General features: G+C 49.6%; 1 protein-coding gene across 1 annotated transcript; it reads right to left on the reverse strand.

Moving 5' to 3' along the window:
* Positions 1-28,600: 28,600 nt before the first annotated feature.
* On the reverse strand, positions 28,601-78,561 carry LMX1A (LIM homeobox transcription factor 1 alpha). The gene is made up of 6 exons (XM_044266775.1): positions 78,345-78,561; positions 38,311-38,483; positions 35,563-35,640; positions 34,191-34,260; positions 31,375-31,545; positions 28,601-29,960 (listed from the first exon to the last, which is right to left on the reverse strand). Exons 1-6 carry the CDS (start codon positions 78,517-78,519, stop codon positions 29,800-29,802), a joined length of 828 nt encoding a protein of 275 aa, XP_044122710.1. The 5' UTR covers positions 78,520-78,561; the 3' UTR covers positions 28,601-29,799.
* Between the last annotated feature and the right edge of the window lie 65,618 nt (positions 78,562-144,179).

Consider the following 144,179-nt stretch of genomic DNA (forward strand, 5'->3'; position numbering starts at 1 on the left):
AGAGAATCTGGAGGCTGGTCATCTGGTGGCCACTCTATCCCTAGTTGGTGATCTTTGTGGTCATTCCACCAATCTGGGTCTCAACATTGTGGAAAATGTGGGGCTAGATGTGGGACTAGATGACCTGACCAAAGTTGCTTACTCTGGTGAAATGCTATTTGATACATCTGCATGAGATAAATTTATAGATTCAGTTCACAAACATCTACTGAGTTCCCAGTGATGCCTGGCTCAGGAGCCAAGGTAAATAATCCAAGAACTCTTTTTTTTGGGGGGGGGGACCTCTCACTTAGTAATGTTTTTGGCTAATATTTACTGAGCACTTACTATGTGCCAAGAACTGTTCTGAATGCTTTTCATATATAACTTACAACCCTTTGAGGTAAATACTATTTTAAGTCTTTTGGTGCGAGGCAGAATTCAAAGGCAACCTCCAGTGACCCCTGCCTTATGTGCTGCTCTGGGGTTGAATGTGGCCAGAACCTGTGAACTTGATGAGATGTCACTTCCGTGATTATATTATATGGTAAAAGGGGATTTTGCCGAGGAAGTCAAAGTCCCTAACCAGGAGGAGTGATGTCAACAAGAGGGAGATACAGAGATTTCCAGTTCTTGTCCCCTTAAAGAAACATCAATCTGAACACTCTCCATACAGGAAAATACCTTCACAAGAGCTAAGTTCTCCAGGTGAGAGACAACAGCGCCTGGGTACAGCACGTACATAAGAAAGATACACCCCAGAGGTCAGGAGGACAGTATCACGTTCCCCCCCTTCACTACCCACCCCCAACCCTGGCAGCTCCAGAGAGACACCCTCCTCCTGGGGGAAGGAGAGCAAAATGAGCACCCACCTTCATTGCAGTAGGTGGGACCAACCAGGCACCAGTGACCACTGGCTGGGCCTGGCAACTGGGTCATGGAGGCTCTGTGTTGGCCCTCATACCAGGCTGACTCCAGAGCTCCAGGCTCCTGTCCCACCCCAGCACCAGACCTGTCCCTGTAGCCACAGGCTCTAGGGCTCTACCTGTTCCAGACCAGCCCTTGGAGCCTTGGAAGTGAGATTCAGGCCTGCCCAAGTAGACCCTGAGGCCAGGTTGGTTCCCCTGAACTCAGACTTCAGGAGTGGTCCAGCACCAGGCCAGCCCCTGTGAACCTCAGCTGCAGGCCCACCCCCGCGGATCTGGGCTTCAAGCCCAAAACACCGCAGTCGCAGCAGCAGGACCACTTCCATGGACCCAGGCACCAGGCATGCCTCCAGTGGGGCCTGGTGTCAAGCCAGCCCCCGCAGACTCAGGACCAGGCTTACCTCCATGGACCCAAGGGCCAACCCTATCCCAGCACCAGCCAGCCCTTACAGACTCAGGCTCAAATTTCCCTCTAGTCCCAGGTTGGCTCCTGTGGTTTTAGACTTCAGGCCAGCCCACATCAACTTAGGATCCAGGCTCTGGGCCTGCCTCCATGACCCAGTTGCCAGGCCCACCCCAGGGACCACTGATGTGACAGTCCTCACTGGACCCAGGCTCCAGAATAGCCCATTTGAGAACTCTATCAGGAAGCCTGCCTATGCATGAAAGTATAAAATTCACTAGTAGTAAAAGTAAGAATATAACCAAATTCAGAATAGTCTAATATTATAATGGTGTTGGGTAAAGCACTTTTAATACTAGCATAAAAGTAAAAAACAAAAATATTACAAATAACTCTAGCTCCAATAATCTGTTAATGGATACACCACATATAAAATGTTTAGTTTGTACAGCATTTTTCACAGAACTAGAAAAAAGAATCCTTAAATTTGTATGGAATCACAAGAGAGCTCTAATAGCCAAAGCAATCTTGAAAAAGAAAAACAAAACTAGTAGTATCACAATCCCAGACTTCAAGTTATATTACAAAGTGGCAGTAATTAAAACACTATGGTACCGACACAAAAATAGACACATAGATCAACAGAACATCAGACTAGAAAGAATAGAAAACCCAGAAATAAACCTACAGCCACATGGTCAATTAATCTTTGACAAAGCAAGAAAGAATGAGCAATGGGAAAAAGACAGTGTCTTCAAAAAATGGTATTGGGAAAACCGGACAGCCACATGCAAAATAATGAAACTAGACCACTGTCTTATAACTTACACAAATATAAATTCAAAATGGTCCAAAGACCCAAATGTGAGACCTGAAACCATGAAATTTCTAGAAGAGAGCACTGGTAGTAATTTCTCTGACATTGGCTATAGCAACAATTTCTAGATGTGTCTCCTGAGGCAAAGGAAATAAAAGCAAAAATAAATGACTGGGACTACATCAAAATAAAAAGCTTTAGCACATCAAAGGAAACAATCAACAAAACTAAAAGACAACCTACTGAATGGGAGAAGATATCCGCAAATGGCATATCCAATAAAGGGGTAGTATCCAACATACATAAAGAACTTATACAACTCAAAACACCAGAAAAACCCAAATAATCCAATTTAAAAATGGGCAGAAGACATGAACAGACATTGCTACAAAGAAGACATACACATGGCCAACAGATACATGAAAAGATGCTCAACGTCACTCATCATCAGGGAAATGCAAATTAAAACCACAGTGAGATATTACCTCACCCCTGTCTGAATGGCTAAAATGAAAAACACAAGAAACAACAAGTGTTGGCAAGAATGTAGAAAAAAGAACTCTCATGTATTGTTGGTGGGAATTCAAACTGAAGCAACCATTATGGAAAACTATATGAAGTTTCTTCAAAAAATTAAAAAAAGAATTATATATATATATAATTCAGCTCTTACAAAGAATGAAATCTTATCATTTGTAACAACATGGGTAGACCTATAGACCTACAGGGTATAACACTAAGTGAAATAAATCAGTCAGAGAAAGACAAATACCATATGATTTCATTCATATGTGGAATTTAAGAAACAAAACAAACAAGCAAAGGGAAAAAAGAGAGAAATAGACAAATCAATTATAGAACAAACTAATGGTTACCAGAGGGGAGAGGGGTGGAGGGATGGGGGAAATAGGTGATGAGGATAAAGAAACACACTTTGTGATGAACAGGTGATGTGTGAAAGTGTTGAATCACTATATTGTATACCTGAAACTAATATCATGCTGTACATTAACTATCTGGAATTAAAATTTTAAAACTTTTCAAAGTACAATTATCATGCTAAACACTGAGTAATGTATAGAACTTGTTGAGTCACTAATACTGTACATTAATTATACTAGAATTAAAAAAAATAAACATTTAAATTGGGACACCAATAACGAAATGTAGGCAGAGTAGAAGTTAAAGTGTAAGAGTTTTGTAATTGAAGTTGTTATCAGCTTAAAAGTGACTATTAACTAGAAGATGTTTTGTGTACAACTCATGGTAACCAAAAATAAAATACCCATGGGATATACGTAGAAGACAAAGAAAAGAATCAAACAGAGACAATAAAAGATGAGGAAAAGAACAAAGGAGCTACAAAACAGTCAGAAAAAAAATTAACAAACGGCAATAGTCAATCCTTACCCATTTATAATGACTTTAAATGTAAATGGATTAAATTCTCTAGTCAAAAGATCAGAGCGACTGAATGCATAAAGAATAAAACCAAGACCCAACCATATGCTGCCTACAAGACACTCACTTCAGCAGTGAGGACACCCACAGGGTGAAAGTGAAGGGAAGCAAAAGAATATTCCATGCAAATCACAGTTTAAAGGGAACAGTGGTAAATATCCTTACAACAAATAAGACAAAGTAGACGTTAAGTCAAAAGCTGTATCAAGAGACAAAGAAAGTCACATATAATGATAAAGGGGACAACTCATCAAGAGAACATACATGCACCCAACATCAGAGTATCTAAGTATATAAAAAGAAATATAAATGGAACTGAAGGAAGAAATAGACAGCAGTAGAGGACCTCAATAGAACTTGTTGAATCACTAATGCATAGATCATCCAGAGAGAAAATCAGTAAGAAAACAGTGTAGTCAAACAACGCTGGACCAAATGGACCTAACGGACATATACATGGGATCTTTAAAAAAAAAATAAAAGTCAAACTCACAGAAGTAGAGAGTAGAACAGGAGTTAGGGACGAGGAGTTGTCTAAGTCTACGGTTCCAACATACAGCATGATGATCATGGTTAATACTACTTAGGGAATACTGGAAACATACCCAGAGAGTAGATTTCAGGTGCTCTCATCAAACACACAATAAAATAGTAGCTATGTAAGGAGATGATGTATTAATTAGCTTGACTTCAGTCATTATTTATATTTATATTATGTATTTATATGACATGGTCACATATATGTATATCAAATCACTGTGTTGTGTACCTCAAACATAGGCATTTTTTACTTAAAGATATTTAATTCAGAAAAAATGCTCTGGAAGTGTGCAATAGATCATTGTGCAACATGAATGTTTGTGGGTGTCAAGGGACAGGAACGACTCAGTGCCAGCAAGCTCCCACCGTGTGAATCTTAGCTCGCGTTTAGCTCAGCTATCGCCATTTTTGCGTGACGAAACGGGCATCTGAAACCACAGAATCAAACTGTTCTATTCTGCCTAGAAAAACTACATTGAGTGAAATTTTGGGAACCAAAACAAAATTGTTCTCAGACCAAAATAAACTTATGTCAAATATCAAGCAAAACTAAACAAAATAAGACCCCTAATCAGCTGACCTTAAGAAAGAGAGAGCTACGGGATGAGTTGACCCTAGCAGCCAAGACCTTAAAAGAGACAAGACGGTTCCTGAGGAGATCCAAGGCATCAAAGACTTGATGACAGGGAGAGTCTCCATTTCTGGCTTTAAGAGTAGAGAAGACCACTCAGTGAGAGTTGGTGAATAGCATCTCGAAGCCAGAAGTGACTTCTAACCAATAGCCAGGAGGAAGGCAAGGACCTCACCCCCACAGCCTCAAGGGTGTGGATTCTGCCCCCAACCTGAGTGAGTCTGGAAGCAGATTCTTCCTCAGCCAAGCCTCCAGATGAGAACACAGCCCAGCCATCTCGATTTCAGCCTGATGAGGCCGTGAGCAGAGAAGACGGCCAAGCTATGTTCAGACTTTCGACCTACAGAACGAGGAGCTAATGAACTGGGGTTGGTTTAAGCTGCTCAGTGGGTGGGGATTTGTTGTACAGCAATAGAAACTGAATCTATCCATTTTCAGATTGGAAAACTGAAACAGAGAAGGGTATATAACTCGAGCAGGATCACACAGCAGACAAGTGCCAGGGCCAGGACTGTGCATCGAGGGTGCCTGGTTCCAGAGCCTGTGTCCTTCCTGTACCCTCCACTGCTCAGCAAGGAGCTACACCGGCAAGCAGACACCTGCAGCAGTTTACAAAGTACGCAAGTGGAATTAACAGTTGAAAAATGGTAGTGTTCAGCTCTAACAGAGGAATAAATCAGTGATTTCCTCTGGGGAGAACCCCTTGTGAAATGGTCATGAATTCTGCTTGTTCAACGGTTAGCAGCTTGGAATAGGCCATGATGGGAGTAATTTACCTAACGGAAATTGACAAACACGACAAATCAGGTTTTTGCTTTTGAGTGGGACAGTGTGTTCACCGGCACGCCCCCGGGCTGGGGATTCCTCTGATGTGGCACACATGAAGACGTAGCAGACATCGAGGACCCCAGAAGACAGAGCAAAGGGAGGTTTGTTGTGTCGCTGTAAGCCAGCACCCTGACAGGGAGGGGCGTGTGGCTGGTTCATGAAGCGCAGCGGAGAGTCCGGCAAGAACGTTTCCAGCGGCGGGCGGCACAGCTGTAGAGCGGCACAGAGGTGGGGAAGAATGTCATGCGTGTGAGCGCCCCGAGCAGAGGGCCACGCTGAGCACATGATGCTCCATCATGAGAGGCTGGCACCGTGCGGTGTCGTGTGCTCCGCGTGGGAGGGGTCTGGACCGAGCCCAGCAACCTACCAGATGGGGTGGGGGGCAGCGCACCTGCAGCTGTCCATCAGGCATGACCCAGAAGCCCAGGGCATGGTATACTGGAATGGGAAGGTGGGGATCGGGGCCCCATCAGAAAAAGGAGTGCTAATATGAACCCAGCAGGAAACAAAGCTGAAATCAGCTGGCACTGGATGGCGTGTAGCTGCTTAATGTAATAGGCACATGAACTGGACAATGCAGCCCTCAGGAGGTTGGTTTAATTTCAGCACTAAGTCCATTAGTAAAATTTTTTTAAAAAATACAAACTTATCAGCCTGTACTTACAGACCTTTTCTCAGAGTCCTACTATGTTGCGTCAAAAGAACTGGTTGAAAAGAAAACATTTCAGTCTTTCAACCCAGGCGTAGCATGTCCCAGGGACAATAAAAACATTTACTGGCGTATGTGTTTAATGCCCTCTACTGACCCACTTCTGTGTCTCTTTCCATACCCCCGCCTAACTGCTGCCACCGGCTTCACGTCACTGTACCTGGATTGTCCCTCGTCTTGGACTGTCACATCTCACCTCCCACCTCTGGCCTTCTCTGCTGACACTCTGCCTAGGGACACCTCAGAAACCCACCTGGAGCCCTAACCTGCACAACCCAGAAACGCAAGAGAGTTAATACACCCGGGCACAGCTCTGGTCAACGGTAGAAAGAAGACAGTGGGGACATGTTTCCCCTTCACTCCCTGCATCCCACAAGGATGGGCCTAAGAAGCACCTCACGGACCTCCTCAGATGGCTCAGGGTCGGGGGAAGCAAGCCGTCACCTGCCTGGGTGACCAGCTCACCCTGCCCACGCTTCACTCTGCCATGCTTCACCCCTGCTCCCGGGGCCCCTCCCTGTTAACTCTTTGACTCAGCCCTGCTTTCTGGGAAGCCCACACTGAGCTACATACGGACGAGATGTGCTAACATCTTATGGACGTAAACACAAATGACCACCAAGCCGCCCACCAGGAGTGGGCTGTTGAGGTGAGAAGATCAGAAAATTTTCTAGAGAACAGGTTTTTATTATCCTCCAATTTCCCTATTCTGCTAGCCCACAAATATTTGCTAAAGTTTAGATAACATGCAGTACACTTACCATGATGTGGGAGAGGTAAAATTTCAAAGATTGCTCAATAGATTAATCTGGAACTATCTATTGTTAGAGTGGGTATAAGACATATCTCGTATGTGTTCAGAACTGAGGCCCCAGGACCAATGGGAAAATTGTTACATCACCAGTAATAATGACTAGAAATCTCTAATGTAACCAAGCTAAGTAAAACCTAAGAATTACCTGTTTATTTTCTACTGACTGTTAGGAGAAACTCATTTTCCTCCCTGCTTCAGATGTATACACATTTAAGGTTAATGACTAACTTTTTTGGAAGTTTTTTTGGCTTTTTTTTTTTTTTTTAATGTTCTCTGCACTATTTCAAGTGCTTTACATGAATTAACACTCTTAACATTCATGAAAACTCTGAGGTGGCCACAGTACTATTGTCGTTACCCATTTTACAGATATGAAAACTGAGACCCAGGGTGCCTGAGTGGCTCAATCGGTTAAGCATCTGACTCAGGGTTTTGGCCCAGGTCATGTTTTCTGGGCGGTGGGATCGAGCCCTGTGTGGGGCACCATGCTCAGCAGGGAGTCTGCCTGAGAGTCTCTCTCTTTGCCCCTCCCCCCTCTAAAATAAATAAAATATTATAACAAAACTGAGACTCAGAGACATAAGGTCACTCCTTGAAGGCCACACAGTCCATTAACACCGTAGAACAGAGGTGGGATTGGACCCAGCAGAGACCGATGGCAAAGCCTCTAGTCTTCACCCAGTCAGTGCTCTGCCCTGCACTGATACCCTGGCATGGGCAGACGGAAAGGGAAAGATTGTGCGAATGTCTGGTGGATTGGGAATGTGCTAAAATACCAATGAATAGCTCAGAGCCCTACTATCGGGAAGCCAACTGACACCAAAATAATGGATGAAAGTGAGAAATAAAATCAGAGCCATGCCCTGCTTGGTACCCAGATGTTTGATGGGCTTCCTACTGAGTTCATGTAAATCAGTTTGACTTCATTTTGTTTCTTATTGACTGAAGCAATCGACCAGTTGTCTGTAGCTGCCTCAGTACTAATCAACTCAACTCGCCGGCGCTAGCCGATATCATAAGTCCATTTAGGAATGTTCCTCACCTTTTGGCATTTGAGCCCACTGTTTGGCTCAAACAGGACACAGGCGTAGACAAGTTACCACATACAATCGACTCCAGCTTCGGGTCTGACCTGCTCTCAGACAAGTACTGGGTGGTGTGAGATGCACAGAACTGAGAAAGGAGCCCATCACCTTTGGCCTAAATCACATGAATCTGAGCATTCTTACTTTGAGAAGTTATTTTCTTCTTTTCTGAGAAATGATAACCCTTAGACAATTGATCTTCTCAGCAAGTCATATTTTACTTGTACAACTAAACTCCCTTGACCAAGGACCCTGGACGTGTGGTAAGGTCAAGGATTAGACCTTGAGAACACTGGGAAACTCAACCTCTCTCCTATATGCAAGAGTAAGAGAACTAATGAATCTCATAATCACTTTTGCTTAATCTTTCCAAAGAGCTAAGATGAGACCTAAGAACCTGGGACTTTTCTTCATTCTGAGAATCCCCAATATTTGATCCCTGAGCCCAACAGGCCACCGCTCCACTATGAAGAGAGGACCCCAGCCATAAACTTATTTGCTCATGAAAGTATAAAGGAAAGAGCCTAGACTCAGCCACAGGACTCCTGGCTTAGTGATGTGACAATAATAAGCTGTGTATGGGCCACCTTCTCCTCATGTACAAAGTGACCAGGGGCTGTAAGGAGATAACGCATGTGGATGCCATGCCCAGGAGGAGAGGACACACCAACGTAGGAGGCACTTCAGAGAATATGGTTGGCTGAATAATGGCCCCTGAAGACATCCCCGTCCCAACACCTGGAACCTGTAAACGTTATCATATATAGCAAAAAGGATTTTGATTAAGTTTGGGTATTGAGCTGGGGACGTTATTGGCTTTAACCAGTGGGTCCTAAATGTCATTACAAGTGTCCTTACAAAGGGGGGAGGGCAAAGAAGAAGTCTGATTATCAAAGTCAATGTCATGACCCAAGCCAGTGGCTACAGTGAAGTGATAAGCCAAGAAATGCCACGGAATGCTAGCAGCCACTAGAAGGGGGATTGAGGCAAGGGTCGATTCTCTCCTGCAGCTTCCAGAAGAAACCATCCCCACTAACACCTTGATTTTAGCCCTACAAGACTCACTGCTGACTTCTGACATCTAGAACAGTCGCAGAATAAACTTGTGTTGTTTTAAACCACTACATTTTGTGCAAATTTGTTACAGCAGCAAAAGGAAAGTAATACAGTGTGTTGTGGTCTGGCTCTCTGTTCAAATGCTTTAAAGACTGACATACTTATTTTTAGAGAGGGAGGGGGGCAGAGGGAGGGAGAGAGAGAGAGAGAGACCCTCCAACACATACCCCACTGAGCATGGAGCCTGACGCAGGGTTCGGTCTCACAGCCCCAAGATGATGCCCTGAGCTGAAGCCAAGAGTTGGATGCTTTACCGACTGGGCCACCCAGACACGGCCCTCTGCTCAAATTCTTGAGAAGAATTCACAACAGTAATAAAGAGGAGAGACAGATGAGAAAAACCCTTAGTGCTGCCTGTAAGACAGTCGGCCAGGCCAAACAATCACCCAGTTATTCATCAGCTGGTCCACATGCTGAGCAGGCATGTGTGTGCGCAGTCACTGTGGGAGTTGACAGAAGGAAGCGCGGCGGGTCTGAGGAAGGGACGGGCGTGGGTGTGTGTGAGTTAACAGTAACAACACAGTGAAGAGAAACCTGGCCTCTGACAGATCCTGTGGCTTTGAGCCAGTCACAGCCTCTCTAGATCTTGGTTTCATCTTATTTTTTTAAAAAGATTTATGTGGGGTGCGCCTGGGTGTCTCAGTGGGTTAAGCCGCTGCCTTCGGCTCAGGTCATGATCTCAGAGTCCTGGGATCGAGCCCCGCATCGGGCTCTCTGCTCGGCGGGGAGCCTGCTTCCTCCCCTCTCTCTCTGCCTGCCTCTCTGCCTGCTTGTAATCTCTGTCTGTCACATAAATAAATAAAAAAATCTTAAAAAAAAAAAAAAAGATTTATGTGGGGCACCTGGGTGGCTCAGTAGGTTAAAGCCTCTGCCTTCAACTCGGGTGGCAATCCCAGGGTCCTGGGATCGAGCCCCGCATCGGGCTCTCTGTTCCACAGGGAACCTGCTTCCTCCTCTCTCTCTGCCTGCCTCTCTGCCTAGTCGTGACTTCTCTCTGTCAAATAAATAAAATATTAAAACAAACAAACAACAACAACAAAAAAGAATCTAATTGTTCAAAAAAAAAAAAAAAGATTTATGTATTTATTTTGAAGGGAGAGGGGCAGAGGGACAGAATCTCCAGGACAGTCCCCACTGAACTGGGGCCGTGGGGTTCGACCTCAGGACCCAAGAAGTCACGACCCGAGCTGAAACCAAGAGTGAAGCGCTCAACTGACTGAGCCACCCGAGCACCCCTCATTGTCCTTTAAAAGTAAGGGCTACACTGTAGATGAAGTTCGTATTTTTAAGTGTCTTGGTTGCTACAGAAACTTCCCTAAGTACTCACAGTAACACGACACCTATTGTTATTTTCACTTCAGAAGTGGGGACCTGGGCCCCAAGTCCACCAGACCTGCCAACATCCATACCGGTCTGCCTGCAGCTGCCACGTTCGTGCCCCTGTACCCAGCGTACCCCATACTCAGTCTCTACACTGCCCCCCCGACCTTGAACGTCCCTGGCTCTCCCTGCTTTTGCCCAAACTGTTCCTCTGGCCCAAATATGCCTCCCTAACCTTTGCTTGTTGAAGTTCATCACTTAAAACCCAAGTTAAAACTTGCTTGAATTTTCTAGAGTTTGTTTAAGACTGTTTTGCAGAGAAACGTCATGCAGGTGTTTAACTTCCCAATCACATTACAAGGTTGGAGGGTGAGTCCCCCTTGTGTCCTCCCAGCACCACACACGGTAGTCCCTGCCCCCACAGGACGTGCTCATTGTCTGGTGAATTACACACACAGCCATCAGGACTGGGAATCAGAGTGCCTAACGTCTAGACCCCACATGGGTGTTACACTACTCAGTGAATTCATGGTCTTTGCCACTCCCTCCCCTGATCCCAAAGCTCCTGTTACTGATTTACTCTGGAGGGGTGGGTGTGTGTGTGTGTGGGGGGTGATGAATAGGTTGGGGGAGAGTCAAAGGCAGCATACGGCAAAAAGCACCAAATATATTTATGGGAATGTAAAGGGATATCCAGTTTACTGTTCCAATTGTGAAACTATGAACTGGTTCTTTTCCTCTAAATGAGTGTTTTTTATGGAAAGAATATGGACCACTGGAAATGAGTGAAAGAAGAGCAAGTGTTACAACTTCTCACAACTCCAGTGAGAGTACGATGCACACTGACTGGAAAGTTGGAGAGGGAGCTGTGCGCCCTCCCGGTAGCCAGAACATCCCAGGCAATGATCTCTTCCAGTCAGACAAGGAAAAAAAATCCCACAGGGGATTCCGGGTTGCAAGGGTTGGGCACAGGTCCTGGGGGAACCATAGAGAACATTCTTTTATGGGGTTCACTGTGACTCTTACAAGAATGCACAGGGTACTTCCATTCTGACAGCATAGTGTACTTGGACCAACCTTCTCAAGGAAAACAACAACAACAAAATGGCAGGTTATTTTTTAAATATCTTGAGATGCATTCAAGGACACACAGTAAAGTAGGGAGGCTGCAGAGATTGAAATCCAAGGGGAAAATGTAAAGAAGGACAAGCAGAGCCCTCAAGCTGACGTTCTCTCTGAAAACATTTGCCCAACCCCCACTCACCATGAGTTTTAGATTCCGTACCTCACAAGACATGGAGAACAGTAGACAGCCTGACAGAACACAGGTTGGGAAGACTAGCAGGAGATTCTAAGTGAAGCTGGAAACCCAAAGGGTTACAGTCTCAGTAAAGAGTAAACTAGAAATCCTCCCACCTGGGGAAGACAGGAAAAATCAATGCTCTCAAACCTGTGATGTGGGTAATGGAAAAACTCTCCCGCCATTTTTTCTAACCCTTAGCCAACCCTCATGAGTGTTTGAAGTCCAGGTTCGTACTACCAGAATTGTCTGAGAAATCATAAAGCAGAAATCGAATTAGAAAATAAGCTCAGGTAGGCGGTGTACCCTATCACCTGGCAAAATATTTATACTCTCTGAAGGTACTCATCTTCAGCCCAGGTCTCAAATAATCCCCACAGATATGCTCTAAAAAATACAAACTCAGAGTTCACATACACAAATCCACATGAAAACAAAGCACCATGAGCAAGAGTCGGTAAGAACAGCACTAGATCAATCAGACTTGTCAGAATTTCAGCTGCTGGGCTTACTGGGCACAGATTATAAAATAAGTCTGCTCAATATGCTTAAAGAAATAAAGTAAGAACTGTATGAGTTTTTTACCATAGTAAAAAATATACCCTGTACAGTGGGACCCAGCAGGTGTGCACACTCACGCACATTCATTTGCATATAACCTGTTGCCAGGCCAAGCAATTTAAGGAGGTGCTGTTCATATCACAGCAACAGCTCTGACACCTAAGTACTGTGCAGAGCAGGGTGTGTGTGTGGACGGGAGAGTATACAGAGACATCCATGGATAAACTCAAACAAGTGTCTTAGTAAACAATACCTGTACTCTAAACAGTCCTTATCCTTCCTATGTGGGGTATGTTCTAACACAGTCAACTCGATTTTATCCCAAATGCTGTTCAGGAAGGGAGCCAGCATTCCCCGTTAGCAAAACACTGTTGCAGATGTGCACCAAAAAACATGTAAAAAATGTTAAGGAGTGTGCTGCTTTATAATAATCCCCAAACAGACACAGCTGAATGTGCGTCGACAGAATGGGTAAAAATACCGTGTTCTGTTCTCCTGCTGCAATACTGCGGCTCTTCAGTGGAAATGAATAAGCTGCAATTACGTGTGACCACAGCGATGGCTCCCAGGGGGACGGCTGCTGAGGGACAAGGTCTTAGAAGATGCCAACAGTCTACGTTGAACTATTTCAAACAAAGTAAGCTGTAAATATCATCATATGGCCTGTGTTCCATTCAAAGCTTATTGGCGTCAATTAATTTAGATCACAAGGAAGTGACTAAAAGGAGACAATTGTACTTACAAAGCTGCAGACACGTGAGGGACTAAGTCCCCAGATGGAATTCTCTGCAGCTCCAGTCCTTGCAAGCAGTGCCCTTTGTCCCCATTATATCCTCAGCAGCCGCAAGGCCTGGCACTTAGCATACACTCATTAAATACCTGGTGGAAGACAGAAAGAAATGGATGGGAGGAAGGGAGGCAAGACAGCACCGGTTGTGTCCCAGGCGTCGGCACTTGTAAGCCTTAAATTTCTACCTAAAGTCTCTGGAGATGCAAATCCTGAGACGGAGTCCAGGCTGCAACCTTCAGAATCACAGGCAAATCTACCCCACACTGGGAATCTGCTTTCTCCACTTTAAAGGAGAACAAGCTCCCCTGGGGGGGAGGGAGGGAGGCAAAGGTGTAGCAGTGCTGGGCCCGTGGCTGGTCACCTACTAAAACTTCATGTAAATGCTCGTTGGTCCCCCGCATGCTTTGGCCCTGAGGTCTCAGACCTCCCTGTAAACACGTTTCTGGATCATTTGGCTGCAGAGGCCTCTAGGGCCATAAACCTATCCCCCTTCTGCTGGCGGAACCCCTGACTGGCAGACAAGCCCTTCTCCCTCAATCAGAGATAAGGCTGCAGAAAGGGTGTTGACAACATACCTCACCTGCCTCACGGGAGCAGGCGGGCTCTCAATTGCTGAATGAGTGTGAATGAAGCCGGTGATGAGGGGAGGAGACCTGCTTCCCCGGGGGGCACAGCCAGGTCACCAGGGGGCCCAGGTCAAGAAATTGAGAGGGCCCTGGGGGCTGGGGGCTGGGCTGGAATCCAAACCCATTCTCTCCCCCTCCACATCCCCCAGCCTAAACATTCAGAGGTTCAGGAATTTCATCCAACCTGGGCCGAGCTGCACTCAGCAGGCAGGTGGGCCTTCCACCCACACAGCAGAGCCCATGTCAAAAGAATTGGGGCAGCCCTCCCAGTGCCACACCTGTAGAAGCCCACACTGCCCCCTCAGGCTGTCTGCTCCCAGAGACACTGTTGGGACACTCGCTCGCCCTGCCACTCCTGCCCTCCACCCGTCAGCCCCAGCCCCAGGTCAGCACTGGTGCTTCTGACCTAAAGGGCCACGAGCTGCAACACAGTTGAGAGGCTTCCAGGACACCAATGGGACCCAGGTTGCAGGGGGGTGGAGGGCATGGCAGCAGCACCAACAGCTGGAGCCTGCAGCCTCCAGGAATGGGGAGTGTGGAGGCCCTTGGCAGGTTTAGTTAGCACTGACCCCGCTGAAGGGTCAAAGGGGACACCACCGTAATGGAAAATAAAAGTAAAAGAACAAATGCTAAAATCTGCATGTTCTTGGATGATCATACGTGCCTGGTGCTTTATACGCATGGCTCCCTTTAATTCTTGCAGTATTGTAGGGGTAGGTACTAGGATTATCCGCCGGCTACTGGGGCACAGAAAGTTTCACACAGGGCTGCTCTCGTGCACACAGGGTGTCTGACTCCAGAACCCACTCTTCTTACCACATCGCTCTGCGCACGAGAACAGCAGTCTGTCTCCGCGGAGGTTGGTTTCCTGACCGGAGACCGCAGGGTATCGGGCCCGGAGCTCTCGGGAGCCAAGGGCAGGGCAGGGACGCGGAGCGCTCTCCCGCGGTCAGAAGCACCTGAAGCTCCCGGCTCTGGCCAGGAGCCCTCGCAGCCACCAGAACAAGGCAGGCACAGTCTCTGCGCGCCCCTGGTCCAGTCCAAGGGGAGCTCCGAGGGCCGCACAAGGGCGGAGGCCTCGGACACGGGAAGAGGGCTCGCAGAGCGCCGGGAGGCTCTGGCATCCAATCTGAAAGCTGGAGGTTGAGTCAATTACCCCAGTGCGTGCGTGTGCGCATGCGTGTTTATGCGTGCGCATGCGCATGCGTGTTTATGCGTGCATGCATGTGCGCGCCTGCGTGTGTCCATGTGCATGCGCACGCCCCGGGGAGGGCTGGGTGAATGGGTATGGGATGTGAGATGATTAACCTCTGCAAAGTCCTGCAGGAGGGAGAGAGTGTGGCGCTGCAGGGGGTCTGGTGGCGGGGGCGGGGGGGGTAGTCTGGGGACTAGAACCTGAGTACGAGGGGAAAGGGGGGGAGATAGGCTGTAGAGTTTTCAAGGGGCAGCAGTGGTGTCAAATTCACCTTCAGAAAGATCACTCTGGCGTTAGGATACCAACAGGAGAAGAGCAGCCTTCCCCCTCGCATGGACACCGGGGGAAACCACTGCTGTTAGGGATGCAGAGCTGGGCCTTCAGAGCAGCATCTGGAGAAGGGTTCAGACAAGGCTAGCAGAGCCTTCTTCTACTGCACTGACCCCCAGACGCCCTAGAAGCCTGCCACCTGAAAGATGGACCAGACCCTTGGGCTAGAGAAACTCAGGGGCAAGAACCCACAAATTACTTTACGCGACCCATGGGCGCCTGAACAGGTATTCAGAGTGGCACTCAGGCAGGTGCTTCCCTGGGGCCTGCAGGTGCATCCCGGGCAGAGAGCACCCCCCCCCCCCCCGCCAAGGGCAGGTAGGAGCAGAGAATGTGCCAGTCACTGGGGACAACCCATATCTCTGTCTCATGTGTCTTGCCCTCCTGTCCATCCTTCCCACTGCTGCCAGAAGAACCTGGTATATAACCTCTCATGCCTCTGCCCTGCTTAATACTCTTCAAAGTCATGGTTGGTCAGCGGCCAGAACTTTCGTCTGGATAGAGACAGTGGCGACAGACTGCCAGCTGTTAGCACGTTCTTCATCCCCACACACTCCCATTTCAAAAAAAGCCACTTTCACTCAAGAATGTAATAAGTGAACCAGTAGAAATGATTAATTTTATTAAATGTCAACCCTTAAGTACACATCTTTTCTATATTTGGGGTGATGTTCTGGGAAGTATGCACACAGGACGTATGCTTCCTGGAGTCTGCTTAGGTCACGCAGGGCCCTTGTGTGATGGTCACCTTGTGAGCTGAACAACTACCTTTTGGGCAGAATACCACTTTTACTTGAAAAAATGGCCACCCATGGTTAGGCAGATCTAAAATTTGCCAGACATTTTCTCCAAAATGCGTGAATTGAACCTATCATTTTGAAGAGAAAAGCTTACAGTTTCTGTTGCCAATGACCAAGTTCCGACGTTCAAAAGAAAATTAGAATTCTGAAAATTCACATGTGCTGGTGAGCGTGACAGCTCCCTAGAACTTTAAAACTTTTCTGATGAGCTCGATGGTGATATTTGCAAATACAACATCACTGATAAGATGCCATGAAATGGGTGGACATTGGAAAGGTCTGGCCAACTTGGAGCACTGATATTTTCCCAAAGACCAATGAATGATGTCACAACATTAAGTGTGGAATAAAAGACCTATTCAAGGTCTTTTAGACCACTGGACTTTTATTTTTTTAATAAACTTTACTTTTTATAATAGTTTTAGGGGAAAAATTTGCCATTTGGGGAATTCCGATACAACCCGAGCCTCGTTCCTCCGTTTCCAGCTCTGACGTTAGCAGGGTACATTTATTATGATGAATGAACCAGTGCTGATTCATTATTGTCATCTCAAGCCCCTACTTTACTGGGGTTCCTTAGTTTTTCCCAAGGTCCTTTCTCCCGTCCAGGATATCACATTGTGTTTCATGTCGTGTCTCTTTAAGCTCCTCTTGCTCTGACAATTTCTCAGATTCACTTTGTTTTTGACGACCTCTGTCAGGTACTTTGCAGACTGTTCCTCAACTGGAATTTATCTGGTGTTCTTGTCTTGATTAGACTGGGGGTATGGTTTGGAGGACAAGACCACAGCGGTAAAGTGCTGTTTTCATCACATCACATCAAAGGTACATACTGTCGACCTGATGTATGACTGTTGGTTTCACTTCAGTCACCTGGCCAAGGGAGTGTTTGCAAGGTTCCTCCACTATTAAGTTACTTTTTCCTCCCTTCTGTGCTGTGCTCTTGGGGGTTGATCACTATCTGCAGCCCATACTTAAGGAGTAGGGAGTTGATCTTCCTCTCCTTGAGGGCACAGTATAAATTAGTTGGAATTCTTCACATGGAGATTTATCTTTTCTTTCTTTCTTTCTTCAATCATTCATCTATAGCAATAAGAACTCATGATATTTATTCTTTATGAGGGGTTATAATCCAGTGCTTCCTTATTAATTCTTCTGCTTAAATTATGCTAGCTTTGGACAGCCTTTTCAGTTGACTCCTTTGACACATCCTCACACACCATGCGTGTGTGTGTGTGTGTGTTTCAAGGCTCATCGTTTATACTTCCTGCCCCAGTCCCAGTAGAATCAGCCATTTCTCCCAGGAGAATTTTGATGAAAGAATGGTGTTAGCAGCCAAGATCTAGGTGGAATTTAATGCAACAGAGAACATGATTTTAGATTCAAGCAACCTTTAAGAAACTATCAAGTTTGGGTGTAATATGAAAGGAAGATAATCACATAATAATAATAAAAAAACTATTAAAATACTCCTTCCTCCATATCCTTCTTGATGTATCTGCATGAAGCCAGATTTAACGCATTGCCACAGACAAGTACAGAAGCGGATGTGATACCCAGATGTCCTCTGCTACCTGAGACCTTAAAGAGATGTGCAAGAATGCAAAACAGATGCAAGGCTAAATTATTTTTCTTTGGGAAAATATAGTTACTTCTTTTAAAATGTGATATCTGTGTTAACATGTCAGGAGTTTACTGTTATTTTAAATGAGCTAAGAAGAAAATACTTTTAAATTCTCTCAAATTTCTAATATAGTAAATCCTAACAGAGAGAGCTCATGTCAACAAACTTTCTTTGGGGTCCTCGATAACTGTTCAAAAGTGATGGGTCTTGAGAGGAAAATGCTGGCAAGCCGCTGGCCAACCCACACAGCACATGGGCGGCATCTCCCTGTGCCCCCTCCCTTCCCCTCACCCTCCCCTGCCTCACATCCCCAACCTCATGCTTAAGCCCACAGCACCCACCCCAGCCTTGTCTCCAAGCCAACTCCCTCTCACCTCTCAAGACACAGCCCCAGTATCTTCCACAAGACATTTCCTGATTCCCCAAGCCCATTTAAATTTACCCTCCTAGATGCCCATGCCCCTTGGCAGAAACGTCAAGTTTGACATGTGTCACATAGTGATTGGAATTATTTGTATCTGCCTTTCTCCTGAATGAGGGCGGAGCTTTATCTGATTTGTGATTCTGACCAGGTGCAGCACGTGATGCTTGGCATGGCTTTGGTCTCAGGGTATGTTTGTTGGGAGAATAAATGAACAGCTGATCAGTGACACCCATCTCTTCCAGGGACTGACCAGGCCACCCTGCCAGTTTTATGTCAGGATGAAATCCATCTGTGTTTCCTTTTTCACTGGAGCAAAAGCCAAGTGCTTACCTCTTGGATATCTCACTTAATTCAACAAAGTTTTTCCCAATGTCTGTTCTCAGTACTAGGAACCGGGGGTACGATGTGCATGTGTGGAGATCATGTCTAGCAGGAAATGATAAGTAGTGACCTTTAGGTCTGGCCTTAATCTGGACCATCATTAAGGGCAATCCAAGGTCAGTTCACACAGAATGGTCAGCCGCATCCAAATGTAGCCCTAACCCCAGAGCGTAAATAGTCTAAGCAGCAAGAAAATGTCCAGTGAACTCAGAGCTGCAGACAGCCACCCTGAGTAATGAAATGTAGAATGTATTTCTGCTGGTTAGACTGACCTAAGTTCCACTGATTGGCATAATTCCTCTTGGATAATGAGGTACAAACTTGACTAAGTCCTTGTTTTCTCATTCCTTTGGTATTGTCTTTCTAGTGGGTTTGGGGGTACCAGGAAGTAGAAGAAAAGAAAGAGGATGTATAGTGAATTTGGACCCTAAAATGCAGGTAAATGTTATCAAATCTCAGCTGCAATGGAGCTACTTGTTCAGATATTTCCAGCTCGAACTGCAAATTCCTTCTTGCCCCTCATTTGGTGTTTGAAATTCTTTTTTGACCCCAATTGTGTAGATGTCTGCTGTCCAGTGAAGTAGCTACTCCCCACACAGAGGCTACTGAGCTCTCAAAATGTGGCTAGCAGTCCATGTTGAAAAATAATATAGGGGATGTATTGGGTTTCATAAAATATAGTATTGAAATTACTATCACTCATTGTTTCTTGTTTTTTTTGTGTGTTTTTTTTTTTTTTTAAGATGGCTGCTTGGAAATTTACAATGCCACAGGTGGCTCCTGTTATCTTCCTAGTGGACAGCCTGGATCCAGGGGCAGTCCACTATCTGACATTCAGATTAGCAGGGGACCAGGTTCCAGCCCTGTCTCTGCCCCACTCCGACTGTTCTCTGGAGAGAAACCCCTCCATTTGACTCCAAGCTATTTCCTTTGCAAAACGAGGTCATTAGCATAAGATCACTCAGGGCAAGCTCTTGCCCTTTCCTGATAACATCAAGGGGACCTCCCCACCTGAAAGGTGATCTCCCAGCCAATCTCGGGCTGGCCATCTGGCAAGATCTGAGGACAAAGAAGGGGTTGTTAATGGAATGTCCCAATCCCTACAGGAAGGTCAATCCTGAATCCTGCTCTTCTCCTCTCCTCACCCTTCTGCACCTGAGGGGACCTCCATTTTCCGGCCAGGTGCCCCTCCCCCTCCCTCCTCCCTCCAAAGACCCCCCTCATCTCTGAGCCCCCACCACACCCCGCTTCCTGCTATTCCAGAATTCTCATCTGCAGCACAGAGCTGTCCCCCTGGAAAAACTCCTCTGAGTTGCTCTGACACACAGTCGTGACATCCCACAACAGCTGCTTCAAACCCACTTCCGAGTTCTGTGTTCCCATTTGTCTAAGGCTGAGCTTCCCAGACAAAGGAGGACAGGAGGGCAGGATTTTCTCTGTTTTGTTATTTTTAAAGGCATCACCTTGTTTCCAGTTACTGGGGCTCCGATTGTTTTTAAATCCTCCCTTTCCCTGTGGTCAGGTCCTGTCACTTTTGCCACCAGGTGAGTCTCCAAATTAGTGTCCTTTCTCTCCCTTCCCAATCCCACATCCCTGCACTGGGCCACTACTTAGTATCCAGAGTGACAGCACCGATTGTCACTATATCGCACGCAACTATGAATCTTTCCCTTCTTCTCCTCCTCATACCAAGCTCTAGCGCCATTTGCTGATAAGGAAATACGAGATTTGGGGGGAGGGGCTATGTGGCAGTAAGGGGCAGAATGATAACGCAAGCATGTCTGAGTCCAAAGCTTGCGCTCTGGCCATGCTGGTGTCCCCATCTTGGCGCCACGGCAAAAGAAAGAACCAAAGCCGTTTCGGCCCCAGTTGTATCCGTTTCTGCATTAGTCAATGTCTAAGTGAAGAGTGAAATGTTGAATCCATCACTGGGGTGTTTCAAACGTCTGACCATTGGGGGTTGTAGGACCCAGTTGGCTCACATGTCGGAGTCCTGATCTATACTTAGGTCTCTGTGATTCTGCTGTCTTGTGTTTATTTGTCTTACATAGATGGTTAAGCAATTGTCATATATTTTGTTAAATGTATTCAAAATAATTAATACTATGACTTACCACCTTGCTAACCTTTGAGCTTTGTAAGGATAGAAGCTGCATGTTCATCTGTAGGGGATCCCATAGCAGTGACCCTTTCTAGTAGATGCTCAGGAAATGTTTACGGGGGAATAATTTCTGATGCTTCATGGATAAAGCCCGGCCTGTTAGGGAAGCATCTGAGACCCTTCCTAGTCAACAGAGCCCTCATTTAATGTCACAGCCATCCCCACCCACGCTTCCACATGCTTCTGCTGTTCTAGCCATAAGGGCCATCATCCCCTACACAGAGTGTCCTGCTCGTGCTCAGATTGTCCCCCTTCTGGATTGCCCTCCCCGCCCCCCTCCATACTCCCGGCATTCTCCTCACCTTTCAAGGCCCAGATCAGACACCAGCCCCACCATAACTCATGCTTAACCTGCCCTCTCCACTTTGCCTCTTTGGAACTCTGCGTTTATGCCTTTGTTAAAAGCCCAGTTACATCATAACAATCTATTTACAAACCTTTTCTCACCAGCTAGAATTCTACTCTGTGGGGAAATATTATTTCCAGAACCTCGTATGGTGGCAGAAAAACGCACCTCTCTAAAATATTATTTTATTACATCATCAGAGAATTAAAGGCATGAGAGTAAAGATTCGGGATGGAGACTAAGTGTCTTGAAACCTAAGGAAGAAAAGCTTAGAAAAGCTTTTCCCCATATTAAAAGGAGGGGGTCCCTGACTTGATTAGGAGAAAGAATAAGGACGGGAGACTACAGGTTTCCCAGTAAAGCTATCAGAAGACCCGAGAAGGTACCGTAAATGCACGTCAGGACCATGACAGCTGTGAAGAAAGACAGCCCTGGTGTCGACAATGACAATGACCCTGGGTGGGCCCCTTCCTCTAACTCCTCTGCCACTTTGGCCCTGCCCAAGACCCAAGTCTAGAACATGGTCATGGGGTTAGAGAGGGAGACCCAGCCCAGCAGGAAAGGAACAAAAATTAGACTGTAAGTAGTCAAAAAAGAATGTAAAGAGATACGTTTCTTACAAAGCCGTGCTTTCTACCTTAAATCCATACTCACTACCCTTGTTCACTGACTGGCATAAAGGTAGTTCTTAAAAAGTTTGTCTTAAATGCAGAATGGATGAACAAATAAACAATTTATTTAGACTGACCACACATTGCAGGACTTTTTTGTGAGATCCCTAATGGGTATTAATTTGGGACTTTTAGGGGAACAATAAATAACATCACTATCATTGCTTTCTATGTTGTAACTAACCAGGAAATATTACAAAGGAACCAGAGAAAAGAAAATTTTTCAAAAATCATCTTTATTGAAAAAAAATTTAGCTTTATTGGTAAATCTAATTAAAGAATGACGCTTTGATCTGTAGCCACAGAGGATCCCCCAGCTATAATCTTCTTGAATGGAACTGTCCCCCAAACTACACTTCTGTCCCCGTTACCTCGAACATACATACACCAAGAACACCTAACGCGCCCAGGCCATGGAGAGACACCAGAGACCCACAGACGTAGCAGAGCTGAGCCAAGCGTTCTCAGCTCCTTTCCCGGAACCACCAATCAGGTAGTTCTTCGACTCTTCCTTTGAGGAGAGGCAAGTTAGGGCTGAGAGGAGAGCCCAGGAGCATTTCTTTAGTGGAAATCTCCTCACGGAAACAGGGGACCTGGGAATGAAGGTTTCTCCCTAAAATCAGTCGTAGCTCATTATTGGCATGGGACGGGATACTGTTCATAAGTGTGTGTGCACACGTACATGCTATGTACATACATATATGTGTAAATAATGCAAATATGCATACTACGTGTTCAAAATGTGTATACTGCCGTGTGCCAACACTACAGACGAATACACAGTAAAGACTGTAGGGTACTTCCGGAGGCTGGGTGAACTCGTCAAATTCTACCTCCTTGCTCGGCGGGGAGCCTGCTTCTCCCTCTGCCTCTGCCTGCCATTCTGTCTGCCTGTGTTCGTTCTCTCCCCCTATCTCTCTGATAAATAAATAAAATCTTTAAAAAAAAAAAAATTCTACCTTGCTTAAGGACGCCCAAAGATAGATAGGGATATTTAGAGAAGTGTGTTCAGATGAGGTGGGCAAATAAACAAACCGCCTTTACTTCCTTTTCTTCAAAGGGTAAGAGGACCCAGCTCTAAAGTAACTGCTTTCCAGATCACCTATGCATAAATTTTAAAGTCACAGGACAACCGTGCCCGTCTCTTTCCGCCTCACCCCGGTGGTGAAGCCCCTGAGCTAGGAATTGCCTAGGAATATATTGTCTGGACCTTTCTCTGTTTTTCTTAGCAGCTTGAGGGGAACAAAATGGGCTTAGATTTCTTCCTAATTGGGATTGGCTTTGTGTATCAGCCAGGATTAGATTTGGCTGTAAATTGAAGAAACCCAAAACAACAGTAACTTAATAAAAGAAAGAAGCTTATTTCTTTCTCTCTCTGCATATATATAATTAGGATGTAGGTAGTTCAGGGCTAATATGACAGCTTGGCTCCCAGAGGTCCTCAGGAATCCAGACTCTTCCTGTGTTGTCTCCCCATGTGTCGCGACCACTCTTGGGTTCCTCTCATGACCTAAGAGAGTTGCTCCATCTCCAGCCATCACATCTGCATTGCAGCCAGGAAGAAGAAAATGACAGAAGAGGGAAAGGGCACATGCCAGTGGTCTTTTAAGGAAGGTGCCTCAAAAATGCCATATGACCCTTCTGCTTATCTCGCTGGGCAGAACTTGGTCAAATGAACCAACTTAGTTGCACTAGAGTTTGAGAGGTATAGGCTTTATTCCAAGTAACAAATGGAGAGTTCATTTTAGGAGAGAATATATTATGGGAACAACCAGCAGCCGCAGCTACACCTTGAAATGGAAGCCTTTGATCCGTGTTCATGAATTAGTGGCAACACCTTTACCATCGATCTCATTCGATTTTCCTCTAGTTCTGCCATTAGTCAATCCTCTGCCCAACCAGGATGGTCTCCGTGCATTTACACTTGAACGTGACTTGCACCCTTTCTTCTGTGCCTTTATCCACTTTGGTCTTTTTGTTGAGAATGTACTTCCTCCTCCTCTCAACATATGTATTAAATCACTGACATGTAAAAATCCAAGCTTTACATTTATGGCCACCAAGCCCATCTTTGAAGGTTCAATCCCAGCCCCATCCTCTTGGTAAAGTATTTTTTCCCTTCCTTGGTCATTTGTCCCAACAAGCTCTCTATTTTCTGAATGCCTCAACCCATCATGCCCACCAGGGCCCTGACTCCTGGCACACACAGGCGTACACGGGAAGTTCGTGTGCATGTTCTTTACTCGCAACTAGATTGTAAGCTCCTTACGGGCAGGAAAAATATTGTGACTTCTTTGCATCTCTCCCAGTTCCCCGCCATGCATGTATTCCTGACCTCCATGAACCCGGCCACTGAGAAGTCAGGCCTGGGGGGACAAGCAAAGACAGAGAGCCAAGAGAAATGAACTGGAAACTCAACTGTGCCCCGAAACAACTCTGCAACCCTGGCCTTACTTCCTCTGAGCCACAGGTTTCTCATCTATAAAATAAAGGATGTGACAGCTATGCAGTGGAATCCAGGAACACACACGTACACATTCTCTCTTCCTACAGTGCAAACCCCCACAAAATTTGTAGGTGTATAGGTCCTGTTGGGATTTTTTTGGCTGCAAGTGACTGAAACCAATTCAGGCTAACTTGAGGGAAAAAAGGGGCCTCTTGTGGGATGAGCTGAGCAGACCGCTCACAGAGCCAGAGGGGGCATGGGGACTCATTTTGGCAATAGATGGAGAGTGGGGAGCGCAGGGGCCAGAAAGCAAGCAGTGTGGTCGTCTTGGCAAGTGCCCGTGTGGAAATGGGTTAGCTGGAAACAAGTTTCCAGCTTTGTGCCAGTCCCTTAGGTTCAAGTCCTGGAAAGGGACGCTGGCCTAGTTTTGGCTCTGTGCCCTGCTCCTTGGGTACAGGGACATGAGTTACCGGGATCTACAGTCCCATAATGACCTACATCTTTTCCCGTGGGCCTCTTTTTTTTCTTTCCCCCAAGATTTTACTTATTTATTTGAGAGAAAGAGAGAGAGCGAGCAGCAGAGTGGGAGGCAGAGGGAGAAGCAGGCTCTCCACTGAGCAGGAAGCCCCATGTGGGGCTCGATCCAAGGACCCCAGGATCATGATCTGAGCCAAAGGCAGACGCTTAACTGACTGAACCCCCCAGGTGCCCCTCCTTTGCGGCTCTTGATACAAGGCAAGTTCAGTTTGTTCACGTTTCTTCCCAACTGTCATCTCCGGGAGAGCGGGGCCCACAGCTCTTTCTACTTGATCCTATTTCTACGGCTCACGGTAGGGCATATTCTTGGTGCTCAGCAAATGCTTGTGAAATGAATTCAGTGAACACATGAGGTGCTAACGGAGGCAAATTGGTCAGCGGCATCCCTGTTGAGGGTGGGCCACACTTTCCCTTCCTAAGCACACGGGGTGCCGGACGGAGGGAGCCTGCAGATACAGACAGGTGACCTAATGCACTGGCCACTAGAAGCCACCGTAGGCTTTTTTTTTCCCCCCAGAATCTTCCCCTGGAGGGAAGAAGGCCCACCAGGCCATGGCAGCAGTAACCCACAGCAGCTGGTGCAGGAAAGAAATGATCTCCCTCAGATCCACGGTGCCCCTTCATTGCCATGGGCACCCACCCAGGCAGGAGCAAGGCACAGGGTGCCAGGATGTCCATCTGCATGCGCCTCCTGGGACGAGATCCCAAGGCTACTTATACAGCAGTCCACGCCCTACCGAGATCTTTCCTGTTTCCTTGGAGACTCATGACAACCAACCTGTAGGACAGGTGAGCATCATTGGCCCCATTTTATAAATGAGGAAATGGGGGCCCAGAGCCTTGGTCAAAGTCACACATCCTGGGAACTTCAGATAGGACAAAAGCATTAGGGCCAGGGACCCCCAGTCCTCCCCCACCCCCCATGTGGACAGGGCCTGTAAGCTCAAGGAAGCCTTCTTTTGAACTCTCCCCATCCTGTCATGGAACAATGTTGCAACATGCCAGACAAAGGGACTCAAGGAAACAACGTAGTATTGGGTTTAATTCTAGTTGAATTTGTCTGTATCCAGTTTGGACGAATGTGTTTGCACTGGGAGGGTGGGGAAGGGAGAGAGAAAGAGACGCTTGGATTTCCCTCGCAGAGCCCTTAGAAATGTGTCTTTGGGTTTGGAATTGACAAATTAATTCCAGTTTCTTCCCATTTTTGATTCATGGCAGGTCGACTCAAAACAGTGCCGCTCAGAAAAGGCTCGGACTATGGATCAGGGGCTCCCTCTCACCTCAGCCCTGAGTTGACTATGGACAGCTAGAGAAATCGCCTGTGACCTGACAGCCTCTCCTTAGGGGGCAAAGTTCATGGTGTATCCTTGGAATTGGAATTTTATCTGCCTGCCTTTAAAAAACCAACCACCCCACCAACCCAGCTCTCCCACAACTGTGAGTCAGGCTATATTAAGACCCACACTGAGGTTTAAAGAAGTTACATAAAAAGTGATTATGTTGATGCCGGGGGACCTAGGTGAACCAGAGGGTTTTCTCCTTTCTCCTCAAATAAGGACAGAGACTGCCTTAGCCCTGCATCAACAACCGAACCCCAGCAGTAGACACGGCCCCTGGCACAGCCGCCGCCACAAACCGAACACTCGCTGTGTGCCCAGTGAAGGGCTCCGGGCTTTGCCTGTGTCATCCCACTTGACCTTGTCACCTCTGCTAGGGACAAGCACCCTACCTGTGCCACGCATGAGGAGTAAGAGGCTCAGGAGAGGGAAGTAACCCACCCAGTTTGACCTTGCAGGTGGCGGGGGTTGGGGGGAGACTGGGATTCAGACCCCGTGTGTGCCTACTCCGAGCCATAAGAAAGAATGGAAAAAAAGAAGAAAAGAAAAGAAAAGAAAAAAAAAAAGCAAAGGAAAGGAGAAGAGAGGAAAGAAAAGGGGAAAAAAAGAAAAGAGGAAAGGAAAGAAAAGAGGAAAGGGAAGGAAAGGGAAGGGAAGGAGAAAAGGAAAGGAAGGGAAAGGAAAGAAAAGGAAGGGGGAAGGAAAAGAAAAGAAAAAAAAGAAGAGAAGAGAAAAGAAAAAATTAAAAAAGAAAGAAAGAGTAAAGAGAAAAGAAGAAAAAACCATCGGCGCAACATCTTGGAAGGGAATAGAGGTGCCCTCAAACTCCTCCCCAGGTCCTTCAGGTGAGCAAAAATATTAATTCCTACTGTTTGGTTAGGAAATCGAGGGGTGTTGCAGCAGGTGGCACTGGCTGGGTTCCCCACACAGGCCCTGCACCCCACGTGGCAGGCCGAAGCTAAAGGCTAAGGAGCCGTCGGGCAGACAGACAGTGACAGGGAACAGTCCCCAGCCGGGGCTCTCTGCGGAACCTGGGGACAGAACCAGGGCCAGCCCGGGTGAGGGCTCCTCCCGCCAGCCTGGCTTCCTAACTCACTTCTCTCTGCTTCCAGGCCCTCGGCAGGAGGCCCGAGTCCGCTTCTGACAGGGAGAGTGAGCAGAGGTCGGGGGACAGGGTCTGGCCAGCGGACGAGAGGACACACGGAAGTGACACCGCCCTTGGAGTGTAAATCCTGCTCTCGCACTCATTCCTGCCATTTCCATACTTTTCGTCATAGTCGTGACAGTCACCCAGATACCACATGGAAGGCCACCGTGGAGTCTGGGAGAAGCTCTGGTCGGTGGCTCCGCTCCCCCATCCTGCCCGGGCATCGCCCTATGGTCCTGGGTGAGACATCTCTCCTGCTCTGATTTCCAAGCAAACAGCCTCACACCGCACACTGCAAACCACCCCGCCTCGAGTGAACGTGACAGTGCCGGCGGAATGTCCCCCCGGCCTCCTTCCGCAGCCGGGTTCGTGAAGACCGAGGCGGCAAGGGTTCGCTGGAGTTGCTTTCCCTTCACGTTCAGCTTCGCCCTGTGCTCCTCCCCAGGCCCCCGTCGACAAAACACCCGTGCGCCCCTGGTTCTGGGCCCTCCACCCCACCCCTGCCCCTGCATCAACGACAGCTCATTTGTAAGAGGTTTTTAATTTCATCTCGGTATGCCATTACGCGTGGAGGAAGGATCTCTATTTGTTTTCACTCACACAGTTTCTGCTACGTTCTCCAGCTCTCTGCCACAGAAGCCCACGGAGTCCCACAGCATCTGCACGATTTCCACTTCCCAGACTGGCTTGGGCTTCTGGGTGGTTTACATAAATTATAAACATGAGCACAAAAATCACACAACACAGACTCTACCATAAGGGATCACGTCCCCTTTGCAGAGAGTGAAGGGACAAGGGTCTAAGGCCCTGGACGTCCTCGGCAGTGAGGCCAAGCCTGGACTGGCCCCTCTCAGAGGGGTCCAATCGGACCCCCCGGCTTCCCCCTGAGACCCGTCTGCTTTCCCAGGAGGCCTCCTAGCCCAGAAGTAGCTGGTCCTAGCACCACGAGTGGAGGGCAGGGTGCAGACTCCCGCGTTTGATGGCAGCCTTCCCTTCTGGCTCCAAGTCCGAACAGCGGGACAGAAGGAAGCAGCCCGGGTTTCCGCCTGGATCCCTGCCGCCTCTCTGAGCTCCAGAAGGCTGTTTAGAAATAGATTTTCTAGAACGGGGGCCAGCCGACATCTTATGAAAAGAGCCAGACAGCATAGGTAGTAAATATTTCAGGCTTTCAGGGCACATTCGCTCTGTCCCACAGTCCTTTTTTTTTTTTTTTTTCTAACAACCCTTTAAAAATGTAAAAAAAAAAAAAAAAAAAGAAACAAAGAAAACAAAATTTGTAGCTGGCAGGCCATAAAACACAGCCTGAGGGCCGTAGTTTGCCAACCCTGGTCTAGAACACCACGATGCCCTCTCTTCCATCCCCTCAACGATGGCCTCCTCCCCAAGGCAGGACTCCAGCCCCCTGAGAGGCCCTGAGCGGGCCATCCCAGCCGAGGCTCTGCATCAGGGACCTCGGCGGGCAGAGTGGCCCTCAGGGCGCAGGGTGCCAACCATCTCCCCCTCCGGGAGCCTCTTTTGCCAAGTGGCTGGTCCGGTATTTTAGACAAATACCAGCTATTCGTTCTAGCCCTGCTCACGGGTCCTGGGAGTGAATGAAGCCTCAGCATCCCCCAGTGAGGTAGGTACATAGTGTCAGCCTCATCCCACACCTGCCGTTGCTGAAGTTCAAGAGCAAAACTGACCTTCCTACTGCTGCCCACAACTACACGTCAGAACTGAAAAGAAAGCTGAAGAGTCTATGCTTTACCTTTTCTAAGAACACGCTCGGGGACTTTTCCGTCCCCTCCAAGCCCCATGATTCAACCCCCAAGAGAGCAAGAACCTCGACGACACTCTTGAAAGGAGAACTCGCTCCAGCCCTCGATGCCCCGGGCTCAGGTGGAGCGGCCCTCTCTGCCCTGCCGACAAGTCTCTTCAAACTAAAAATAAAGTTTATAAAAGTAAATTATCTCATTTTATAACTTAAGTGCATCAAGCATTTCCTTAAATATAGTTCACACTGAAAATAAAGTTACTTCTGCTGTACAGTTGGTGTCTGTTATAATTAGGAATAAACTCTGATGATAAAGCATGGAAGCTTACACACGCACACACATCTATCTGTCTGTCTGTCTGTCCGTCTATGGGTATATGGATGCGTAGACATATGCACCTCTTGACAAAAGCTTCCCCAAAAGAGCGGGAAGTTGTTAGGACTCTCTAGATACCTATAGTTTGCATAAGAATGTCTATATTAAAAGTCCCTGTCCTTAGAGATAAACACATCTTCACACCTAAAGCTAAGACTTATCAGAAACGTGAAACTATGCGATCCGTTACGTGTTCAGTCTTTGGAAATGCCGAGCTACATCAGGTCGTAATATAACCGCATCCCCGACAAAACTCCCTCCCCAGCCCACCTCTTCCCTGGCCTCCCCTTCCTATCGCCGGCCGACCCCTGGCGGCCTACGGTTGTTCTGGGTGGGAGCCCAGCCACAGAACTCGAGGGGAAGACTCAAGATGTAAAGTAAGAATTCTGCATGGAGTACAGGTGGTCGATGGGGTTTCCCACTCGGGACTGCAGGGGCCCGGCTTCTGAGGTCGCTAGGAAACAGTCACCCAGGTTGCTGAGGGAGGTGTCGTCACTATCCAGGTCGTGGAAGAGGGGTTCGGCACCTGAAATGGAGACGATATGGTCAGGAGGGTCCCGAAGAAGGACTCTCTTTGGGATCAGGAATGTGGGGAGTGCAGCCAGCGGGATGCCGTGGGGCGGGCGGAGGGACAGCCAGGAGGGGAGTGGGATGGAGGGGACCCCATCCCTCTGCAGAAGACCTCTCAGGGCCTTACAGGCTCCAGCGGAAAGCACAACCACAGAAAACAGTATCAACTAGGACAGGCCAGAGGCCCGAACGGGGTGCCGCAGCAGCAGATGTCAGAACGTCTAGACAGTGAGTTTGGGGAGTGGGCAGGAAGGGGCACCTCCACCTGGAGAGGGGGGCAGAGCTCTGGGAGGACTCAGCCGCCAAAATGGTTCTTGAACGTGGATCAGGAAGAAAATCAACACGGGCTCTGTGAAGGAGGCTCGTGCCACCTCCAGGGTCACAGGGGTCCATTCAGACAGCAAGATCACACCGACTGTCTGCTGCCTCCCTGAGTGCGTCCTGCAGAGGAAGGACGGTTAGGGGCCCACCCTGGGCTTGTTTACACCCTGGACGGAGAAGATGGGAGGGCCAGCTGTGGATCGCTCGGGGACCCCAGTGACAAGAACAGAGGCATCTCCCCCTCAGCCTCCGCACGTGTGATCTGCTCAGACGCTCCCAGGTTTGTCCGAATGAGGGTCAGTGAAGTCTGCAGAGCTGGATCTTTGTCCCAGTTTGCTGCACACGTCACGTGGCAGGACGACGGTCACTTCAACACGTTTTTTAATGAAGGCAAAAAAAAAAAAAAAAAAAGCATTTGCTTGACAAAAATCTGCGAGCTGAGCCACGTCTCTCTAATGCCGTTTTGAAGGTTTCCCAAATAAAACTGTATTTTTAGCTATCAATGTGCGGTTTATCACAGATGACCCAGATTAGATGCATCACATATGCCACTGACCTTCTCCGTAAAAAACGCAGTGACCTTCATCTGGCCCTGAGACTGAACTTCAGCCCTCCACTCCGGAGCTCAGCCACGCCATCAGCGTGCCCCGGCCTGGCTGCTGACCGTCAGCTGAGACAGCAAGCAGGGCAGGTAGGGGAGCCTAAGCCAGCCTCACACCCGGCACTAAAGGCAGCCCCAGCTGGGGTGGGCTGAGAGCAGGCAGGGATTGTTTTTCACCCCACAGTTCATGCTTCAGGAGCGCGTTTGGAGCGCGTTTGGAGCCCCTAAGAAACATCCGTTCAATGAGAAATGGTGCTTTCTGCGAATGGAAATATCACAAACGACTCTGTGTGCTGGTCCTTCTTCTGCGGCCACTGGTTACATGATTCTAGTGGCATTTTCTGGGCACGTACTCTGCCGGCTGCTTCGGTGAGGATCTGGGAACTGCGCAGATGTGTCGGGGAGGGAAGGCTGAGAGAGGTCCCTGAGGGGTGGGCGTCCATCTTACCGTACGGGTGCATGTGGTCCCCCGGCATCTGGGGAGGGGTGAGGCCCTGTCGGAAGGGGTCTGAGCTGTAGACACTCTGCTCAATGGCCAGGAGCTGCTGTGGGGTGGGCAGAGCCGTGTACGGGTTCATGATCCCTTCCATCCCAGCATTCCCGCTGCCGTTTGTCTGAGCTGGGGACAGAGAAGAAGGCAGGTCATTCTCCAAGTGCAGCGCGGGATCCCGTGCTGGGAGAGAAGGCTGAGAGCATCTTCCGAAATTCATGTCCCCTGCTGCCCAGTGTCCTGACCCAATACCAGCCTTTGCTATGACTTTGGAAGGAGGAGTGAGAGGGGCGGGTGCCTGTGATGCCACGGGCCCCAGACGTGGAGTGGGACGTGCTGCGTCTGCCATTCCACCGTGGGGACCCCACCACACAGACTTCTCACAGGCCTGCTTGAGCAGCCCAGCCACGCGGCAGCTGGCTTCCCCGGAGCCAGCAACCAGGCAGAGCACAAAGCAGAAACTGCCGTTGTTTGTTGTGACTTTACCTAGGTCAGCCCTAGTCAGCGTCCAAGAGGATGGCACAAGGGTGACGAGCATGGAGAGATCATTTCACTTCCTGGCTCTTGGTTTCCTCATTTATAAAATGGTCCGGAATGAGGCGACATCCATGGTTCCCAGCCTATGCCCTACCCCCCAAGGGCCATCATGGGTCATCCTCAGAGAACATGGATGGGGAAGGTGCAGTTGAACTTGGAGAGCTTCTTCGAAGTACATCATTAAATCCAAGGTGTTTGAGGCTACACACAAGTTTGGCAGCCCCTGGAGGGGATGGATCTAAAGACCCTTCCAGCATCCCCTACTGAAAGCGCATCAGTCAGGTGGGGTTCCTGACTCCAGCCCCGCTGACCTTGTGGAACGGAGAGCAAGACTCCGTGAGGCATGTGAACACGCTTTGGAACCACTTGCTACACTTGCGTAGCGAAGTTCTGGAGACGAGAGGACTCACGTCCTGCCTCCACATCCTGCTGGGGGTTCTCTGAGCATCGGCCCCTGAGCTCTCAGAGACTCTACTCCCCACGAGCTTCTGCTTTCTTACGTCAGCCCTAGGATTTCACCCTCGGAGTTGCCCTTTGAGTTCTCCAAAGCCTCAAGCACTCTGAGTGTGTGTTCTCATAACGCCTTGCTGCGTTCTCCGCCCCCCGAGCGTGCTGGCCTGTAAGAGTCCACATGCATGGCTTCTGCATGGCCGTGACCCTCTCTGAACTTCCCGGAGGCCCAGTGCAACAGGGCTGGTAGGCGTCATTATCCCACCCCAGGGACAGACAGCCTGGGGTGCCAGGAAGCAGAAAGCCTGGTCCCAGATCAAATAGCTCTGGGAGTGGAGCAGGGACAGCATCTGGGTCTGCTGACTAACCTGCCCCAATAACCTTCCCCAGTCGCCCTGTCCTTGCTTAACTTCTCTCTCTGAGCATCTATCTTGACGTTAAGACACTGTTTGGTGTAGAAAATGAGAAGCCAAGACAAATCTGGGCTGCAGGAGTCAGATTCTACATTGAGCCGAGCTCAGGTATCAAGCACAAGGCAAGGGCAAGGGCCATCATGAAAGGGCAAGGAGTCCCGTCCGGGGACTGAGAGCCAATGCCACAGTCATGGCCTTTTTCAAAATGTGGTCCATGGGCCAGCAGTAGTGGGTGTCTGTTAAAAATGCAGAATCTCAGGGCCTACCCAGACGAGAGGAATCAGAATCTGTACTTTACTACATGTCAAGTGATTTCTGTGCACACTGATGGCTGACGATTCCTGTTTGAGGTACAAGCAGATCCCTTAGGGAATCCTGCTACAATGCTGTTGGGTGCATAGTCCTTTAAGAATGACATGGTCGGGGGCGCCTGGGTGGCTCAGTTGGTTAAGTGGCTGCCTTTGGCTTAGGTCATGATCCCAGGGTGCTGGGATCGAGCCCCACGTCAGGCTCCCTGCTCAGCGGAGAGCCTGCTTCTCTCTCTCTCCCTCTGCCTGCTGCTCAGCCTACCTGTGTTCTCTCTTCATCTTTCTAATAAATAAATAAAATCTTTTTAAAAATTCAAAAAAGAATGATATGGTCATAATATAGTTATATTTGATTTTTTTTCTTTTGGTTCCCTTGAAAGGTCCCACAATCTGTCCCTCTTGACTCCCTTCCCAGTGCTCACATCAGCTGTATTAGCCACAAGAGCAAATGAAGGTGCTTATGGGAGGGGAGAGTTGGGGCATCACGGCCTAGTGGAACCGAGGTTCAGAGACGTCTGCTCCGGTCCTGACTCACCCCCTAGTCAGCGAGGACCCGGTCCCCCTTGTCTGCTCATCAGTGAGGTGGGGACAAAGGACTTCTCTGTTCTCCTGGTGTGAGGGTGTCAGACTCAGGTTGGCGTGAGAACCGTCTTTGAACTCTGAACCCATGAATGTGCCCAACCAGGGAGGGGGTTACTGTTTTACTCGCAGCATTTTTACTGTCTTATGTTGTTTAGGAAATGGACAAGTCACAGTGACGTCCTCCGTCAACTGCTTTGCTGGGAAGGACAAGGATCTGGCTGTGGCCCGGGCCCTGCGGGGAGTCCTGCCGCAGCCCCCGGGGCTCTGGAGATGGCTCAGACCACAGCAGTCAGCATCCCAGGCCTTGGCTCGTGCCTTCGACCTTCTCCCCCAGCCCCCGGGCCTCTATCCTCGCTGGAAGACCACCGACCTTGGTGCAGGCAGGGCTTCGCCGAGCCCAGAAGCGGCCTTCCACCGCCCACCAAGAGCCATGAGGTGGGCGAGGCCTGGACCCTGGCAGGCCTGGCTGGAGGGTCCCACTTACCAGAGCTCAGCCTCTGGGTGTTCTGCTGGTCCTGTTGCTGCTGCTGCTGCCTCCGGGCCAGCTTTTTCATCTGACAAGGAGAGGGGCGCTGGGTTAGGGGGTTAGATCGGGTGACCAGCAGCAGGCCCCTGCCGGGGACATACGGGCCTCATGCAGAAAGCAGAGGGGCCACACCCGCGCGCTCGCTCAGCAGAAGAGCCAGCAGCGCATTTGCCCACGGCTGTTCTGGGATCTTCCCCTGCAACTGTGGGCCCGTCAGCTGGCTGGGAAGCATGAGGCCGTCGGTCCTCACAAACACGGGGACGTCCCCTCAGCAGAGAAACGTCACTGCTTATGTGGTGACAGTTTCAAGTGAGGTGTAAGTGCAGGGGTGTGGGGCCCACAGCAAGGGGCTGCTGACGGCGTGGCACCTGGGACGTGGCAGGAGCCTGCTCCCCGCCCCCTCCCCCGTCTGCTGGCTCTGGTGTTCGAGACGCTCACCAGACCCACAGCCTTGGGGTAAGGAGCCGATCTCCCAGAGCACGCTGGTACCACCAAAACCTCCCGGAAGGAGCATCGTAACCCAACTTCTTGCACTGTGTTCGGTGGAACGTTAGGGTTCCGTGAGACCCTAACAAAAACAAGCATTTCTCAGAGCTTCAAACTGCCCTGCTTTAGGAAGCCATGAGGTTACGGGACCTCTCAAACCTACGGAAACATGGGGTCCTCCCAGGATGAAGTGTGTACCCAGGGCTCTGCTAGAATTCAGTTAGGGCAGCACCGTGCTATCCTAAGGAATCATGATCAGATAGTGAGATAGGAAGTTATCACCCTCTACAGATTAGGACCCCAGACATATGGGCCATGGGCCACATGCCTTTCTAGGGGCAGGAAACTTGACAAGCGCAAGACTATGTGGACCCTGGTGGGCTCCGGAAGAGAGTATGATGGTTGGGGCGTATATGGGGGCACTGGGTAAAGGCATTAGTGCCACCATGCTACCACGTGGCCCCAGAGCTGTCACACGCACGCTATAGAAGGTTCTCTTGGCAATTTTAAAATAACTTTGGTAGCTGCGTTAGTTAAAGGTGATTTAAAGAATCCATTTCTACCAAAAAACACAAAAAGACATTTATGCCAGCAGATGGGTGGCCAGATTCAGTCACGGCCACCAGGAAAATCAGTCATTTCACTAAAACAAATGCCCTGCCTCTCCCCCAAGCAGGACAGCTGTGGCCCACATGACGGCCCACAACAGAATTTCTGACTCGTGAGAACTACTATCCAATGAGTTCTGGTTAGACATCATATCCACAAGCAGTAAGTCCCACCACTGCTATTTTGGGAAACCAGCCACACCGAGACAGACGACAGTACGAAGCCAATTGATTACCTTTGCTCTCTGGTTCTGGAACCACACCTGGACGACACGGACGCTCAGCCCTGTCTCTGCGGCCAGGGTCTCCCTCACCTTGACAAAGTGGAACATTAGAAACAGAGAAACATCGGCATCTCAGAGAGGGGGAAGCACGTTCCCGACGCAGCGCATAGGGAGGCCGGCAGGCCGCATCTTGGTGGGAGCTGGCTAGTGTCTAATGGCCACTTGGAGCCCAGACACAAGACCATTGCTTCCCTTCTAGTGGAGGGAAGCCCTTCACCAGGTAAATAAAGGAGGGAATAACTCATTAGATGTGTGTTCCAAGACGGGTTTCCAAGTGGTTTTTGAACATGAGCAAAACCCGTCATTGATCGTGCTTTCGGAGTCGATCCACGCCAATGTACAGACCTACTTAAGGAGAAATGAGGGTGAAAACCACTTTGCAATAGCGCTCTCTTGTTCTCTTCTGTTTCTGTTGCTTGACCTACATTTTGGTTCTGTCCCTCACATCTCTAGGTGACTCTGGGGGCGTCATGAATATTCATATTCACTGTTACCCTGAGCGAGCCCTACTCAAGGAGAACGAGACCAGAGCCATCTGGAATCGGGCAGATCGAAAGCAGTCAGCTCTGACCAGCACAGGTGCTGTGGCCCCAGAGAGACAGGACGGTCGGGATCCCCATGCTGAAGGATGGTTGAAACACTCCCCTCCATGCAGACGCACGGTGAGGGGCGGGCAAGGTGGCAGGCAGGGAAGAGTTGAGAAGCTCAGACTTTCTGAGAGCGAGTCTGAGAGACGCTGCCCTCTTGCTTCGATCCTGCGCGGACATGGGGTTAAACGCCTAACATGGGGGCAGAGAGCTCACAGGGGGCCTTGGAAAGTGGTCCACCTTCAACACACCACGTGGGCTGAGGCTTAGGAGAAGATGATTAAACCAGATCTTTAAGACACATCCTTCTGCTAAGCCAACTAAAATAGCAGTGTGCCCCGACCCCACCTCCACCTGCTGAAACCCTATCCATTTTTCAGAGGCCCAGCTCAAAAGCCACCTGTTCCACAAAGCCTTACCTGATTCCCCAGACAGAAGTGAACTTTCCCTTCCCTGTGCTCCCACGGCTCCCGGCTGCCCCCCTGTAATGGTCCTCACAGCTTTCTCCCCCATGTTATGTGCACACGCATCTCTTCCCTACTGGCTGGTGGCCTGCAGGCTGCCTGGCCGCCAGCACCAGCCACAGAGGCTGGGAGTCTAACGTGTAGAATTAGTAATAATAGAAGGAGATGATCATTAGTCCTTACCCAAAGTCTGCTTTGGGGCTTTCCTTCCTCCCCGCTCCACCCCTGGAGTTTAAGGAGTATGAAGGCAGAGAAAGGTCTGCTGGAGGTCAAGTGCGATGGCAAACTGTACTATTGGTCAGTTCAGCAGACACGCCCCCTCCCTCCCCTGCACCCACAGGCAGGCCTTCCCCTGCCTCACTTGGGGTTAGCCACATGACTTGTCTTGGCTCATGGGATGAGTGTGAATACGGAATGTGTGATCCAAGGAGAGCCTTTCAGTGGGTTTGCCGGTATGACCTGGCCTCCTGCCTTCTGCCATCCTCACGGGAACAGCGTGCTCCCTTGGCCTGGAGCCCCAGAGAGACAGGTGGAGCAGGCCTGGACCTGAGCCCAGCTGGGCCACAGCCAAGCTGCAGTCTAGAAGCAGGAACACGATGTCTGCTGGAAGCCACCAAGGTTTTGTTTGTTATGACAGCCAAAGCTGACTAATACAGATAGAGAAAAACAATGCTCAGTTTTTCGAAAATGTCTTTCCTCCACAAGGTTCAATTGAAAAAGTTGTCTTATTTGGGTAGCATCAGTAACGAGACTGAGTACGTGGCCGTCCATAAGTGGTGGATACTTAATAAACCGGTGCAGCTGTCTGTGGCAGAGACTGCTGACTGTCCCCAGTGTCCCTTCTCTCCTTCCTCCCATTAACCACCGGTCAAGCTTCAGCAGGACATGTGGCCACCCAGGCCGACTCACTGCCCAGCCCCCGTAGAGGAGGCGCGGTCAGGGGATTAAACTCTGGCCACCATGTCTGAGTGCAAGTTTTACGAAGCATCTTGGGGCAGGCCTGCTCTCTACTCCCTCTTTCTCCACCACGGTGGCTGGAAAAGTTGGTGGCATGAATGAACCCTGTGGCAGGTAACAGAGCTCCCTGCTGACCTTGGGCTGCTTAGCCCTGGACTGCGACGTAAGAGGAAAATAAACTCATACCTCATTAAACCACCGAAGTTCACATCAGCCCCATTTGTCCCAGTTCCAAACTGGAAACAATCCAAACACACACCGACCGGGGAGGGACAAACTGTGACACATCCATACCGGGGGATACCCTTCAGCCACAAAGATGAATGAAGTAAGACATCAGTGAATCCCAAAATCGCCACTCCAAGTGGAACAAACTAGACCAAAACTAAATAAATATATGTCTACGAACCGCTCCGTTTTTGCTCTCCCTGTTAGAGCATCTGGGTCCATCCCCATAACTGTACCTACTGTTCTTCCTATCGCTCTCCGTAAACTGAGCCGGCGGCCACTCAAAGTGGGTATGCGTGCACAGAAGGGATCGGGGATCTGGAGCCTCCAGCAGGGCTCAAGGCTACCTGCACAGCCTCCCCCAACGCCTTAACTCCCCCACATGTCCATGGGCAATCCAGAGGAGGGCAAGATACACAAACAAGTGGGGCCCAGTCCCCCTTGCTCCCTTCCTCCCCCTGTACCTTCCTGCAAGGCTTGGAGGACACTTCGAATGAGGCCTTGAATGCTCTCCTCTGTTGGGTCGTCAAGATGGTTCTGGGACGTTTGGGGCGCTTATGGTCTTTGCCGTCTTCGGCAGCTACTTTCCCTGCCCCGTGGGCTGACTTGCAAAGACTTTCTTCATCATCGCTTTTGCCTAAAAGATGAAGAAAACACTGTTAAGTTCTCCAAAGCCACTTTCTGGAGCTGTATGTTATCGTATAACAAGGCACTCGGGTCCGTGTTCCCAGGATGGCTTTCCAGGTGAGTGTAGGAACCTCCGAAGGACTGACGTGAAAGCCTCCATTAAGAGGCCAAGGAAATTCCTTCTAAAATCTGGAGACAGCAACCAGAGAGTCTACCATTACGGTTCCGACCATTCTCCCAGGGTGGTGTCTTAGCTCCAAAGTTACTAACTAACATCACCTTGAGCAAGGCACTTAACTCTCTGACTCGGTTTCTTCACGTGCAAAATTGGGACAGGAGAGAACCCATGTCCCTTGGGCTGTTATGAGGATTAAATGAGTTTCTCAATAATGCACTCAGAACTCTGCGTGGCATGTAATAGATGTCCAAGAAGCACTGGTTATTAATATTATTTCTTAAAAGTCATTCTTCCAAGTCTAGGCCTGGAGAAATTTTGTATAATTTCCTAGATACTGTGTCTGAAATTCTAGACACCACAGGGGTGGAAAATATTACTGTTTAAAAAGCCATGGAGAAAACAAACAAATAAATAAATAAATAGCCATGGAGGACCAGCATTAGATTACCTGCAGGGACAGATAACAGAATGGACTTAACACAGGTAGTCGGGCAAAACTGCTTGTGTATACAGTAGCGATTAAAGTAACTATATTTGCGTTTATGGGAATTACTTCACAAGCAGTGAGCAATTGGAGGAAGGAAGCAAAGCCTTCAGTAGCTGTCACAGCCTCTCCCAGACTCCCCCTTGCATCCCATGGACATCACCTCGTGCTTCTGAGAAGAGGCTTCTAGGGTCTGGGAGATACGACGGGAGGGAGACGTTTTCCTAATCTCGCATTAAAAGACATCGGCAGGGACGCCTGGGTGGCTCAGTTGGTTAAGCAGCTGCCTTCGGCCCAGGTCATGATCCCAGCGTCCTGGGATCGAGTCCCACATCCGGCTCCTTGCTCGGCGGGGAGCCTGCTTCTGCCTCTGCCTCTGCCTGCCATTCTGTCTGCCTGTGCTCGCTCGTTCTCCCTCTCTCTCTCTCTGACAAAAAAAAAAAAAAAAAAGACATCGGCAGTTATACGGCCAAACAACCTCACAAGAACATTTCCCACTGGGTCTTCACAGAGCTGAGCTGTCCTCTTTCCTCTTTCCATCCTTGGGATGGAAAGCCCCATCCCGAGAGTGTCCTCAGCTCTGGTGTCCTGACACTGGCTCCCCTTCTGGCCATCTCAAGAAATCCAGGAGGAGGGGCCCCTCCGTGTGGGAGCCACACAATGCTTGTTCTTCATCCCACCCTCCTCTGTAAAGGGGATGGTGCATACGCCATTTTAGTTCAGACTTCTGTTGACTGTTCCATCCGAAAGGACAATGGCTTCTTTTCTCCGTGAACGTTCAGACATACAGTTGGAACAGGACGGGACACTAACCCGTGAGTTCCTGGAGGGCATGACCCTTTCAATGTCACTGAATAGGTCTGATGTGGGCACACCTGGGTCTCCATCCACCCTGGACCCCCATTATAAGCACGGTGCTATGAGAGTGTGGACATGCCCTGGGCCTCAGTTTCCCCACCTATACCACTGCAGCAAATGGTACCCTACCTCACGGAACCACAGTACAATAGCCCAAATCACACAGGAGGCTTGAAATAGATGTGGAGAGAACATCTTTTCCTTTCTGCCTCACTCGCCTCAAGAGTACAGAGGGAAAACCCAGAAAGATTAAACAAGAGATAAACAAGTATCCTCGTGACAAGGAGTGGCTACTCTGACCTCTTTACCTCTGAGGCAGCTCTTCCCTGGGGCAAATCCAGTTAGCTGACCTTAGCCATCCCTCCGTAGGGTCTTTCTAGAAGGATATTTTCAGAATGGCAAGGAAAAAATGAACACATAACAACTAAAGACCATGGGGAAATAAGAAGACCCCACAAGAAGACAGACAGTGGGAAAAAAGGCACTGACTCCCCACACTCACCCCTGCAGGCCCTACACCCCACTGCTCAGAGACCCCCTCTCCCCAAAGCCCAGTCCTTCACCGAGGCCAAGAATTCTGTCTGCTGCTGGAGGGTCAAAAGGATGTTCCTCTGTTACCGATGAGGCCTTCAGTGAGTTTTCTTTGGAAATGGGCTGACACCCCCACTCCAGGCTCATACAGACCTCCTGCGAGGCCAGCGATGAACAGGAGTGGAGTCTGGAATGAACGGCCGTGAGATCCCACGTGCAGACTACGTCTGAAAATGCACTTGTACAATTCACTGTCTCTCGCACCTGAAACTCCTATAACACTGCATGTTAACTCTACTGGAATGTCAATTAAAAGCTTAATTTTTAAAAAAGGCATTGGAGCACAGAAAATATCTCATCAGATAGACACAACAGAATAAAATGCAACTGTATAATTTAGGAACTTCATGTCTTATAACCAGTTTTGTCCACAAAATGATATTTGCGATTGTTTTCTGGAATCGGTCCGGGTCTCCGACAGTCATGCCGCACGTGGTCTGATGCATATGCTTATGGATAACTAGGAAAACAAAACTCCTGAAAATGTAAGGTCTAAAATCATGCCAGATTCCTCGATGATGTCTCAGACACACTGCCATCCTTTGGGAGAGCAATGTGGGCTCTGGAGTCTTCCAAACTCAGGTTTAAATTCCGGCTCAGCCAGTCATGTGTGATGTCGAGCAAATTCTCCAGACTCCGAGGTCTCACTGGGGAGAGCGACGGGGCTGTTGGCATTAAATGAGATACACGGAAAGGGTTTAGCACTGTCTAGAATGTAGCAGGTGCCTACTAAATCATCACCGTCATCGTCACCATTATTACTTCAACATAAAAGAAGTATTCTTGATCCGAGACACATGTTTTCTGTTAATAGTTGCCTGTCGACGGGAGTCTGAGTTAAGGTTTTACAAACCCAGCGTTCGTTTCTCTTTGCAGACATGACCCCAGCCAACACTGAGAGTCGGTTATAAGTCCGGGAGCCTGTGAGTGCTCGTGAGAAGGAAGGTGAAGGGCAAGAGAGGGGGTTGGGCCAGTTCAGACCCAACAGTGTAACTGCTGAAATCTGTTGGGAGCCCCGGAGGCGGGCTTGGTGAGGCCCCTCGGGTCGCTGTGTTTCCCCCACTCCTTGTCTGGGATCCCGACACCTTCCCCAAGAGCTGCTGCTCCATCACGGAGCAAAGGGGAGGAGGAAAGAGAACTCATCCCTAGGCTAGTCCCCGCGGCCCACTTAGGAGGATGTGGGAACACTGTGCGTGGCTCATTCATCCTCTCCCCGTCCCTGGAGGAGGAGAGATGAAAACATTTGTTTTCAGAGGAGGAAGGTGAAGGGGGCAGGAGGGGGGAGAACAAGATTAAGATTGGTCTCAAGAGTTTCTATTGATTTTGTGGTACATTTTCTCCCTTCGATCCCTGTTTTCAGTTCCTAATCTCTCTCTCTCCTCTGTCTCCTCAGGTCCCACCTTTTGCCTTCCAAGAAGAGCTTCATGCCCTAGACCAGGGGCCTACAACCTTTTTTTTTTGGTAAAAGGCCAGCGAGGGTCTATTTTACTTTTTGCAGGCCTTACAGTCTAGTGCGACCACCGGCCTTCGCCACTGGAGCGCAGAAGCTACAGACCATGAGTAGGCGTGGCTCTGTGCCAATAAGACTATTCCAGAAACGGGCCCCAGGCCAGATCAGGCCTGCATACCATAGCGAGATGATCTCTTCTCTAGACCTCTCCGGACCTCCTGTTTTCCATCAAAACTTACAGATCTTCCAACCCAGTCTTACAGGTTCTGACTCTTGGGATGGAAAGCTCTGCTGACAAACACCAAGGCGTCCACGAGGCGCACGGTCCGCCATGTTCTCTCCCACGGTCAAAACCATGTATGCATCGAACAGAAAACGCCCCCAAGCAAACAGACACCTCTGTGGGATGTCAGGTGCCCTGGCAGAGCTGAGCGAGAGAGATTCCGAAGACGCAGTGCACAGGGGCCTCCTGGCATCTCTCAAGGTGCCAACAGACGCACGACCCAGCTGCCGAGGAGAAGGGAGACCATCGCTAATGTCGCCCTGCTCCTGACCTGCGGGGCTGTAACTGTGACGGACAGAACGGGGCCCTCTGACTCTGCTGGGGAACTGGCAGGCTGCTCCCAGGGGGTGTCCACGGAGGCTTCCCGCCCTCTCGTGCCGTAGGGACAGGCCTGTCTGACCCGGACCCCAACTTCTCTGCAAAAAAACACGCGATGCCCAAGAAGCACATCTATTGACAGGTCCAAAGGAAAGAAACGTTGGAAAGAGCTAGGAAAGTTCTCCCAGCACCCGCAGGAATGCTGGAGAGCAGAAGAGGAAGAGCCACTTTGAAACAGCAGAGGCGTGGGAGTGGAAGGAGGAGACGGGCCCGCTCCGTTGCCAGCGCTCCCACACCCCGATGCGGGCCGGAGCGATCCCTCATAATTTAAGCTGACACCCCTCCATGGAGATGAAAGGAACACCACTCGCTGTCTCCGACAACAAATGTCAGCCTCCCTGGAGGCCATTTAGACACAAACACGGCATAAATCTGACTCCTAGTGGGGACGTCCAGAGACTTATCTCCACGCACAGCCTACCATAGTGAAGTGAATTTGCTTGGCATAAAGTCTGAACATGTTTCTCAGGGTTTTTCTTTCCCCTTTCTCATTTAAAAAAAAAAAAAAAAACTGGCATGGTTCAGGGCTGTTCTTCCCCCTTGCCTGGCCCTCCCACTCGTTTATGACATGAGCAATCACAGATGAAAGACCCCGCCATGGTTTATGGCCCTGAGACGGGCTGCACTACCTGTGGGGCCTCGTACATTCATTTCGGGTTGTTGGAAAAAATCCCAACGGCCCATAAACAGGGGAAGAGATATCTGAGCTTGGCCCAGGAGGTGGGGTGGGGGCAGAGCCCCGCGTGCTAGGGAAGGGAGAGGCAGGAACAGGCCTCAGATGCTTCCCCCGTGATGAGCCTCATAAATGTCCTTCAGGCTGGGGGAGGGCAGGGTGGGGAGGAGAGGAAGGGTCTGGGGCTTGCTGTGGGGGGAGGGGCAGGGAAAGGAGGAAGGGCGGCATGTATGAAGACAGGAAGCTATTTCGGCTGCTGGCTGCATGTCAGGCTCGGAATTCCTTTCTCCTGGAGCCCAAGCAGCCATCAACTCTAGGTGCAGCACAGCACCTAAAATCCAAGAGGCAAGACGATCCGGAAAAGTCAAGTCCGTGTCTGTCTGAAACTACCTTGCCCGTGGTTCTGCATGGAGGTCTCGACTACGGCCAAACCCAGGTTCCCCTGAAAGATCGGACTTGGAACCGGTTCGTTGCACTGACTCAATGAGCATCCATCCTGGGCTCCAGGCAAGGACCAGGACGGCTCCGGGATCCGCAGAGGATGGAGATGCGCCCTCTGCTCTCACAGAGCTCTCAGACCTGGGAAGGGGAAGGACCCAAAGCCCAAATATGGATAACTTTGCTCCAAGGAGTTAAGGAGGGGACTGGACAAGGTGACACTGTGCAGGTGTCACTGGAATTAAAAAAATGAGTCACACGAGCAACACGCAGCAGTTCCAGATACAGGCGACAGGGCGCTGCCTGTCCCAAGAGCAGAACTTTCAACGGCACAGAAGCAAGGCATCAACCCAGGAGGGGGGCTCTTCAAATAGCAGGTGCGTGGGCACGCCGTTCCAGCCCAGGGCCACTCAGTGCGCTGGGGGGGATAACAAAGCCCTCAGACATAACCCCTTGCTCCTAAGGAACAGAAAACAGAGTTAGCACGTGTGAAACGGTGCAAAATGTTACATAGAATTTGGCTAAGTTCCTTGCACATGGTGAGAGACATTAACACAAATGTAGGCATTGAGAAAAGATGGTTCCGTGAGCCAGAGAAGCTAGTGGCAGCAGCTTAAACACGGGAACGAGGGAGGTGAGGCTTTCCAGAGGTGGAGGGCGGGAAGCTGGAGTCCTGGAGAGCTCGGCCTGTCTCTAACCTCAGGATGGGAAGAAAATGAGCGCACGGCCAGGGACCAGGACGGGGAGCTCAGGGTCTCGCTGGAGGTACACAACTGGGAGGAAGAAGAAATTCAGGTGGAGAGGGGCCCTGGTGTCCCAGAGCCGATGCTGTCAGCAACAACGAGATGAATGACAAGGGGAATTCTGCGGCTGGAGCCACCTGGGCCAAGAGTGGACCAGGGAAGGCCTGGACGCCAGGCACGGAATTGCTGGGCCCAGGCAGGGTGAGGACAGCCACCTGGAAGACGGGACTGAGGAAATCACTCAGGCCCCAGGGCTAGCCAGGGACCCTGAGCAGAAGGAAATCCCCACACCCCAGGAACCAAGTCTGTGTCAGGCCCTTTGTGTCCAGGGTGCACAGGCCCTGTCATCTCCACGGCAACGCGCATGACAGGTCGGACCATCCACTCTGCTCCCACCTAAGGAATAAACACAGACTCTGAGAGGTTCGGGAATCTTCCCTCTAACACACAGGGCCCCGGAGGCAGGACCAGGTTTCATCCAAGGCCTGTCTACTTCCAGCCAGGCCCAAGGTGCTCCTGCAGGGAGGAGAAACAGACTTTTTTTTTTTTTAAGAGATGGGAAGGGAGGGCAATCCTTTCGGGTCCTCTTCCTCTTTGGGGGTTTTGTACTCTTAATAAACTCTTCCTTCCTGCCTACCAAAAGAGAGAGAGAGAGAGAGAGAGAGATTGGAAAGGGGGAGGGGGGAGGGAGAAAGTTAAGCAGACTTCACGCCTAGTACAGAGTCCGACGGGGCCTCGATCTCACGATCCTGGGATCCTGCCCTGAGCTGAAACCAAGAGTTGGATGCTTAACCAACTGAGCTACTCAGGCGCCCTGAGAAAAAGACCTTTTAACCAGCAAACCGGACACAAGTAAAGGACAGTTACCTGCGCCTATCCCGGCCTCAGAGTGACGACAGTTAGCTGCCCTGTGTCCCAGAGTCCACTGGAAGATCACTCTTTACGTCAGGGGCCATGCAGAGTGGTAGAAAGTAGCTCTGGCCATGAAAGAAGAGAGCTGGATTCTAAGCCCTAATTCTGCTACTCGCTGTGGACCCTCGGATGAAATTCCCACATCTCGGAGACCCCATTTCTTCATCCACGAGAGAATATAAAAATCCCCTATGCTGACCTAATCCTTGGCATGGGTCATTTTACAACTGCATTGCTTCATTGTTTCGATCACAGCCCTAGAAGCAGAAAATGTGTATTTGTCTTTCTTTTTCCTTTTATAGATGCACAAACTGAGGCCCAAAGAGGGGGTTGTTCTGCCCAAGGGCACAGGGTCGGGATGCTGTGTCTTGTGCCCCCTCGCCGCCTCTCCCTGCCTCAATACATGGGATTGTGATGAAGTTCCAAGGGTACGTGGTATTTGCAAACATCAGGGACTGGCCAACTGCAGGTGGCGTCGCCATTATTAAAGAGTGAGGAAAGAAAGGCTCACGGCAAAGGCTTTCTCGGGGCTGAATCATTCCCCACAAGCTCCTGCTGGAAAGCCATTCTTTTCTGTCCAAAAGGGACGGGAACTCTCCTCCCTCCCCCACACATACCTTACCACTGCAATCCCAGCCGCGATCTCCGATCACAGGGCGCTAAGTCTTTCCAGAGCACAGCAGACAGAGGCCAAGTGCACGCCTGAGTCGGCTGGGGGTCAAGTGTCCCGGAAAGGCACCTTTGTGCGGCCAGGCCCACAACAGATGGGGGCTTCTGTGCCAAGCAGGGAGAGGGGCCAGTGGGCCAGTCAGGACCCCAAAGGGGGTTACATCTCCACTCTGGGGATGCTGGCAGGTGCCACAGCGCGGACACCCGCTTGCTTGCCTCAGCGGGCCGGTGCCCCCGAGAGGGAAGCCTTGCCAGAGGAGGCTCAGAGGGAAACACAACAGTATTGGTGCAGGTTGCTGGGATTATTGTGGATTTGCCTCCGTTTGGGGCTTTTTCATGTTTGAACAGGCTTTGTGCTAACACCTACCCTGCCTCTCTCCCTCTCAACTCTGCACACTGGTGCACACGCACACACACGCGCGTGTGCACACACACACGTGTGCACACACTGCATCTTTCCTCCTGAGTTCTTCCACCACTTTCCCCGTTTTAATAAAAACATGTTTACACGTGATCCAAACTGTTAAGTGCAGGTGCAAATGCGGACCGCCCGTGCCCAGACTCTCCTACGTGGAAACACTAGTAACTGTGGCACCACGGGATTCCTCTACACCAGCGTCATGGCGTGCAAATCAAGAACAGACCAAAACTCTACCCGAAAGCCAGGACATGTGCTGTTTTGGTTTGGCTAGCATCAGAGACAGAGACAGGAAGCTTGTAACAGGCCACTTCGGGTATCTGCGGCTCAGGGCTCAGCCTCAGGAAACGTTCATTAACCCGGCGACACCGGCGGTTCACTAGGTGTGGGCTATGATATGCATAACGTTATTCCAGGTTAAAGGGGTGTCTGGGTGGCTCAGTCAGTTAAGCCTCTGCCTCTGGCTCAGGTCACGATCCCAGAGTCCCAGGATCGAGCCCTGCGTCAGGCTCCCTGCTCAGCAGGGAGACTGCTTCTCCCTCTGCCTCGCCTCTTCCCCCTTCATGCTCTCTCTCTCAAATAAATAAATAAAATCTTTTTTAAAAAACCAACAAACCATCGTCCTAGGTTAATTAGTAAGGTCTGAGTGCATCTGCTCTGGTTTAGACACAGACACAGACACAGATACAAGTAGATCAAATACTGTATCTCTTCGGGGGAATCCAGTGTCTCTGCAGTAATTACTAGTCTTCAGGAGGATAAAATTATCTGAGAAAATGAAACTGTTTCAAGTCAGGGTTGGGAGACATGGGGTTAGTTATCTCTCCAAGTTAAGAAAGACCCAGACAACAACTGTCTAGGTGACCGGGGAGCTGAGTGAGCCGGCGGACACTGTAAATGTTCTCACAGAAGTGAATCCTCCCCGGATAAGTTCATTGTGGACTTAATCATACGGGCGCCTGGGTGGCTCAGTCGTTAAGGCGTCTGTCTTCGGTTCAGGTCATGGTCTTGGAGTCCCAGGATGGAGCCCCACGTTGGGAGCCTGCTTCTCCCTCTCTCCCTGCCTGCTGCTCTGCCTACTTGTGATCTCTCTCTCTCTGGCAAATAAATAAATAAATAAGATCTTTAAAAAAAAAATTTTTTTTTAAATCATACCGAGGAATTGTCAGATGACACAGTTGATCCAACCACCTGTGCCCTTGGCACAGACATCCTGGTTGAGATTAGGCCCTGTGCTGGTTTGAACGGGCAAGCTGAGGCCAGGACCCCAGCCAGGTCGGTGCGCACAGATTCTATCTAGTTCATCCCACAAAACTGAGAGACTCAAAACAGCGGGCAAAAGTGAGGTCAGACACACAGTCTCTGTGCTTACCTCCACCACTCACCGGCTATGTGACCTAAGGCCAGTGACCTATCCTCTGAGCCCTACCCTCCTAAGTTATAAAATCAGGGCAATAAAGACCACACTGTTAGGGTTTGAGAGCTCAGAAGTAGGAGTAGATAAAAGCACTTTTTTAAAAAAAATAGTAAAACACTATAAAAATGTAAGGTATTTTCAATATTTTTATTTCTACTATGTCTCCTGATAGCTTAGGAAACTACTGCCTGTTTCCATTGACGATGAAACTCCCATGCCTCACGCAGAATGTTCCATCATTCCACAGCTACACTGGCCACGCACCTACCACATACAGACATGGGGTGAGATGGTATGGACAAGAGGAATAAAGTCTCTGCCTTCCTATCTCTGGTGGGAGAAGACAGTGAATAAATAAAGAAAAACATAATTCAGTCTATGACAACATTAAATGCCCAGCATAAAATAAAATAAAGCTACCGAAGGACCAGGGAGAGCAGAGAACACCTTTCTCAGGTCCATACTTCGGTACCAAAAAGATCCAGATCTTCTCCAAGGTCCACACTCCACTCCCTTCTCTGTCAGTTCCTTCCCTTTCCAAAAACCCAGAGCCCAAGTTTGTCTACCTCAAACCTTTATTATCCAAGAATATTTGAGTTAGAAGACAACTTTTTATGTTGTCTTACGTTCTCTAACCACTAGAGCTGAAAATAATATCATAAACTCTAAGTGCGGGTTTTTTTTTTTCCAAAAAATCAATTAACAAAGAATGTATTATTAGTTTCAGAGGTGGAGGTTAGTGATTCATCGGTTGTGCCTAACACCCCGGGCTCATTATATCCTGTGCCTCCTTAATGCCCATCCCCCAGTTACCCCATTCCCCACCTCCCTCCCCTCCAGACACTCTCTGTTGTTTCCTATGATTAAGAGTCTCTTTTGGTTTGTCTCCCTCCCTGATAAAGTCTTATTTTATTTTTCCCTTCCCTTCCCCTATGATCCTCTGTTTTGTTTTTTAAATTCTACATATGGGTGAAATCATACGATAATTGTCTTTCTCTAATTGACTTATTTTGCTTAGCAGAATACCCTCTAGTTTTATCCACGTCATTGCAAATGGCAAAATTTCATTTTCTGGTGGCTGAGTAATATTCTGTTGTATATACAGACCATATCTTCTTTATCCATTCATCTGTCAATGGACACCTGGGCTCTTTCCCATAGTTTGGCTATTGTGGACATTGCTGCTATAAATATTGGCATGGATTTTTTGAAAAAAGTACTGCATTGGACCGAACTAAGAATCCTTTAGGATATACTTCTGGAAACAGTATAGCAGAGTAGGTAAAAGCAGTGCTTTGGACCCAAATAGTTTGCTCTATCATTTTATTATTTAGCTGCTGCTCTTGGTCATGCTGCCTGGCATCAAGTCTTGGTCTTCCCATCTGCAAAATGGTTAAAAGCACCTACCCAATTGGCTAATTATAATAGTGAAACCAAACAACTTATGTATGGTATTTATGGTACTGAGCTTATGGTAAGAACTTAATAAATGCTCACTAAATAAATATTATCATTATAATTCTATTTTCCATGTAAGTAGAATAAGCTGCTAGAAAACAGAGAAACATCTAAATAATCATTGTATCCTCTACCACAGAGCACCATGCTGAGCACTTGGGAGATTGATAATTGGTTATTAAATATTTTGTGTCCAATTAGTACAGAATGGACAGAATAAAGCCAAGAGTCACACTGGCAGTGCATGGCACAAACAGGCCCACCGCAGAGTTCTTTCTTCCCATTTTTCACAATTCCATTCCCCAATGCCAACCAACTTCCTGTGGTTACAGAAATTGTTGGAGAACCATACTCGGGGTACAGGTGGGATGAGATGTACGCCCCTTAAACTATGATCAGAATTTCTCTTTCACATTGCTACTGACCCTACAGAAGCCCTGTGTTTCATCACCACCCAGTTATGTTTTCACGAGGAGGAGAAGATAGCGGGCCTTAAAAAAAGAGAAACCCTAAATAATGACAATTAGGGATAAAGGGAAGAAGAAGGGAAACCAAAGAAAAGTAAACTGGGCATGTGGACAGAGAGAGGCCAGCACCATGAAGCAGGGACCATGGTGCAATCTGTCTTCTAGCCAGTCAACCGGTGATGGGGACACATGGTCCCCAGGGACAGCTACGGGGAGGAGGGAGAACTTGGCCAGGAGGCCCTCAGCGCTCTTGGGCTACCCTTCCCAAGTGAGAGATCTTCAACCAATATTCACGTGGCCGTCCTTCATAGTGAGAACATGTGACTGGGCTTGGAAAACAAGTATTTTTTCTGCAGAAAGAGCTTTCCCTAAATTAACTATAAACGGAGTATAATTGTGTGCCCTAAAACCCACTACAACCATTTGGAGAATATTCAAGGCCATCACCCTTAAGTGAAAGTGCTTGTCCTGAGATGATCCTGACGTTGAGGAAATCATTTCTGAGAGCACCCACCATGAAGACTGCATGTAATTAGCTCGCTTTGAATTTCTAACACTGAAAACCCTTCTCAATACCGTCGTTACTTGTAAACTCTACAGTGTATGGTTGAAATAACAGAAGGAGGAAGGATGGTGTTGCTCTGAACCAAAGACCACTGTAATTATAATCTAGACTCTAGATCAGTTTTTCTCAGATTTGAGCATGGCTCAGAACACCTGGAGAACTAGTTAAACAGGGATTGGTGGGCCTCTCTCCCCCGACCCAGAGTCTCTGGGATGCTGGGCCTTGCCCCCAGTAGGTCTGGGACAGATCTGTGACTTTCCATTTCTAACCATTTCCCAGGTGATGCTGATGCTGCTGGCCCAGAAACCACACTCTGAGAATCACTGACCTAATACATTCCTCCCTCTCTTTGCGTACCCCTACTCTTGCATGTATGCACAGGGAGATCCAGTAATCAAAATAGAGTCTTTATTTTTCCAGTTTTATCAAGAAAAAATTGACATCCATCCATATACATTTAAGGCAGACACCATGGTGATTTAATTTATGTATATTGTGAAATTATTACCGTGATAGGCTCTGGTAACATCCATCTTCTCATATAGATACAACAAAAAGAAAAGAAAGGAAAAAATTTTCTCCCCGTGATGAAAACTCCTAGGCTTTATTCTCTTAACAACTTTGCATGCACTGTACAGCATGGTGAGCTGACCATGTCAGCCACCATCTCGTACATTCCATCCCTAGTCCTTATTTATCTTGTAACTGGAAGTTTGTACCTTTTGATCACCTTCCTCCGATTCTCCTCCAATTTTCCCTCCAGGGTGCCCCTCTGGTAACCCTAAGTCTGATCTCCTTTTCTATGAGTTTTTTTGTTTGTCTGTTTTTTGTTTGCTTATTTTTTAGATTCACATAGGAGATCATATAGTATTTGCCTTTGTCTGGCTTATTTCCTTTAATATAATGCCTTTAAGGTCTAACAATGTTGTCGCAAATGATACAGCTGTCTATATATATGTGGGTATATGTATATATATATATACATATATATATACATATATAGAACTACATGTGTGTATGTATATATATATATACATATATATAACTCAACTTCTTCATCCATTCACCTATTTTTTAAAGATTTTATTTACTTATTTGACAGACAGATCACAAGTAGGTGGAGAGGCAGGCAGAGAGAGAGAGAGAGGGGGGAAGCAGGCCCCCTGCTGAGCAGAGAGCCCAATGCGGGGCTCAATCCCAGGACCCTGGGACCATGACCCAAGCTGAAGGCAGAGGTCCCAACCCACGAAGCCACCCAGGTGCCCCCATCCATTCATCTATTGATGGACATTTAGGTTTCCATGTCTTTGCTACCGTGAATAATGTTGCTGTGAACATGGAAGTCCAGATACCTTTCCAAGATCTTGATTTCAATTCTTTTGGATATATGCCCAACAGTAGAAATGTTGGGTCATATGGTAGTTCTATTTTTAATTTTTTTGAGGATCCTCTATACTGTTTTCCATAGAGGCTACACCAATTGACATTCCCACCAACAGTGCATAAGAGTTCCCTTTTCTCCATATCCTTGCCAACACTTGTTATCTTTTGTCCTTTTGATGATGGCCATTGTAACAGAGATGAGGTGATATTTCATTGTGGTTTTCATTAACATTTCCTTAATGATTAGTGATGCTGAGCAACATTTCATGTGCCTATTGGCCTTCCATATTATCTTTCTTGGAGAAATATCTATTTAGATCATTTGTCCATTTTTTAATTGGGTTATTTGGGGATTTTTGCTATGGAGTTGTAGGAGTTCTTCATATATTTTGAATATGAACCCCTTATCAGGTATATGGTTTTTAAGTTTTTTCTCCCATTCCACAGCTTGCCTTTTCACTTTGATGGTTTCTTTTGTGGAGCAGAAGTTTTCTTAGTTTGATGTAGTTCTAGTTGTCTATTTTTTATTTTATTGCTTGGGCTTTGGTGTCCTGTTTAAAAAATCATTACCAAGACCAATGTCAAGAAGCCCTGTTCCTATTGTTTTTTCTAGGAATTTCCTGGATTCAGGTCTTGCATTTAAGTCTTCAACCCATTTTGACTTAACTTTTAAGTGGTGTAGAATATGAATCCAGTTTCGTTCTTTTACATGTCAATATCCAATATCCCAGCACTAATTATTGACGTGACTATCTTTTCTCCATTGAGTATTCTTGACTTCCTTGTCAGATATTAGTTGACCTTTTATGCTTGGGCTTATTTCTAGGTTCTTGATTCTGCTCCACTGGTCTATTGGCCCATTTTTATGCCAGCACCATACTGTTTTAATGACTACAGCTTTATTGTATATCTTGAAATCAGGACGTGTGATGCCTCCTCCTTCATTCTTCTTTCTCAGGATTTCTTTGGCTATGTGGGACCCTATGTGTTCTACATAAATTTTAGGACTTTTTTTTTCTACTTCTATAAAAAAATGCCTTTGGAGTCTTGATAGGGACTGTACTGAACCTATAGACAACTTTCAGTAATATCAACATTGTTTCAACAGTATTAATTCTTCCAATCCATAAACATGAGATGTCTTTCCACTTATTTGTGTCTTCAATTTTTAAGAATATTTTATTTATTTATTTGAGGGAGGGAGAGAGAGAGAGCGAGAGAGAGCACATGTGCACAAGGAGGGTCAGGGGCAGAGAGAGAAAGAGAAGCAGACTCCTTGAACGGGGAGTCCTACCTGAGGCTCGATCCCAGGACCATGACCTCAGCCAAAGGCAGCCACTTGACCAACTGAGCCACTCAGGTGCCCCGAGATATGTTTTTATGTTTGAATTGTTAAGAGTTTTTATCATGAATGGATGTTGAATTTTGTTGAATGCTTTTTAAGCATCTACTGAGAAGATCATATCATTTTTTCATTATGTTAATGTGGTGTATCACACTTACTGATTTGTGTATGTTCAAACATCCTTTCATCCCAGGGATAAATTTCATATGATCATGGTGAATGATCCTTTTAATGTACTACTGAATTTGGTTTGCTAGAATTTTACTGAGAATTTTTGCATCTATCTTCATCAGGGATAATGACCTGTGGCTTTCTTTACGTAGTTCCTTTTCTGGTTTTTGGTTTAAGGAAAATGTTGGCCTTGTAAAATGAGTTTGGGAGTGTTTCTTTCTCTTCAATTTTTGGAGAAAACTTGAGAAGGATTGATGTTAATTCTTTTATTTTTTTTAAGATTTTATTTATTTATTTGACAGACACAGATCACAAGTAGGCAGAGAGGCAGACAGAGAGAGTCACCCAGGTGCCCCATGATGTTAATTCTTCAAATGTTTGGCAAAATCCACCAATGAAGTCATTCAGCCCTGAGTTTTTCTTTATTGGGAGATTTTTATTAGTGATTCAATATCCTTACTAGTTACTCATCTAGTCAAATTTTCTATTTCTTCCTGATTCAGTCTTGATGAGCTACACATTTCTAAGAATTTTTCCATTTCTTCTAGGTTGTCTGATATATTGGCATGGAGTTTTTCTTAGTAGTCTCATAATTCTTTGAATTTCCGTGCTATCAGTTATAATGCCTCTTTTTTCATTTATAATTTCATTGATTTGGGTTCTTTCCCTTTTTATCCTGGTTAGTCTAGCTAAGGGTTTGTCAATTTTGTTTATCTTTTCAAAGAACTAACTGCTAGTGTGGTTTATCTTTCCTACTATTCTCTATTTATCTTTGCTTTAATCTTTATTATTTCCTTCTTCTGAAAGTTTTGGGCTCAGTTTGTTCTCCTTTTTCTAGTTCCTCAAGCCATAGAGTTAGGTTGTTTATTTGGGATATTTCTTGCTTCTTAACGGAGTCTTGTTGCTATGAACTTCTCTCTTGGAACTGATTTTGCTGTAGCCCATAAGCTCCAATGTGGTTCCACTTTCATTTGTCTCCGAACATTTTTTCCTCTTTAATTTCGTTTTTGAGTCATTGGACCTGGATATCCATTTCTCAGGTTTGGAAAATTTCAGCCATTACTGCTTAAAATACACTTTCTGTCCTTTACTCTTTTTCTTTTCCTTCTGGAATTCCCACAAAGCATTGTTTCTTTCCATTCTGTTCTATAATTCCTATAGGGTTTCTTTATTTTAAAAAATTTTTTTTTGTCTTTTTGCTTCTCTGACTGGCTAATTTCCAATGTCCTATCCTCCAGATCACTAACTCTTTCTTCTACATGGTGAGTCTACTTTTGAAACTCTCCATTAAGTCTTCAGTTCAGTTACTGTGTTTTTTAACTCTAGAATTACTGCTTGGGTTTTTTTTATTTTTTTATTTTTTCAGTGTTCCAAGATTCATTGTTTATGCACGACACCCAGTGCTCCATGCAGTACGTGCCCTCCTTAATATCCACCACCAGGTTCACCCATCTCCCCCACTCTTCTCCCCTCCAAACCCCTCAATTTGTTTCTCAGAGTCCACAGTTTCTCATGCTTCATCTCCTCCTCTGATTTACCCCAATTCACTTTTCCTTTACTTCTCCTAATGTGCTTCATGTTATTCCTTATGTTCACAAGTAAGTGAAACCATATGATAGTTGACTTTCTCTGCTTGACTTATTTCACTCAGCATAATCTCTTCCAGTCCCATCCACGATGATACAAAAGCTGGGTATTCATCCTTTCTGATGGAGGCATAATGCTCCATAGTGTATATGCATCACATCTTCCTTATCCATCCGTCTACTGAAGGGTATCTTGGTTCTTTCCACAGTTTGTTGACTGTGGCCATCACTGCTATGAACATTGGGGTACATGTGACCCTTCTTTTCACTATATCTGTATCTTTGGAGTAAGTACCCAGTAGTGCCATTGCAGAGTCATAGGGAAGCTCTATTTTTAATTTCTTGAGGAATCTCCACACTGTTCTCCAAAGAGGCTGCACCAGCTTGCATTCCCACCAACAGTGTAAGAGGGTTCCCCTTTCTCCACATCCTCTCCAACACTTGTTATTTCCTGTCTTGTTGATTTTGGCCATTCTGACTGGTATAAGGTGGTATCTCAGTGTGGTTTTGATTTGAATCTCCCTGATGGCAAGTGATGATGAACACTCTTTCATGTGGTTTGATGGTTGCTATTACCTTGTCACACTTCTGGTTCTGTTCATGTGTAGTTTTCCTAATTTCATTTACTTGTCTGTGTTTTCTTGTAGTTCACTAAACTTCCTTAAGAGGTTTATTCTGAGTTCTTAGTCTGACAATTCATAGATCTTGATTTTCTTAGGGTATTTGGAGCTATATTATTTTCCCCATATTTATATGATTATTTCTTATGATCCATGATTCTTTACATCAGTATCTTGTGCACTTGAGTAACGAGGCTTATCTTTAAGACTACCAGTTTGCTTTGGCAGAGACAGTTCTTTACCAGTTAGCTAAGTTTGGGTTTCTGTGTGTGTCTGATGGTAATGTCTTTAGGCAAGTGGAGCCTGCTCTTATGGTCTATTTTGAGGTGAGGCAACTGTTTGAGCTCCAAAGATGAGGATGGGCGTGCCACCAGCTGAGAACAGTTGGATAGGACTGCTGGCTTGTTTCCCTATGCACATGAAATTCTAGGATGGACTCTGCAGGTGCATGAATTCTCTGGTGAGGCTTACTAGAGTGTTGGACTGGGTACCACATACTACAGATGGGACTATGAATTAGTTTTCTCGCTCTGTCAGAGCAGCAGGCAGCTCCTTGTTTGGGGGCTCAAATCAGTCCTAAGTGTACCCTGAATTCCCTGGCCAGGTGAGGCCACTGGTTTGCTCTGACGATGAGGGAATCCACAAACAATGCTCTCTGTTCAAATGCCACTGTATGTGGTGTTGTTGGATGATCTATGCAGCTTCTTTTGTGCCCTGGTATGGTTCCGTGGTTGGACAAGCTGAAGGCTGTACTCAGCAATGAGTGGGACTGTGAATTAGGTTCCCAGCCTGGGTATAGCAAGAAAAGCAGCTCAAAACCACAAAACCTCTATGATTGTTGTCCTAACTTAAGCCAGTCCACACCCTAAGTTGCAAACTGTCTTCTCTGTCTGCTTTTCTCTTAGCTTGAATGCCACTGGGTTACAGAGCTTCCTAGAGTTGTCTCCAGCTCTCTGGTCTCATGGAGCCAGAAGATATTCTCCATAGTGCATGGAGCTATAACCCAGTCCCACTGCATGGGTGGGTAGGGGGAAGGACCACTTCACGATACTCTCAATTTCCCAAATAGGATCTCTGGCTGGGAGGGGCCAGGAGATACCCTCAGCCTTGGCTATGAATTAATCCCTGTGCTTATGCATAGCCTCCATGCCCAGTACTGGCTTTGCTCTGCAGGTGAGCAGCTCTCCCTGCCCACTTCTTGTCCTGGGCACCACCATGTTTTCTTTTGCCACCTGAGGAACCAGTAGCTCAGGGTAGACCTCTCTTCATTGTGCTGTGTTATTCTGGGGCAAAGCAATGTAGTCACATGTAGTTTCTTCCCTTATCCTTCTAATGCAGTCTTTCTTGGTCTCTGAGGTGCTGGGGGAGGGGGAGGTTTCAGGCTCCCCCCTGTGTTGTAGAATTCACTCAGTGGTGTGTTGTTCTTGAATAATTGTTCTTGGGAGAGGGAGTGAAGTCGGGAATGACCTATTTTGACATCTTACTGAAGTCACTCTCTCCATAACGCATTCTTACTTTCAGTTAACAGAGGCATTCATACTTTTTCAATTAATCTGCTTCTTCAGAGTGATTCCTGCTAGTTCTGATAATAAGGGGAGAATGAAACTATATTTAAAAAAATAATAGTGTGATTGGATGAAAAACTGGGGATGAGTATTACAGTGACCTAAGATTGACATCAACAGGGAAAGCCACTGGCATGCATCATCTTAAAGTGCCCCAAACAGCACAGGGGCCAGTTCTCCTTCCTCTCTGTCAAGTGTGGTGGCTACTAAACACCAGAGCCACAGATGCCTGAGCTGGTAAGACAATGGTGAACCCCTGAAAGGACTCTGCAGCATGAGTCCCCTCTCCTTTACCCTCACATCAGGTTGCTGTCTATGCTTCTGCTCATTATCATCTCTACCAGGATTGAGGCAGGGTGTTGAGCAGCTTTTCTGCCTGTAAACCCCAGATCACTGAAACTAGTATCTCTCACAAAACATGAATCTTATCAAGTATGTCCATTTAGTTTCATGTCTTAGACCAAGCCTTAAATGAGCCCTCCCTTGCGGTCAGCTGTCTCATCTTCACTGACATCAGTGAGAACGGGAGCAAGAGGCTATCAAGCAGCCAGACAGTGGGGAACGCCTTGCCATTACAGCTCCAGCTGAGCTTTGGGGAAATGTAGGTACTGATGTGCTAGCTCAGTGGCTGCAGCTTGAACTTGCTTTTAGGTTCGAAGTAAATACAGCTTTTCTTTACATCACCTGTGTCATTCTAAATAATGGATGTGCACCTGGGAAATTGTGCATGAATAAAACTTCTGTAAAGCTGAATATTATTCTCCCACTGAAAGACTTCTTGGACTTAAAGCTGCTTTATCTTCAAGGATAAATAAATATTCTTCAATATACAGAGGAGTCCTTCCATCATTCATGTTATTTACAGGCATTTCCATGGAATTCAGAAGAAAGGGAAAACCAAAGTATTTTCTCGACCTCCCTCGGCCCTGGGTGGTGTCTCTGGCAGCTGTCGCTTCTCCTCCAGGGCTCCAAGTCACACTTGAAAATCCCACTGCAGTTCCAGTTTTCACCAGATGTTCACAGGAGTTCTATCACCTGTCACTCTGCAACTTCCCTCAGCTGCAAATTTGTGTCTTACCATCCTCACCTGTCACATCTCAACAATTTCCTGATAGTGTAACCAATGCTCTGTGTTAAGTTCTGCTTTAAATATATTGACAGTTGTTTCTACCCTCTTGGTTGGCCCCTGGCTGATACAGTTCCCAGAAAGACAAGGGACTTCACAGTTTTGGCAGCTGTCTCTTCATTTGCCAGGTAAGCCTCTCCAGACACTTCAGATCGCTAGCCATACTGAACCAAAGTTAGCTCAAATCACCTTCTCACTTTGGTATTTTTCTTGGACTAGTTTTGAAAGCTTCTGCCAGAATAGCAGTTAAGTAATGAGACATGGCAATTATTACTTCAGGATTTAGACTTTGGGCACATGATTTGTTGGAAATCAGTATTAAAGTGCTCTGAGTAGTCAGCACCATGGCCAGATCCAGAAGGCCACAGACAAAAGTGGAAGCCAGGAAAGACTTTAATGGAAATTTATTCAGGGATGGGAGAGAGAGAAACTGGACAGCTTATCATTTTTGCTTGTAGCGCCTCTCTTCAATTGGTATCCAATATCTGTACTTCTCTGCCATATACAGACCAAACAACTAAGAAGACAGGTGTTGGCACATGCCGCAAGCCTCTGGGAATTGTTAACATTGAAATGATCTCTACAACCTGTCCTGGAAATTAGTTACCACCATCCATCAAATACAAGATGCTTTTAATTAGAAGACATGTCCTTATTTTATGGACCATCAAGAAAGAATAAAAAAGATGACCAATTAAACTTTGATACCTTACTTTCTCACTACATCTCAATTTTATGAGTCACATCCCAATTTTGGATATGTTAAAATGCAAGCAATAAAAGTGGCTTAGAATATTAAATGTAGCATTGGCTCTGGTTTGGGCACCTAACTCTTCCTGAACCAGATAAACTGTTTAAGGGTCTTGTCATTCTAGAAAACCCCAAGGCTTAGGATCTTGTGCAGAGCATCCATCAATAAAAGTTACAGATAGCCCTCTGGTCATATCCATTATTGGTCCCAAATATCTCTTTGACCATGTCAGTGGTTACAAAAGAGCCTGATACTAAACATGCCTTCTGTAGAACTATAACATGGGTGATACCTCCATTTCCTCAATGATGATGTGATGGAATTATAATTAATGAGGTCTTAAATTCCCTTCAACTTGATCTTCTAAACGAAAGGGGGAAATACAAGCACATATGCTGTCCGGTTATGACCACTATATTGACCAGTTGCTCTCAAGGAATTTTTCCGTCCCCAGGGTTATCTGCAAATGTATGAAGGCTCTTTGTCTCATTGGCACAATGTCTGATGACCTCACGGCATTTAGCAGATGGACGCCATAGATGCAAACCAGCAAACTGTCTCACCCAAAATGCCAGTAGGGCTCATGCTCAAGTAGCTAACTGAGACCTTCTCAGAAAGCATTTATGATAGTATACACACACCTCTGAGCTTATGCTCTGTTTCCATAATGATTATTTTTCTAATTTTATTATAACATTTTAATGCCAATAGCATAGAGGGGAGATAGCCAGACTGCCCCTTAGGCAACGCCTAAAGAACCCCCCCAAAGCCTTGGCATTTGCTATCTAGATGAATATCTGGACCTTAACATTCTCCCATGTACTTCTCAAGTTTTACCTCTTCTGGTGCAGGGTGTGACCAGTCCCACACATAAGGCAATAATTCCCTGCACGAGCTGAGATAAGAGGAACCACAGGCTTCCCATAGTCCTGTTACATTACTCACAAATCTTCCCATGGAGTTATGACTCACTTTCCAGGTGCCTCTCGCTGGAACATGCTGAGAGAAAGGACAGCGTCAGAGAAATAAACCTCGCGAGAATTTAGATCAATGACTTCATGTTACAGAGGAGGATACAGAGTTCCAGATAGGTGAAGGAACTCATCCGAGACCATACACCCACTATTAGCTGCTCCCAATCCAGGCTGCCAACCTGTTGGCTCAGAGTCCAGTGCCACCCGGAGTGTCTGTCATAGGTGGTGAAAATACAAAGTCCTCGATGGTGCTGATCAGACAGCTAAACGACACCTTAGTGTAAAATGTTACTGACTCACTGCCCAGAGAGCGAACTATTCTTTTCCCCCTTCTGCAGTCAAATGCTCTACCACTGAGCTATACCCCCTCTTTCCCCTCTTCTGAATACTTCAGTAGGTATCTCCCAGGAATAAGAATATGCTTTCATAACCATAGTAAAACTGTCAACATTAAAAAGTGACATTATTACATTATAAATCCGAATCTTTATTTTGCTATGATATCCTATGATATCCTCCTTCTCAAGTTCCAACCCAGGAACCCACGCTGCAATTAGTTGTTGGGGCTCCTTAATCTTCTCCAGTCTGGGACAGTCCTTCAACCTTTGACATTCATGGGCCTTCATGTTTGAAAAATACAGGACAGTTATCTTGTACAACATTTACCAATTTGGGCTGACCTGAGGTCTCCTCGTTATTAGTTTTAAGTTACATGTTTTTGGTTGGAGCCACAGGAGTGATGTTGTGGAAAGAGGTAATTCTTGCTAATCTCATACACTCAATTTATAGAGTTAAACATTACCCCTCAACATTTGTTAATAGAACATTTTTCTAAAGGGAACTATTCCATCTTTGGGGCTTACTGAGTATGTAGATGCAGTATTTATTTGTTTTTTGGTACGGGTCTTCATCTTTTCATAAGTCCTAAAAGATACTGTCTTAAACATAAGCAGTTGCATAAATTATAAAGTATGGGAGATCAGGTAGAGCAGGGAGTAACTCTAGAAAACACTTTCTCAAGGATGTTGTAGGAAATAAATCTTTAAATCAGCTTCTTTGCTGATTACTGTCTTCTTTACACTAAAGAAGGACTTCAAAGTCATACTCTGCTTCACTGAGAGTTCTGTTTAGTTGGGTTCTGTGACCCTACATATGATGCAAAATTAGAGGCATTATTAAATCTGAATAATCCCAATTCCCCTACTTAAACTAATATAAAAGGCATTTTTTACCTGTTCTGAACATTATAAATTCTAAAGCTTATAATCTGAGAATTGTAGCCTTCAGTATACTCTGAAACAAGTTATTCCCACTACTAGAAATTTGCCTACACAGACCACCCACTGCACGGAGGGCATCATGGTGACTGAAACCAGGACGTCATCTGCATCTGACCAACACTCTCAAGAGAGATCTCTCAGACAAGGAGGAAGAGAAAGCTCCTTCTGCTGTCCTTCCTGATACTTGGGCACATCCAAGGTCAAAGCAGATGAACTGGGTGGGGGAAGTTCTATAAAAAGCCTCCCTGAATCATGGTGGAGGAAGAGTTGGGGATATGCTCCTGAGCTAGAGCAGCAAAGGGTCTCAGTTGAGGGCGTGGAGAGTCCCGTGGGAGGCTTGACATTCTGGCAAGATGTGCTGCCTTGGCTGAAGACCTCCACATCGGGAGTCACTGTGTCCAAGCTCAAAGACTCAGAGCTCATCCAAGAAAGGGAGGCACTTCCATTTCTTTTTCAACCTGGGAAGAGCATCAGAAAATGCCAGTGTGTGGTTCTACCAGCCCTCTGAAAGGAAAACCAGGTCTCCATGAGTCTTGCTTATGTAGAACATGGAGTAGACTTACAGAATCCCACAGAACCATGAGACAACAGCAAAGGAAGGAATGGTGGAGGGTGAACACTCCTTTGTACTATTTTCAGGGGTGGGGGGCAGGCGTCTGGTGTCACTGCCTCATCTCCTGAGGAAACACTACTTCTGCTGAGGTGAGGAGTTTCCTAGGAGCGGCCTGTTGTCTATGAAGAAAATAAACACAATTCAAATAACCTGACTGCCCCAACACATAATTCTAGACGAATTCTTGGAGAAAATGCTAGAACCAATGGAATGTAACCAATGTTACATTCCCTTTGGCATGTTCCACTTTGCAGAGATTGTGTTTGGTGTCCTTTGTCCCTCCTTCAAGAACCTGAATTCCCTTTTGTCACACCCCAGCTGTTAGATGACGTAATGCCAGCTGTGGTTCCTCGCATCCCTGTCAAGCAGCCTTACACACAGCTTCTCATCCATATGAAAAGGGCACTGTGGTGAGTCACGGAGGCATCCTTGGAGTGTCACAACGTTTTGGGTTTCATCACTCTCCTTTGCCAGTGTATGAACAGGCTGTCACAAGGACCAGCAGAAGTCCCTAGTGCTTGTGTAGTGATGACAAGCTCTCTTTACTGAGCATTTACTTTGTGACAAACGCTTTATATTAGCCTATTGCAAGCATCACAACTGGCCATTTTGCAAGTGAGGGAAAGGAAATGAAAGTGTTTACCCAAGGTCACCAGCTATCAGGAAGAAGAACAAGAAATTAAATCCAGTGTCCACAACCCCCAAAGTCTTGGTTTTAAAATACTGTCTTAGCTCAATCACTGACTAATCTGTTCCTCATCAATTTCTCTCTTCTCTAAAATCATGTCGGGGCACCTGGCTGGCTCAGTAGGTGAAATGCCTGCCTTCGGCTCAGGTCATGATCCCAGAGTCCCAGGTTTGAGCCCCACATCAGGCTCCCTGCTCAGTGGGGAGTCTGCTTCTCCCTCTGCCCTTCACCCCACTCATGTTCTCTCTTGCTCTCTCTCTTCAAATAAATAAAAAAAATCTTTAAAAAAATCATTTGAAATAAAATCTTAAAAAAAAATAAAATAAAATAAAATAAAAAATAAAAAAATCATTTGAACACTTAAAATGTACATCAAATCACTGTCCATTTATTCAGACAATAATTAATTGCCTGCTGCCAAATTCAAAAGGGTGTTAGAGTCCATCCAACGTATCATTACGTTCTCTGGCAAGCAGTCTGAGGCTGGCCCCAGAGGATGGGCTCAGGTACCACCTGAATGAATGACTTCAGAGGTGATGGTAAGAAAGAGGGACTTGCAGAATGTGTGTGCGTGTGTGTGCATGTGTGTGTGTGTCATTTATTCCTCAGAATCAGGGTTAAAAGGAATTTCAGTAACTGTTTCATCCAAGTCATGTATCTCATGCCCACATGCTTTCATATCTATCCATTCATAGTATGGGTAGGGATGCAGCAAGAAATATGGGCAGACAGGAGATACTAGTCACAATCTGAGGTGGATGGGACAAGAAAAAAGCCCCACTCTGCCATAGGATTATTCTAGAAGGAAAAAAAGGGAGTTGGGAATCACCACTTAACACTTCAGGGCTCAATTAGGGTCTGGGTTCACACGTTTCCTGGTGGAATCACAGTAATACACAGCTGTCCCAGGGTGAGATTTAGATCCATTTCTGTAGACAGTGGTCACTAACAAGGACAGAAGCCCACTGCTCCAGCTAAGGCAACTCATATCTGATAGGCTCTATGGGCTACCCTAGTTCAGTACTTCTCAAACTTTACAGGCAACAGACTCAGGTTTCTGTCTCCTACCCCCCCCATTAAATAGGTCAGAGTAGGGACTAAAAACCCGCGATTCTAGGAGCACCTGGATGGCTCAAGCATCTGACTCTTGGATTCAGCTCAGGTCATGATCTCAGGGTCCTGAGATTGGGCTCCATGCTCCCAAGGAGTCTGCTTATTCCCCGTATTCTCTCTCTCTCCCTCTCTCTCTCGCACAGAAATAAATAAAATCTTAAAAACTAATTCACATTTCTAACATATTTCCTGCGGAACATTCTTTGAGAACCACTGCCCTACTTGATGTAAGCCTGTTTCATTTATTTGCTTCCCCAAAGCCATGTAAACTCTGACAACATCAGTGAAGACACTGGTGAAAAACTACTTAGGATTAAACCTTCATTGTTTCTGTGATTCTCAGATCCATGCCTGGCCTCCCTCTTGAACCTGAGACAGATGTGTGCGACTGCCCCCCAGATGTCCACATCCCCATTGTCCACAAAAAATTTCCAATTCAACATGCCTCACCTGAATCCATTATCAAGCTTCTTCTCTGAACGTCTATCTCTGCTTCTGTTACCACATTCGTATGGGTCAGACACCCCAAAGACATCCTCGATTTCTACTTTTCTTCCTATCTGTAACATCAGTTAATTCTAGAATTTAAGCTCCCCAGTGGCAGATGTTTGGCCCATTTTGTTCACCACCCTGTCCCCAGCACTCAGAACAATGTCTGGGATGACATGTAGGGATTCACTAGGTGTTGAATGAATAAATGAAGGGATGAATTCTCCAAAAGCCCCTCCCCAATCTGGGGTTGAGTTCAAGCCTTCATGTCTCCTGGGGACACTGAAGTAGCCTCCAGCCCAGCTCCCTACTTCTGCAATGTCACCCCAACTCTGCCCAACCCTCCATACTTCCCTGTTGGAAGCACAAAGTGAGAAGCCTCACAGCTGTATTTACAAACTTCTGATCAGACTTGTTTAACCATCAAAATATATCCAAGTAAGATACACAATACCCTTCAAGTTTTGGCATCAATCCTGCCCTTCACGCCAGCACTGGGATCTCCGTCCCCCAGAGGAACCCTCCATTCCAGCCCCTCCTTCTATGGTGGGATACAACCCTACTTCTGTGACTCGGTGCCCACGAAGCTACAATATTCTTTCCAGCAACTTACTCATCTACCTTTCATCATCTGAAAATGACCTATTCTACCAACCCCCAAGTGCACTTTCCAAAGAGTGCCCTGATCCCTGTGCCCCAAAACACAGACTCACACCCCAAGGGGGAATTACTGATCCCATTTCTGTGATCTGAGCACTTCCTGTCTCTATTGAAACACACATGCAGATTACATTTTACTGTAATGATTTTGTTACAGGAGTTCCTTCTCCACTGAAGAACTGGAGTGTGTGTAAACCCAGACGTGGTTTCCCTTCCTTGCTAATATCTAACCCAGCATCTGACAGGCCCTCGAATGTCTGTTGAACTTGCCTCGTTTTAATTTAGTTAGCATCAATCAGACAGTAAGGAATAAACAGCCACGGACTTAGGGAGACTAATTCTTTGAGGTCTTCACCAGCAAGGCCAAGCCCAAAACTAAAGTAATTACTGGGCAGATAATTCATGAAAGAAGGAAAATCATTTGCATTTGAATGATCTAGCGAGGATTTTCTGCTTGTTGATGTTTCTGGAATTTTTCAAATAATGGCTTCAATTCTTTGATTCTTTCATAGAGTGGAGAGTAGGCCAGAAAGTTAATCTGTCAATCACTCTCCCATCTGAAACCAGGCAACTTACAGCCGTTTCTGCTGGAAGAGAAAAATTCAGTGGAAACCAAGTTTTAGAATGCTGTCAAGCACGAGCTCAAAGTGGCTGCAAGGTTCAGAGTAGGCACTCTGAAAAGCTTCCGAGGGCCCCAGGGAGCCCTGCAGTGCTCTCCTGCGATTTAAACAACTTCACATCTGGCTATTATGTATTTAGGCCCTTAGAATTCTCGCGCTTGCAGCCAGGGAGGCAGGCGGCAGGCAGGGAGGGAGAACACAGTGATCCTCCCCGACCCCCGTTGCCCGAGCAGGCACGAATCCCCCAAGCAAACCCCAAACCCAAGCGAGAAAGAAAGTCTGGTTTCGCGGGCACATAGGTCTGTGTGTCTGTCTCTCGGTGTGTGTGCAGAGGCGGGGGCGTGGGGGCAAGAAGAAGGTAATCTCAGTCCCCCCAAAATCAGCAACATGACCCCCCCTTTTAACACGCACACAAGCAAGCCTGCGCGCGCGCACACACACACACACACACACACTCACGCACGCACACGCACACGCACAAGCACACAAATCCCCAGCACCTGCTTCGGAGCCCTCTCTCCCAGGCTGGCCCGGAGGCGCGGCTCCACCAGAAGCGACGGGCGGATTTACCGTGGCATTACTTTTAATTAAGTCCGCGGCGCGGGCGGAGGGGGGGCGCGGGGTGGGCCCTAATCCCGGGCCCGCCTGACGTCACCTGGGAACGGGCGGCGCGGGCAGCGGGGACCGCGGCGACCCCGCGGCGACCCGGCGCGCCTCCGCCCGCGCGGGGCTTTGCTCCGCGGGAATTAAGGGAAGGAGAAATGTTAGTACACTTTTAATTGGAAACCGAGTTCTTCTTTCAGGGCGGCTTGTTTACTCAGGATCGGGCATTAGAACTCAGGGGAGGCTCTAATTGAAGTGACGGCTTTGGAGATTATGGGGAACATATGGCCCCACCGCCGGGCTCTTTATCTGCATTTTCTCATCAAACTGCGGGCCGGCCGGGGGTGCTTCTGGGCCCGCCCTCGTCCGTCTCCGAAGGGTCTTTGAAGAGCGGGAGGGCGGCGGGGCGACTGCGGCCCGTCCTGGACGGCGCCCGGCTCCCTGGCACCCAGTGCCCGACGCGGGCTCCCGCCCAGCGCCAGAGGGAACAGGTGCGCCCCAGAGAAAGGCCACTGGACCGCCAACCTCCGAGCTGCGGCGTCGTTCAGACCCCTGTGGGCCTCCGCAGGAGGGAGTTGCCAGGGTAACGGCCCTTCCCACTGGCTGCCTAAGCGGCCTTGCCAAGCCCATGCCCTGAAGGGAGATGGCAGGAACACAATTCCTTTTCTCCCTGTCTGCCTCTCACCAACCGACCAACCACTGACCAACCATCTTTCTGTACACCTTGCAGCCTCCAGCACCGACCACCAGCCGCTGGCACCCCCGCCAGACTGCCTCTTGTTTCTCGAGCTGCTGGTTAACCGAATCTGAAACATGATTAAGTTTGAATTTCCGATAAGCAATCATTTTATATTGCATGAGACATCCTTGAACACATGGCTTATAAAAACTCAGATTTAACTAGATTTTTGTTTGCTACATCTTATAACTCTGCTTATTACTGAGGAAACGGCTGCCTTATGTTTTAATTCCAGAATCTCCTTTGTTAGCCCCACAGCTCTGCCACTAGGTGAAAACACTGATTGAGGTCCCGGACTCCATCCCCCTGACCTTCACCTCCTGCTGGGGCAGTGGTTCTCAACCTTCAGCTGTACAGGAGGGAGCATTAAAAAAAAACTAACCAGAAGCCCAGGAGCACCCCAGTCCATTTATATACTCAAGACCCCCAATCCATAGAAGCCCAAGTATTTGTTTAAATACATAAGAATAAGTCTCATAGGGTGAGTACTTTGAAGAGTCACTGTCATCTGAGCCATAATTTTGCTTATCTATTTGATTATTGGCTGTCCCCCTCCACTAGGATATGAGCGGCACCTCTAGCCAGTCTTACACAGTCCATGCTCAAAGTATTTACTCATTAGTCAGATCTCATATACTTCTATAGGTTCCCTCATGCCCCAGACCCAGTCCTTGCCTAATGCAGGTACTCAGCAAATTCCCACACACAGAACAGATGCTGAGTTGGTTCAAGCCACTACCTTACCACACTCACAGATTCCCAAGAAATTTCCCGACCCTCACCGTGAATACCAGCTTGGTCCATTCATCAGTGGAATGTGGTTCCTGCATGCACACGCATCACAACTCACAAATCCCTGCTCAGAATCACCAAGAAAAAGGAAGCATGCTCCTGGGTCCCAGGGAGCAAACGTGGATTTGGACCAGTAAGAATCCAAGTGGTTTAGTTTAAGAACTAAACTGTCTGGTTTTCCATATCCTTTACAGCACCAAATGCCCTTAAAGTGCTCAGAGGAAGCTGTAGCCTGGTTTGTGACCAAACCTTCAGTAAAGTGGACTCCGGGGTTTCTCCTAGGTCACTGACATCATGATACAGGGAAATACTGGAGGTGGTTCTCCCCTTTGCTCAGTATATGGTCTAAAACCTCTTTGGATCCATCGTGAAACCTCTGGGTTGGAAGTCTATGAGTGATGGGCTTGGCTGGCATGGCAGTGCAAGGAAATCAGCATCTTCCCTGCACTTAACCCCACAACCTTTCCTGCATGATCGTAAACAGAGTCTCCGGGTCATTTAGCTCAAGTAATGAAAAGTCAAGTCATACGCTGGGTCTCCATGGCCAGAGACTTCATTCCTAACGTTCACTAGTCACACTGCAAAGTCCTGCCATTGTACTCAAAAAGGATCCAGTAGAAAGATGGAGAGATAGAGGGGCACTTGGGTAGCTCAGCCGGTTAGGCATCTGACTGTTGCTTCTCGCTCAGGTCATGGTTTTAGGTTCCTGAGATCAAGCCCGTGTTAGTCTCTGTGCTCAATGTGGAGTCTGTTTGCCGCTTCCCACTGCAATCCTCCCCCCGGCAATCTCTCTCTCATAAATAAAATCTTAAAAAAAAAAAAAAAAAAAGATGGACAGGGGTACAATGTCAACACTGCCACTTGAAAAATATATCTGAGTGCATTTCTCCTGAAAGTGGGGTCAGAACAGATGGTAGGATGTTGCAGATCAGCAAAGCCTATTAGAAGTTTTGATATTGACTGATTTACTCTCTGTTGTACTTTTATTCACTTAATTAATGAGGGCTGTGGGTTGCACAGCTGATACCTCTCATCTGGACAAAAATGTCAAATTGGCTTTTCCTACAACCATCAGATCGCCACAGGAGCAGAAGTTTGATGAATCATTGTAAAACAAAACAAAACCAGTAAATTTCTTGTGTGCACTTTCCAAGTACTTCCATATTTCTACACCATGTTGTCTTTGGATCCTTCCAAGCCTCCTACGTCCTTACAAGAGACGCCCATGAGAAGTATAGCAATAGTGATTAATTATTAAGGAGGATCTGGAGTTAGAGAAGAAGGTGAATTTTTGACTGATTCGAAAGGGAGTGTAAACTTATTTTCATAGACCTCACATTTTTATCGATTGGACAGCACAGCATAGTGCTTAATGATACAGGTTCTGGAGCTGGGCTGCCCTAGTTTCAATTCTGGCTCCTTCAATTACTAGCTATAGGATCTTAAACAAATTAAAGATTTTTCCATGGTCTCCTTCCTCATCTGAAGAATGGGAATAATCATAACATTGCCTTCCACATCAGCTTGACATGAGGTTAGATTAGCTCATTTGTTTACAGTGCCTAAGGCACTACTTGGTGCAGAGTAAGGGCTCCAAATTTGTTAACATCATCATCATGTGAACATCACAAGGATTGGTGATCAATTTTTTTCTTCAATGATTTTTCATTTCAAGGATTTGATCAATTTTTCTCTTCAATGATCAAATTGATCCATTTGATCAATTTTTTTCTTCCAGGGATTGTGCAAGGGAGATGAATGCACTCGGCACACTATGACTGGTTAAATACGCTCTGAAAGAAAGGCACTACTTTTAAATGATGGTTTCTACTAAAATGATTAAGGGTGAGCAGAGACCCAAAATTAAATTACAGTTGACAGAAAAGAGATAAAGCACCGCCTGAGTTTGTACATTGCCTGTAACTTTTCAAGCACGAAAGATAAACTCTGCCCCACTCACAATTAGAGCAGAGGCTGAGTATCAAGTGTCCTGACTTGGTAATTGGTAGAATTAAGTTCTTATTCTGGCTTATCCCCGACTCAAGTATCCTGTGTCCTTATTTCTCCATCCATAATATGAAGACAAAACAAATACACGGAAAGACTAAGGTTCAGAACAGAGAAGAAGCACAGAGCCCCAGACCGAGGGCAACAAATAATTCTGTAGTCAATTTCACGGCAGCAATACTAGCAAGAGACAAAACCTGATTTTGGAAACAAAGTAAAGAGCTCAGGCAATTATAACTTTCTCTTCCCTACTATCCAGAGATGCCAGATTAATAAATCAGAAAATGTCCACAAAGATCTTTGTGTTAGTCATGAAATAAATACGTGTACTTTTCATGTCCCCTTGATAATGCTAACAACAATGAAAGCAGGTAAGTTATTGTGTGTTTACTCTGGGCAGGGCATGGGGCCAAGTCGTTGAGGGCACATGATCTCTTCTGTGTCTTTGGTCTTATTCCCAGCACCTGACATAAGTGGGTATATATAGAAGATTAAAACATAGTTATTGGCTTGGAATTTGAAGAATCCATATACCAATTCTAAAAGCTGGGGATAGGGTTTATAAGTAAATTGCCCTTAAAGCCATATTTTTGGAACTTCAGGTCACTATCCTTTGGTGGGTTATGACATTAAAAGAGATAAGACTACAATTTAAAAATAAGTAGAATAAAAAATATCGACATGTAGACAGTAAGTTGATCTAAGTGGTGAAACTTTATTTCATACACACACACACAAATGTGTATAACAGGTCATGATAAAATATATGTTTTTTTTTTTTTTTTGCCAATCTGTAGCTATAATTTTCCAGAAAACGTTGCTGGGGAGTCTTCTGAAAACACCACTTTACAGGAAAATAAATAAATAAATAAAGTACAATTGAAATATGTTTTTTTAAAGAACTATACTACTTATCAAAGTATTTTAATATCTAGTAAGGTTTTTGTTGTTTTAATGGCTCACCCCTTTGTTTCTTAAAGGAAAGAATGACGAAACTAGCTTCGAGGCTGTCCATTTTCCCAGCTCTCAGCCTCTTTGTCTCGCTCTATATCAGGACCCCACTGCTCCCCTGGCATCAGGAGGTTGGCTTTGAAATGTTTCTCTGAATTGCATTGTTCAGGACTCTTGAACTCATCTGCCCTTCTTTTTCTGCAACTGAAACACAGCATTTAGCACAGAGCCGAGGACCATGCAGGCATCTATAAGAAATCTCTTTTGAGTTAAAGGTTGATAAGGTGGCTGCCCAGAAGGATATAAATAGATTACACTGGGTAACACAGCGATCCTAACAGGCCAATTCAGGAACACAATGAATTCACTAACAGGTAACTGTCAGGTTCAATGTCTTTCCTGGACTCAAAGACTAGTGCTGCAGAAGAGAAACGTAATCCACTCCAAATCAATTCATCTGAAGGTGGGAGATACACCACCACCCTCGGACCAAGAAGCACGAAGAGAGCCACCCCAGGATGACCACATCCCAGAATCTGTCAGCTTTAGGAATAAGAAGATACTTGGGGACTCAAAAGAGCTCAAATCAGAATCCCTCCAAACCTCAGTTCCCCAGTCCATAAAAGAATGGTAGCACAGGTCAACACATGCTTTCTGTTCCTGCTTGAAATTCACATTAAGTCCCAGAAGTGACCACAAGACTGTGTCCTCCTGGCCTTCTGCACGGACTTTCCAGAATGCAGGATGAGCTCCAGTGTTCAGAGACTGGGGAGCCCCTCTGAGACGTGTGGGCCCACGGGGTGACTCAGTCCACCTGTAGTTTGCACATCCTAGCCACGCAAAATCACAGGCCCTCTCTCTCTGTACTACCCTCAAATGGTCCCAGGTTAGCTATCCAGAAGCATCTGAAACAGAACACCAAAGACAGAAGATGAGATGTCTGTAAAATGATGGCTCTTTGGTGAAGTGCATGTGTGAGCCACAAAGCTCCCCAGCCCTTGCACTGGAAGATAAGACCAATGCCTGCCATTTACTGGACATGGACCAAGTTTCAGGCCCTTGATCGCTTCTCACTGACTCGGAAAGAGTCCTGGGAAGGGGAAGAAACTTTCCCAAGGTCACAGGGAGTGCTGGGACTATAAGGCAAGACTCAGCTACAGACCTAACTTTAGACCCCACAGCCTTTGCATTAGCATTTGGAAGATGACACTTCCTCATACCTCCTGCTGACTTTTTCTTTCAAATCTTGCATTCCGAAATTCATGACCACGAACGGACAAGTCCTATAATCCTATAGGACAGTCAGACATTTTCCAAAACCTACGAGGTAACCACTACCCCTCTGCTCTAATTTACTGGAGACCAAGAGTTCCAAGATAGGTTGAAAGAAATGCTTCTATCACTAATTAAAAAAAAAAATCAGTTCCAAGGCTGTGGAAGGAAATTAAAACAAATGCCTAAACCTGACCCAGAAAAGAAGGGGAAAGAGATGCATGGAATGATTAGAGTGACAAGAGAATCATCTGAATCTCCCAAATGAGCAACAGCCCATATCCTCAGAAAAATTAAGAAGGAAGAAGGATCCCCAAACTTCAGGATGTGTAAAGAATCTGCTTTCCAGCCCCAGTAACAAGAAGCCATACTGGAGATCGATGCTTCTCTACTACGGCTCTCAGAGGCTAACAGGAACAGGACAGAGTTAATTTATTCACACAATAAGAAAACGTGTCCTGAGCACCTGTTTGCATACCAGGCACCGTGAAAAGGCCCGGTGAGTGTCAGCCACAAGGCAAGAAGGGGCAGAGCCTCCCCAAGCAATCCGGACAACTGGAAAAACAGAAGCCACGGAATCGCTGTATTTATCTGAAACATAAAACCTCCTTTGCAGAAAGACAGCCTCATGATGGGGCCTTCATGGCCCAGGGCTTCCTCTGGGAAAATCCCTCCGCAAAAGCAGAGCACCGGAGAGAGCCCCGCCTTAACCTGCCTTACCCTTCAATTCTCAGAAGATAAAGGGAAGAATGGAGGACCAACCAAGGATCAACTTGCTTGGGCTTTGGTTCTGACCAAGAAAGAGTCAGTAAACTGAGAGGAATTACGGATTTGAAATTGGGAAGAATATAATGGCCAAGGAATGGATGCTGGGCATAATCTAAAATGCATGCTGGTCCTCAAGAAAGAAAACCTTAAAATGGTAAATGAACACACCCCAGAAAGAACGAGCCAAAAACACAGCCTGAGTCCCTGGTGAGGGGCGAGAAAAGGAAATAAAATATAAAAGATGTTGTTGGAGGGAGAGGCAAAAACAATGCAATTCTGACTAGACATTCCTTGGTGATCCCAAAAATGAATAAGAAGGAAAATCAATTTAACATAAAAATAACAAAAAACTAAACACAACTTGGTATCCTGGACTGGATTGAATCCTGGGATGCATAAAGACATTAGTGGAAAATCTTGTGAAATCAAGGCATAGCTTTTGTTTCTATTGTCTAGTGAACAGTACTGGATGATGTTAACTTCTTAGTTCACATGACACACTTATGAAAACATACAGGTCAGTGTGATACACTGACATTAGGGGAAGCCAGCTAAAGGCTATATGACAATTTATCTTACTTTGCAACTGTTCCATAAATCTAAAATTTTATTTCAAAATAAAATTTTTTAAAACTGCTGCACAAGACACTCTAAGATGACCTCTGATGTCAAAATATGAAGACGGTAGATAACTAAGACATGCAACATGGTCCAGCCAGGAGGAGCTATGATTGCCCAGGATCAGCCCCCAAAGCCCCACCCCCACCCAGGTCAACAAAGCCAATGAAATCATGGGCCACCTCAATAGAACCAGACATGCATGACAAGGAGCAGTAATAGCACTGTGCTAGTTTAGACCACGTGTTAAAGACGTCATGTCCTTCTGGATGGTACCTTCTAGAGAGACTGCCGTGTGTCCAGATAGAGCACTCTCTTCCACGGGACAGTTGGAAGAAGGGGGAAGAATGCAACAGGACAAGAGAGGACCCAGGGAGTAAAAGAATCTCTGTCTGTAATGCAAAGGGTTGCCATGTGTCAGGGAGACTGGCTGATTTTGTGAGTTCTAGAAAGTACAACCAAGGCCAACACTGGGGTTGCACATGGAGACAGACACTGGGGCTCTAACAATTCCAACAATCCACACTCAGAATGTGAGGCCAAGCATTCCCCATGGTTGGAGACACCCCAACAGAGGCCTCGTGAGCATCTGATGGGAGAGCGAACTGGAGAGCCTCTCAAGCCCGTGTGATTCTCTGACGGAGGAGGAAAGCACAGGGATGAACTTCCCTAGGTCAGTCCTGGAGGCCCCGGGCATCCCTGTTGCCCAGTCAGCCCAGAGAAAATTGTCAGACTCCAGCTACGAATTCCATCCTTCCTGAGAGATTGCTTCCAGGCCACTGGCAAGCAGGGAGAAGGATGAAAGCTTTCTGGCCACACCAGAGAAGAGACCCAGCAGCTGAAGTTCTCCGAATTTGCTGTCCCTTAGAGCTGCGGATGTGTCCCACGCTTTTCTGTAAGTCAGAACAGTCAGCATCAGAAAGCCACAGATTCCAGAATCCTCCATTTAAGCGGCCCTAAGGGATGCTGGTCTTGTCTTCCACCCACTGTGATTAAAATGTGAAGAGTCAAGCCTTTCCACTTCTCATAAAGGGTCTAGTCTGCCCCTTGGTGGATGCCAAAATCTGTCATTTTGTCCCCATGACACGGGTCTGCACCCTTGGATAGGACTCCCCTACTTCCCTTAGCTTTATTTTCATAGAACCAAAAATACAGAGTTTCTTTAGGCATTTATGGTTCCATAAGGTAGCCGCTGTCCTCTGGACCCTCCCCCTACTTCGTCAGTGATGTCCGAAAATGCATTACTTAGGGGTGCCTGGGTAGCTCAGTGGGTTAAAGCCTCTGCCTTCGGCTCAGGTCATGATCCCAGGGTCCTGGGATCGAGCCCCGCATCGGACTCTTTGCTCAGCGAGGAGACTGCTTCCCCCCCACCCTCTGCCTGCCTCTCTGCCTACTTGTGATCTCTCTGTCAAATAAATACATCTTTAAAAATAAAATAAAATAAAATGCACTACTTAAAATGAGACCAAGACCTAAATGCCCACTAAGCCATACAAAGCTGGAGCAATAGTTGCATGTCAGGGATCAGGGACATTACAGTTGTATTAACACATGATTCCTTGTGGCTCCCACCGACCCTGTGCCCAACGAAACCCCCAATTCCAGGGTGGAATTCCGCCCCGACAGGCCCTATACCATGTCATCACTATTGAATTTCGGAAGCCAGTGGCTCCATTTCTTCTTGCTGACTTTGTGCTCTTCTGTGAGCTTGTCAAAATCTTCTTGAACCTGGAGAATCTTAGCTGCCCACCCTCCTTCCCTGCCAGCTTTGTGTCATCAGCAAATCCAAGCAACCTGACATCCATGTCTTCATCTAAGTCATTGATAAAAACCGTAAAGATGACGACCCATTCAATCATTCACTTGGCAAATATTTACCAAGTACCTAGGAAAGGGAGAGCACCCAGGACGGATAGAAGAGGCGAAATTGTGTTTGTGCTGGGATGCGTCCTAAAATTGTTTGCTTTCTGTAAGCCCCCCCCACATGGGGAGGACTCCTTTCCTCGAAGATTTAATTCTGCTCATTAAGTACTTATTGATCACTTCCTCCTGGCATCAGGCTAAGCTTTGCTGAGGGAACAAAGGAATGAAAACCTACAACCCTGATTCTTAGAAGCTTATCCTCTCCTTAGTGAGGCAGGATTTGGCCCATGGCGTTTTATGATGTCAGACAGGCAATATTTATGTAATTGATGAAATGAGTGGTATAGAACTTGTACTTGGTTCTAAGTGAAACTCTGATATCATTCTGCTTAAAGCGATTAACCAAGGATAGATTTTTCAAGTCGAAGGGACAATGGTGTCTTCTCAGACCATTCCCCTCTCCCATCACGCCAATATTAGTTTCGACGAGTGGACCACCCACCTCTTCAAGTAGATTTACTCTTCGTTAGCTCTAATAATTAAGATGACATTCTAACACTTCCCATGTTGAGTCCGAATTGCTGGACTTTACCTTCCTATCTATAATGTAAATACTCAGTGATTTTGTTAAATAATTGAATGAATTCCAAGTCTGCCCTCTGAAGTTAGAAATAGGTCCGATCCAACCCTGGGAAGATGACAATTATGTCCTCGTGTCGTCTTTCCTTTTCTAGCCTAAAAAGCTATACTTCCTTCATCTGACGTGATTTAGGGATCTCCCCACCCCCCACATCATTTCTCGTCATTCCCATTCTGAATCCATCCCTGGCATAAAGCAAGCACTCAAGGTACGTCAGTCAGCTGTCAGCCGAATGAATGTGCATATAAATGAGCCAGAAAACTCTATTGGGTCTGCAGCAGCCTCAGAAGAAAATGCTCGCAACTGAACGTGCTGCTCAAAACGGGGTCAGAAAAGGGAAAGCAGCTAGCAGTTCCCATGCTCTGAACATTTTATTTCTACAGATGCTGCTCAGATCCAGCTTTTTTTGTTGTTGTTGTTCTTTGCACAGGGGGTGGGACGTGGGATACGGTACATTCATGCCTCATCCTAACTCTGTAGTCAATTAAAATCTGGGCATCTTGAACACAGGGCCAACTGCATAACTTCAACTGCATAGTCAAGCCTCACACAATCGTGCCAGCCAGGGCTAGACCACAGCACGTCTTTCCATGTGAGAAAGAATGGCATGTCCCTCTGGGTGTGCCTATCTTTTCAAAGTCACACTGGCATTTTGATCACCATAGCGCCTAAGCCCTTTAGGAATCTGAAGATTTTGCAATATTCTGGGAAGGAGGCCTCAGTGGCTGGGGACACCTAAAGAGGGAATCCAGGCCGAGCTGACCTTCTTATACGGAGTGGAGGCCGTGAAGTTTGGTTCAGAAGGAGCCCAATTACCCCAGCAGGATATTCCTGAAGTGGCAGGGGCAGTGTTCCTGTAAAGGAGAAACAGCTTCTGCCTGAATTAAGACAAATCCAGGAAAACGTGAAGACAGGCTGAGCTGGGATTGTCCAGGGGTCCGCTTACAAGCAGAGTCAGGCAAGAAGAACCAGCAGGGAGGTCAGAGATGCAAAACGGCTGCCTATGAATTTCCGCTGCTGGCAGGTGTGCGTCCCCACCAGCCTAGAGTGCGTGCCAGGCTTCTCCCGCAATAAAACTGTCAGGGAGGCATGACCTTCGTGACTTTACAGTTATGGAAACTGAGGCTTAGGGAGGTTCTGGAAGCTGTCCGCAGTCATATGGCTCTAAGCAGTGCAGCCAGCAGGTGGAGGGGGTTGGCGGGTAGGGGTGGCCCCACCCCACCTGTCCCCAAAGTCCCTGGATACAAGCGTCTTGCCATGTGCTTTTGTTTCAAGAGTTTACTCTCTCCTGTAAGAGTTTACCAAGCACCCTGAGTGTTCCAGGCCTGTGCTAAGCCCTGGGGACACGGTGGCAAAAGAGACACATGCCGTCCCTCTCAGGGCTTAGCGCTTGGCAAGAACAACAAAGAGCCAGAAAAGCAAATGCAATAAAGTGGGGTGAGTGGCCCAGGAGGAAGAGCCAAGGGTCAACTCAGCCACAGGGAGGAAGAGTCATCCCTGGGGCAAGAGCCCCGAGACCGAGGCTGAAAGAACATGCCAGCAAGACTCCAGAGTCCAGGAGAGGGGCAGAGGGAAAATGAGAGTTTAAGGCCCGGAGCTGAGCGGGAGACGCTGATGGGCTGGGGTCCAGCCAGGCTGAGGAAGAGCGGGAGGTCTCAGAGGCCCCCCGAGAGGCTGAAGAGGTGGGCAGCAGGAGGTTACAGTCATGTTCTGGGGGCTGGAATGACAGTGGCAATGGCAAGAGTCAGGAAGGCCACGTGGCTCTCAGGGATCCGGGGAAGGGAGGGGCGGAGCCAGACAAACGTGGCGCGGTGGGGACAGACACGTGCTCAAGCTGGACACTTAATTCAATTTCTCTGGCCTTCCAGAACCCGCTCTGTGCAGTTGCTGGAGCTCCCCATCCCCTCTCTCCCCCGCTCTGAGGCAGGAAGGGTGGGGGTCAGCTGGGCGGTACAACTACATTCCGGCTCCTTTCTCTCCATGACCCGCCGAGCCTCAGGTAGGTTCCAGCTTTCCACATGACAGACGGAGAAACAGACCGAAAGACTGGTTCCCATGCCTCCTTTCCCTTTAACAGTATCATATATCTACCCCCAGCAGGGCCTTGTGGGGCGGGCGGTATACCTCCCTTCCTCCGGGCTTTGGGTTTGCACTTTTCACTTGCTTTAGCCAGTGGACTGTTAGCCCACGTGACAGGACCAGAGGCTTGAAATGCACTCGTAAGGTTGTCCCTTCCGTCGCCGCCAAGAGAAGACCCTGCCCGTGGCTGCTGTGTCTCAAGCCAGTATCCTGGCGTGAACCACGCCGAGCAGAACCGAGCCTGCTCTGCAGCCCGGAGCTCAGCTCGGCAGATCCCAGGTGACTTGCAGACCCTCAGCCTGACTCGAAGTCCCTCCCGTTAGCCTGTGAACACGCGTGCTCCCTGTCGTGCACCACGAAATTTGGAGGTCACGCATCACACGGCGTCCTCACAACAATTCCTGACCAGTAAGACATCCCTCCAGCCACAAAGACACCGCCTGGGATGCACACAGCTGCTCTGCCACGGGGCTGGGCTTCTGGGGAGAGAGCGGTGCAGACCGTGAGCTCACCCCACTGTCCCACACCCCCACCCCCACCAGAAATCCCTGCTGCCCTCCGCGCGGCACTCACCTGAGTCTGACGCTGCCGGGCTCACCAGGCTGAGTAGCTCCCGCTCCTTCTCATAGTCCCCTTTGCAGAGCAGCTGCCCCTCCTTCAGGACAAACTCGTCGCCCTTCTGCAGCTGCCGCTCACAGACACAGCAGCAGAAACAGCTCAGGTGGTACACGCTCTTCTGGGCCCGCATGACGAACTCATTGGGCGCGATCGCCTCGAAGCAGCCCCCACATTTGACCGCAAACAGCCTGGCGGCAGGGGAGAAAGGGAAGCAAGGTCGTTGAGAAAAGTCTGATCGGGCCCAGCTACCCTCCCACCGCCCACAAGAAAGACTCCAAGAAGTGGGGTCAAGACGGTCGGAATGGAATACCCCGGAAATCCGGGTGATGTATTCCCCGACGGGGTGGAACCGAAGAGTTCAGGGAGTGCCTCACGGAGGCTTAAGAAAAGCAGAGGCAGAGGCGCTGGGAGCAGTCTGAGCCCAGGGTGTGACCCGTGTGCATGTAGGACACAGTGTTTCCCAAACGGAGGTCTGCACCTGGGTGCCAGGAGGCTGCCCGGAATCCCTGGGGAAGCTTATTGTTGAAACCAAATAAAAGGACCACAAACGTCCACATCTCCTCCTATCAGTATACAAAAGGGGGGGCCCAGAATGTGCCTCTAGCAAGCTGGCCGGGGCGTTCTGATGCGTCATCTGGTTTTTGAGACAGAAACTGCAATCCAGATTCCCGAGCTGGCATTCCATGCATGCCGCCTCCCTCTCGGCACTGCTCACTTCATTTCAGTTATTTCCAACAAACCACATAGAGGGAGCCCATCTATGCCCAGCCAAAGCAGCAGGTACTAGCGGATGCCATGGTGAGTAAAAGAAAATGCCTTTCGGAAATGAGCTCAGGCTAATGGCTCGTCCAAGTAATGGTTTTAGGGGCACAGAACAACCAGGGGCGCAGAGGGCAATTTGCATTTTGCCATGAGGTCTGGAAATCTCCATCAAAAGAAAGACAGGAAGGCGGGCAGGCTGATGGCAGAACAGGGCCGGAGGAAGGGATCCCAGGCATAGGGAACAGCCTGTGTGAAGCCCAGGGAGCTCCAAGCATGCTGGAGGAGGGGGGAGGCGGGGGAGGCCAGAGCATGCTGGAGGAGGGGTGCCTCCAGAAGGGGAGCTGGGGAGGCCCGTCGTAACCGCTCACACGCTCAGGCTGGACATCACTGGCAAGGGATGGGAAGTCGCTGAACAAATTTTAACATGCTAAGAGCCCTGTTGAGGCAAAGGAATTCTCTGTAGCATGAAGGGTAGAGTGGAAGTGGAGGCAGACGAGGGAAGGAAAGCCGCTGCCAGTGACAAGGGCCAGCACTAGCGGGTGGCAGCAGGGAACCAGAGAGGTGGGGACAGGAGCCGCAGCATGGGTACGGGTAGCGTGGGGGGTTGGTTCCCAGGCTCCTGGAAGTCAGAGCTGGCGGCGATGGTGATGTCGCCACACCTGCCCACATTTCTGATTCCTGCCGCTGGGCCGATTAAGGCCATTCTGCCCCCCTGAGAGGACTATCCTTCCCTCCTGCGAGGCCCATTTTTTCGTTTAATCTAGTGGAATCCCACCCACCCTTCAGAACACAGCAGCTCCCAGCTTCTTGAATCCTGCCCCCACCTGCCCTGCCCTGGTCTGGTCTGAAGCAACCGCCCCTCCTTCAAACACCTTTGCGTGATCTGTCTGGGCTGCACACTCAGTAGCCCCCTGGAGGGGGTTCAAGATACCAAACGTGTGGCATCTAGGTACCTCAGTTGGTTAAGTGTCTGACTCTTAGTCTTGGCTCAGGTCGTGAACCTAGGGTTGTTAAAATCGAGCCCGGCACTGGGCTTCACCCTGAGCGCAAAGTCTGCTTGAGATCCTCTCCTGCTCCCATCCCCCCCACTCATGCTCTCTCTCTCTCTCTCTCTCTCTCTCTCAAATAAATAAACAAAGTCTTTAAAAAAAAAAAAAAAAAAGGCAGCGAGATCCAGAGGCTGCAGTCTGCTACCGGCTATACCGGTAAAATCACCAGCGGGGCTCGTCCCCTCTGCACCTCTGTCCCCGGCATGTCGCTAAGGGGTTAGGCCAGACCACCTCTCCCAGCTTCAGAAACCTTAGGGGAATTGCTCCCTCCTGCTGACTTGAAACATCTTAATCTCGTCTTGTCCTTTCACTTCACCCGTGCTTGGAACGTCTCCTGCCAACAGCCTATATTGCAAGAAGACTGTGGAAAATTCTATAACCCACAACCTCTTGTGCATGGTGGGTACTCAGTAAAGGTTGGTTTGACTTGACCCATGGATCTAGCTCGTTCTCCTCAAATAACACGTGTAAAGAGCCTCCCAAAGGGGCTGCCACACAGTAGATCCCAATAAAAGTAACTCTTCTCCTCGACCCTCCTTGCCAACCCAAATCAGTAACAGTTCAGGCTAGTCTGAGACAGACGAAAATTTAAAGAAGATCTATTTCTTCTTTTAAATTGCCTCACGATAACATAACTGTCTCTGGCAACCCCTTAGGCATAAGCACAGAGACAATACACCCTGAAACTATCTCTGGGATTCACTCCTTATAGCAGTCATTTTTTTTATATCTTCAAAACAAACAAATTGTTTGTTTGTTTTTGTTTGTTTCAATAGTAGCACAACAGGCAGAAAAGAATCTCTCTCAAAACCACTCTCTTAGGACACCTGGGTGGCTCGGTCAGTTAAGCATCTGCCTCCAGCTCAGGTCATGATCCCCCTGGGATCAAGCCCTGCTTGGGCCCCGCTGCTCAGTGGGAAGTCTGCTTCTCCCTCTCCCCCTGCTGCTCCCCCTGCTTGTGCTCTCTGACAAGTAAATAAATAAAATCTTCAACACACACACACTCTCTCTGTTTGTCTTCACATACCAGAAGGGTCAACAGACACAGGCCGTTCAAACGGTTTAGGGTGAGGACGGCAGCAGGGGGCAATGGATGGCCAGAGTACGGAAAACTCCCCGCCCCTCCTCTCTTTGCAAAGACAGACACAAGCAGACTCGGGCTCTGCTAAGGAGCCCCTGGCTGGTGGGGGCTGGGGAGACAGAATAACAGAAGAGCACGTTCTCATAGAAGAGCCAACCACCATCATGGCCGAAATGCGGCCAACCCCGTCTCAAAGGCTCGCTCACACGTTCACTTACGGGTCTACTCTTCTTGCCACTTGTTGGTTCATTGGGAAGCCCGTCCCATGCACCAGGAGGGGAGGAGCCACCGCCCCGGCAACATTCACGTGCGTAAACAAGGCTCTATGGACGAGTATATGTGTCCTCTCAGTGTCAGGCACTGTTGTAGGCACATAATTGTCCAAAACCAAGTCCCCAGCCCCTGGGAGCTCACAGGCCACTGAGAGAAACTACAGACAAACAAACAAAATACAAATAATGTCTGCCCACAGAGACTTACCTGTGGGAAACGGGATATAACGACACTACAATGTCTGGTCAATGCAAAATAGGAAGGCGTCAAGCCAGTGTGTGTTGAGAACAGAATCACTTCCCAGCTCTACAGCCGTCCTAGCTCGTGACTCCCAGTGTGTTTACCGTGGAAGCTTCCTGGACGAAGGGAACAATACTGAGGGCGAAGAGGAAGAGAAGGAGGGGTGCCCAAGGAGGGGCTGCACATGGGTTGGCCAAAGAAAAATGGAAGCCATTCGAAGTCTTCGGGTGAAGGAAGCCCAGGCTTAGAAAAGAGAATGAAGCGGCTTCCCACGAACACAGCCTGCCAGGACAGAGGCCAGCCGGCAGGTGATTCCATCCCAGCTCGGGATCAGGAACGAACGGATAAGCTTGCATTCTCTCTCTCTCAACCCAGGCCTGGAGCCCGCACACCGGCCCCTCCCCCACCTGCCTGGCCATCAGGAGCACATGAGAAACCCCCTGCCCTCTGCCTCTCGACTTCCAAGGGGCCGGTGGGGCTCTTTCGCCCCCGACAAGGTACGCAACAGCCCTGAGCCACGACCCCAGACACCAGCAGCCCTGCCTGTTCCTTCCCCCTTCCTCCAGCTGCCCAGTGGGGTTGTGATCTCCATAGCCAACCTCAGGGCACACCAGTCCCCTGAACATTTGCCTTTCCTTCCTGCCCCCATGCTGGATGCCATGCCTCGTGCAGAAAAATCACCCAGTTCATCCCCGGCCCCTAGTCCCCAGTCACTGTTTGCCAACCTGAGCAAACTAATCAATGCTCTTCCAGGAGCTGGTCAAAGGCCCTTTGTCCCCGAAGCCCTCCTTCTCCTCCCCTTCCCCCGGAATGAACTGTTAAACAGACTCAAGGCAAACGCGCCCAGGGAGTCAACAAGCTCTCGAGACCGCGGCCCCAGGTGGCAGCATCTGTGCTTGTCTAGCTTCTACCCTGTTAATCCCCTCCCCTTTCTCCACCCTTCCTAATTCCATCCCCCTCTCCTAAAAATTTCCCCCAAGTTGGAGAAGGGAGGGTCGGGGGAGCTCTACAAAGAAAGCCCACCGTGTTGACTCGGGAGCGGCTGGAGGAAGTGGCAGGAGCTGTCTGGGCTCCAATCCTGAAACGGTCACAGGAAGGGGGAGCACAGACCTGTGTCGGTCCCTTCTCTCCACCAGCTCGCCTGCTCTGGGTAAGGACCAGGTCAGCCTCACCTCGCTACCTTGACTCTTGTTACCCTCCCTAACCCTCGAGCAGTCCAAGGAGAAGAGGCTCAGGCCGTCCACCACCTGTGTGCCAGATGTGTACACAGCTGTCCGGGTACCACTGTGGACCCAGCTGCCGACAGCACACCTCCCACAAGTTGTTTTCTCTAAGGCTCAGACAAGCAGAGAAAAGGATTTGTTCAAAAGTCCAGGTCGTAATTAAAACACAGCCTGTCTCTTCCCAATGCCCTGGATGGCGTCCCCCATGGTTCCTTCCCCTTCTGCATGCTAATGAGACCTTGCTCTGGGTTCAGAGCCCGGCAGACTGGCCATGCCCTTGAAAAGCTAGACAAGGTTTCCAGAAGGGTTGAGCTCTTCTAGGCATACATCATAACTCCCAAATGTTCCTACCATTATAAATCTCCTGCCCCTCAAAATTCTTCAAATGGTTCCTTATCTCCTCTTCGCATTGGATTCCCTCACCTATAAAATGGGCACAATGCCCTCTAGCTCATGGAAAAGCCCCCAGGGCAGTGCCCATCCCAGAGACGGAGCCCACAGTTAGCACGTTCCTTTCTCTAGTGAATGCCCTTGGCATGGTCCACAGCCCAGGCTGCCCTGGCCTCAGGCGGCTTCCAGGCTCCAGCAGGCAACAGACTCTGAGCAAAGACCACAGTGCCCTGCGTCCGCAGTCTGCAGGAGGGAAAGTCCCAGAGAGGCACACGAGGAGAGACCCACCCGCTTGGCTGAGGGGTCCCGGAATCTTTGGTCTTGTCCCCCGCTCCTTCTCCTTCTCTCCCCTCCCGCTGGCACTTTCCCACACCCTCTACCTCAATTCCATTCAAGGTCCTGCTTCCCTCATCTCATAGGATCCCCGAGCTACGAGACGGACACCTTCCCGTTCTAGTGGGAGAGCCCGAGTTGGCAGGCTCCGACTCTTGCAAGCAGTTGGCAGTAGGACGTGGAGCAAAGCGCTTCACCTTTTGCAGCTTCCATTTGCTCAGATACATAATGACGCCAGCGCTGTGGGATCAGTGCAGACGAGATGAGAATGGGATGGGGGTGGGGGGGTACTTCGTCATCTATCAGGGTGGCAAGTGCTTGCATCTGTCTGATTTGCCCTGCCTCTGCATTTTGATCTTTGGGGATATTTTTTGGCCCCCAAATGGCAACGTATGCTTAGGAGTTTCCCGAGTCCCATCCTGGGAGAGCAGTGTGAGCTCGTCTCCCCACCTGTCTCCGCTTCGAGGGGGTGTGACTTCTTCTCCCAGGAGTGAGGTCCTGCCCCAGGGGCAGGGGGGACGAAGGGTGCCATCCGGACAAAGCACAGGCCTGACACAAAGCATATGCCCCACTACCACGGCCGGGGGACTGGGAGGGAAGGCAGACCCAGCCGCAGCCCCCCTGCCCCGTGCTGGTGGGCAGGGGGTGGGGAGAGGGCAGAGCAGAGAAGTACATGACAGGAGCAGGGGGACCAGGGCTCGAGGGCTCCCCCCGTACCGACCGCCCGCGGAAAAGCCACCATCCCTCCCCTTTGTCTCAAATGGCCAAGCACGGCTTAGGTCGGTCGGTGTCAGACCATGAGCGGAGCGGCTGCAGAGGGGGCGAGTCTCTATTCCTCATGCCTCCTCCCTCCACGCCTGGCAGCCAGCACAGCCCACGCCGCCGCGACCCCAGTGCAGGTCTCCAGAAGGTGTGCTGGCGTGACACGGGCACCTGCGGTCATTCTCCAGAACCGCGTCGTTCTCATTCAGATTTATGTACGTGTAGGCATGAAGATCTATAAAAATACAAACAAAGGCTTAAAGAGATCGTGTGCGGGCTCACAAACACACGACACACACATCTGCACACCCCAGCTACAAGCAACTCGCTCTAAAAAGGATCCCTCTGGATATTTTTCTAGAAAAGATGTTGAAGGAAGAAAGCCGTGTGCCCCTAAGGCACACTCGAAACCCACTAGGGCTACGTAATTTCTTAATTCGCTCCCATTCTTCTAATTCACGATTCTGTCACAGGGTCGGGAATCCCACTCTGCGGCTCAGGAGACGAGGGCACTGCAAGAAGCAGAGGTGGAGGCCTGCCGCCCGAGGATGTCCTCAGGAGCACGTCCAAGGCCGGCGGGAGGGAGGCACCGGAGCCTGGGAGTCACGGCCCAGGGGTCACGGCAGAAAGGCGGGACCTGCTGAAGGACCAGACACAGCGGCTCTGGCGCCGGCGGTGTGATCTGAGGAAAACCACCCCCCATTCCGAATGCTGGGGTCCTCACAGTCCGACCGTGTTCCAGCCTCCCAGTTATTTTACTCCAAAGGGAGAGAAGCTTGTGGAAGGGGGGGGGGTGGGGAAAGAATGAATCTCTACCAAATACCAACCTGGAGCCAACAGCTGTGGTAACCCTTCTCTGCTGTGGTAACCCTTCTCTCTAGCACCTCAGTGAACTTGTGAGGGGAAAGTAAGTAGAACCACCCTGTGAACTCAGTACCTCACTCAGCTTCCCTCATGAGGCTTCTCTCCCCCAGGAGAGAGACTGAGGCGTCTGACTCATAGACTCCTTCTTCCGCTTCTCACTGAGAGCCTCTCTAGCGCTGTTTCTACAGAAGAAATAAGGGAAAAGATCGAGCAGCTGAGATGGCTACGTCAGGGGACCCGTGGCCGAGTCCTGAGACTCTGCCCCCAACATGTGAGAGAAAGGCAAGGTTAGGAACCGAGCTGGTCCCTTCAGGCTACTCAGCTCTTGGGCCTCAGGGCACCTGAAGGGATCTGTGAGAGGGGTCTGTTCTCCAAAGATTTAGGTTAGGAATAAATTGTATTTGGGAGACCCCATAGGACCCAACACCCCCATGGGAAGAATCTTACACGAACTCCAAAATGACTGCAAAATGAGATAATTCTTGCTGGAACCCCCTTCACAGGGGAACCGCAGGGGGTCACTATTTTCAAGATACAGACAAAAATATAGTTCAGTGGGGTTGGGCCCAGGAAGACCCAGGGAAGCGCAGCCAGAGACAGACTGGTGTGGAAATAGGACCAAGAGGCAAGGTGATGTAGTGAAATAAACTTGGGTCCAAGTCCCTACTCTGCCACTTATTAGCCAGATGGTCTTGGTCAGGCTACAGTGGCATCAGTTTGCCTAACAGAGTGGGAATAAGAAAAGGACCTATCTCTCATAGAGTCCCAAGGAGAATTCATTGAACCAAGGCATTGACTCTGCTTAGCATAGTGCTTGGTGTGTGGAAAATCCTCAAAAAAAAATGGTAATTATTACCATGGTGGTAACGATGATGACAGAGAAAAAGATTTGAATATGAATATGAGAGAGAAATAAGTAAAAAAAAAAAAATGAGGAATCGCAGTGTTAGAGACTAGGAGAATCAGGATTGGATAAAGAAGTGTAGGGAGAGTGGTTCAGGACCAAGACCATGAACAATGCAAGATGTCAGAGGTCAGCTTTCCGGTGGTGCTGGCTGTGAACTTGGGGGGTCAGACCTGACAATATCATGGAACCAGGGACTGAGTTCCCACCTGCTGAAATGGCTTCAAGCGAGGGTTTCTCCATAGCCTGTCTCCACAGGATCTGTCTGGATCTCCCTAAGAGTCCTGGCACGGTTAGATGAAATGCTTTCTTGCTCTTGATATCAAAGTAAAACCCAAGAGGTCGGCTGAGGCTTCATACGCTTCTCAATATACCTGCTTTCTTCTCCTATTCTATGGCTTCCTTCAATCTCTCCCACCCCTGCCCCAGTCTCCCCCAGACGCCAGACACTAGATGCCCCGTCCTCCCTCCATCCACGTGAGAGCTGATGACACAACGTCTCCTACACAGGGACACTGCAAAACACGGCAGCCTCATGCAAACCCAGAACCATCTCGGGCCCTGAGATTCCCGAGGATTGAGCAGGAACGTTTGGAGAGCACCCATTAGGACATGGCAGAAGGTTCCCGAACAGAGTGTGTGTTTGGAAAGACTGAGATCTCCATTAACCTTGACCCAGAGTCCTGCAGACCTCCAAAGGAGCTTCTCAAGGCCTCCACACCATAGACAATTAAGTGGAAAGGTGGAAGGCCAAGTAAGTATGTGGAAAAACCCGAATTCTCATCGCAGGCCAACTGGCTGTGTACTTCTTTAGCCCCAACACACACACACACACACACACACACACACAATCAGAGCTGCTTTTAGCCTTAGACAGCTGGCAACTACAGATCACGCTACCTTGCTGCTGGCGCTACCAAAACTAGCTGTAATGGAATAGATGAACTTGTGGTTGAGAAAGCCAGAGAGGGGTCTTTTTGGAACTCTTCCCCTGAAGGCAGTCATCCGGCTTTCGCTCAGTTTCCACCCTCTCCACCAGGGGGCGGCATAGCAGCACGCATTAAGTGCCATGTTGACTTGGTAACTGAGGTCATCCAGGCACAGAGATGGGGATTGGCCCTAAGCCAAAACTGTCTGTCGGGGAAATCTGCTGCTGGGAGTCTGGGAGACCATGTGGCTACACTGAAGGAGAAGTGGTGAGAGAAGAGCATTCAAAAGTGTGGGGAAGCAAAAGCATGGCTTGTGGCCTTAGAAGCAGTGACACAAGCAACCTTGTCAGCTGGCTGAAGGTCTCTGTCCTTGAGGCTGAGCCAACACCACCACAATAAGCCACGGAGCCTGTGGGCCTGGGGCGGTGGGAAAGTCTGCAAGGACAATAGAAGTGGCAGGATCTTCTATAGGAGACAGTCTCAAGACTCTGCAGTGGGGAGAAAATGGAAAACAATAAGTGGCAGGCAGAGCCAATCAGAGTCTCTGTCTCCTCGGGGCTCCTGGGGAGCAGAGAGGAGGACCGGACAATGGGATGAGAACGGCTAAGGATGATGCCTGCATGTCCCGGAGGCTCCGTGAGGCGCTGGCCTCCCCGAGAAGCGGCAGGGGGATCACACATGGCTCGTCGCCCATCAAAAATACTGCGGGCCGTGGGCAGCTTTTACCTCGGAATGGTGCCCTAAGTACTTTCCTTGTCCTTACCAGGCATCTCTTCCCGAGCCAGCGCAACAGAATGACGAGAGCATGGCTTCGGGAGTCCGACAGCGCCCGGATGCAAATCTTGGTTCTGCCCTTGAGCATCTGGGTGAGTCTTAGACTCTCCTGGGGCCTCAGCCTCCTTATCCGTCAGTGAGATAGTTACTGTCTTACAAGATGCTCTGGAGATTAAATGAGACAATGGATTTGGAGTACCTGGCAAGGCCAGCTGCTGTCAGTAGCAACTGTTAACTCCCCTTATTGAAATCAAGTCACCGGATCTGCCATGGAAATATCTGTATAAGATCATTTATTTCAAGACAGACAACTGTGCCAGAAATAGAGCTTCATGTGTGTCCCAAGGCTTTGTTCTTTGGGACTATGACAAATTAAATCAAAACTTCAACAAGCCTTTCATACGTTGTTGGAGAACAGACCAACAGACAAATACAGAAGAACAGAGACTTGAGAGGAAACGGCATTTCATTCAGGCGACTATGGCTATGGTCCACACTAACCCAAGGTAAATATTGACATCAGCCAACTCCTGCCGACCGACACCCACCTCCACGCCCGACACCAGCATATGTTCAGGAAGTCGGCAGCTCCATGTTTAGCCAACCACAGCCAACAGTTGCTATTTGGTTAATGCTGACATTATCTGGCAAATATTTGGGACAGACCCTTGCCCCTTATCATTTCAGTTCTCAGATGACTGCTTCTTACTAAGGCTGCTGACCACTGCGTGGCCCTTCAGTAAGACACCCTACTCCTCGCCTTGCTCCCCTGTCAGAGCCTTCCCTCCCCCAAGAGATCAACCTCTCCCCTCCCTCACTTTAGAAATGGAAAGCCACCAAGGCCAGGGAACGATTGATGACCTACCCCAAATCACAGAGAACGTGGACATTACCGAGAGGGCCACCCAGAGGTTGAGGCTCGGTCAGCGATCAGAAATGGAAGAAATTACAATCAGCCCAAGCAAGGATGGAAATGTGTCTCCCTGGCTCTTCACCAGTACCCGAACCATTGAAGAAGTAGAAAGTGTGTGAGAGACGGTGTGTGTCCTGCTTATTAGCAGCTCTTTCCTTTCCTTCCCCCTCCCCCTCTTTACCAAAACCTGGAAAGCAGACGACGAGTCCGACCACAGAGCAAAAGACTGTGGTAAAGGCATGGATTCCAACGATCCAAGCCAAGGTGGCACAACTCATATTCTAGACATTCCATATTGTCGCACAGACAGTCAGAAATGGCAAGAAACATAAAACAGACATACAGAAAATATATGGTTCCTTTTGAGGGAGTTAAAGGTTTGGTTTCCTTTGAAAATTGTCAGTTTTCCTTTCCCTTCATCTCATTAGCCTCCTGGGACACTCTTAAACATACCCAGAAAACAACAGAGCAGAGGGAATGAGATATTTTTAGCTGATATTCCGGGCACAGATTCTTTTTGTTCCACAATTTTTGGCTTGGCTTGATGGCACGTGGCCAATACGATGTATATTCTTACAAAGACTGTATGCTTCCTGGACTCTGTGAGCAAGTGAGAGACAGAGACACCCACAGAGAGGGGGAGAGAGAGAGAGAGAGTTTGTGTGTTGTAACAGTAGGAAGGACAAGGACATTATTGATGATGTTTTGATGGGAAAGATTCTGAAATCCCAGCAGGGGGCAACACTGAGCTCTCCGTGAATTCTGTTTGCTTTTGTCACCTCCACTTTTCACAACTACCCCTGGGCCATACATCCAAAAGAAAAAAAAAGACATACTGTCACAACCCAAGAGCTCCCTACTGAATCAACAGAGACCATCAGTACAGTCTTAGGAACTAGACATACTCTGAAAACCAACAATTCTGTTCCTAAAGCATCTAGTACAGTGAGTAGCGCAAGGTAGTGTTTGAAACACTGACAGTTGTTACTGTTCTTGTGTGTACAACACCTGTTCTCAGGGATCATGCCATCTTCCAGGGCAGAAGGCAAAAGACAAACACTGACAAAGAATCTGAGTCAAAATCTCCTACACGGCATAGAAGCCACAAAGAGCTGCCATGTGGGACCTTCCCTTCCCACATGAGGGATGCATAATATCTCTGGACGATCTGAAGTCCCAGAATGCCTTTAGTTCAGAGATTTCAAACACGCGTGATCTTGTGTAACATCTCAGCTCTGATGTAAGGTGGGAGTCATATTCTATTATCCTCCTCACACAGGAGGTAAAATAGGAAAATAGCACTGTACAGAGACTCCCCAAGTCCAGCATTGGTGGAGCCTTGAGTACAAAAGTCAGGTGTCCCGAGCCTCCAATGCAACCTCTGTCCCATGAGATGACGTTGCCTTCCTTTCCAGTTAGACTCAAGGTGTCCGGAGAGTTCCAGAAAGGTTTCAGTGACATCTGAAACCCAGTGGAAATAAGACCATTCTTATGTCTTGTATTTGATCCTTTTTGTCTTTTAACTCTCTCCCCCTCCATCCCAACTCTCTCCCAATCCATTAAAAACCAGAAGACGCCATTCCCATTAGGATGGCTAAGATCAAAACAAAAACAAAACAAAAACCAGAAAACAACAAGCTTGGCAAGCATGTGGAGAACCTGGAACCCTGTGCACAGGTGGCTGCCAACTGGTGCATCTGCCAATGAAAACAGTATGGTAGTTCCTCAACAAATTAAAAACAGAATTACCGTACCACCCAGCAACGCTACTTCTAGGTATATGTAAATTTGAAGTAAGGACTCACAGAGGTGTTTGTACACTCACGTTCACAGCAGCGTGACTGACAAGAGTCAAAAGACAAAGGAAACCCAAGTGCCCATCAACAGAGGACTGGATTTTAAAAAGTGCGGCAGCTACGTTGGAATATTTTGAAATGGGCTATTATTCAACCTCGAAAAAAGGGGGGGGGAGGAAAGCCTGGCACACGCTACAACATAATGAGGATATTGTGCTCAAAGGTACAAGCCTATCACAAAAGGACAAATACAGTACGATTCTACTTACAGGAGGTAACCGGAAGACTCAAGTTCCTAGAGACAGAAAGTGGAATGGTGGTGGCCAGGGGCTCTGGGAAGAAGGGAAAAGGGAGCCTTTCAGTGGGTGTGGAGTTTCAGGATTGCAACATGTGAAGTTTTGTGGATGGTTGGTGGTAAGTGGTAGCACAATCCTGTGAAGATACCTAATGCCACGGAAATGTGCACTTAAAAATGCTTGAGATGGTAAATGTCATGTTAGGTGTTTTTCACTACAATTTCAACAAAATAAGGGCATCTGGGTGGCTCAGTTGGCTAAGTGTCTGCCTTTGGCTTGGGTCATGATCCCATTGTCCTGGGATCAAGTCCCACATCGGGCTCCCTGCTCAGCGGAGAGCCTACTTCTCCCTCTCCCACACCCCCTCCCTGTGCTCTCTATTAACTAAAGAAATAAAATATTTTTTACAAAATAAAAATAAAAAGATCAATTAAAAAATTTTTAACTGAAATAAACCATAATCTTTCATATTCTGCCTCCTACAGCCAAAATTTAGATGGCCAGCTTCCCAGGGGAAAAATTTCACCCACTAGACTCCCTGGCAGCTCAGAGTGGCCCTAGGAGGCAGTATATGGGATCCTGCTAGGGTTGGGGACAGGGCAGGAAGCTTTGGAAGAGCCATTATTCTTTTGATAACATGAGATTTAGCTGGTACAGACATTTCACTCTTTACCTTTTCCCTTATTTCTGCCTGGAATTAAATGTAACACTTGGAGACAAAACCACCCTCTTGGTCCTAAGAAAGTGAAAGCAACCTGTTAAGGATATATCCTAAAAGGAGAAAAGCCTGGATCCGTGAAAACAATCTTGAGCAGTTGCACTATCCTTGGACTTCCCTTTTTGGCTTCCTTGAAGTGAGAAAAATGAGACTCTTTGATGAACCCACTGTGGTCAGCATTCAGCTCTCTACAGGATGTCCCCTTTCCATTCAAGGTAGCGTGTCCCATGCCCTATCCAGGGCGACTTCTTCACCACGGCACTAGAACTTCTGTTTTCTATCTCCAGGTCCTCTCCTTCTGCTCTCCTTGGAGGCCAATCTAATCAGGCAGCTGTCGGACTCCTCCCAACAGAACTTTCTGGGGAAGGTCGTCCGTGACCTCCATTCTGCTCAGTCCTCATCACCCTGAGCCCATAAGCAGCATCTGACATGGCGACCACGCGGTGTCCAGGATCCCTCACTCTCCTGGTTTTCTTCCTGTCTCACTAGCCTCTCCTCCCTGGTCTCCTTGGCTTCCCCTCCGTAACCCTGAAGGGTTTCATCCCCTTCTCCAGTCTTACGACTCTTGGAGAGCTCATGTGGTCTCATCGCTTTAAATACCACGTCTGTGCTAAATGATTTGAAGTTTCTATCTCTATTCAGATCTCCCTCCCAAACCTAACTTGTGTATCCAACTACCTGCTCAGTTTCTTCATTTGGATCTCTAATCAAAATCTCCAATTTAATAAAACCAAAATAGAATTCTTGATCGTCACTCCCCCACCCCTCCTGTTGGCTCATACCTGCTCCAACGAACCACGCTCTCCCCTTTTCTGTTGATGGATGGCACCTCCACCTTCCTAGTTGCTCAAGGCAAACATCTCAGGATCATTTTTGACTCCTCCCCCTGCACACCTCGTATCCCTTCATCAACAAGCCATTGTGCTCCACCATTAAAATATAACCAGAATCTGATCACGTCTCGCGTCCTGCCCACTGCTCTGACTGCAGGCCACGCTTCCACACATCTTCCCTTGGATCACCCTGACAGTCTCCCAAAGGGACCACCTTCTTCCTCTTGCCACCCTCAAATACAGCTTCAATACAAGGTGATCTCACTAGGAACTAAATTAGATCATGTCCCTCATCTGTCAAAACTTACCCCATTTTGCAGATGAAAAAAAGAGAGGCTTACGAAGGCCTAAGTAGTTTGCTCAACTTTACACAGCTAGTAGTTGCGAATGCCAGGATTCGAATCACGTCTGTCAGTGCTAAAACCCACCAAGGATCCACTATACCACTGCCTAACTTAGCTCTGAGCGCTGTCCTCATCAAACGGTAGGATGGTACAGTATTTTGCAAATTAAAACTTCTATGCGACTGCAAAGCAACACCACCATCATTGTCAATCCACACTCCTCGTAAGTTAAACTGGACAAAGGTATCAACTTATATTGAAATATTTTACCTAGAAAGGCCAGGCCAGAGACTGGGCCACCACTTCTTTAAAGAAAGTCCAGGCTCTGAGATCAGTGATCCAGACTGGGTCTGACCCAGGAGAGCCTCAGCCTTGGAACTGGAGTGGAAACAAACAAATAGGAACTGGGTAGAAATACGAAGTCCGGGAGGAATGGTGGCAAGCGTGTAACGCCAGCCAGCACACACCCCCACCTCCGACCACAACATTCATGTGCAAGTCTAGGATGTAATTTTCATCTTGGATGCCTTTCATATGGCTCTGCTCCCCATATCCAGCTCCATTCAGGGGATTAGAGAACGGGGACAGTCACGAAGAGCTGAAGAACCACAAAAATTTCTGTGAAACAGGATTCCTGGTTTGAAATCACAATGCTGAGTTATGTGTACAGATGTGAGTGGGTTTCCCCTCCCCCCAGCGCGCACACACACACACACACACACACACGAGCGCGCTCCCTTCGACTGGGGATCTAGGCATACTAGGCCAGAAGTTTAAAAAAAATGGAAGAAAGAAAGTTCACAACAACCTCTCTCCACCATGGGAATGAACAAGGACAAGCTAGGCCATCTCCAGACCAGACCATGTCTTGAAGAGAGCATGAGCTTTCTGGAATGTCTTTTCGGCTCAGGGCAGGGAGCTCTCAGATCTATAAGGTGGGACCAGAGAGAGGGGCTGATGACGTAGCTCTCCAGCCCCCCACTTCTCAGAGACCTCCAGGTTCCCCATGACGAGCTGAAGGACAAAGAGGAAGCTGAAGACCTGTTCCTCCAAGCCAAAACAGAAGGCGGGAGGCTCCTCTTGCCAGAGAGAAGAGAAATGCCCGCTGTCATCACCGTGTGACTAGGCACAAAGGCCCGGGCTGGTTTGATCTTCTGGCAAAGGGGCTGTGGGGAAGCTACCTCTTGAAAGGCCTAAAGACACTGCCCCAGTCTGTCAGGAGGAAGGGACTTTCTCGGCAAAGGCAAGAACAACGCTGCGAATATTCAAACAGAGCCCCTCCTGGAGCCGGGCACACTTCTGCACTGCAAGGAAGGGGCCACATGTCCCACCCCCGCTGTGCAGAGAGATGCTCGCTGGAAAACAGTGTGGTGACTGTCACCGGCACTGGAACATATTGAGACCTAGACCACAGTCAGGGGCTGAACGCCTCTAAAACTAGGTCAGTCCTTCCACAAAGATAAATATTCTTCCCCCCAAACTGCAGTCATGAGAGAGGCAGAGACAACGAGGATTCGGTAAACACCACGATGCATTTTCAGCAACCAGAAAGCCACTCAGAGGTCACGACCAACTCATTACGGGCATGCTTGGGAGAAAAAAGTTATGAATTTTGCAGCATCCCCCACCAAGGGACATAAGGTCTTCCCAACTAGCAAATATTAAAGAGAAAGTTGGGAGACCTGCACTATAGATCACTGAATGGAAGGGTTTTGTTCATACTGTACCCGTAACAAGTATTTATTAAGTGATTAATAGTTCTAAAATTAATAGTTCTAACTGCTGGTATCGAGGCATGGTTCCAGGTGCTACGCATCTAACCGTGAATAAACCAGGCAAAACTCCCAGCCCTTGGAGTTTACCTTTGATGGAAAACAAACGGCACCAAATAAGATGTCAGATGAGCGCAACAAACAAAAATGCACGCATAAAAGTGGATGGAAAGTGTCAGGGGCGGCCAGTTGCAATTTTCCCTGAGGGGCTGATGTTGGAGCAAAGACTCGAAGGGGCTGGTAAGGAGGGAGCCCCTCCCCCACTGCCTGTTGGAAGAACATTCCAGGCAGACAGAACAGCAGGTGCAGAGGCCCTGGGGCAGAAGCACAGCTGGGCATGCTGGGAAACAGCACAGAGGCCACAGTGGCTGGGCAGAGCGGGCGAAGGCGAATGTGGGGAGGGCTGCTGCTGGAGACGTCGTGGCGGGTGGGCTGTTGGACAGGCCAGAGATCTTGCAGATGACAGCGGGATGACAGTGGAGGTGTTTGCAGACGAGTGCATGTTGTTGTTTTTTAATGGAGCTAAAAGACACATCAGATATTTCAAAGGGGAACAATTCAGGGGTATTCACATTCACAACGTTGTACAAACCCACCAGCTCTCTCTGGTTCCAAAGCATTCCCATCATGCCACAGCAAAATGCCTTCCACATTAAGCAGTTCCTCCTCCGTTCTCCCCTCCCCCAAACGTGGGCCAACCCAGGCCGGTGTCTCTACGGACAGACTTATCCCAAAGAGCGCACGTAAACGGAATCATGTGGTGTGTGACCTTTTGTGTCTGGCTTCTTTCTACCCATCACGTTTTCCAGATCACCCACATTGTGGTTGTACACCAGTACTCGATTCCTTTTCATGACTAAATGAGATTCCATTACATGGATATATTGTCATTTTATTTATCCACTATCCACGCCATTTTATTTATCCATCTACTGATGGATGTCCGGGCTCTCTCTGCCTTCTGGCTCTTGGGGATGGTGCTACTATGACCACGTGTGTCCATGAACTTATCGGAGTACCTGCTTCCCATCCCTTTGGCTGTATACCCAGGCTGAAGTTTTGATGGGATCCTTATCACTGCTGGGTTGAAAACTATCCATGGGGAGAGAAAGGGCAGGGGGAAAGTCAGTTAGGAAGTTACCAAAACGCACCAGGTGAGAAAAGACAGAGACTGAGAAGAAGTAACCAGGGAGAGAGGAGAACAAACAGGAAAGTGGAGGGGAAGCCAGGGGAAGTGAGTGTCTCCAGGAAACAAGAGGGACGAAATCCATCAGGCAAGACCCAGCAAGATGAGGACTGAACGCTGCCCACTGGACTTGACAACGCAGATGTGAGCGAGGGTAGATGGGTGTGGAAAGCCTGGGTGGAACGGAAGGGCAAGGAGACACAGGAGGGAGAAACTCTTTCAAAGAGTTTCATGAGAAGCACAGAGAAATGGAATGACAGGGGCGCCTGGGGGGCACAGTCGGTTAAGTATCTGCCTTTGGCTCAGGTCATGATCCAGCGTCCTGGGATCGAGTCCCAGATCAGGCTCCTTGCTCACTGGGAGCCTGCTTCTTCCTCTCCCTCTGCCTGCTGCTCTGCCAACTTGTGCTCTCTGTCTCTGTCAAAAAAAAATTAATAAAAATCTTTCGGAAAAAAAAAGAACGGAATGACTAGAGTGGGCTATCAGGTCGAAGGTTTGTTTCAATGGGGGTAACGATGCGATGCCGCTGGCACACAGGAGGTAGGAGAGGAACCACCAGGACGCAGGAGAGAGGTGGGGGAAGGGCTGGAGTGACCCCCCAAGAACATGAGCGGGGATCCCACGGCCTCCAGGGCGCACGTGGAGTGGTCACGGGCCTTAACCAAGAGCAGTGGGCGCCTCCTTGCTGCTGTAGGGAGACTTCTCGGGAAGTCGTATTGGAAGGAGCCTGGGTCTGGACCCTTCTGGGTTACTGGATCTAATGACGGGAGAAGCCAAGCTGAAGTAGAAATGTCCCCACACCACAGCACTGATATCTGACCCTATAATATTCCAAGAGATGTTCCTCGGCCTCAGACTCACCCTTCTCACAACGTTCTCGGGCTGGAGTTGAAGCTACCATCACAAAATAACGTAGCAGCGGCTTCAGGTGTGAGCACAGAGGCCCGGCTCAACTCTGCTCCTCACACCACATGCAAAACATGGAGGCCTTACGTGTGGCGCTGGGAGAGATCATCAGTGTCTTGGTAGGAAGGCTGGGAAGGGATCCCACGTGTGCCAGCACGTACCAATAGGAAGCAGGTGGAAGGTAGGTTAAAATGTCTCTCTTTTTTTTTTTTAATATTAAAGGGGCAATGACACTATGGCGGAAAGAGCATAGAAAGGCCGGAATGGCAGGTCCCACTCTACCACTTACCAGCTGCGGGACTTCGGCCAAGTTAGTTAACGTCTCTGAGCCTGAAAAATGGGGTTTGTAAAACCCACATGGCCAGCCTTCAGCAACAAGTGGAGAGGTCTCTAAAAGCAGTTCATAAAACAATCCACGGTTATCTACATAACCTGGCTTTGTCTCCATGGGCTTCACCATTTTACGAGTTTCTGAAAGCCACAGCAGAGACTGTACGAAGGGCAGCAAGAATCCGCAGAGGAGGAACCGTCCCTTCTGTGCACCAGACTCGAAGCCCAGGAACAGGACAGAGAGAAATCCCAATAGCGCGAGCATGTGGCCTCTTCTAGGCTCTGGGTTCATGACCTCACCCCCGCCTAAGTCACTCGCCAAGAGCTGTCCGGAGGTCCCAATTCCTGTCTCATCGTGGACTCCCATTACGTCTTTTAGCGCACTTCCGTCCTGTGGAGCATTCAAGACTAAAGAGGGCAAGAGACAGGGTCTAAACTCCTTACTTGAAGATTGCCTCCAGAGGGTTTTACCTGTCCCGTGCTGAGAACAAGCCTGCTCAGAAGCACCCCACTGAGCTCTGGTTCCTCGAAGGTCTGTTTATACAGCTTTGCATTTCCAGCCCCACACCAGAAACCACCAGCTCAGACTTCGGCAAACCAGTGGGACAGATGTGGGAACTGCCCCTGGGCCGAAGGACTTTTGGGTTTCAGCACCACTGAAGACCTCCCCTGGTCTACAGCAGCACTTCCCAGTAGAACTTTCTGCAGATGTCCTACATCTGAGCTGCCCAGTATAGTAACCTTGCACCCATTTGATTTGCTCCTGGGAAAAGAACATTAAGATGCTGGAAGGTGAGACAAAAGTGGGAATGTGAAGACCCTGGTGCATTCTTTTTCTTTTTTTTTAAGATCTTATTTTTTTATTTATATGTCAGAGAGAGAGAGCACAAGCAGGAGGACTAGCAGGCAGAGGGAGAGGGAGAAGCAGGCTTCCCACTGAGCAAGGAGCCCAACTCGAGACTCTATCTCAGGACCCTGGGATCACGACCCAAGCTGAAGGCAGACGCCCAAGTGACTGAGCCACCCAGGCATCCCTACCCTGGTGCACTCCTAATGCATGGCCTCATCCTGCACACTAACTATGTGGCATGGCTTCTGTTCTTTTAGCCACCCCAAATCTTCCCAGCCTTCAAGGGTCAGTGTAAACCTTGTACCTAGCTCCAAGGTTATCTATGCCCCCAGCGCTCTCTGTGTCTCATGTGGGTAGACCAATAACAGGGGCTCGGGAAACTTCTAGTTGAAGCCATCACGGACGTGTTCTCCACAGAAATGAGGACTTCAGTGAGCACCTCAAACAACAAGTAGAATCAGAACAGGCTGATGCCAAACGGAGACTCTAGAGGGATAAGGCTGTGGACACAAAAACCCAAGGTGAGTTAGGCAGGTAGAAAGTAGGCCGGTCTGTTGCCCGTTTGCACAAAGAAATATCAAGAGCTAAAACAGGAAGTGTGTGTTTTCTGCTAGATGTGAGATTATTTTGATCCAGACGGAGGGGCCTTGAATTGTAGACTCTGATGGCTTTTTCACAGGAAATGGAGAGTGTTGGCACATCTCTGGGCAGAGGCATAACTTGAGGAAGCAGTGCTACAGGAGGATGGCAGTTAGGGACAATACACAGGACAGATGGGCAAGGACATGACGAGGTATGGGCCACCGCAATCTCCTATCCCATGGCCTTGTGTCCCCAAGAGTAACTGCTCCCCTGGTGGCACTTTCAACCAACCCCTGGACTGCCGCCCTTCGACATCCCTTGACCATCCCTTGACAGTGGAGGAGCACTGGAGCACACACGGCCGGCTACCCTCCGACCATCACTTCTACCTTGCGAGGAGAACCCTGGCATCGTTGGGCAGAGGTGACTCATGACTTACCGAAGCCAGGCAGATGCATCTCTTTGCCATTAGTCAGTGACTACCCTGAGGTGGGCCTGTGGCCCAGTTATGGTCAAAGAGATACAGGGGGAAGTCTACCAGGGACTGCCGAGAGAGATTTTCCTCTATATAAGAAGCAAATGATGAAGAAAAGCCCTGGTCCCGCCCCCTTCCTTCTCGCTTTGGACCCTGTGATGGGAGGGTGGGAAGCTGGTCGATGCAGGCAGCACCCTGAAGACACACAATGGGAATCTGGAGAGACTGGATCCCCAATGACCGCGAACTACCGAACCAATCCAGTAACTTCCGCCCTCAGTTTCCACTTGGGCAAAGATCACTCTCCTCTTGGCATAAGCTCTTGTTCATTCAGTTTGGTGTTACTTGCAGCCCCACAGGAACTAAAACACAGAAGTCACCTGGGATTTGGTCACAGAGCTGACCTGAGTCCTATGGCTGTAGCCGACCAAAGCATGCGGATCCTATAGGACATCCGCACAGACCAAGAGAACAGGAGCTGGGCAGTGGCCACAACTGAGAAGCAAGGGTCATTAAGGCCAGAGGCCGCGAAGCCCCATCATAAAAGGAAGGGGACCACACGTTACCCCGTTGCCGGACAGGTAGGAACATCTGGCAGGAAAAGGATGTGGCAAGCCAAAGATGGGAACCAGGGCCCCAGCTGACCCATCCATGACCGCTCAGTTCACCAAAGGTCTCGGGCTCCAAACCGAGTGGGAAGAGCCCGCCCACACGCTCGGCCCAGGGCGTGATGAGCTGGACGTCTTCCCCGCCAGATCCTCACTGCCTATCATGCTTTATGGACACAAAAACAAATTCCACCATATGTTAAAGTTAATTGCAAACATTTGCTGCTGAAGAGAACTCTATTTTTCAAGAGCCCACAGAGATCTGGTTACACTGGTGGCTGAGGCTTCCACCAGCCTGGTTCACTCACTGAAAGCAACGGGGCAACCTAAGGGTGGCAGTCAAATTGGGGGCGGACCCTCACGCCTGGCCCCTCCCCCCAGGCCCCAACAAGGGCACAGCCCAGGCCCAAGAGCGTGCAAGCGCTTCATCAAGGCAGGCTGAGAGCCACGGCAGGGAGGCTGGAAGGACCTGGGCGGTGGGGGCAGGGAGACGCGATGGCGGGAAGGATGGGGACCGACTGGGAAGTCGGCTGGCTGTGTTCCACTGTCCAGCGAGTGCCGAAATCAGAGGGAAGAAGAAACCCAGAAGTCCCCAGGAGGCCCAGAGCCGTCAGACGGGTCGGCGAGGGGTCTGCTCGGGGCCTACGAGCGATAGTTATTGATGGTGTGGTTTAGGAAGAGGCCAGCGAGGGCAAAGCTGGGGGCTGAGCCTAGAATGCAGCCGGGAAGAAGGCAAGACTTAGATCCTCCCTGAGCACTATTCCCCGGGCCGTGGAGAAGCATCCGTAAGCACATCCCCGGCAGCGCGGGGAGGAAATGGGAGAACTTTCTGTGGCCCAGCCTCCGCATCGCGCCCACATTCCCGGCCGTCCCAGGAGGATTTCGTGGTTTGGATTTGCACCAACACAGCTGGAGCCACGAGCTGGGAGGAGCGGCAGCACGTGTTCTGGCTCAGGTAAAGACGGTGTGTGGGGAGGAATTCCTGTGCCTGCCGAGCAGGCAAGTCTGAGTGTGCGGAGCCGGGCTGACCGACAGCTCCTGAGCGAGCGTTACAGGGGCCGTGGGGATGCCACCACGATCGCCCAGTGGTCTGTCCTGCCTAGAGACTCCCTCCCAGGCCTTTCCGAAGCGGGAGTAGGATGAACGGTCTGTAGAGGGGAGCACACCTGGCCAGCATCATGGGGACCGTGACACCCCCAGTGGGCACCCCTAACGGCAAAGTCCCAAGACACTCAGTCCGTGCCCACATGTTCACCCACAGAGGCAACATACGCAATCAACGGGACGGGGAGAAATCTGTCAAGAAGGTCAATTGGGGGTGGGGGGGGGTGCCTGAGTGGCTCAGTTGGTTAAGCATCTGCCTTTGGCTCAGGGCATGATCCTGGGGTCCTCAGATCAAACCCCACATCAGGCTCCCTGCACGCAGGGAGCCTGTCTCTCCCTTTCCTTCCCACTTGTGTCTCAAATGAATGAATAAAATCTTAAAAAAAAAAAAAAAAAAGTCAAGCGGGGGCACCTGGGTGGCTTAGTTGGTTGAGGATCTAACTGGTGGTTTCGACTCAGGTCCTGATTTTAGGGCTGTGGATCAAGGCCTGTGTGGGGCTCTGCTCTTGGTGGGGAGCCTGCTTGGGATCCACCTCCCACTTCTCTCTCTTGGAATATATACATCTTAAAAAAAAAAAAAAAAAGTCAAGTCAACCAATCAGGGGCCCCTTGGAGCCTGGCCACCGAGACAGACGTCACCCTCCTGTCTGAACTCCTGTGCAATGAACACTTCACTACCTAAGTCCTTCCTTTGTCTCTTTTAATATGAATGGTGCCCCACCAAACCCACTGGGCAGTCACATGCTATCTTATTTGTATAAACAGGTCTTTGTTAGGTGCCCATTGTACTGAGTTGCCCCATGGTGTAAGTATCACAAAAACAGAAAGGGTCCCTCAGCAAGAGAAGTCCCGCATCTAGCAGGAGGTTCAGGGCATATAGAGGGGGAAAAGCTAAGTGACAAAACGACAGTTAGGAGTTCCAGACAAGGGTGGGACACGGACTTTCAGTGGAGCATCGACCATAAAGCCGGCTCCACGGGGAGGGCACACGGGGTCACAGAGAGACACCCCACGGTAGCACCAAACGAAGACAAAAGACAACCAACCCTCGCATCGTCATGCCCACTGAGCTGTCTCCCCTGCCCCACGCACTCTTCCGGTGCTAGGCTGTCATTTATCCCTCAAAACCACCCGAGTCAGACCCAATTAAAATCCCCAATTTACAGATTAGGAAAGCCGAGACGAGAGAGGTCCAACGACCACATACCCTCCTCCGAGCTTGACCGTGGATCTGCCTTGGGTCCCGCGCCGTGCACACCTGCCTGGGTTCACGTGAACACCTGAAGGGTTCACCTTCTCTGTTCTCTACCTTTCAGTCCAACTGTGAGCTCCCCTGGCCGTCCTCCATCCCTGCCCTCGGCACCCCTACACATACCACATTTTTCTCTTCCAAATGTCCAGGCTAAGGATAATTTTACACATCTGCCTGGGCTTGTGTCACTGTACATGTAAATACTGATTTATGTTGGTCTCCAGCACTATACCGTGTCCCTGGAGGAACAACACCCCATTTCCTGTCCCTAACACACCGCAGCGAACCCAGCCCACAGCAGATACGTAGGAACTCTTGGTCAGACTGGGTTACCCAGAAGGAAATTGAACTAATCTGGGGGTTAAGTTTTGGGGGTAAAGAAGTCACTGTTTATTGCTGAGTCTTTCCAAGAACTGAGGGATGACCAAACTGCCCTTAGCTAATCTACCTTCCCAGGGCCGGACTCCAGGGGTGAGAATTTACCTCGGACATCAGAAGTGCCAGTGGGACTGATGGACGACCGCCACCCTCGTAAAAAGCTGTGGGACACAGTCTCCAGCCACAGCCTCGGGGCTGCTGGAGCCCTTGAAACTTTATGGCGTTGTTACCATGGCGGTCACGGACGTAACGCGCCATGGAGGCAAAAAATGAAATTCCCCAAGAGGTGAAGCGTTGGTGGGAATGCATTCACAGGCAGGGGTGGGTTCCTTAACCTCTCTGGGCCTTGGTTTCCCTATCTGTAATGTGGATAAGGTCGTTGGAAGGATTAAACATAGCCGTACGGGGAGAGCACAGGCTGGAGCATCGGAGGTCCTCCATCGTCCGCGGCATTTCCAATTTCCTTACCTATCGTTAGGGATACAAGCTCTCGTATTGCTTCATCCCCAGTGTGAAGAGCTGTTTTCTGTTTGTTTGCTTTTTTTTTTTTATCGTGTTTTGATTTTTCATTTAAATACACTGGAGCAGGATCGGAGGAACTCTGGGGTTCATGGTGGAAGGAACCGTATGGTTTCCAGTAAACAAGGTTTTGCTCTGATCAAACACAGGCAGGCTGACATGGGAAATTGCCAGCAAAGGGCTACGGAACTCACTCCTCCCAACTTCGCAAGACTGGCCAGCCCTAAGTCCCAAGCTAGGCCACTCCCAGGCAAGTCATGTGTTTCTGGGTCCTTGAAGTCACTTGTTTGGCTGAGTTCTTAATATAGTAAAGGCACTTATGCATTAGCAAGTGTGACTAAAACCCCCAACGAGCAGCCGGCTGGGCGTGGCTAGCTAGAAGCCTGATAGGACCACTCATGAGCTTTCGTGAGGGACACCCCAGTCAACACACCCAAGGGTGCCACACTAAAGCTGACCCAAGTGACAGAGGTCGACTTCCTCCCCGGTGACTTCTAGTCACCTCTTATACACCCCTGCTGGGCCCCCCATACCACACACTGTGTCTTCCCCCCCGCCTCACCAAAACCCCCTCCTCGCCTTCCTACCACAAATCCAGCACAGACACCAACACGGCCTCCCCAGGGAAGGAAGATGAGCCACCACTGCAGCTGCCGTCAGGTGCTCACGGGATGGGGAGTGGGGTGCGGGCAGGTCAAAGGGCGGTAAAAGAGTAGGGATGAGAAAGTGCGGCATCCGGGGAAGACAACCGGGAAAGTGTGCTCCCCTCCCTCTGGTTTCTAGAACATTCACAGTGCGAGACGATGTGTGTCTTGCTCCCTGCAAGTCTGAACGCCAGCCAGCTCTGAGAATGAGAGCGGACTGGGGCCAGGCAGGAGAGAACCACAACTGTGTGGGGGATGTCCGTGAGGTTTCCCAAAGCGAGTGGGCTGGGAGCGGTGGGACGCCCTCCCCAGAGGCTGGAGGTGGGAGTGGGTGAGGGCACGAGAGATGTCGGGAAGGACGGAGGAAAAACCAAGGCCCCCCCCTTAAGAGGAGTCATCCCCACAATAGTCCTGAGAATGCATTTTCTGATTCTCCCTGGAAGACTGAAACTCCCAGGTCACAGCATAGTCCAGAAAACCCTCTGCGTTTCCTGCCCATCGAGAGGTCTTTAAGGCTGAAACCAGCCCCTCCTTTTCTGATAATGAGTCTGCTGAGATTTTAAAATCAGACCCCTGCCTCGAAAGAACTCTTCAAACAGAAAAGGATTCCAGCCAGACAGCCCTGCCCCTCCAACCTCACCCTTGCAGGCTTTGGCGGAGCGCAGCTCCAAGCCTGCAGGTCCCAGGAAGGATCAGCGCGTGGAACTTGGTAGATAACTTATGAAATCAATGGCCAGCAGCCCTACAGCCTTATGCTCCAGCCCGGGGTTGGGGGGGACACAAAAGCCCCAAAATGTCAGGTTATAATCACCTTGTCCCAAGTGGGCTATTAAAACCGCCTCACACAATATTCTTCTACATCACACAATCTTTGTAAAGAAAAGCAAAAGGAATTTAAGTGTGATCAATGGCTACCTTCGTTGATTGCAGTCAACTCCCCAGCTCTTAGGAGAATGGTTGGAAGGGAAGACATTCATGAAGAGGCAGAATATTAGTAAGACCATGACCGTGAGCATTCTTTAGAAAGGACACAAACTCTGCACACGGAATTTGCTCTTATCATTCTCTAGCAACTTACAGGGGAGAACCAGGGCGCAGAGCAGTCCCGAGATAGGGGAGAACCAGGGCACGGAGCAGTACTGAGATGTGGAGAAGTATCATTCCGGGCCTCAGCGGAGCTCAAGATCGGGGCAATAAAATCCGTAATCAGTCAGATCCGAGGCATGCCACCCCCGTGTTCAGGATCAGCAATGCACGGTGAGGGCTCGGAGGCGCTCTGGTGTGCAACACTGCAACAGCTCTGGGGCCCCAGGCTGGCCCGTCTGGCTCAGGAAAGGAAGCGCCCAAGGAAGGGATCTGTCTGGGCTCACTGGTGAAAGCCGCGTGTGGGGGAGGTCCGGCGAGTTGGCCGGGCCTGGAGGAATCTCGAATGCAGGGCAGGCCAGAGCTGGGAAAACACCGGCGACAGCAGGAGGTGGCGGTCAGAAAGCTCTGTGGGTGGCACGTCGAGGCGATGAAGTTGTCTTGGCATCTGCCCACCTCACTGCTCTCCGCCAGGGGCTTGCTAGCAGGAGTGCCAGCCTCCGGAGGGCATCTCTGCCAAGTCCTCTGCTCAGGAAGGGGCATGCCAGGGCTGTGCCAGGGCCTGGGAGATGGTTCAGGAACCACAGGCAGGCTCTGCAGCCCCAGGGGAAAGTCTCTCAGTGTCTCTCAGTGGGTCCTCTTGCATTTCACATCCCCTCTCCCCGCAGGTGACTGTATGTTCATGTCAGACACAGATAATCCCATGTCGCTGCGGCTTCCCGTGACTCCAGCAAGGCACCTGGATGGAGGAAAGCCACGTCCTCCTTTGCTCTACAAGCCCTCCCCAGGCTGCAGGTTCCCTGGAGCCCCCATTCCATCCACAGTGGCCACAGGCAGGCCTGATCGTCAGGCGAGTGCACCCCATCTCCACGCCCATGCATGTACACGGACACACACACACACACACACAGAGCAGCACCTCAAAGGCTTCCTGCTAGAATGGGAGAGAAGGGAGTAGGGGTGCTATGTGTTATCTTCAACAGCAAGAATCCAGCTTCTTCCGACTGGCTGGGTATTATACAAAAAAAGAAAGAAAGCTGGATTCTTATCCACAGGTCTAGGATTGGGGATCAGGAGGTCTACCAACCCCCAGAAATTGTACGGCTTTGTGTCAAAGTGTTTATGTGAATTTCTGGGAGTAACTACAATTGTTAATGATCTCTGTCACCATGTGCCTACGTGCTCTTCTAAGGGCTTTACACACACCAGCTAATTCAGTCCTTAAATAGGAGATAGGAGCTGTTTTACTCCTCCATTTAAAGATGGGGAACTACAAGACGCCTGGGTGGCTCAGTGGGTTAAGCATCTGCCTTCAGCTCATGTCATGATCCCAGGGTCCTGGGGTCGAGCCCCACATCGGGCTCCCAGCTCAGCAGGGGACCTGCTTATCCCTCTGCCCCAAATCCTCTCCCTCCCTGTTGTGTGCGCATATGCTCTCTCTCTGTCTCTCTCTCTAATAAAATCTTTTTTAAAAATTTTAATAAATAAGTAAAAATGGAGAAATAAAGGTACCAAGAAGCTCAAAAGGGTGCCCAAGCTTATAAAACTAACAAGCAGGGGAGTCAGACTTGGAACCCAGGCCATCTATGCCGGAGCGCCTGCTCATAAAACCGCGTTGACGTACTGTCCCCATTGGCTTGGCCTTCTCAGAGACGCCCCTGACCTCACCAACTGAATGGCGTTGAAGGCATCCAGCTCTCAGTGTCCATCACGTGCCTATGACTCACTCACCCTTGCTCAGCGACCACCCAGAACGGGGCCTGGCACCCGGGAGCCACTCGCCAGCTCCTCCGAGAAAGAACGGGGACGCGGCCCAGGCTCTCTCTCGGGCAGCGCCCTTCCTTCCCAGGACGCTCTTTCTCATACTCTCGCATCCTTCTCGGCCCCTCGGCCAACACCAAGTCCTCCACCAAACACAGTTCCGCCGCCACCAACATTTGAGTCTGGGCCTCCCCTGTCTTCCCCATGCTCCCTCCGCATGGGTCATGTCCCCGAAACTCACTGAAGCCCCGTGCCCCAGGAGGGGCACAGTCTACACCGCCTGTTTCTGGACTGCCTCCCTGTATGACCGGCGGTTGGCAGGGGTGTGGCAGGACTGGGAGAAACTCAGCACACAGGCTGCAACTCCCCAGACTTGCCCGACGAGAGAGAAGCAAGCAGGCGGGTGGAGACCGCAGCGGGTGGGAAGGGGCCTCGCCCCCCAGCACCGCGGCTGCGGTCAGCCGGCACTGGCCCGGGTGCGCTGCCTGCTCCCGTGGGGCCCCGGCAGCAGCGCCGGGGTGCGCAGCTCCTCGCCCTGGTCCTCAAAACGGTCACAGTTAAGTACTTCCAGAACCAAGCGCGCATCCGTTCCCGCACACACGGACTCTTCCCCTACAAGGGAACGTGAGAGAAGAGCTAAGAGGGAAACCAGCAAGAGCTCCTCGATGTAGAGGGGAGGGTCTCGTTGGGGGGTGGGTGCTTGGTTCATCTGTCCTCTCTGTGCAAGCTGCTCAGCTGTTTTATGCCTCAGTTTCCCCCTCGGTTCAACGGGGTCAGTGCCGCCTGCCCGGAGCATTCGTCAAAGATCTAACGCCCTTCCCAAGCAGCCCAGGGTGAACGTATCTTGCCATTAGCATCTCTCTGATGACAAAAATAATTTGTATTATTAGTTCCAACAAGTGGCCGCAGTCCGGGCCTAGGCAGCAGTGTCTCTCCACATCAATAAACATATCAACTGCCCCCAAGACTCTCACGTGGAGATTTGGGGGGAGGGTTTAAGCGGTCGTTTACATGACCCTTTTCCATCTCGCGGTCCCCCTCTCCCCGGGGCGGGCAAGTGCTCGTTTTACTGCCTGGCAACCAGACTGGGACTAAGCTTGCTAAAATATGAGTGTTTTTTTGGCTGGAGTAGCAGAGAGCCTGCAGCCCTACGGAGAGAGAAAAATTGAACACACCAGGCCGTGGCTCCAGAAAGGGGAAGAATTAGGCTTCACACCGAGCAGGCTGAACCATGGCATTCTTCAGATAATGCTTAACAAACCCCCAAACAAAGGCAGCCAACTTCGCTGCATGTTCGTAAAATGTATTCTCAGCAGATTCGGGCTTATTGAAGCCCCGAGTTGCTCTGCAGCCAGGGTCCCCGTCCTAAGCCTCCCGTTTTTCCGTGCTGCTCCCCTTGTCTGGGTTCCTACAGACTCTGCCAATCAGAATTCCTCACCTCGGGCTCAGGGGGGCTTAGCAACCAAGGTGAATGGTGGTGCTTTTAAATTTGATCCTAACCCTTAAAAACAACCACCCCCCACCCGAAAACACCCCGCCCTGGTGAGCCACCACCCCTCCCCCCGACACACACACCCCAGGGCGGGTCCTCGGTGGTTTGAGGGCTGACTTCTTGCAGACGAAGGTGTGGGGTTGGGGGGTTCACCTCCACGTCTCACCGTTCCACCTTGAATGATACCCCTCGTGCTCGGGCACCAGACCATTTATTACCACGGTTCCCAAAGTTCAACCTGGAGGTTACTTTTTTGTTTGGGGGTTTTTTGTTTTTGTTGTTGTTTTTGTTTTGTCTATGTCACTCTCACTGGAATCACTAGCATTATTAAGTCTGTGCACCCCATGGTAAGCCAGCTTGGTAAACGGGTAGAGATGCTTTTGTGGTTCGGACAGTTTGGCTACGGTAGAATTTAGAGGGCTAGGTAGAAATGACAAAGGTAGGGAAGCAGGCTTGTGATATATCTGAGATTAAACACAAACATTATTGAACTTCATTATTATTTAATGCAACTTTCAATCCTTTCCAGCCCCCTGTGGTGTCCCACTGACCTTTTACCCAAATTCCCCAGGATCCGTGCACTGGATGGGTCCTTTGTGACCCTTGGTAGAGGACAGGCACTGAAGGTCTGGATACTAGATAAGGGTCTTTACGAAAGTATTGTCTGCAAATCAGACCAACACCTTTCCCGCCATAGAAGGGGCCTCTCTGCTCCAGGATATAGAGAACGGGACCCTGAGAGCTAGGGGCCCACCAACGTCCTTGGCTAGCTCTCTGACCTCAGGCAGGATTCTGTGTCAGGGGCCTTCTCCTCCCTAAAATGACAGTAACAATTCCTATGCCTCGCCAAGGGCTTCAGGGGCTAAATGCGATAAGGATCAGAATGCCCTTCAAGTGCTTCTGAGAAAGAAAACACAGAAATGCAAGATATTAAGCTTTCTTAAAAAAAAAAAAAAAAAAAAAAAAACTCCAGAATTCTCTGGTTCTTGAAGATTTTTGCACATGGCCTCCCTGAACCCTCATCTTCACTGAAAAGCAGCAGCAGGGAAGGAACCCCCAGCCCCAAAGCACAGACCAAGGCCTCTGACAGCTGTCTGCTCGGGCCCGTGGCCTCAGTGCTCATGGGCTCAAGTCTGGCAGATTTAAGCGGTCGCCACAGCAAACACAGAAGCCAGCAGCCCTGCCAAACACAGAGCTGGACAACAGAGTCCAGGTCCGTCCCCAAAAGACCGAAGGCTCCAGGATTCTCCGGCAGGGAGGACGGGGGAGGATGCACAAAAGGAAGGGTTTCAGGCTGACTACAGGCAGAGCGGAAAGCAGCCTTTGCGATGTGGGGCGACCCTGGTCCATGAAGGATGGATGGTACATCTGTGGGTATGGCGAAGGGCTACCCGCTCAGCCCACGGTACCCACAGGAAATTGTGTCCACGTACATCTGTGAATGTATGTGTGTGTGCACGCACATGTGAAGCCGTAATATACCATCTTCCGGAAACAAGGCCGTATTGCCCAGAATAGTGCCTGACCGACAGCAGACATGGAGAACGTTACCTGTTGATGGGTCAGAGTCCTACAGACTTTGAGATCATGCATATAGCTTAAGGGATTTTTCCCTCCAGAGATGGCAATGAGTTTTCACGGATAAATCAAGCTCCCACTCAGCCCCCTTGGGACCCGTGGCCCACAGGTGCGAGCCCAGCTGACTGGGGTAGGAGCACAGACATCTCAACACGTGGCATGCCCGGCCCTCAGCCTCGATGTTTCTGCTTCCTGCTAGAACTCCAACCCCGGGTCCCAGCCCCTGCTTCTTCCCTCTGTGCACACTCCGTCCGGACCATCCATCCAACCCCATGCTTTCCAATGCCATCCACAGCGATGAACCCCAAATCCTGCCCCCTGCCCCCCCAAACTCATATCCAGTTGCCTCCTGACACCCCCTCTTGGATATATAACCCATTCCCAACTTAAGAGAGCCAAAGAGAGCTCTCTGCCAGCCCTCTTCTGGCCAAATCGTCCCCACGGCAGCCTGCAGGGCCTCCATCTACCCGGGACCCATCTTTGCTTCCTTCTATCTCTCCGCCACAGTCTAAGCCAACCACCCTGATGCCACCTTTCAGTCCTGGCCGGAGTCCTTCCATTTCTCACTGTGTCCACAGCTCCCTCCATCTCCTGCCTCACAGCAGCAAGTGACCTTTTGAAAATATAAATCAGATCTCACTCCCCTGTGTAAAGCCCTCCAGGGGCTCCTCCAATGGACTTAGAAGAACATCCAAAATCCCTACTCAGATTTGCTAAAGTTCCAGTGTGATCCTTGCCGGCCCTTCCAACCCCAAGCCACACCGCCCACCCCCCAGCCCCATCATCCAACAGCAGCTATGCAGACTTCCTTCTGTGCCTCCAACGGGTCTTCTCCAAGCTCTTCCCCAACACCAGGCATTTCCACTGGCCTGTTTTCTGCCTGAAACAGCCTCCTTTTCCCCACTCTTTAATAATTCCTTCTGGCAATCAGATCTCAGCTCAAACAGCCGCCCCTCAACCCGGTCACCCACCCTAAGTACCCAACCGATCACTTCATTCGCGACCCAGCACAGCCCTGCTTTTCATATTAGCATCTTACTCCGATTCTAATGTCACTCCGAAGGCAGAGAAACCGTCTGCGTGGCTAGAACAGAGCCCAGCAAGTAGCATGATCTAAAAAATATTTCTGAAACGTAGGACTCGTCTAATGAATAAGATACACTCACCAGAGTCACAAACATCCAGGAGGGATACTCCTCGTCACTGTCCACCAGACATCACGAACCATAGGGCCATCTTTACTTTACATCTAATATTCCTTTGTTGCCAGGAGACAGAAGGAAGAAATTGCTGGCTAATCACCACTCCATTGGCACAAAGTAAAGAAAAGATCCAAATTCGCTCCCCTTTGCCCCACCTTCCAACTTTACAGACCGTCTCTGGTCCATAAGAACACCTGCACATGAGAAACCGGGCCTGAGATCCAAAGACCCAGGTCTGAATCCAGGGCACAGCCGCTTCCAGCCCAGGTGCCCACAGACAAGCTGTGCCCTCTCTGAGCTTTTATTTTTTCCTCACTTGTTAGATGCCCAGAATACCAGCCCCACCACCTGAAGGGGTTACAATGGGGAACAAGTGCGTACGCAAAAGCACTCTGTAAACCGTGAGCCATAAATGCAGGAGTTGCTGCCATTCTTGAGATCAAGGGCATTTTTTTCGTGACTATAAAAATCTAACTGGTTATTGCTTTAATTGGAGACCATCTGATCACCTCGGCTTGGGGTGTGAATGTGTGTGTGTGTGTGTGTGTGTGTGTGTGTGTTTGGGGTTGGAACAGAAGCTAAAGAAAGGCTGCAAAAGAAGCTTGAAGAGCCCATCCCAGCAGCAAGCACTGAAGGCTCATTCTGGGAGTCAGAGCTAATATTAAGAGCAAGTATGCAGGCGGCGGAGGTCAGACTTAATTACAGCCGGCAGCATTTTACACGGTGCCTACCCAGGCCCCCTCCGCTGGGAGCCCACGGCCTCAGTCTGAGCTGGCTGATATTAGTGAGCGGTGATTAGAATATGCCCACAGGGCCTTTTAAACTTTCCTTCTCTAGTTAAAGCATTTGTTTCCAGCAAGATTTATGGACGTGTCTGCTGAGCGCGAGCAGGTTTGCCAACACGGAAGTCCTTCCGTTTACAAAGCCTCGCCTCCTAGCACCCGCCTAGTGCCCGCGCGGGAAGAAAGGTGGCCTCTGCCTGGGTGTTCTTCTCTCCCGCGGGGAAGAGGGGATGGACAGGTGGCGGGAAGTTCTTGGGTTTCTGACCAGGCCTCAGTGGCCACCCGAAGCCACAGACATCGGAAAACACCCATGACTGCTGCCTTTGGGAGAGCCGGAGTGCCTCAGTCTCTCCGTCTGCAAAATGGGTGGGAGGAAGAATGAAAGTTGACCTTGCCAAGCTCTGACCTACAGGACGTGCTTGATGGTGGGAAGGATACCAGGCGTCCACGGTGCATTCTTAAGAAGAATGAATGCATTTCCTTTAGTTACTTAAATGTTCATGTGAAAACAGGCTGCAGGGTTTCTGGCCTGGATGCAGGAATTCTCAGGAGAATAAAAGATTTCTTGCCTCCACTTCACAGTTAGGGCCCATCACGTACTTGGAAGAAAACCCCCAGGTAGGGAAAGTTCCACAGGAACCGTAGATCCTTCTTACCACCCACGCTGGGTGACAGCCTGGACACTGGGATCAGTTTCATCTATAAAAGGACATAGTTGGATGGAACGGTGTTTCATCCGCTTCCAGTTCTAAACTCTTCCAGTTCTAAACTCTGTGATTTTTTTTTCAAGATTTCATTTATTTATTTGACACAGAGATAGAGCAGGAACACAAGCAGGGGGAGTGGGAGAGGGAGAAGCAGGCTTCCCACCGAGCAGGGAGCCCAGTGCAGGGCTCAATCCCAGGACCCTGGGATCACAACCTGAACCTAAGGCAGAGGCTTAACCAACTGAGCCTCCCAAGTGTCCCTAACTCTGTGATTCCATGATTCTGCCTGTCCCTTGCTATGACAGCTCAGAAATGCCGCAGACCGTTCCCGGTCTGAGAGCTGCTCTGAGTCTCGGGTCTGTGTGGACTCGTGGTCCTTTTGCCCAGAAGAAGAGAAAGGGTTAATGTCCAAGGCAGATGCACACACTAGGGCTTCCCCGTGGAAGGTTAGGATGGATGCTAGAGAAGTAGCTGTTTGCCATCTTACTGAGGACCAAATAAAAAGGAACGGATTCTGCCAGGGTTTAGGCTAGAGGTAGGGAAGTGTTCCTGGCGAGGACGGGTTGTTAAACACCAGCAAGAATAGCTGCGTGAGGGCACCTGGGTGGCTCAGTGGGTTAAGCCGCTGTCTTCGGCTCAGGTCATGATCTCAGAGTCCTGGGATCGAGTCCCGCATCGGGCTCTCTGCTCAGCAGGGAGCCTGCTTCCCTCTCTCTCTCTCTGCCTGCCTCTCTGCCTACTTGTGATTTCTCTCTGTCAAATAAATAAATAAAATCTTTAAAAAAAAAAAAAAAAAAGAATAGCTGCATGAGCTTCTTCCTTGCCCGGAGGGGCCCTGGCTTCCCAGCGGTGGCTCTGCTGTGGGGAATGGGAGTGGGGTGGGAAGGCCAAGGGTGATGAGGCTTCCCAGCTTGGTCAGCCACGTGACCCAGCTCCCTGGTGTCAGTCCTGGGATGGACTAGCCCCTCTCCTTGGCCAGTAGAGAAAACCCAGGCCAGCACTGCTCCAGACTCAAAGGCTGCCATCCAAGAGGAGGCAGGACCCCGAGCTGTCCCTGTACAGGGAGAGGTGGAATAGGCAGAAGGGCTGGCAGCTCAAGGCCAGGGGGCTGTGTAGACCTCCACCTTCATGGCTATCAACTGTCTCTGTGACTGTGGACAAACCTCTTAAAATGCCTGAACCTTGATGTTCCCATCTGTAAGAGAGTTTCAGTCATTCCACCATGAAGGGCTCTTGTATCAGATGAGTTAACGTATGCAAAAGCACCCAGTAAATCTGAGTGTCCTCCTCTTCTTCCTGGCAGCCCAGGGTCTGCGCAGGAAGTGCCCTGATAGACTGTGTAGATCTCGCCTGGCAGCTGGGGGCCAGGGAGGTAGATCTTGCCTGGCAGCTGGGGGCCAGAGAGGTAGATCTCGCCTGGCAGCTGGGGGCCAGGGAGGAACGAGGACGGGCCGAAGCACCAGTGCCTTTCACTCCACGCTGGACTCTTGGCTGGTCTGAATCGCCTACCTCCGTACCCCTGGACGAAGAAAGCACACGGCTTTGAAAACCAGAGTCTGAGGATTCCACCTTGGTTTTACCCTGATCAAGGATGTTACTATCCCTGTGCCTCAGTTTCCCCTGATTCAGTAAAGACGGAACCAGAACATTCAGGGTGGAGGGGAGAGTCCTAGGCACCAAACCTCGCACGGTCTATACCTTCTCTCCTTTGGTCATCACAGGGGTCCTGCAGGGCTCCTGCCACAGAGCCACTCTGCGGAGAAGGATTTGGGAGGTTTGGGAAAGCAAATTGCCTGAGACCAACCACGCAGATCACGTGGGGCCCCACGATTCAAAATCAGCCTACCCAGCTCTGAAGACGAGCCCTTTCCAATTTCTGAACACCTCTCAGAGGTGTGATGAGCATTTGCAAGTCTGGGTCTAGAAATACTTAGAGAAAAGCAAACGTTAACACAACACTACAAACAATGTTTGGTGCCAGAAAGGAGCTGGTGGACAAGTCTGCAGGGTCCAAGGTCATCGACCGTAAGTCTCATCTCTTTGCCTCACTTACCACCCAACTAGGTTAAAACCCAGGAGGCAATTACAGTGGGAATTACTACTGAGATTAGGTTAATTGAGGAAAAATAAATCAAGGCAGTCCCGTTGTATTTGTCTTGATAATAGGAAGCATATGAGCTTTAAAAATGCAAACTGCTAATTGTCTGAATGACCTCCTAGTCCACGGCCAAGCCAGCTGCCTCCGTGGCGCGGACTTCCTCCCAGAGAATCCGCCGAACACAGCCTGATTCATTATACCCTGAAGATGGTTCTGTGGGCAAAATATAGCCAGTGGCTTTAAAACTCCTCTTGTCACAGGGGAATTCCATTTCTCTAAGGGGGCCAAGGCCCTACTCTTTCCCACTCCTCCCCTAACAGGTGAATTATACCCTAGACTACACCTCTCCTTAACATAGGAAGCCCAAGTTCAAAAAGTAATTAGCTTCTAGGAGGCAGGGACAAGATGTGGTTGGAACTGGGCCCTCAGAGGGGTTACATCTGTGAATTATTTTGTTCTTTTGTGTTCCAGAACACTGGTGCGCTTTGTCCAGGAAGGGTGAAGAGGGATCCCTCTGCTGCGGCTGTCTAACATCTTTACTCATGTCACTTCATTCAACCCCCAGGCCCGAGGGCCACACCTGCCCCCCTGAGCCACCATCCCTAAGCTTAAAATAAAGTCCTGTTGAGGAATACTCTATTCCCAACAAACCCATAAAAAGTCAATTAGAGGGAAATCATCCACGTTCCAAAACGCATCTTGGCTTTGCTTAAAAATAGAAAGAAAGAAAAAAAAAAAGCCCTCAGAAACAACAATAAAATATTCCTCATTCCTCTAAAGACTCTTATTTCAAAAATCCGGAGCAGAGACCGTTTCCCAAGACTTCTGCTATTGTGTAAATCGAGGTACGCCTGTCCTGAGAATGAACTCCCGGCCAGGGTCCCTTGTTTGGTTGTATAGCTATAGAGCCGGACCGAGTTATTCATTAACTTCCTGTATGAAAACCGAATAATAAAACTGAAGTGTGTTAAACAAATCCAGATGAGGGGGTTTAAATCACCTCCACGTCACTGGGCTTACAACCACTGCCATTTCCCCGGAACAAACACGCTCTACCTTGCTCCAGCGCCACGTTATTAAACGGAGATAACAATATTTATGCCCATCCTGGGGGGTCACTGGATGGACAGCTCTCCAGGGCCGGGCCAGCACGAAAGGAGGACAGACAGGCAGTGACTGGGGGGGGGGGCAGTGGTGGGTAGGTGGCCCCCCGGGTCCCCTTCCAGCCCTGTGATTCCAGAACATGCGCAGAGAAGAAGAGCCGAGAGGCGTCCGGGGAGGAAAAGCGTCGTGCGGCAGAGCAGAGACGTCGCAGTGACTAGCCGCCGCGAGAGGCAAACCCTTCACCCCTTTGTAACAACCACTTAGCTCTTATTTCTCCCCAGGGATTTACGGGCCAGCGAACAGCAGGCAGCTGTCTCCTCCGCCGGCGGGAGCTACAAGGCGACGTGAAGTCCACACCAGCCGGGGCCTCCCCGGCCGGGCTGCGAGCAGCCAACATGTGGTTAAAGATTCCAATTCTGGGGGGACCCCGTGTCTCCTAGGTTACCGCCGAGGACTGTGTTTTCCTTTATTACAACAGAAAATGTGTGTTCTCTGGGGACTGTTCAAACAGCTGTACGGGGCACGCCGTGAGTGTATGTCCGTGCTCTGATGCACACACACACGCACACACACACATACACACTCAGCCGGCCGCAGCAGTCCTGACCCAGCTCCTCCAACAACCTTCTCCAGATTTCAAGTTCCCAGTACCCGACCACGGTCCCGGCCGCCAGCCCGCTGCAGAGGTGCGGCAGTGTGGGGGGCACTGGAGGCAACCCGTCCCCGACCTCTGATTAAAACAGAGGAAGTGATCTCGTTCTCCAATTTCCTTTAGATTTCACCCCATAAAAATCACTAGGTGATCTCCGATGGGCAGAGCGAGGCACCAGCGTGAGCAGCTGGGCCGAGTGGACACAGCAAACAGAGCGGCGGGCGCTGCTGGGGCGTCTCGCTCGCCAGGCCACAGCCGGAGGCCCACAGGCCCCAGGGCGTCCCCCATCCTTGGCACAGTCACATTCGGAAGCCATGGCGAGGTGTGCTGCCGCTGCCACGGGGAGGGGTGCAGCGGACGCAACTTAAAATCCCCTGCCCCGAAGTCCCCAGAACATGTGCTCAGCTCCCTTCTTTGGACTGTCACCAAGAGAAAGGAGAGCCGGGGCCCCAGTACTTGGACAAGCAATACGGCACTCCAGAACTCTCCAGAGGGGCCCTGGGGCTAGGGAGCACTCTAACAGGGGTCTGGGGCCATCGGTCTCCCAAGCCTGAGCCCAGAGTCAGATGCGAAGTGCCCCCCCAGCCGCCGTGGGGAGGGACGTGAAATTCTTGCAGAGAAACGTCACGAAGTCTCCCCGGCCGTGAATGTCTCCTCCCGTGACACATCTCAGAGGAGGCCCGATACAAAAGTGTTCAGGTTCCCAACCTCCCAGATCTCAGGCCTGACCCCACCCCCACCACCGTGGGTGTCATCGGGGGCACAGGATCACAAACAACATTGTCCTCTGGTGCAGGTCTTGCGGAGAGCGGGTCGAGGGCGGAGTCCGGGCCCCACCTCCAGGCCTCATCACACACCTGAGAAGGAAGACGGCGCCCACTCCGCCCGCCTCAGGGCTTGATTTGGACAGGCGTGCTTTGCAAACGCTCAAGCCACCGGTGCACTGAAGGTCTTCCTTGCCACGGTAGGTCAGCCAGCCTCCGGGGAGAACTTGGTCTCGGCAGTGTCCTCCAGGCTGCGCACCAGACACACTGGAGAAACTTCTTTAAAATAACAAAGCAGGGGCACCTGGGGGGCTCAGTGGGTTAAGCCTCTGCCTTCAGCTCAGGTCATGATCTCAGGGTCCTGGGATTGAGTTCCGCATCGGGCTCTCTGCTCAGCGGGGAGCCTGCTTCCTCCTCTTTCTCTCTCTCTCTCTCTCTGCCTGCTCTCTGCCTACTTGTGATCTCTGTCAAATAAATAAATAAATAAATTATTTTAATAAATAAATAAATAAATAATAAAATAACAAAGCAGAAGACCCATGGCTGCGGATCCCAGTTCCATTGTCCTAATGTGTAGATGGGGGAGGTTGGGGAGGGACCACTGAGCTAGTAGGAAGAAAGGAAGAAAAACAGCGGGAGGCAAGAGACCTGTGCCTCCCCTGCAGTAAAGGTGTGCAGTACTGGTGGGCCAGAGCCATGAAGGTCCATTTTACGTATCAGTTAAATGGACATCATAATACCTGCCTCTAAGCGCTGGTACTCAGCTCACTGATGTTTGCAGGATACCGACTATACTCATTTCTTCCAGCCACTGTGAAAAATAACCACAGACTTGGGGGCTTACAACAACAGATATTTATTCTTCAGAGTTCTGGGGGTCAGAAGTGTGTCACCAGGTGGATAGGAAGGCATCAGCATCATGTCTTCCAGAGGCTTCGGGGGGAGTCTGTGCCTTGCCTCTTCCAGTTTCTGGTGGCTGCTGACATCCTTGGTCTGTGATCGCATCCCTCCAACCTCTACCTGTGTCTTCACATCACCCCTGTGAGTGTGTGTGCGTGTGTGCATGTGTGTACGTGAGAGAGAGAAAGATTCCCCCCGCCTCTGGTTAGGACTCACCTAGATAATCCAGGATAATCTCTTCCCAAGATCTTTAACTTAATCACATCTGTGAAGGTCCTTTTTCCAAATGAGGTCACATTTACAGGCTGCGGGGCGTAGGAACAGTTATCTTTGGGGGGATATTTTTCGCCCACTACACCTATCACGGGTCAGACATTGTGCTAAGTGCTGAGAACACAGTCGACTGTAAGAGGCTAATGACTGTCAAGGAGTGTTAAGAATTACAGACTCGGGCTTTGAAAGAGAGCAATGTTTCTTCAAGTATGTTCCCTGGCCCAGCAGCTGCCCCGGGAACTTGTCTGAAAGCCAGATTCCTGGCCCTCCTCCCACCTGCTGAATTAGAAATTCAGGGGTAAAACCCAGCAATCTAGACTTATGGAGCCTATTCTAACAAGGTGACTCTGATGCAGGTTTCTGTTTGGGAAGCTCTGGACTGGAGGTGATGGAGTTTCGATATTTAAGTCTTCTTTCCCCAAGATCTCTGTGCAACATATATCCAGCTCCTGCTTAAATATCACCACTTAAGATACCTGTCTGTTCCACTGCTCGCCATTAATATGGATGGAAATGGGTTACGGCCATTACCAGTAGAAGATCTAAGGACTGTTAGGATAGCTACGCTGCAAAGCCCAGACATCACCAACACCCTCCCCCTCCCAACAGTTTCCATCACAGCTGATGACTGGTCTGCAGCACTGCCCCGGGCACCAAAGGGGATACAGGGAGAGAAAACTCACAGGTGCTGGCTTTATGGATGTGACCATCAGAATGGAAAAACCAGTCAAAGGCACATGACACGCTGATGTAAATGGCAGCAAGTGTCTGTCACTAGCTTTAAGGCCAATCAGCCTCTTTCCATCTACGTGGCATACCAGTCGAGTGAATTTGGACCCCTCGCTTTACCTCTCTGGGCCTCAGTTTCCTCATCTCAAAAACGAGGTAAGTGAACTGGACCGTGTCTAGTCGTCGGTGACTCTTCCTGGGGCCAAAAGTGGAGCTGAATTCAAAATAAAGAGCACTATTTTGCCCAGTCTTGAATGCCTACTTACAGCATGTGCTGTTTTAAACATTTGGACACATTTGGTCCTCATTTCATCCCCGCGAGGTAGGCTCTGTCAACATCTCCACTTCATACAGGAGATACGAGCCAGGGAGGCTAAGGAACTCTCCAGATAGAGGATACAGCTAAGAAGTGGGGGGCGGGTGCTGGGGTTTAAACCTGCCCTCTGACCCACCGTGTGCTGCCCGGCTGCTCACTGCAGACGAGGGTGGGCAGGGTCGGCTGGCCAAGGAGGCACACTTATTTCTGGCTTTGAAAGATGGCCAACAGGCACCGGCTATAAAAATCAGAATTTGGCACCATGTTCCTACAGGAATCTGGGCTTTTCTCTTTCTCTGGCAAATGGGGGGAAATGAGCACAGCTACTGGGAGTCTCCTTCTTATAGTGGACTCCAGAGTCGCCCAGTTCTGGAAACAATGTTTTCATCTTAAAAGCTCTGAGAACCATGCAGAGAGGAAACAAGGCTTAGAAGGGGAGGCAGCTGTAGGAGTGGTTGTTATGCAGTGAAAAGCAGAGGAGAAATGAAGAGACAGGTTAGACTCACGAGGTGGCTCTAAGGTTTGTTAGAGCAGCGAGGCCCCCGCATCGTACCTTTGCAGCGAGACACTCAGCGCACAGCATCCCCCAGTTCACCCACCAGCAACAAGACTGGATTTAGGCCTGAACATGCCTGCTGATGAAGATTATTCCCCTTTATCTCTTCTAGGGAGATATTATTCATTTGCTCATTCCCTCAAACTATGCGTAAGGTGGTGGGCCTCAGAGATGAACAAGACCCCGGGAGCCGGGACAAATACGGCCCCAGCTGCAGTCAGCCCAGAGCACTTGTCACACTCCCTGGCAACATCGAAAACACCGACAAGGGCAGAGCAGTCTGCAGGACATGGGCTAGTGCCCTCAAGGAAGAAAGGGTTCAGGAAGATTCCAGTTAAATCCGCGTTCCGGGTAGTCAATTCCTGTGTGGGTTTCATTCGTCATAGACCATGCAGACCGCACAACGGATTAACACAGGGTGACTGTGCACAGGTTTAAAAGAACTTTACGGACAATATTGGTCCTGTCCTCAAAACCAGTCTCTGCACCAGGAGGGACCACTCTTCCCTCGTATGCCTCATCAGTTGTCTTGTCTGCAGACTTAAAGACCTGAGCTGAAATGTCAGTAAGACCATTTCCAGCTCTAAAAGCTGGGACATGGAGAATCACAGCCCGAGACTTGGAGGGAAGGAGGAGGCCACCGGAGAACGGCACACACGTGACTGAGAGCGGATGATGGCTGAGCACGTGCCGTGGATGCCGCACAAGGGGGGGCTCGCTGGTCTTTACCAGGACCCTGTGGGTGAGATGGGCACAGATGTTAGATCCCTAGTCTATGCAGGAGGGAACGGAAACACAGAGTCTTCACGTACCTGTGCCAGGTAACACAGCGAGTAAGCACAGGGGTCAAGTGAAAACCTAATCAAGTCTGAGCCTGCAGACGGCGAGCTGCTAACCGCCACCCTGCCTGGTCAGCCCAGCAAGGGAGGTGGCTGCACTGACCTAGCTGACAAACCCAGATATTCTAGTTACGAACTCTTTCAGTCAGACCTCAGTAACCTCAGCAGCATCTAGGGTGCCTTGGTGTCTAAAAGGAGCACTGACTCTGCAAAGCTTCAGTGTAAGTTACAAGCCAAGAGTCAGAACAGCCACTGATAACTCGACGGTAAGTTTCTAAAGGCATGATGCCTAGGGTTGGTCATGGTTGGCCGGGGTCCAGGGACACAGGCACCCCGGCTGCTGCCAGGGGCAGGGTCAACTGCCAGGGCTCCCTGGGAAGGACAACTTGCAAGGTCATCAAAAGTCTCCAAACATGTACAGATCATTTAGCCTCAGTAATGCCTCTTCTAGAGATTTAACATAAGCACCTTTATCCACTTCTGACCCTCTCACAGTTAAAGCTCTGAGTATCAAATAAAAGCAATGTACTGCTCCCCATAAAAATTAAATAAACATGAATGTTTGCACGCAGTTACAGAGGACGGATGTATGCCAGTCTGAGGCCGAGCTTCAGCTTTGAATCTCTAAAGAAAAAAAAAAAAAAATCAGGGATGTCCAACACCTAGATCATATGGTACGTAAACCCAGTTAACAGTATGCAGACATGGAAACTGGTACTGGAAATGTGAAGCACACTGAATGCGAGGGGAAAGTGTTCATGATAAATTGTGAAATGCAAAAGCAGTTTATAAGAAAATACGGGTAATATGACGCCTACAAAAATATAGAGGCAGGAGGGGGTTAGGAGGGGAAACACGGGGTCTAGGTAACAAAACACCAACAGTGATTATTTCTAGATGGGGCGATGATAGATTATTTTCATTTCTTTTTTATGTATTCCAAATTCTCTATCATAAATACATGGTTCTTTCATAATCAGATATAACTATTTTTTAAAGAGAAATAACCTAATGACATTGCTTCGAGAAACCTAAAGTTTCTTTTTCTTTTTTTTTTCTTTCCTTTTTCTTTTTCTTCTGTTCCTATAAAAGCCCCCAGCTTTTATAGCTCTCCTATGGACAAGGGCATCTGTGTCAACACTGCAATCAAAGCGTATGATCAGTGGATGAATTCCACCTCCTCGTGTGCAAAAGTGGAGATCATTGTCTCCTCGAGAGAGAGGGAAACAGGAGTACCAAATCCGTGAATGGAAGGGTAAGGTGTCCTGGCCCTTTAAGACGAAGACCCTTCCTAGGGCCAATCCACAGCCCCAGCCCAGGAGAAAACTAGCTCCCTGGAGGAGAGCAGCAATAAACATAAAGTTCCTGTGGCTGGTAGCAGCAGATCGAACAGATGGGCCTGGAACCTGCACCCCAGGTCCGGGGCACCATCCTGAATGACGGGAGAGAATACTGAACATTTATTCTTCTCTTGTTCCAAATATTTCTTTGGCCAAGAAAGCTTGGTTGGAAACAGTAGTAACCTTTTTGAGAACTGATTAAAGATCCAGTTTTTAAATCCCACTCAAATTATATACATAAACAGCAGCCGATAAATCTACCTTGCTTGTGAGTTCTTTTACTCCCCGAAATGTACACATACAGACAGCTAGGTATGTATAAGGGACACACGGTTGAAAAGTAAAATGTTAAGTTAACCCCCAAATTTCTTTCCAATCCACATGGACTCATGGAGGCAACAACCAGGTGCTTCACACGGTCAGCAAAAGTGCATGTTTTTCCTTCTAGAACAGATTTGATCACATCGCAGTACTGTTGAAAAGCCCACACCAGAGCCCCATGTCCAAACTTAGCCTATGAAACTCATCCCAGCTGCAAAAGCCACCCTGACCGAACCCTGCGCCCTGAGGCTTGCCACAGCTTGCCAGTCCCCGAGAACATTCTGTCCTGTGTTGCTTGTACGCCTCCCTCTGCCGAATGCTACTTCCCCGCCTCCCTCACCTGACTGCCAAATTCTACCCATCCTTAAGCACTTTCTCTTCAAAAGATACGGTGAAACACGGAGTGTAAAACTTATAGAGGATGTCCGTCAGCGATCACAAAATCTTCCTGCACAAGAAGGGGTCTGATGTGGGTTTGAACAACAAATGGGAATCGATCAGTTGAAGCGGGAAGGGCATGATCGACGGGAAAGAGCATCTGCGAGGTGCAGAGACGCACGCCAGGGCAAGAAGTGTGAGACAGGGAATGGTCAGAGAAGAGATGAGGAAGGTCCTGCTGGGCAAACTGGAGGTCACCTTCTCAGAGGGGAGGTACCAGCATACCCGACAAGATGCAGACGTGGAGTGGGAGTGCCACAGACAAGGCGGGGAGCCCAATACAGAAGGGCCAGTTCCAAACATCACCTCCGCTCTGAAGCCTTCTTCACAGTCTCCGCTCAGAATTCCCTGCTTTTACCCTGATCCCTTAGAGTATCCTCTCCTACCTTCAGTGCAGCATAAATAGCAGAGGCTAGCTCCCCACTCCCCCATACACACACACACACACACACACACACACACACACACAGCACTACCAAATCACATCTGGTACATCTGAGGTCCAGGACTCACCTTCTTCCCTCTCCCACTTGCTTTTTCTAGGATGGATGAGTAGATATACTACACAGAACTTCCTGAAACGCTGGTATTGCAAGCAATGTAACTTTGTGTCTTATTTTGTTTCTAAAGAATGTGCATTTCCTCTCCCTTATGGTGGAGGCTACAAGAAAGACTGTGGGGTTTGAATTTGTTTGATTTAGTAGAAGAGTCAAGCCACATTTAGCAAGTGTGTTAGCTTCTGCATTCATAACAAGCTCCTTGTGTGATTCTGATATACAGGGAGGTTTGCAAAGCAACAATGTATGCCTGGTCTGAGCTGATATAGTTCATTCTCTGTGTCTTGCACTTCCCCATCACACTATGAAGAAGGTGTCTCAGATGTCTCTAGACCCCCAAGCACAATGCGTGGAACACGAGGTCCTGAATGAATGAACACGTAAACTCCCCTGTCCATCCCCTGCTCACTCAGACCCTTCCCCTTCTGCCCTATGTCCACCCAGGCACTGAATATCTCTTTCCTTCAGAGGCTAAATAAAATACAGGCACTCTTTCCCAGCTGCACACTAGAATTACCAGGGGGTGAGGGTGGAGATGGGTGAGATGGAGATGCTCAAGCCACACACCCCCACTGGTCCTGGTATATTTGATCTGGGCAGGACCAAGGAATCAGGATTTCCTAGAACTTCTCAAGAAAGGAATGTTGTGGGCGCCTGGGTGGCTCAGTGGGTTAAGCCGCTGCCTTCGGCTCAGGTCATGATCTCAGGGTCCTGGGATCGAGTCCCACATCGGGCTCTCTGCTCAGCAGGGAGCCTGCTTCCTCCTCTCTCTCTCTGCCTGCCTCTCTGCCTACTTGTAATCTCTCTCTGTCAAATAAATAAATAAAATCTTTAAAAAAAATTATTAAAAAAAAAAGAAAGGAATGTTGTGTCCTTTGTCTCATCAGGCAAACACAAGGCTGAAAGCAACCTTGTAAGTATCAACTCCCAGTGAGGCTAAAATGGTCTAATAGAAAGTCTGGATGTTCCCAGCTCACACTGAAGGACCAAAACACTCAACACTGAAAAGCAAGATGGTGGGCCATGGTCTTAAGGCCTCTACATTCTGGATGAAGACAATGGTGGTCAGGGAGGGCTAGTGACTGGACATAAATAGATACAGAAATGGATTCCCAGAAGACTCTAGACCAACTTTAAGCACTTGCTGTGACCTCCAGGGCTGAGTCTCAAATGACCCTAAGACCTTGCAGCCCACTGAGCCAAGAAGAAGGTTTATCCATGTCCCACCATCCCCCCATCCCCCAGCCTGGGTGACAGTAGAACTGAGTCCCGTTATCAGTACCAATGCGATCTAGTTTTGGGAATTCAGGCACATCACTCAACCTCTCAAAGTCTGATGCCTCATCTGGAAAACTCCTCCATCTGCAAAATGGGGATAATAAAACCAAGCCCACTACACCAAGCCGTGCAAAGCTTCAATGTGGCAATGTATGTCAGATGTCTATCCTGTTAAAAGCCAATTCCCATTTCCTGAACCAGGAAAGGAAGGTCATAGGACATAAAGGTGACTCAAGGTGTGCCTTGAAGAAGTCACCTCATGCAGCTTGCAGGAGTTAAAACTTGAGATAAAGGTTGAAACCTAAAATGTCCCAGCAAGGCATGCCCTCGGGTGCAGGTACAAAAGCCCCTTGGCTGACTCCTTTCCCTTCATCGGAGCACACGAGCGGCTCAGCCCAGGCGTGCTTCTTTCTGGCAGGGCTGGGGGCTGCCAGGGCTAATTGATCGCCAGCAAAGACCTCTGTCACTTAAAGACTAAATGGATCTAGAGGCTTGACAGTGCAGCTTTCAGTGGAAAGGCATGTGGCCCAGTCAGTGGGGAAGCACAGCCAAGGCGGAGGCCACAGTCAGCGGGGGTCAAAGGGAGGGATTCCGTACAATTGGCCAAACGGTTTGTTCTAAGGAGACAGCGAGTCGCACATCCGTGGCACTGCAGGCCTGGGCTCAGACACCTACGGTCGGGAGGCCCAGCTGCAAGAACAAACCAATGAACGTGGGGCCCAGAGGGCTGAGAATGACATTCAAAGCACCATTCTGGACTTGGGCTGCTGACTTCTGGCCGGAGCCGCGGCGACTGGTCCATGTGAAATGCTCCTGTACCGGCTGAGATCCTCTCTCATCTCCATGTTCCAGATGGAACAGAGGCAGTGTGTTCCTTGGACAGGAGTCTCTAAGGCCCACAGAAGGGACTATCACTCTGGGAAACAGCCAAAATTAACCCACAATAAGCACAGCACGTGACCACAGGTGGTACTGGGCAGCCACGAACCGTGATGGAGAGAGATGCCGCAGGACGAAGGGAGGTACTTACGTTGCGAAGGTGACAGACGGAACGATGCCGATCCATGACTTCAGCTGCGTGAAGGGTGTCTGCATGTGGAAAGGGAAATTCTGAGCCTCTGTTAGATGCTGAGCACATCACAAGAATGATTTCACTTAATCCTCACAACACCAAGAGTATGTTTATTTTTCCTACTTCACAGATGAAAAAAATGAGACTCGCAGAGTCTGAATAACTTGCCTAAGGAGGAAGCAGGGTACAGGAAGCACAGTTTTAACAAAGCCAGTGTCCTTCTGGTAGCTCTCGGCCCTTTCCTCTTCCTCCAGGACCTGCTCTCTGACAAGAACAGGGTGATGGTCCTCTCTCTGGGTGTTTGAAGACTAAAATGAAAAGACAAGTTCTCTTGTGGACGGAGTCGAGGGTTCCAGGAGTGGCTAGAGGAAGCATATGCCAACCAGGGAGTCTAGGCCCTGTGCCTCCTTGCAGCCAGCCCCAGCTACCCGGCCATCCGGGGACCAGGCAGGGCCACCAAAGTCACACTCCTAATTCCTGCCTCACTGCTGGCCACGGGGCCAAGCTCTCTATCGTGGAAAGCCCTTAATACCACAGGATGGAAGGTATCCTCTGCCTGAAAGATATCATTATTGAATAAAAGGGGAGGGAAAACAGAAAAAGGGCATCAAAGCCTAAACAAATAACATCAGCATGAGATCTTTAATGAATGGCTCATCCAATGCGGTCCACTGAAATCCAGAAGGGTTAGCAAAAGACGCCTTAAACCCAGTTTATACTGCAAATCAGCCATGAAGAAAAGTCAACACCAAGTTAATCCCCATTTAATAATTCAGTTTCAGGATGTTAAAACATATTTCTCTTGGAGCTCCTGCATGTATAACTGATAACAGGGCAACCAAGAAACACACTACAAAAAAAAAAAAAAAAGAAGAAGAAGAAGAAGAAAGGAAGGAGATAGGTATTCTTTTAGGAGCTATACCATTAAAGGTGGCAGCTAGCTCTTCCTGATGCCTGATGTCATCTCCCAAATCCTTTCTGTCCCCCCATTCTCTCCAGCAGGAAAAATTAAGCCCTGCATTAGCACTTGGACTTGACCCCTTGACCCAGCAAGACTGTCAGGTCACTGGTTCGAATACCTAAAACTGACTGCCCATGTGCTTCTGGGGGTCAGTGGCCATTGGATCAGAAAACCCATCCCCCAGAGCCCTCTGAGAAGAGTCAGTTACATGGCAATGATTGATGAAAGCCTGCTGAGCATGACCCCCACAGGTAGTAGGAGGCCCAGCCCCGACCCACACGCCCTTCAGAGCCCGCACTGTCCCCAGCTCTGAGTTCTCACCTATTCTTGTTGAGCTCGGAGCTCATCAACTACAATGTGCTCCCAAGGGAGACCTGTACACTTAATTCTCCCCTTGGCTTTCTGGAAAGGGCTTTCTCATCACTAAGGGACTGGGACAGCTTCTAGAAACTTCTTCAGCAGCATTCCCCAGAGACACCAAAAAGTGACCAACACAACCTCGATTGGACGCCAGTTAAGCTCTCTTCTCCCTTCTCCCAAGCCTCCTTCGTTTCCAAGGGCAGAGAAAGTGGTTCTCCTCAGCTCTCCTCTGGACAGCCGCATTTTATGCTCATGTCAAGCAGGAAGACCCACAGTCAAGTCCAGCACCGACCACAGAGTGCCCGGCTCTGTCTCCCCACGGCTGCCCGCTCCCCACAGCAGCTCTCTGGATGCCTCCACAGTGTCTGCCACGGGCGTGGAAATTAAAAGCAGATTTGCATCACCTTTGCTCGGCCGCTTGAGCACTCCGTGTTCATTTGCATTTTATTTGCACAGCACTTGCATATAATATTGTAGAAATGCCCAGAACTCTCCCTGACCTCTCCCCTCCCCGCCTGCTTCTCCTCAGCCAGGAATCCCAGGATGCCAGCGAACCCAGGAGAATTACAGACAGACTTGGCCCCATGGGGAGCTAAGCCAGAGAAACTCGTGGGTGGCATCTCAGGACAAGGGGCTCTGAGTGACAAGCATTTGACGGCAGTACGTTCTGATGTGGAGTGAATCAGAGCCCAGATACCGGCTTTCCTTATGCGTGCAGTCACAGTCCAATTCTCGTCACTGTCCACTGTGCCAAGATGCACAACGGGGCCTCAAAACCCCTAGCTCCCAGGATGGCTTTAGCACAATTCTGAGCCTGGTGAGAAGCCACGGGGCAGCTACCTTGTGCCATCTGCGGAAGCCTTGCTGGTCCATTTAATATCCCTTCCTGCTTAACAAGTGAACTTCCTACAGCTCCGGTCCTCTGGGGCGTCACACCCACCTGTCTGTCATCCCACCTGGCACCTGGACGGTTGGATGATGCAAACCCAGAGCTTCCCCCCACCCCAGACCTATAGGCAGCGTCTATCTGGCTCACTCCACACTAGGAGCCAAGGACACATTCCTCCCAGACACGCTCTTCTACCAGTACAATACACAACACACCCGCGCTTCTCTGAGACCTGAAATTTACTCGAAACACACACACACAGAGGACAAGGAGGAACTAGCAAAGGCACCACATCACACGGCACTGACCACTGTCAGTGCACGCAACACCAACTCGGACGTGCGCCCGCCCCCGGTTTACACAGCCAAGCAGCTTCCAACCTGGTGGAATTCAGCGTCAAAAAAAAAAGTCGAGAACGCTTTGCTAAATATGGCCCTCCAGTGTCAAAAACGGCAGCCACATTCCAAGATGCACTTTAAGGAGAAAAAGAAATCAGGTGCAAAGCCATGGGATCGGGAAGACAGAAAGGACACTCGCGATGAACACAGATTAAATGGTTCTTTTCTTTTCTTTTTTCCTTTGTTTTCAATGGTTGCCAAGTTATTTATCCCTAGAAAGCTGCTTACTTCTGCAAGATGAAGTATTTCTCTGTGAGATGACTTATTTCACTTGGTCCTACTTATGTATTTGGCCCTTGGGAACAGGGTGGGGCGGGGGGAGTGGAAGGGGGAGCCAGAAAGACCAAATCACAGAAACACAGGCAGAGACATCTTCAAAACATCGTTGGAACGCCTTCTCCTTCTGGAGCGGAGGACACTGCAGGGTCCACGAGTCACTGCAGTAAGGGGACTTCCCCGAAGTCCTGTATTACTGAATGCTTGGCGACCATTTTTACAAAATCACTGCCCACGAAGTTGTCCAGTGACCCTAGATAATCATTCCTAGGATTCCCCCTCTAGGGAGGAAAGTACCAGGTGAAGATTCTCTCTCCAGATGCATGGGGGGGCTGCCCGTTGCTAGCAGTGGAGCCCACCCAGCGCCCATCCCACCCCACCCCACCCCGAACTCAGAACCCTAGCTCTTCCCCCAGGCTCTTCGGAAATTCAGAACAAAGTCTGTGTCGCCCAAAGGATCCTCAAACCCTGTCTGCGGAATACCGCTTGCTCCACACTATGCCCTCCATTGTTTGGCTCCTTCTCTTGCATTCTTGTTTCAATCATTTTATTGCACCTTGGTTGTCTTACTCAGCTCAGACTGCTACAAGGCACACCCCAGACGACGGGGCTTAAACAACAAGTGTTTAGCTCGAAGAGTTCTGGAGGCTGGGAAGTCCGAAATCAAGGTGCCAAGGGGCCGGCAGATTTAGCTCCTGGCGAGGGCCTGCTCCCCAATCTGTAGGTGGCGTCTTCTTGCTGTGGACTCCCATGATAAAGAGAGCTCTGTTCTCTTCCTCTTCTTAGAAGGGCACTAATCCCATCGTAAGGTCCCTCCCTTCATGACCTAATGTAACCCTAATTACCTCCCAAAGGCCCCATCTCCAGACACCATCACACTGGAGATCAGAGTTCAACACATGAACTTGGGGGGTGGGGGGTGGACACAGTTGTTGGGTCCACAGGCTTTGTCATGACTGTAAATTGCCTTAAATCAAGGGTACCATATAAATAATAATAATGACACTTTCAAGCTTTGAAAAGAAAGACACTGTATAATTTTTTATACATCTTGGGCCAAAACCAGGAATGCAGAGCTAGCGAAAACACTGTTTTTGTGCCAGGATTACAACACCAAGCAGAGAACTCCAAGAGGCTCCCAAATGTGCAGGTAAATCCGGGATGGGCCGCCTCTGCCTCTGCCTTCCCACAGCCCACGGGGTCCCCGCTGCAGTCATCCACGCAGGGATCATCTCCTTTATGACTCACAAGTGGCATCTGACTTGTGCCGAACGTGCTGGGGGCTGGGAATGCTCTGTGGTTGGCTGACCTCGTACCCACTCTGGTGCTTTGGGTGGTTCGTGGATCCTCGTCAAAATTTACAAAAGCTCAAGACATATGAGAAGAGGGAAGCACATTCCTCTGCTAGAAGAGTGGCCAAGTAACCACAAATTGCGGTCCCTCCTGGGACCGCGCTGGTCACGGACTTGGCTTCGGCAGCCCCATGACTTGCTCCTCCAGACACCGCCTACGCCCACGCCTCCTCCGCTCCGACCACCAGCCCTCCAGTTCCCGGGGAGGCAAAGAACACTGGGGCGTAGGTGGGGACCCGCGGGGCTAAGGACGGAGAAGGAAGCCACTTCTCCTCAATGCCCGCCAGATTCCAGGATCCCCTCTACCCTAATGATGGACTTTCTAAGTAGCCTGGGCGTAAGCTTCAAAACTCAGGATGGATTTCAAGGCAATAGTCAACAGAGCAGAGAACTTTCCACGTTTTCTACATAGGACGTCCTGTCTGGTGTGTGCGTGTGTGAGTTATCGCAGACCAGATGCTGTTGTTTTCTTAAAATGCACAGCAGCTTATCACTCCCTTGATCCAAGGGGTTCAGATTTCTGGGCCCAGAGGAAGGAGGGAGTCGGGTAGACGCTGCGCCACTAGCTGGTTTAAAGTTTAGTTCTGGAAGTCGTCAGAACTGAGGTGGGCAAGCCTGGCTCCACACTACCAGCTTGGTCACTGTATCAATAATAATAATAATAATAAAGCCCATCTCATGGGACTGGGAGGATCATGGTATGCCATATACCTTTTGCCTCTCACTCCCAAAGTCAGTCTTACCCTGAAAGACTACAGCCTGGTCTCAGAATGAAAAAGGGACCCAGCAGCCATAGGTAGTTCATCCTTCTCTCAGTTATTTGCAAAGACATGACATTTCCTGTTTGGGACCAACTTGCCCACAGTAGGCCTCCTCGAAACCTGGTTGTCAGGGACACCTAGGGGGCTCGGTCATTAAGCATCTGCCTTCGGCTCAGATCACAATGCCAGCGTCCTGGGATCAAGCCCCACACTGGGCTCCGTGCTCAGCAGGAAGCCTGCTTCTCCCTCTCCCCCTCCCCCTCCTTATGTTCCCTCTCTCGCTGTGTCTGTCTCTGTCAAAAAAATAAAGTTTTTTAAAAAATCATAAAATAAAAATTAAAAATCTGGTCATCAGGGGCAGCAGCACTGGTCTGGACAAGCGGTAAAATAATGGCAATTATCTGCTATGAGTCTGTGCTTTTTTTCTACTCCTTCAAGCCGATAACTAAGAATTAACTATACACAGTTAATGCTCTTAACTAAACACAATGCAAATCTTATCAGGTCACTGGCCTGCTTCAAAGGGGACTTTCAGTGGGTCCCCAAACTCAAGCTCCTTACATGACATCCAACGATGTCCCTGATCTGACCCTGGTCAACCTTCCCTGCCTCACCATCTGCCAGTTCCCATCTTGGGAATGGAATCCTCTGCCCTCCTGCAACGTTGAACTACTGCTTCCTCCCTCGTGCTCCTTGCCCGGTGCCTTTACTTACACCATCCCACCAGCCCGCAAAGTGTCTCTTTTCCATTTCTGCCCATTCCCATCATTCGTCACCTCCTCCTGGATGCCCCGTAGGCATCATTACTCCGGGGTCCCTCCACTTCATGTTCAAGTTATAACGTGCACACTGTTTTACTAGGAAACTTACCATTTCACATTCCATTGATCTCTGGTCCTTGTTTGTTAGGCACTCGGGAGTATGGGTCTCCTGACAGCAAAGAACGGTCTCTGTTGCTTGTGTGTGTGTGCGTGTGTGTGCGGGGGTGGGGGGTGAGTGGGTGTGTGTGGTGCCCAGCACATAGTAGGTGTTTGGGGAAGGAAGGGAGGGACGGAAATGTGCAGGAGGACTGATGGACAGGTCCCTACCTAAACAGCACTCTGCCCGAGTAAAGAGGCCTCATCAACACATATTGCCACCAGGAGAGGGAGGGCCCTATAGAAAGGTTCCTTTTTCTAGAAACACATGAGCAAGGGGAGAAGAGGAAGGACGAAGGGAGAACACTTCTGACCTACGACATTATCTATACCTGCGTGTTCTCGAAAACTAGCCCATGGGGGAAAAAGACATCAAGGGGAAGATCTTAAAGCTTCAGTCTGAAAGGATTTAGTAGCCCAAATATTGCACCTAAAAACCAGTCTTTCCAATCAGGGCTGAGGCAGGAATGGGGAGCTGTGTGAGGGTCCGGAAGCAGAGAAGTCCCTATAACTACCACTCTTCTGGCCACGACTCCTGGGTGGAGCTGGCCAACAGCACCTTCCACGGCAGAAAAGTCAAACCGGATATTCACTGGTTGCTCCAAAGAAATACAGGGATACGGAAATCGGCCCCAGTTACTGGCAACCTCCAACCCAAACCTGGTTCTTTTCTCTTTATTACTGGTCTCAAGGACAGCCCTAAAAGCTTATGTTCAGAGCTCCTTGAAAACTACAGCGGGATAGGCTGACTCCAGGGTTGGGGCCTCAGAGACAAGGTGTAGCCGGCAGGACAAGCCCTGACCATGCTTGGGTACTCACAGAGCTATGGTGCATGGGAGCCAGCGCAGCCCCTGCCCCCGGGTGGGTCTACAGAGAAGCCAAGCTTCTCGATGTCCAGCCCCTGCCTGGACCTGCACGGCCACCTCCCCCAGCTGGACACTCACCCAGCCCCTCACCATCCTCCGTTCCTTCAGCCTCCTCCTCCCCCTCTCCTGCTCTCAGGCTTCCGAAGTTGAGTGGGTGGAATTTATAGATGCATAACTTTGTGTGATGCTTTAGCTTCTAACTGAATAAACTTCCATCCATTTGAGGAGGAGTGAATTCCCCTCCCGCACTGACTTTGGGCTGCACCATAGGACTTGTTTGGCCAACGGGACACGGGTCAGTGGGGAGGTGTGGTCTGGCTCCCATCATCCTCCACAAGAACGTGACTCAGGGGCTGCTGATACAAAGCAAATTTAAATAAAACCTGAACCCAACCTGAAGCCAGATGCCAAGTCCAGGTGACCCGCAGCTTAAAAGAAAGTGGCCCCTACCAACACAGAGTCCATCAGTAAGACAGAGGTTTGGTTTTGCAAGTCCTGAGTCTCCAGAGCCTTTGGGATGCAGCATTCCTGGGGCACCAGAGAACCCACATACCCAGTAAAAGCAAACCCTGATGGTCAGCTTGAACCTCCTCCATTTCTCTGTACCGCATGGGGACAGCTCCCTCCCACACGCAGTCAGCGCAGAAGGTCTCCGAATCTCACCATCAGCCTGTTGGCAGCTCTCATGCCATCGTACATCGGGGATGCAGCTCTCGGCACTCCCCAGAAATGAGAGGGCTGGTGGTTGAGCCGCCTCTGCCTGACTTCCCACCATCGCCAGGATTTTCCCTCCAGTCCTTACTGGAAACGGTGCATGTCATACCACCCTCCTCCTGGTCCTCCCCGCTGTCCAGGCAGCAGACAGAGGGAACTGGTCAGCAGGAGACAGGGCTCAGCCCCGAGCTGCTGGCAGCAGCTCTCCCAGGCAGAAGACAGATGCTGTGTCTGTGCATATGGGCGGTGGTAATGAGAACTCCCTGTGGCTTCATGCAAGGGAATCAGGCAGTACAGGCAAGGCCGGCCAAACTTTCCTTCTTGTTCCAGAAACGACAGTGAAACAAATGGCAGGAAATTCATTCTGCTGACCCACACAGGAAGCAATGCCAGGGCGCAGCTCTAGAAGTGGAGGGAAAGCAAGAGGAAAGATAATAGGCAGCGAAAGACAAAGAGAGAGGAACTCCATTTGCGTGGAAAAACCTTAGTGTATATTCCATTATTGATGCTCACAATTCTGTCCATCCAAACCTTACGGAATCTAGCTCCACGAAGGTTTCGATCTTATGGATACTGGCTGTCTGGGAAATCTGAGTGCTGTTCCACAAGAATTCGGGATAGTCAAGGTGCCCCAGAGAGAGAAGACCGGATGGGAGTGAGGGCTGGTTTGAGCAAGCTCAAAACCAAAGTACAATTTGAGATACTTACTAACCACAGATGTGCCCATGCCTTGGACAGAATAAAGAAGACCATCAGGACCTCTGTCCCCAGGGTCACTCTGTGCCCACAAGGAGTTCTGGGTGCTGTGTGTACTTCATAAAGAGGCTGTTAGTCGCTAGTTGAATCACCCATAACCTCCAGACCTCAGCAATAGCCTTGCAACTGACCCATCTGAGTCTGCAACAAAGCAGCCGCCATGACCTAGGTCCGCCGGTCCCTCTTGAGGGAATTTCCATCCCTAGGAGCCTGGCCCATGGGTGACAAGGATATGATGAGTTCTTAGTGCAAACCTCATTCGGCCATCCATATTTGAACGGATAGTTGGACCCAGACCTTAAATGAAAATCATCCCTGAGCACTGGCTCATTTTAAATTTTAACTTAAAAAAAAAAAAAAAAAAGACTATGAAGGCCACTAACTATAGTTACAAATACTACCCCTCCTCCTTCCTCCTGGGTTCCCTAAAGGATGAGACACAGAACCATTTCTGGAGGTCGGGAGGCCCGAGAAGAGCTTCCAGAGCCTGCTTGCCAATGTAAGGAAAACAGAAGGAAAGGAATCACCTATGGAAGAAATAGTTTTGAGGAAAAAACCAGTCAGCATATTCATAAGGAAATGATTAGTCCAAGTCTGAAACAGATGCGCCAACGCTACAGTGTTCAACGCATCCGCAGGGCAGGACACCCTACAGACGAGCCGCATGGCCAAGCCCCTTGAGCCCCGGTCTCAGCTCCCTCAGCTGCAGGCAGCCGCAGGGAGAGTTGCAGCAGGAACAGTGGAGACCGTTGTGAATGCAATAAAGCTCTCCACGAAGTCTGAGGGTGATGTGCACATGTCATGCTGCCAGCGTCCAGCAGGAACTGCCGCAAGAAAGACCTCGCGGGGAAAACGGTGGGAGAGACACGGACAAGCGTCCCTGTCATTTTAATATCATTTTACTGAGCACCTAGGTGGTGATTCGTGTTTTCTCAAAAGTTGGATCCCTTAGTCCTCACAGTCCTAGAAGATAGGCAGTATCATCCCCATGTTACAGGCAAGAAAACCGAGCCTCTGAAAGGGGACCTGATGGAAATCCCACAGCTACGAAGTGGTGATGTGACTTGTGGTTTGGATTCCCTTGCCCGAGGTGCTGAGCTGGGGTCTGTGTGTGTGCAACGAGGGGCTTTAACCGTGCCTGTCCATCCTTTTAGAGATGGAACGGGTGCCCACGCACACTTACAATCACTCCTTAGAAGCCACTAGAGAGGCCGTGTGTCATTTTGGGAGGAATGAGTGGCTCATCCTGAAAGCACCTCCCGGGTCAGACAATGGGACGTGTCCCTCTCCTGGACGATCGTGCCCTCCCCCTCCGTTTGGTTGACATGGCTGTTATTATGGATGATGCCGAGAGAGGCTCGGGGCATCTCGTGTTCTGCAGTTGGTCCCCTCTGGAAAGAGGAGCTGCTTATGGAAAACCTCCCTTTCCGTCCTGAGTCAAGACATTCCTTGGGCGACTGGGGGGGGACCCCCCCCTCCACGCCCTCCCCACCCCACCGCCATTTGGAAGTGATTACCACCGCGATACCCTGACAGAGTGAGTGATGCCGAGGGCTCGCTCCCGATGCTGAGTGAGGAGCCCGCCGCGCATCCCCACCCCCAGCCCTTGGCACACGCTGCTCCAGCAAGCCTCGAGTCCCACTAGGATGCGGATTTCCAAGGCTCGCTTTCCACTCTCTGATACACGGGATCAACCTTAATAACAAAAACCTGGCAGGGAAGGCACCTCTGCCTAGCAAGAGCCCCCGGTGGCCAAACCGAGGAAGTCCTGGTGGGGCGCTGGAGGGCCGACTGTCAGCTCATTTGTTACCTCTCGCCCGAGATGCCAGAACCCCGTGACCTGCTCACAGCCCTTCCGCCTTTGCTCTAACAACAGCGGCATCCGTCTGTGGTCTGTGCTGTGGCTCTGTCCTGCCCTCTGTCTGAAGAGGGGCTCCCGCGGAGTTCTGATCCTTCCTGGCCCTTGAGCTCATGCTGCAGGCTCCTGGGGGAAACCAGCCTCCCCGCTTGACTCTCGGTGGCCCCCCGGGGGAGGCATCCAAGCCACTGGGCACTTAGCCCCACCAGGTGCTCAAGAAGCAAACCACGCCCTTCCCCACGACCCACGAAGGGTGGGATGCCTGGAGGAATGATCCCTCCAGATCCCTCCACTGTGGCAATAGTGCTGGCCACCCACCCTGAATCGTCCTTTCTCAAAGCTGTGCCATTAGGTAGTCACAATAAAATCTCACGGAATCCATCCTCTCCCCAATATACAGATGCACAAAAGCCTCAGGAATACAAAAACATTGCCCAGCGCTCTGCTGGCGGCCAGTGGCCGTCATCCTTTGAACCCAGGTCCAGGGACATAAGGCCCCAGACCTCTGCCTTGTGTCCCAGAGTTTCAGGCTTAGAGGACCATTGTCTGAAGGCAGGACCCTGGACATCCCACCAATTCACCCTCGCCTGAGGCAGCCTCTACCTGAATTCTTCCCTGGTGATGCGTGAGCAGGATCCTTGCTCTCTGCCCCAGACTTGGGCTCCTGCCGCCTTCCCAACTTTCTGCTCCCCTCCCTACCCGAGCAGGCTCGCTGGAGAAGATACGGCCTGCTTCAGATTAGAAAACAAATGAGCCAGGTGAGGGGAGCAGAAGGGCCTCCTTTGCCTGCTCCTTTGTTTCTGACTCCATAGAAAGCCAGCAGACAGAGCACTACAAACCCAAACCTGCTCTCAAAACCCACGGGGCACCCACTGCAGAGCCGGAAGGGAAAGGGAGTAGTCGGGCACAGAAAGATGACACCACAGCACTGAGGGGCCGGGAGACAAAGCCCATCCGTCTCTGGGCAGAACAAGCAAGGGACACGGGGGTCCTGGACCCCACCCAGCAGGGCAGTGCTGTAGCCGTGGCCCATGCGCCCTGCCTCGCCCCCTTGCCATCACTCTGCTCCCGTGTTTCTGGACTAGTCCTAGGTTGGCAGAGGATCTGCAGAGGTCTGCAGGTCCTTGGGTCAGAAGTCCTCAGGTGTAGGCGCTGGGCACCGTGGAGGTCCCTTGGGGATGGGCAGACCCAACCACCCGCACACACTCAGGTGCCTGGCAATCCAGAGGGGACACCCCATGGCCAGGACTCAGAAGGGACCTATATTTGATGATGAGTTCTAGAATATTCTAGGACGAATCTGATCACCCACAAGACAATGAAAGAATTTTTTATACAAAAGCCGCTGCTCCGCCGGTATGTGCAGTCGCGTCCCCAGATCTGAACGTCTATTTCTTGTCTGATTTTATGACTTCTTTCCCGCCTTCAAGGAGTTTTAGACTTATCTGGATTCTCATCCGTGGATGTAACAGAATCCCAAGAACTAAGCATATCAGTCAACAGGATTCACATTTTTTCTTCCCCCGGGGACCTTCGCTCTTCTCTAGGAATGCCTGGCTGGAATCAGAAGCAGAATAAACTGTATTTACTCATCTGAGTGTTTCAGGACAACAGGCCTGAAGTGATACGTGGTGTTGAGATTCCTAGTCACACGGAAAACAAGGTCCCAGGTGTAAAGGGGGTCTCAGGCCAGGCTGTCCCTGTACCACATTCCCAGGTTCATATGGGTCTGTGTGGCAAGAAATCGGCCACCGGAAATCCCTAAGCCCATTCTGCTTCCACCTAGAGACCCATGCCAGGAGGACCCTGCCCCTCACGACCCCAGGACAGCCAGGGACAGATACGGAGGGCCACCGGCTGGCTCTTGCCAGCCTCACACCCTTGCAGACACATCTGAAGACAGCAATGGGTTCCAAGTGCCACACCAGGGGCCTGCACACTCCCAACTCTGGAGACCACCGACCTCTCTCCCAGAATTGTCAAAGGTTCGGGCCCGTCACCCTGGGTTGAACAAGTTCTAATCTGCAGACCCTGCATCCCAGGGAAGAGAAGGGTGGGCTTTCCCCAGAGGCTCCGGGAAAGGGCCTCTTCATCTTCTGGCTCCCTCTGCATGCGGGCATTCAAGCTCTTTGCAAGAGGATGGGCACGATGGTTGCTGGCGGCCCAGTTGGCCTAGGTGCTCCTCAGGGGGCCACGATGTGTGGCGGGCCATTCATGAGGGCTGAGAGTTACCCGAAAACCTTCCTTCTTAACTCAACCTCAAAGTGACCCAGAGGAGGACTCCGAACACCATTGCCGCCATTCATGCACTGGTCCCAAACCAGCCATTCTGCCTGAAGAACAAGGAGCTAGGGTGTCCTGCACTAGCCCCACATCCCCTCCTCAACCAAGACGATGGAGAACTGCTTCTGTTTTTGTGGTGTGGATGCTCGCCTTTGTTTTGTAAATGAACATTCTCTGTTTCAGCAGTTTAAAAAAAAAAAGAAAAAAGCTACTGGACTAGATCCCTGATTGCTATTCCAATGTGCTTTGAGGATGAAAACCAGGGCCATGAGGACAGAGAAGAGTTACTGCTGTTTATTAGATTATGCAAAACAGCAGTCTGGTATGCCAGGCAGAGCATCGTCTGGGAAATCAGGAGCTTATAGACACGGAGCCCAGCTCTGCCCCGCATTTGCTATTGCTCTGAGATCTCATTCCTTTGTTGTCTTCAATTTTTTCACATGTAAAAAAGGCATGTCTATGTGGCACATAAGGTATCAGATCACCAATTCTTTGACTCTCTTCCCATCCGTGCGGGGATTAAGTCCCTTCACTCTGAATCTGAGTGGGTGCTGAGACAGTGGCAGGGAAAAAGGAAGCCGTGCCGGGCCGACCTCTGGGCCCAGACCTTAAGACACGCAGCTTCCATCTCCTGCCTCTCCAATCGTCCACTCTTGGAAACCAGCTCCCATGGTGTAGGGAAGCCCAAGCAACAACCCTGTGTAGATGCCCATGTGGAGAGGAAACAAGACCCCCAGGCCACAGCCCTAGCTGAGCTCCCAGGCCAAGAGCCAGGGCCGACCTGCCAGGCAAGGTGTGCCATCTTGGAGACAGACCCCCTGTCCCCCGCTGAGCCACCCCAGCTGAGAGCAGTATCCAATGGCAACTAGCCACACTGCCGAGCCCTCCCCAAACTGCAGACCCAGAACGAAAGCCGACAGCTGCTGCTGTACGAACTCTCTCTTGGGCTGGTTCACTGTGTGCCAGCGGATGATGGGAACCGAGGCTCAGACTCAGGGTGGAGAAGATGGAACCGAACAAAATATCGAGGCATTGGCTCTCTAGCTCAAACAAAGAGACTGCACCCCCCCCAAAAAATGTCCCCCCCAAAAAGTAGCATTTCTAATCAATGGCTTAATCGCGGGCAGAGGAACCATCATAGTCGTGCTCAACTCCCACCAGCTGGAAACAGAACAGAATCCACAGGCAAGTTCATCCCTGCAGGACCCGCATAATTTATGGGGCCTGGGGACTAGTGAAAATACAGGCCCTTTTGTTGGTCAATAAGAAGAACAATCTTACAACACATGTGTTTATATATATTCTTACATATATATTAAGAGCTTATGGAACTATAAGATGTGTTCTAGTCTCATTATTAAGAATTAAAGATTTATATTTTTAAATTATTAAGGCTGACGAAGATGGGAGAGCAGAGAAGGAATCCAAGCCCGGGACCCTTCGGAGGACAGGGCTCGTATAAAGGCACGGATCCCGTGCCCACCAAGCCACCCTCCATCCCAGCTTAGTGGTGGCTGAGTCACATCCCAGGCACCTGGGTCCCGAACCCCAAAAACTCATCTCCTCCGCTCCTTACCCCAACCCGTTCTGGTCACTCCACTTCGAATCAGGCCAGCTGACAAGGTCACGAACCACTTCAGAAAGGACCAGCCAGCTTCACCCTCAGTCACACACCTAAATGCTCTCCTTCCCATCGTTCCTGTCACCAGCAATCATTCTTAAAAGATACTATTTACCTTTTAAAATTCAAGGGGCGTAGGGAGAGCTGGGAGCCTCGGGGAACCGCACCGTCCCTGGGCCTGCAAGGTAAGGTCGGGCGCAGGCATAGACCCAGACGGGGCTGTGCCCTTAGAGGCATCGGAAGCGACAGGCCTGTGGCGCAAGGACAGCGCCTGCCTGGCGGGGTGGCCCGGGGGAGGAGCCAGGGGAGCGGACCGCCTGCCTCATTCCCCTTCCACCCTTGGTCCGCTGACCAGCGCCTCCTACTGGTCAAACCCAAGAGGGGCCAGAGGCCAAGTGCATCCCCTGAGGCAGGCCTGCAAGTCATTCTCTTGGGGGCACTCCTTGTTAAGGAAACTGGAAAAGGCCCCTTTAGAAAATCTCAACATTTTCCCATTTTTTCATTAGAAGACGCAAGCCCAGCAGCCCAGGAGGGATCCCTGGGAGGCGTTTCCCCAGGGGCCCTCAGAAACCAGGGCTGGCCTGGGTCGCTGAGGGGGCGCACTGGCCGGGGCCAGCCCTCCCCCGGCAGCCACCAGAAGGAGGGGTAACAGCAAACAGAGGCCCCACAGCCAGCCACCTACGTGAGACGGCGAACATCTCCACAAGCAGGTGCCTCCTTGAGACGTAACGGACAACTCAGCCATTTGTGTGGGAGGTTCCCAGGGGACCGGGGGACTGTCACCACATGGGAGGTCTCTGAGCTGCAGAACACATGGCTAGCTTGGCCCTGGGAGGCCAAAGCAATGAACATGGCAAAGGGACCCGGGGCTCCACCATTTCAGCCTCCAAGAGGCAAACTTCCCAGGATGCTTCCAAGTGGACGCCAGCAACACTGCCTTCTGCTAACATTGCCTCTCTCTCTCTGTCTCTCTCTCTCTGTAAGTTTCAGAGGGAGAATTTAGTGATTCTTCGGTTGCATACAACACCCAGTGCTCATTCTATCAAGTGCCAGCCTTAGTGCCCATCACCCTGTTGGCCCATCCCCACACCCCCCTCCCCTCCAGCAACCCTCAGTTGGCTTCCTAGAGCTCAGGGACTCCAGCATTCTGAGCACTGGGTGCCAGGTGCCTCTGGGTCTCCGGGAGCATTGTCACCAGTCTACCCTCCTGAGTTTAAGATCTGACAAAAGACAGGCTGCCGTAAGCTGAATGCTAAGACTGGCCTCCTTTCTAGCTGGCCCTGCCCTGGTTCTCCTTCCTCCTGTCTTGGCTTCCTTTTCCCTTCCTTTGATTTCTTCTAAGTCTCTCCTCTATGCTTTTAAAAATTTATGCCGGTATCTATTTCAGCTCTCCTTCCAAAAATTCTCTCCCTGTTCTCTTTAGTCTTAGTGCTTGAACAGGTCTCCAGACCCACAAGACTTCTAGCACCTTCTCCCTTGTTGCACAACTGGCAGTTTCCCTCTCCTCTAGCAGCCGGCCCCGCTGCCTTTCCCTGCAAGCAGCACCTGACATTTACGGGATTACTAGACTGACACACAGCCGGCAGGTGACACGGTGGTTTCCTCTGCACACCAGCTGGGAGCGTGGCGGCCACAGGCAGTCCCACTCCTCCTAGGCCAAAGCGCCAGAGAGCAGCACCCTGGAGGCTCCAGGTGGACGGGCTACATGGCTCCTCCCTCTGTCACCTCCCCCCTCCCTCCGGGCAAGCGCGACCAGACCCCCACACATAAAGGACAGTCTCGAATTCTATTTGTCTCTCCTGACATGTCCGACGGGATGTGTCTATCAGTTATTTCTGTCTCTTAGTAGGTCTGCTCTCTCTGTCTTTCCCCTCGTCCTGTTCTCCGGCCCTCCCCATTCAGGGAAAATCAGGCCTCTAGGAAGACACAGCCTTTGCGTTTAGGATGTTGTCACCACACCCACAGCTCCAGACTGGTCCTCCCTCCCGCCAAGCCTTTCTGGGGGCTGCTCCCACCCACCGTCCCTCAGCTCCCCCGGCATCCACGCTACCCCAAGAACACTAGGGAAAAGCCCCACTGCCTTTCATCTCCCCAACTCCAACCTTGGTTGAAAGCCTTCTGGGACACCAGCACAGGAAATCCTAACCATAGCTTTGTACTTTGAATCCTGGCTTTGAAGTACGTGCTAACAGCTGTAATTGGCATTACCGAAGGAGGTTAGAATAAATTACTCGTAGCTAAGGAGCCGGCAGAGAGGAAATTATGCAAGTCACCTTGTATCGGGTCCTTAATCCAACACTGTATAAGTAAATCCCTGTCACCCTGACTCCGGCGGAGGCTGCAGCTCGGCGCGGACCTCTCCACCCAGCGCGCAGCCCGGCAACCTTGAGACGTGGCCCCTCTAGCCGGCGGGGCCCCTGGCAGAAGCTCAGAAGCATCCAACAGGCACGAGAGGCTCTGGAGAGTCCCCTCCAAGCCCGGCCCAGCTACAGACACGTGGGCCCCCGCACCCAAGCCCCTCGGCCCCTGTCCTGGAAACCCCAGTCTCCAGCGGCTGAGAGCTCACCAGCACCGGGCCGCAGCGAGTGTCCCTCTGGGCAGCACGGGTGGAAATCAGGGTCCTGACGCTGGCAAGCCTGAAAGGCCCAAAGGGCCCACTCCCCATGGCCGTGCCTCACATCCCATCGCGAGAGGCGGACCAGAGCCGCTCCAGCGAGGACCCCCACCCACGGGGGCCGGAGTCAGGGTCGGGCCGCTGGCAAATAGACCCCCGCCCCTCTGTCTGCATGACAGACCAGGATGGGGCAGGAGGAGGAAGGTTCTTCTCTTTTAGTCAGTGGCTTAGTCAGCTTCGACGGTTCTGACTGGAGGGGGTCGCCCTGGGCCTGTCCCCTCCCCAGCCCCACCAACTCGTCCCAAGAGCTCACAGGGAAATAAGGGAGGGCAGAGTAGAGAGGTCTGGGAGCCCAGGACCCAGCTTTCCCTGGGAGCCCGTGGCACCTCGAGGTCTGGCAGTCCTCGGAACAGTGTCACACGCCCCTGTGGTCACCACGCCACCGGCCTCGAGGCAGACACCCCGGGGCCATGGGGCCTGTAGCTCACCCTCAAGCTGCTTCCTGCATAGAGAGCACCGCAGGGAGGGGCCGGAGCAGGAGAGAAAGGCTAGAGCGGTTCTGTGCGGAGACCAGGGCTGACAGGCAGCTCCACAGCCAGGTACAGAAATACCGGGGGACGGGGGGCGCCTGGGTGGCTCAGTGGGTTAAGCCGCTGCCTTCGGCTCAGGTCATGATCTCAGGGTCCTGGGATCGAGTCCCGCATCGGGCTCTCTGCTCGGCAGGGAGCCTGCTTCCTCCTCTCTCTCTCTCTGCCTGCCTCTCTGCCTACTTGTGATCTCTCTCTGTCAAATAAATAAATAAAATCTTAAAAAAAAAAAAAAAAGAAAGAAAGAAATACCAGGGGGATGCGGGAGAGGGAAGCGGGTATTCGCAGAGTCCTGAAGGTCCCGCGTGGGTGGTGGCCAGCATACACAGGCCAGTGGGCCCCAGGGACACATACCTGAGCAGCACACGTGCCACTGGGGCCCTCATGTATCTGCCCGTTTACGGCATAAGGATGGGACAGAAGAGAGGTGGCCTGAGGGAGGCCGGCAGCCATCAGGAGCCAGTCCCTTCCCACCTGTGTCCCCAGGCACCCCAGGACCTCGGCCAGGCTTCTACCCCCCCCCAGGCCTGAGATTTCCCTTCCCATTTCTGATCAGGATCTGGTTCAGGGACCGCGAGTTTGGGATAATGAAGAAAAAAAACAACAAAACCCTACCCTGATAGGCTCATTTACAGAATGGATACTGTAAGTGCCCAAGAAGAAAGAGAACGCTGGTCTGTTTCTGACCCCGCCCTCCGGGGGGTACCCAGCACCCACAGCACACAGGCCCTCAGGGCGGTTAGACATCCTGTTCTTCAGGACGTGCTCTGAATTTGTGGAGGGGGGTCAGAGCGAGAAGAGTGAAGAGATGAGGCTCCCCGACAGCTCGGATCCTGGTTTCTAAAGCCCAGAGAAACAGCAGCCTCCACAAATAAGATCAACAGGGACGCCCGGGGCTCGCTCAGTTAAGCGTCTGCCTTCGGCTCAGGTCAAGATCCCACAATCCTGGGACGCCTGGGTGGCTCAGTTGGTAAAGCAGCTGCCTTCGGCTCAGGTCATGATCCCAGCGTCCTGGGATCGAGTCCCACATCGGGCTCCTTGCTCAGCAGGGAGGCTGCTTCTCCCTCTGCCTCTGCCTGCCATTCTGTCTGCCTGTGCTCACTCGCTCTCCCTCTCTCTCTCTGATAAATAAATAAAATCTTTAAAAAAAAAAAAAATCCCACAATCCTGGGATCGAGCCCCGCACCAGGCTACCTGCGCAGCGGGAAGCCTGCTTCTCCCTCCCCCAATCCCCCTGATTGTGTTCCCTCTCTCGCTATGTTTATCAAATAAATAAATAAAATCTTAAAAAAAAAAAATACGATGAACACACACACCCCAGCAGTGTGACACCCTTGGAGGGACACCTTGGACATTCCTAAAGGAGTTAAGTCACACATAAGGCAGCAGGACGGATGGAATGACCCAGCAAACTTACCTTTCTCTTCGTATTTGTTAAAATCTTAGGCTTCAGGATAAGGCAGAATTGGAACGTCCTTGTTAACACAAAATAACTATAATAAAAAGCAACGCCTGCTCACCATGACATTTCCAACGTGTCAACTTGGGCTTAACGCCATAGGGGGAAACGATAAAGCCATTCTGGGAATGGCTGGGACACAGGTATAGTCCTAAAAAGGAAAGCATGACAACACAAGAGGATAAA

The sequence above is a fragment of the Neovison vison genome, chromosome 10 (genome assembly GCF_020171115.1).
Source record: "Neovison vison isolate M4711 chromosome 10, ASM_NN_V1, whole genome shotgun sequence".
NCBI lineage: Eukaryota > Metazoa > Chordata > Mammalia > Carnivora > Mustelidae > Neogale > Neogale vison.

Coding starts and splice junctions, on each gene's coding strand:
- LMX1A (XM_044266775.1), bottom strand. CDS start 78,519: ATGCGGGCCCAGAAGAGCGTGTACCACCTGAGCTGTTTCTGCTGCTGT. Junction 34,261..35,562: donor TCCAGAACCAGAGAGCAAAG/GTAATCAATTGG, acceptor TCTCCTTGTCAG/ATGAAAAAGCTGGCCCGGAG. Junction 31,546..34,190: donor CACCCAGAGGCTGAGCTCTG/GTAAGTGGGACC, acceptor CTCTGTCCCCAG/CTCAGACAAACGGCAGCGGG.